General features: G+C 39.1%; 3 protein-coding genes across 4 annotated transcripts; all 3 read left to right on the forward strand.

The window, feature by feature from the left end:
- The first annotated feature begins 661 nt into the window (after positions 1-661).
- atp6v0e1 (ATPase H+ transporting V0 subunit e1) lies at positions 662-23,354 on the forward strand. The gene is made up of 4 exons (XM_052014530.1): positions 662-819; positions 1,910-1,957; positions 21,181-21,307; positions 22,895-23,354. Exons 1-3 carry the CDS (start codon positions 716-718, stop codon positions 21,272-21,274), a joined length of 246 nt encoding a protein of 81 aa, XP_051870490.1. The 5' UTR covers positions 662-715; the 3' UTR covers positions 21,275-21,307; positions 22,895-23,354.
- Positions 23,355-30,165: 6,811 nt separating this feature from the next.
- Positions 30,166-69,974, forward strand: crebrf (creb3 regulatory factor). Of its 2 annotated transcripts, none has more exons than XR_007956241.1 (9): positions 30,166-30,467; positions 45,904-46,079; positions 47,041-47,166; positions 48,875-49,937; positions 51,123-51,320; positions 53,061-53,250; positions 56,918-56,988; positions 60,754-60,827; positions 63,995-64,058. XR_007956241.1 is itself a non-coding variant. In XM_052014637.1 (9 exons), the coding sequence occupies exons 2-9, from the start codon at positions 46,071-46,073 to the stop codon at positions 65,470-65,472; spliced, it is 1,899 nt and encodes a 632-aa protein (XP_051870597.1). In that variant the 5' UTR covers positions 30,166-30,467; positions 45,904-46,070; the 3' UTR covers positions 65,473-69,974. The 2 variants fall into 2 exon arrangements, 1 of the variants encoding a protein (XP_051870597.1); XM_052014637.1 differs by lacking the exon at positions 56,918-56,988 and adding an exon at positions 65,357-69,974 and having other exon boundaries at positions 63,995-64,117.
- Positions 69,975-79,214: 9,240 nt separating this feature from the next.
- On the forward strand, positions 79,215-98,275 carry bnip1b (BCL2 interacting protein 1b). The gene is made up of 6 exons (XM_052014365.1): positions 79,215-79,298; positions 84,638-84,730; positions 86,840-86,931; positions 93,218-93,322; positions 95,153-95,271; positions 97,221-98,275. The coding sequence occupies exons 1-6, from the start codon at positions 79,215-79,217 to the stop codon at positions 97,415-97,417; spliced, it is 690 nt and encodes a 229-aa protein (XP_051870325.1). The 3' UTR covers positions 97,418-98,275.
- Positions 98,276-144,179: the final 45,904 nt, after the last annotated feature.

The following is a 144,179-nucleotide window of genomic DNA, read 5'->3' on the forward strand; positions in this document are numbered from 1 at the left end:
TGTTACCTTGTGAGTTTCCCCCGGGTGCTCTAGTTTCCTCCCACATTCCCAAAGACGTGCGGGTTGGTAGGGCAATTGGCCACTGTAAATTGCCTCGGATGTCTAGGTGAGTAGTAAAAGTTGGGGGAAGATGATGAGAATATGGGGCGAATAAAATGGGATCCGTGTTAATTGATGTTTGATGGACTCAGTGGGCTGAAGGGCCTGTTCCTATGCTTCATAACTCTATATTAAAGGCAAGAGGGTAATCGGGGAGCGAGGAGGGCCCGTTAGGGATTAAAGTCACATTTAGTCCCAGACACTGCAGATGCTGGAACCTGGAGCAAAAAAAAACAAGAAGCAGGAGAAACTCAGCGGATCAGGCAGCAGCTCTGGAGGGAAATGGACAGTCGACGTTTTGGGTCGAGATCCTTCATCTGGACCGAAAGGTAGAGAGAAGAAAGCCGGCATAGGGAGGTGAGGAAGGGGTGCAGCAAGAGCTGGCAGCGACAGCTGGGTCCAGGTGAGGACACGAATCCCCAGAATCACCAGCCGGCTCGGCACATCGTCGGTCGCCGTCAATCAACCGCGGCTCGATTGCGACGTTTCCTTCGTTCTGTCAGGCCCCGAAGGGGGCACATGACGAGGGCGGGACCAAGTGGTGGCGTCATTTCCGGCAGCTGGTTTCCGGGAGGCTGGCGGCGTTAGGTGGAGGAAGGATAGCCGTGGGCTCGCCATGGGTTACAGCGGTCTAACGGTGCCCATCATCGTCCTCACCGTATTCTGGGGTGTAGTGGGCGGCGTTGTGCCTTGGTTTATCCCGAAAGGACCAAATCGAGGGTGAGGCTTGCAGGGAGTTGGGGGCGGTGGGGGAGCTGGGCTTGCGGACGGGACAGCTCAGACGCCCTTCACTCGGGGCTGAATCTGCGTCACAGCACAAGCAGGCTCCGGGGTGAGCCCGGGGCTGTAACCTCTCCAACAGGCACTTGGGTGGACACGGCGAGGAGAGAGACCTTGCGGTGGGGAAATGGGATGGGGTTGTGTTAGTGGAGGAGAGGCAAGGGCGATCGAGCAGGAGAGAGCTACTCGTCCGGGAATCGGCGAGAAATCTGGGACGTGAGGGAGGCAGTAGTAGTTCGACGCAGTGTCTCTTACTATGAGGGCTGGGGTGAGTAGTGGGAGGGAAACGAGAGAAGCGATATAATTGTTAGCACGAGAGGTGGGAATGAGAAAAGTGACTGAAGGAGCTGGTAATGCTCCTGGTGGGGACAATTTGGGAAAGTATAGAGCTGAATCTATGTTGGAGAAGTGTTTCTGGGATGTTGGTATTGGTGAAGGCGGTGTTTGGGGGGAGTAACCTTAACGCTTTTCATAATTGACTTTGAAGCTGTCAGTGTTTTTATTCTTGTATTTGCGTGATTCATTGTAGACTGCGTAGATAATGAACGGCAGTGAATTACGTGAGGCTAAGATTTCGGTAGTCAGACTATGATTTCGACTGTAGTGTTAGCACTTTGTATTTGCATAAGCACCTTGTGTATTATAACACGAACTGCATTAAATATTTCTCAGTTAAGTAACATTGATATACAAAAGCTTGTTGTAACACTGAACTAAATACTTTTCAGTTAAGTAACATTGATTTAATTAAGTGAGACTAATGGGCATAAGAAAATTTGATATTGATTAAACCTGTTTGTCTAGTATCCAATTAATGTAATGAAATGAATTTCACTAGGGTGCTGGGATGTAACCCAATGTAAATAGTGCACACAATATGATGTAACCAGTAAAATGATTTAGCAAAACAAATGGAAATGTTCAAAAATGCTTTTAATTAGCTTTGTGTGGCATTTTGTTCATTGGCAGCTCTGGCAGAGAAAATAGTTTTTAAGGTATTTGATGCATTAAAATTTTCTTTCTTCCACAGTGTCATTAATACAATGCTGGTGACGACTGCTGTTTGTTGCTACCTTTTGTAAGTATAAACAATGTTCCTGCTGAAGGATGCTTCAAGTACATCGTGAACTGATGCTATTTCTATAAAATTGTCAAGATCTGGGTGTTGCTGTCCATCCCTAATTGTCCTTGAGAAGGTGATGATGGTAAGCTGCTGCAGTCCTCCTGGTTCATCACAGGACCAAGTAGTGAGCTCCAGGGTTTAGACCCATTGTTGAAGGGCTGGAAATATATTTCCAGGTCAGGATGTTCTGTGATTAGTTATACACCATGGAAACAGGCCCTTTGGCCCACTGCGTGCATACATGTTGACCATCGAGTACGTATCATTGCTAATCTCATTTAGCAGCACTTGGTCTGTAGCCACCTATGCGTTGCTGATTCAAATGCTTGTCTAGATACTTAAATGTTGTAAGGATACCTCCACCACCCACTCAGGCAGTGCATTCCAGATTCCCTCAGATCCCTTCAATCTCTTATCCCATACCATAAGTCTGTGCTATCTAGTTTTTGATACCTTTACTATGGGGAAAAGTTTCCTGCTGTCTAACTTATGTCCCTCATAATTTCTTATATCTCTATCAGGTCCCTCCTCTGCTCCAAGGAAAACAAATCCAGCCTATCCAGTCCTTGTAATTGAAACATTCCATCCCAGGAAACAACTAGACAAATCCCTGCATCATCTTCAGTGCATCACGTCCTTTCTACAGTGTGGTGATCAGAGCTGTACACAGTACTTCAGCTCTGTCTAACCACTATTATAAAACTGTTTCATAACCTTCCTGCTCTTATATTCTATAGCCCTGCTAATATAGAGTTCAACTCTATTGCTCAATAGAGTTGAAGCCTGTCTTTCATTGTGTATGTCCTACACTTATTAATCATCACACATGGATAATTTTGTACTGAGCAGGACTAAATTCCAACTGATCAATATTGTTTTGGAGCCTGAGACTACCTTCCTTCCTATCAACCTATCACACCAGTCACTTCAACTCCCCCTCCCCCAGAAACACTGAGAGTCCTGGTATTGACCCCTGTGGTACCCCACTAGTCTCAGGCTTCAGTCTCAAAAACACCCTCCACCATCACTGTCTGCCTCCTATTACCAAGACAATTTTGAATTCAGCTTTGGACTTGAAGGACATCCTGGAGATGATGTTCCCAGGTGCCTGCTGCACTTCTCCCTTCTGGATTGTAGAAGTCATCAGTTTGAGAGGTCCTGTCACAGAAGCCTAGGTGAATAACTGTAGTCATTTTGTGGATATCGTTTGCAGTCATTGTGTGCTAATGGTGTAGGGAACGAATGTTTAGGGCGTGGATATGGTACCTATCAGGTCGGCTGCATTGCCCTGAATGGTGTTGAACTGCATGAGTCGTACAGCATGGAAACAGGCCCTTCAGCACAACTCACCCGTGCTGACCAAGATGTCTTAGCCTGCATTTGGCCCATATTCTTCTAGGTCTTTTCTATCCACATATGTCTAAATGTCTTTTAAATATTGAAATTGTACCTTCCTCTACAGCTTCCTCTGGCAGCTCCTTCCATATATCAACCATCCTCTGCATGGTAAAAGTTGCCCCTCGGGTCCCTTTTAAATCTTTCCCCTCTTGCCTTAAGTCTATGTTCGCTAGCTTTAGACTCCCATACCTGGGGAAAAGACTGTGTCCATCCACCTTATCTACACCCCTCATGATTTTGTATCTCCATAAGGGCACCCCTCCACCTCCTCTGCTCCGGGGAAAATGGTCCCAGCCTCTCATAACTCAAACCCTCTAGGCCTGGTAACATCCTCTTGAATCTTTTCTGCAGCCTTTCCAGCTTAATGTCATCCTTGTTGGAGATGCACAAGTGGCAAGTACTTCACACTCCTGACATGTGCATTGTAGATAATGGAAAAGCCTTGGGATGTCAGGAATGAGTCCCTTGCCATTCTGATGCTTCTGATCTGCTCTTGAGTTTGTTGCCAATGATGGCCCCCAGGGTATTGATGGTGGAGGACTTGGTGAGGTAATTCCACTGAATGATAAGGGTAGGTGATTAGATATTCTTGTCCGTCGTTGTTATCATCCATCACTTTTGTCGCTACCACTTATCATCCTGTGATTGATGTCTAGATCTTGTTAAATGCAGCTATGGATAATTTACTGAGTAGCTGTGAATAAATATGTATATTGGGCCATAAGCAATTATCCCTACTTCTGACCTGATGATGGAAGATCATTGCGTCAAGGACCTCGTCCTGGTTAACTTCTGAGATGTTGTCCCTTCAGCGTCCAGTCATCTTCCTCTGAGTGAGGTATACTTCAACTATGGGTTGCTTTCTCCTTGATGCCCTTTAACTCAAGTTTTGCCAGGGTTCCTTGAGACTGCAATCAGTTAAATGTGGGCTTGATGTCAAGGGCAGTTTATGTCACTTGGAATTCAACTCCTTGGTCCAATTTGCTTTCAGATCACATCTGGAGCTGGGTATCCTGGTGAAACCCAAACTGCATATCAGTGAGTCAGTGCTACTTGATAGCACTGTTGATGGTAGCTTCCATCACTTTTATTGAGACTGGGTGGTAATTAGCCTTTTGTGAATAGGACTAACGTTGTGTAGATGCCAGTGTTGCAACTAGTTCTGAAGCTGAGATCTACAGTACTGCAGCTGGGATGTTGTCTGGTACCATGGGCTTCACTGTATTTGGTGCTCTCGGCCATTTCATAATATTACATGGAGCAAAGACTGGTTTCTGAGATGGTAGATATCTCTGGAGTAAGTCGAGATAGTTCATCCACATGGTACTTCTGGCTGAACATGGTTGAGAATGTTTCAGCCTTTATCACTTGTGCTGGGCCCCACCATTTTTGAGGATGGGGGGTGTTGTTGAAGCCCCTTCGCATTGTTACTTGTCATCAACTATTCATAACTAGATGTGGTTTCTCATGACATTAAAATGTATGGAAATTCTGGCATTTCAACTTTTTAAACTAGCATTTTTGGTGTCTTTCCTTCATTTTGTCTCTTCCTTTTGGCTTGTGCTTTTTCTAAATTATCATGCTGCTTGTTTGATGTCTAATTTGGATTGAACTGAAATTCTGCCAAACAAGTTAAAAGACATTGTATTTAGCCCTGCCATAAACATCAGTCGCTGGCTACCAAACCATTTGACTGAATGTGTTCTTTCTGTGTCATGATGCACTAATAACTCCATCCCCCTCTGTACTATTGTCTGAGCTGTACCAGACTACTTGCACATGTGACTCCTGTGAACTTTTGGACACAACTGTGCTGTCATTATTGCCTGCTTGCACCTCTTTTACATCTTCTGACTCTACCTCTGCTTCAGCTGGTCTGATTAAACCCATGCTTTTCTGGCTCTAAACTCAATTCCCGAACTCCAACTGAGTTCTGTTGGTCATCGTCTCTACATTCACAGATCAGCATTGGTTCCTGGTTAAGCATTGAATCACAGCAATTGGAGCAGGTCATTTAGCCCCTTGAGCTGGTTTTGACTTTTGGTGTGTAGTGTTACCATATACATGGTTTGGTCCCATAAAATTCCAATACTCTTTCATTGCTTTGGTTAACATTCTGTCAATCTTGGAGGGATCTTATCAAGTGCTTTCTATAAGTCCATATGAATAACTTTCACAGACATTCCCCGGTCAACTACTTCAGTTACCTCTTCAAAAAAACTTTCTTGTGTTCATCAAGTATCTAAATTTTCTGTCCTGCTGCACTGTCACCACTGCAGTGTAGTTCTTTTTAAACAATCATTTTTTGCTTGCGTAGTGATGTTTTCGAAGGTTAAGCAATGTTACTGAACTGCCATTTTTCTAATAGTTTTGTGTTGAAGATCTGTTGCTTTTTATTGGTATAGACTGTTTCTGTGTTACATTATTTTTTAGGAAAACCTCCTTCAGTGATCATTTATTTTACCTGCCTATTTTTTTCAGTGACAGTTTCTGTCTTATTCCTACAAAGGCAACCTTATTGAAATACTGAACCTTTATAACTTTTTCAGGGTTCTTCCTTTCAAACATATATACAATTTTGTAATTATTAGATGCTAATGTGTTGAAGGGCTGGTAACAAAATTTGGCTTGTTACAAATCTGATATGCATGCTTGTTGTTTAACCTACCATTCCAGAAAACTTTCTTGAAACTGCTTGCCTCATTATGTAGGCACATATAATTATGATTTCATTCTTGGCCACTAAGGCTGCTGCTCTTTCACTGTCTTATAATTTGGTATAATGAATTCCCAATTCTGACTACCATATTGCAAGCTGAATTTGCTTGTGCAGTGTATTCATTTGTTCCTTGTGCTTCATGTATTTGCATAAAGAATGAATATTTGGGACCTGCTGTAATCTGCACTTCACTATAATTCTAAATAAACAGTGGAGAATAAAAACAGGCCTTTAGGCCCACCACACCTATATCAACCTTTTTGCCCATTTGCTCTGATCCCATTTGCCCACATCAGGACTGTATGCTTCATGCCTTGGCTATTTAAGTGCCTTTCTAAATGTCTCCTAAATGTAGTAATTGTATCTGATTCCACCACTACCTTTGGTAGTGCGTACCAGATATCAACCACTGTCTATAGGGGGGAGAAAAAACTTGCGCCTCAGATCCCCTTTAAAATCATCCTCTCACCTTCAGCCCTCTTGTTTTTGAACAATGAAGAAAAGATTTTGACTAGCCTATATATGCCTGTCATAATTTTTTTCTTGCAATGAGGTCATCCCTTGGCTCCCTTTGCTCCAGGGAAAACAAGCCAATTCAATCTGTCCCCATAACTGAAGTCCTTCAGTACAAGCAACATCCCAGTGAATCTCCTCTGCACTCTCTCCAATGCAACCACCACCTCCCTGATGTGGCAACTAGCACTACATAATGCTCGTGTAGCCTAACGAATGTTTTGTAAACTTGCAACAGAATGTCCCAACTCGTATTCTGTGCCCTGACCTATGAAGACAAGCGTGCCATATACCATCTTCACCATCGTACCTATTGGACTGCAGTCTTTCTGTTCATTCCTCCCTTGTGGTTTCATTAAAATTTTGTTTTCCAAGTAATTCCATTAAACTGCTCACCTTTTTCTTGAGTCCAGCATGCCTCCACCTCAGCACCTCCTCCCCAAATGGCCTTGCCTCTTCTTTGTAATCTACCCTAACTCATCAGTGTTCCTCCAATTCTCCCTCTTGAGCATGTGATTTCAATTGCTGTTTCATTGGTGGTTGTGCCTTCATCTGCCAAGGCTCTAAGCTTCAGAATTCTCTCTTATAACCTCTATTTCTTTCTTTTCCTCCTTTTAGACACTCTGTACTTTAGTCATCTGCTGTAATATCTGTGTGGCTTCAGAATTGTATCAAAAATTAACACTGAAATGCTTTGGGACATTTTTAACTGCATTAAGTACTATGTCAATACTTGCTGTTGTCTTTTGGAAGGGAATCGTAGCTTTTATGAAAAGGTGGAAATGCAGATAGATAATTATCGTATTTTTGAATAGTCCTGCAGACTTCCTGCGTGGAAGTCTGGTGAATGCTCTGATTGTGGCTAATGCATTCATTTGAGAAATCAATAGTACAAAAAATAATGTTAGTACATTCCAAAGAAAAATATGGGTATCAGAATTAAAACTGCTTTCTAGATATTTGTCATATTATTGCTTCCAATGCATTTGATGGTGCAGGAAAGAGATCTTGCATGTGTTTGTGTCCTACCGTGAAGTAAATTATTTGCAAATATTTCAAGTGTGGTTTGTGATATTTTGCTTTGTCCTGATTCGAAGCATTTTGTGGTAACCTTGAATCTAGAGCATTGTATTAAGTGTTAAACAAGAAAAGGTTTGCTGTGTAAACAGGATTTTCTGAAACGTTTCTGATGGTAGACGTCAACAATGCTGATCTTGCAGCTTATGCAGATTTCTAATAGGTGGGTCTGTTAAACTGAGGTATAATTTGGTTCAGTCTTGATGTTGGGATAGGCTGGATTGTGAAAGCACCCTCTTATTTTATAATTATAGCAAAGTGTTTTCATTACACCTTAAAATCAATAGCGCTGTCTGTAGTAAGACCATGTTGAAATGGAGAAATTGTTGTCAGTGATTCTCCCACTGGGTCTGTCATTTTTGCAGATTTTCTCATGTTGAACTTAGTTAAAAACTTATTCTCATTTGGAAACACTTGAAAAATATTGTTGCATGAGAGGAATGTGAGTTTTTAGTACAATTTTAATAGAATATTGTGTAATTTCCAGTCATGTTCTCTAGAAATGATTAAACCTTTAGTTTTCACTTGTTTGTTGAGAATTCATCAACATGATAAATTAAGGTGAGTATTTTATCACTTTTGCTGGAAGCCAGTGCTTGCCTGAATCTTCCTCCCAGTAACAGAGTTATGAAAAGGGAATGCTAGATATGAACAACTTCAAGGTCAATAGTAAGTAGTTTTGTTTCACAACTGACTGAAATTCAAGATTTTATCAATCTGCATAAGCATTGTATTGATGAATCAATACAATTAGATTTTTTTAATACTTTTTTCCCCATTCCCCACAATTTCCAGGCAGGAGAAATGTTCTTTGCCAATACATGTTCCCCTGTTAAGGTGGATTTCAATGGACATGCTATGGAATTGGATCCAACTTGGTATTCTGATATTTGGCATACTTCTTCATAAATCCAATATCAGTACTCACAGGCAGCCTCTACATACTGAACCACGGGTGATTTTGTTACTTTGAGAGCGCCAACAAAAGGCAGAGATTTGCAGCAGGTTCCTGGCACAGTAGCAGAGAGACCAGGGATTTTCATCAGGTTCCAAGCATAGCATTGTGTAGGCTGAGTCTTCCTTAAAGTACAGCAGGTACATACTGTGAGTATTCAGCCTGGAAAACCAAGATTGGTATAATGAGTTGGCAGCCTGCAGGGCAGCATCAATTGGGGTCCCAGTTTGCTTAAATTCTTTTGGCATTTGGGGCCAAGTGGCTAACAATTGTAATCAATTTTACAGCAGTGACCTCAAATTAATTGCATTTGATTACACCATTGAGCCATGGAGTGTTTTTCCATTGCTAGCAATGATTGAACACTGAATGCCATTAGTCATATAGAGATTGGCCGCACAATGCTTTACAGAAGTGGCATGGCAAAAGCTGAATTTGCAGACTTGAACTTGGTCTTAGATTCTTTGAATTAACTTCAGTGGAATGTCTTATGGTTGCCTGTGAAGCATTCTGTCACTTCCTGAAAGTAGTAAAGAATGAGGAACAACTGGGTGGGACTTCATAATTTCTCAATTTTTCTAGTTTTGGTCTTTTTTTAAATCCAATTTCCTGTTGGCTATTGGTCAAGTTTTATTATAATGTCTCTTGGATTTTGTTCCTTTGCTAGCCAATCAATTTTTATTAGAAAATGTTGGTTACTTAAATTTGGCTGACTTTGTTATATCATTTTGTAATCTGAAAGTTTACAGTATTGAAATAGAACAGCAGGTGGCACTATGAAGTATAGATATAATGTCAAAACATTTAAGGCCTGTGCAGACAATGATTAAGTGTTCACGCAGAATCTTCTTGTTTCAAAAAAAAAATTAGCTTTAGTCTACCAATTCATTATACCAGTCTTGGCTCTGCAGTCTGAATGCACACAGTATGTACCTGCTGTACTTTAAGGAAGATATCTACTCTGCTTACAGTGCTGTGCTCGGAGACTGGTGAGAATCCCTGGTCTCTCGACTGCTGTGCCAGGAATCTGCTGCAAATCTCTGTCCTCTGCTGGTGCTCTCGCAGAAATGAAATTCCCCGTGGTTTAGTGTGTGGAGGCTGCCTGCGGGTGCTGATGTTGGATCTATTGAATAATATTCCAAATATCAAATCAGCAAGTTGGACTTAATTCCATATTGTGTCCATTGAAATCCACCTCAACAAGGGAACTCGTATTGGCGAAGAACTGTTCTCCTACCTGGAAATTTGGTGGGTGTGGGGAGAAGTACAAAAAAATCCCATTGATAAGTCAGCTAAATTGTTAGAAATTGTATGATTCCTCAGTTGGCTTTTTACTAATGATTACAATCAATGCAAATTGAAGTGGGCCATCAAAAAAAAACAAAAGAATATTTGGTCTTTTTTAAATTGAGAAATACTTTAACTTTTATACCAAAAGAGCAATCAACATCCTCACCTGATTCTGCATAGTATCTTGAACATCTAACTTTAGCCCAGATCTTTAGCAGCTGATTATATAGCACCAAAAGTATAGATAATTGTCAAAATGGAGCTTTTGCCCACTTTTCAGCACAATTTTGTGTTCTGTTTTAATGGGTAACATTTATTGTATGAACCTGAGCTTTCCTGAAACTTTGCTTTAAGTCCTTGAGGCAAAAAAATTGAATACCGTAGAAGACTTCGATGAAAGTGAAAATAATTTTGTTGCATGAGTTCCTTGTAGAAACTGGCCGACTTCCATTTTGTGGATCAAGTTCTATTAGTTGTACTCAGCAGATAAAATATTGATAAAATCTGATTGCGTGAGATTTTAGACCAGGATATTTCAGTAGGGCTGTGGATAAACAGTTAGTGATCATAAAACATATGGGCTTCTCTAACAATGCAAAAAGATTGTAAGTTTTTGTTGTTCAATCTGATTTTGTCTAGTGTGCTTTGGTTAATGAATATTTTTCGGGGTGGATTGGCAACATCTGTATGAGCATCCCTGAGTCTACATGCAGATTATCTCTTAGAGTACAGTGCCAGTAGAAGAGGGGCTTCGCCAGTAGAAATTTGAGGAATACCGAAACATACCAAGTTCTTGGAGAGCTTTACGATGTAGATGTAGGAGTGATGTTTGCCCTGGAATGGATGTCTAGAGCCAGGCTCAGTCTCAAAAAGAAAGGGTTGGCTGAGATGAGAAGAAATTTTTTCACTTAAAGAATAATGAATCTTAGGAACTTTCTCCCCAAGCTTACTGTGAAGGCTCAGTTGCTAAGTATATTCAAGATAGATCAATAATTCTTTTGGCTGTGAAGAGAATTGAAGCATAGAGAGTTGGTGCAGGAAAGTGGTACAGAGCCATGATTTTATTGAATGGCAGAGAAGGCGCATGGGGCTGTTTGGCATTCTAAGAATCTGAACTAAACAAATAACAGTAAAAAGAAATTTCTAATTTAGTACCAGACTACTTGGAGTTGAGCATTGATTAACAGGGTCACACTTTTTCATGTAATTGGTTGTTGACCTCAGCTTGTTCTGTTGTGCTCTTCGTTTGTAGCTTTGTTGTGTTGCTGCACTTTTGAATATTTTTAAATAGTGCTATTTTGCAATTAAGGCATTCTGATTCTAATATCATTATTTTAAATAAAGCACTTCATTATGAATATTACATTCCCCAACTGAAATCCCTTCATTCCCCAAAGCAATATCATTGTCAAGACACTTTTGTTGTAGAAGTTAATAATTGTTAAAGGGAGTGGAAAGGTGTGTGGTGAGATGGGGCTTGGTGAATTTGCACCAAATGATAGTATTTTTTTTCATTTCAATTTCTTGTTCCCATTTGGTTAACTTTTTTGGGGGGGAGGGGAGTGTGCAATAACTGAAATTGAGCTTTTTTCACCCCAAATTTGACTGTGGTCCACTCTTTACTAAAAAGATCTTCTCATTTGGGAAGGAAATATCTGAGTAACCCAAGTTACAAGATTAAAACATAAGTATGCATATTTGAAGAAAATCCAGATCATAAAGTTCTGGTTTAGTCTTAAAATCATTCCTGGATTGATGCAAAGTGTTCATCAAAGCAAGTGGTAAATTGGCTCTGTAGTCTTCAGCTCCAATCAGTGTGTGGCTTTCTTCAAAACAGGATAACTATTTTAATGGCTTATAGCTAAGTGACTAGATCCCAAAGTCACACATTTAAAGCATTTGTGGAAATGAAGGATAAGCCACCTTTAATTTAACATGCTGTTTAATTAACAAAAAATTCTATCTTTAAAATCCAGTCAATTGATTTAGCATCTTTATATGCTGTTGTTTCTTGTCCTAAAGCAAAAATCTTTTTGAGGCAATAAAATTCTAGAAGCGAAATACAGGTGATCCCCATGTTAGAGGTGTTGCACTCCATAAAGCTTCTAAATGGAGATGTATTCCTACAGGATGTGTTTTTTTTTCTCTCTCAACAGTAATGATAATACCTAAAGCAGCTGCTGGTTCAGGGCAGGGTCCACTAGAGGTTTGCTTTGGAAACTGACAAGGCAAATCTCAAGTGGCCAACAGCTGTGCTTGGAGAGATGAGTGACTTCAGATGCTGTGCCAAGCCCTACAGTGTTAACTATTGCACAAAGTCTTCCTTTAGCATCAAATCTTTGTAAAATATCAAGTTTTGCATCCAGTGAACTTCCTTTACATGGTTGTATAGGTTTAGAGCTTGCACTTAAAAATTGCTGGCCCTGTTTTAGACATCTTGAGGTTAAATAATATGGAAAAGACTTAAAACAAAATTGCTAGATGACAAGATGAACCTACCACATGAAAATAAGAGCCATGTTTTCTGCGCATCTGTCAAGAAATGAGTTAATAAAAATAGACAGTTTGTTGTTTCTTTAAGTTTGTTTTTAATTTTCTTTCACCATATAAATTCTGTAAGAGCAAATTTTATTCCACATTTTGGAGTTTTTGGGTAGTGATTTGTGAATTCCATTAGGACAAATTTCTGCAAACTGGCTGTAATGTGGGGGCTACCTGTACTATGAATGTTGGAACACAATTTGGTAGTACCCAGGTCAGGCAGCATCTGTAGACAGTTAATGTTTTAGCTCTGATCTTGGTTTTGACAGTATCTTTAGAAGCTGATGTTGATGTAGGAGTTGATGGAAGTACAGATAGGTTGTGCTGGCAGTTTACTCCTATTTGTATCAAGATTGGTGTGTGCATTGTGTACCACACTGGTTAGCCATATTCTAGCTCTGGATGAGATTCTTTTTTCTAATATAACTCTAAGTAGGGTAAACTTGATGGATGGATTTAGCATTGCCTCCCTGATGCTTTGGCAATGATTGCAACCTGGGCCTGATTTTGTCCAAAAGTTTTGACCACAGAAAGTGTAAGTTATTTGAATTTAAAGTCATTTTCCACTGTGCACAAAAGATTCTAGTTCAATTCATGATCATATCTAAGTCATATTCCTCTAAACGTCTGCTAGGATCAACCTTTTGGCTTAATTTATTTTTTTTTAAAAACTTAGTTAATACATACCGTTCAGTTTGTTATTAGTAAAACAAGCAGAATAATTTTTAAAGTGTAATGTCATTTGCAATTGCATTCCCCAGATCATACAAAACTTCCAAAAGTTCAAAACTGAAGCCTAAATGGCAGTGCCTTTGGAAAACTGAAAATATTTGTTTAGGTGTTCTAGGCTTTAAAATTGAATTTCAGGAATTCCTTGATTGAGATATCTAGAGTTACAAAGTTTTCTTTTTTTCTTGTCCCCTTTCACTTTGTGTTTGGGTTTTTTGTTTATTATTATTATTCAGTTATTTACAAGATGACTAAAATAAATTTAAGCTCTTAAACTGTTGGTGTGAACATCAGAAAAATTTCCAAACCAGAACTCTTATAGTACTTGAATGTCATCACTTTTGCCAGTTTCCATCCTGCTTTCACTTTCACATGTCCGTCTGTGATTCTTCCCTTTCTAGATTTTTTTTGCCTCCATAAGGATAGGTTAGTCGCCAATATCTATTATGCCTAACAGACATATCGTCTATTTCCAAGGATGTAGTTCTTGGGTTTTTGCCTTCCACCCCCTAGGCTCCATATTCAATAGGGAATCCTTTGCAATTTCCACCACCAGGCACATCGTCCCCTCCCCATTCAACATTGTGAAGGCACTATTCGCCTTGATTTCCTGGACTGCTCTTCCATCTCTGCCAATCATTCCCATTCTCATGATACTTTCACATACAACTGGAGGGGGATGAACCACCTGCTCTTTTACGTTTATCCCTTCTTAACATCCAGTGTCTCAAACAGTCAAGCAACAATTTAATTCCAACCTGGTATAATGCATTTGCTACTCATAGTGTGGTTTCCTCTGCATTGGAGAAACCCTATGCAGATTGGGAGACTACTTTGCAGAATACCTCTTCATTCTGCAGGGGTGACTCTGAGTTTCCAGTTGCCATGTTAATTCTGCATTCCATTTCCACTCGAACCTGTGGACTCCTACTCTGTTCTAACAAAACCCAGTGTAAACTTGAACAGTGCCTCATCTTCTCTCTAGGTGTGTTTTAGCTTTTGGGACATGATAACAAATTCAACAGTTTCAAATAACTTGCTTTTCTTTTATTGAACTGACTAGTTACTCTGTAACATTATCCATTGTAATAGTAACTCAGTTTTTCTTTCCCTTCTGACACTACTTGATATGCTCAGAATTTCTAGTTTGTTGTTTTCATATTTCAGCAACAGTTCTGACCTTTATTTCACAGATTTAATGTCAGTTTGATATCTCTCTCTATAACTTTTATCATTATTCTGTTAACCAGATATCTCCATAAATATTTGAGCAAGTCCAAGTTTGCCCATCAGTTATTCCCTTAGTTCTATCCATTCCTCCAAATAGTTTTCTTGCGTTCCCAATTCTGATGCTGGATCTTCAATCTGAAACATTAATTTTCTGTTTTTCCAGAGAAGCTGCTGACCTCATTTCCAGAATTTCCTATTTTTGTCAAATTTGATGGAAACTGCAACAGTGCTTGACATGTTCAGACTAGAAATGTACTTCCATTTATTGTGAAATCTACATTTTTAAACCATATAATATCTTTACTAGAATATCCTTGTTTAACTTCAGCATAAATGGCTTTGAGATTCTTGCTGCATTGTCAGAGTTCCTTAGCCAGAGCTATTGACCATTTAAGTTTTAATAGGAGTTCTGGTTCATCTTTGCAACATAGTGGACAAAGTTTGACTTGTAAGCTTGCCAAATACTGTTGTTTATATCTTCAGATTGTAGACCCAATAATCAAATTTAACTACAAAAGTGCACTAGATCAATTTAGAAATTCAAGAGTGTAATGAATAAGTGTTCTTTATACTTTAAGTACCATTGTATGCATGCAGTAATGAAAATTCTGGCAATTCTGCTGTGTTTGTTGGTAAAATATAGAATCAATCAGTTTCATTTGTGTGAAGCCATTGCCACCTGGGTTGGGATAGCAGCCATTTATGAAGTGGAGCTAATCAAGGTACTAATTTGAAAGGATAATAGGTTTTCCTTTAATTACATTCAAGCAAATATTAATAACTGATCTATGTTGGAGTCTTGATCTCAATAAAACATAAGCTACTTTCAGCAAGGAAGCCAGCTACCTTGAGATCAGACTAGTTTTATCTGGGTCTGAAGGTCTGGCTAAATTGGCTGCAAACCAAGATTTCTTCTAGTAATGTAGTACAGAAGAACACTCATCATCACCTTGTTCTGTTTATTGCAAGGACGTTTCTCTCAATCTCAGCTTTGCAGAGTGGGAAACCAGGTTATACAAGTGTGTTTTGGCTGCTGCTCTATATCTAAGCCTATTGTTTTTATTGCATCTGGGATTTTTCCACACAGCCTTGCTCTCCTAGCTACCTTTTAGTTATCTCTCCCCTATGATCAATCATAGCACCTTTCATTTCTTTGCACTTGTGAATTTCTAATTGGCAAGCAACCTTTGTCCCCAACAATTTCTATCCCAGACCAGTAACTGTTTTATTTTAAAAATAGCAAAAATTAATTCAAGTCCCAACAAATTTGAGGAATGAGAAACTGTTGGAGAATAAGGAAATGGTAGAAAAATTAAACGTTAATTTTAGAAATTAGAGGAAGGAAACAAATGCTCCTGGAAATGGTAGAGAATAAGCAAGGAAGGTATCAAATAAATTAGTTTCTGTATGAAAAATGGTATTGGAGAAATTAATGGGACTGAATTCTGATAATTCCCCAGGACCTGATGACTTGCATTGGAAGTTGTCATCTTCCAAAAATTCCGTATGTTCTACAGTCGTTCCCGTTGATTGTAAAGTACAAATGTACCACCACTATTTAGGAAAAGAGTGGAGAGTGAAAATAGGAAACCACACGTTAGCCTGACATCAATAGAAGGGGAAAATGCTGGTACCTCTTAAGGAAGTGGCATTAGGGTACTTGGAATATAATAGGATTGGTGGAGTTAATATGGATTTAACCATTTTTGACAAATGAATGGAATTTTTTGAAATTATAAGCAGCAGAGTAGATGAAAGAGACCAGTGGATTTGGTATATTTGCACTCAGAAGGCATTACAAGATTGAAACAAAATTGAAACACAAGGGATTTTGGGGGGGGGGGGGGGGGGGCGGGTGGGTGTGGCCGGTGAGGTGGTAATGTATTGGTATGGATAGAGAATTGGTTAATGGGCAGAAAACAGGAATAAATGGGCCATTGGGTTTTGCTTGTTTTATAATGTTTCCCTTGACAGGTATCTAAAAACTGTCTTGAAATAAGTTGCCTGATCAGGACTGAGATGATAAATTTCTTCACTCAGTGAATCCTTACACAATAGGGCCATTGAGGCTCAGTTGCAGAGCATATTCAAGACAGTGCTTTTTTTTGGATATTTAGGAATTTCAGATATACAAGGATAGTGCAGGAAAGTGGCAGAGGTAAGAGGATCAGCCATGATTTCATTGAATGGTGGAACAGGTGCCAGGGTTGAATGGCCTTCTGTTTACTATATTGAGTTCCAATTTTGCCTTTTTACTATAATGCCCTTTTTTCTAGGTTTGACTCATTCTTGGATTAGTGTCAATTGCCCCATCATCCTGCTGATCAACCAATCAGCATATCTGCCAAGCACTAATCCTGCCAATTCAGCCCATCTAATACATTTTCAAACTCTTCTAGCAGATCAGTAATCACTTCCCTTTCCTTCCAAAGATTGTACAAGATCAGAGCCATCTGGATTCATTATTAGTGATTGTACAGACATCGTGTGTTTGACTGAATCTTGTTCCATGACTGGCAGCTCTCTTGCCACTTACTGAGGTACAGGCCACCTACAAATGCTAGACTTATGCATGCCCATATCCACAAACGAGATAGCATAATAAATTCAAGTCCTTCATGTGTACACGTTTGTTCCTACAAACAGAACTAGTTCCTTTCTCCTCCCCCCCCCCCCCCATATTAAATTTCCGTGTATTTTCTGACTTATGGATGCTTGTAAAAATGGAACACGTTCATTAACCAGGGACAGCTTGTATTCTGCATGACCATGCTCTATCATTTCCTCATGTCCAAATTGTTATGGCAGTTCTGCATATCAGCATGTTGCAGGACCTGTAGGTCAAGTTTCAGTCAAATAAAAACTTGATCCCTACCCACACCTTGTATCTTACACTTCTTTATGACTGTGACAAATACCAGTCTTTCAATTGCACAATATAGAGGTACTTAATTTGTATACAATAATCTGTGCTATTTAATATAAAAGTAATATCTAATTGTTGAATGATGCTCTGCTAGTGAAACACCTTGGCTTATTAGATACCTAATGGAACTTGATATATTTAAGTACTCAGCCATTCTCTTACTAACCAGCACAAAGAAACCAACATCTTGAAAAGAAAAATACCTTTTCATAGGTTTGTGACTCAACACTTCAAACTCTACTTATAGTTGCACTGAAGTAGTGTCATAGTGAAAATAATTAACAAATTTAATTTGCATAGCACTCTCTGCAAGCAGCAAGATCAAATATATTGGTGATAAAATCAGTAGGTGAAAAGACATGGGTGTGTGCATCATAAAAGAACCAGGCAGAAGATGGCAAAACAAAAGTGCTGAAAAATCTCAAGGACTTTAGGTCTTCAGCAGAAGCTGACAGATTAGTTAGATATTAGGATGACTAAAATTTTGGCCAAGACTACAAAAAATACTGTCAAAAGGAGGTTAGGAAGATGGAGAGTCAATGGGAATGTTGAGATAATGGAAGGAAACTCCAAAGCACCAAGATACCAATTGAAGGGCCAGCTGCCAATTATAAAGGTTTGTATCATAGGCTAAAGTTGGAGGACTGAGAAGTACAAGTGAGGAACTGCAATGGATGGTCATGCAAGGCAATAAAGGTATAAACGAAAGAGAGAATAACTAAGATGGTCATGTCCCCCATTGTAACAAAGAAATGCAGGAGTTCCTTAAAGTTTAAGAAAACAGCTTGTATTCTTGGATATTGAAGTAAAGTTACTGTATGCTTGAAGTTTGTGTTGGTTGTGATGTTCGAGGATGGATTAGGGTCAGAATGAGCAAAGTTGCAAAAAGCAAGGTTTGCTTAATATCCTTCTGAATAATGTAAAACAATTATTTCTTTGAACAGTTCTTCTGTAAAATGTTAACAGGTACTTTTGGGGGGGGTGAATAGTGTGACTTGTACAGGGGAATTTATGGTAAAATGGGTAAGTGGAAAGAACAATTGGTTATTTGAGAAGCACACAGTGGCTGTTGTAAAACAAAAATGAAAGGCACTGTTGTTGGACAGTCTGTTAGTCGATATGTAATTTAGGAAATGGCCTGGATTCTGGGCAGACTTCCTCTTGATTCATCAATGAATTCCTAACATTTTGTTCCCTCATTTGGATTCTGGTGTTGCTGTTGCAGCCAGCCACCTATAATCTGTTCTTGTGCTGGGGTTCACAAGAAGCCAGGGATACCATTCAACTTATTTCTCTGATCTGTTATAAAAGAATGGTCTTTTGTTTTACAAACTGCTAGATTTAAACTAAATGAAAGATGTCTTTTTTTGGTATTTTTTCATCTGAAGTATAAAATGTGGCACAGATATAGGTGTGATTATTATGTGACGTGCGAGAGAAAATGCATTAGTCCTAGTCATGCCTTTGTTCCTAAGTTTTAATGAAATACAGGGTTCCAATGACTAATTACTTTCTGGCTGGAGTGCATGGCACTTATTTATTCTTTCTCCTATGCCTGTTAACTTTGGCTGCATTAGTTGAACACTCATTGAGTCAGAGGTCAAATTTGAGACTTGAATGCATTCTGAGGCAAACAATTAAATACAATATTGCGTGAACTTTACATTAATGGTTCATTTTTCATATGAAATGTTAACAATTCTAAAAGATTCCATAACTATTGAGTAGTGATTTCTCTGATCTTTTGTCTTGATGTTTGAGTCATTCCAGAAGCAAATTATTTCTGTTTAATTATCACACCGTACTTAAAGTTCACTTGCTGTTTAAAAAAAAATTGGGATATCCAGAGTTCATGAAAGACCCTGTATGAAAATGTCCTGGTATCCTCCTCTTTCCTTTTCTGAAAGTGTTGACCCTGCTGGAATACATCCCACATGTGGTAGTTTCTCCTCTGGTCCAAGTGAGTGAATTTGGATTGTTTAGCTGGAATAACACAACAACTGAACTTGTATGACCAAATTTGGCGGCTCTGCCAATTATCATACCTATCAGAGCCATTGCTGAAATGAGTACCCAACACAAACTAAACTGAAACCTTACCACATTTTCATTCTTTCTCTCTTCCATCTTAAAACTGTGCAATTCATGCAGAATATTTGATTTACTCCATATTTTTCTTCTGTACCTCAAGTTATTCACCTCCAACTTAAGTTCTTATCCTTGCATTTGTCTCAACTTATAATGCATTGTTTTATTGATGGATATTTTATATGTAAGGAATATAATCTACTTAGTGGTTCACTGATGAAATTGCTAGATAAGCAATCCAAAGGTTCAGCTTAAATTCTACAATACGTTGTGAGATTGCCTTCAAATCTGATCAGTAGTTGTCAGCAAGCACCTAGTACATAGACTGAAAGCTGATGGATTATTGTAAAAACCCTAGCTGGCAATTTGGAAAAGGAATAGCAGCCCATCCTATATAGACTGTATGTGCCCTCTTGTACATTAAAAAAAACTACAGCAATTGGGGATGTTCTTTCAGAAATAGTATATGTGGCCTTGCAGGAGTGAAATGATGTGATAAATGATTATCTACACAAGATTTGAATGACTAAAACATCAATTTAACTTATTAAAAATAAAAATTGTTCTTTGCTATTACTGATACCTTTAAAGCTCTGTTACTAAAAGCACAGCAAAACTTGACAGCTATTTGTGCCAATCCCTTTCTGATACTGGATCGAACATCCTACTTGAAGATCATCTCTAGCCCCATCCTGTTATTTTAGCCTGTCTGAGATTGGGCCTGAGATGACTCTTCTGACAGTGTTGCTGTTTGTCAAACCAATATAGCTTTTTGGAAATTAAGTAAAACTGAGACTGATTTAAATTTGTAGTGTGAATAATAACATTGTTTGATCTCAGCTGAATATTCTTTGGTTTCAAGCTTTAAACAGTTTGCTCTATTAGTTTATTGTCTATTGTAGTGAAGTTCTGAATTGTACAAACTTCTGATAAGGTGGTGAATAACAAATCTCAAAGATCTAACAGCAGTATAAACCATATTCTGCCATCAGTTAACTGCCACGTGATCTGTCTATTGCCTTGAGCTGGTTCCATGTTATTGATACAAACTACTGTCATGGAGCAGGTGTTCTATCATTTTTGACATTTTATTTGCAAAGTGGTAATGAACTTGATTATCCTTGAGTGGGACTACTGATGACTCAAAGCTGCTTTCATTCACATGAGCTTGTAAACATTGCATCTTAACCCCTTCACTTGCAATTCATTTTGTACCTTGTCTGTTAACAGCAGTATTGCATAATGTCTACTTTGATCACTTGTCATCTGGGCACTGAGCCAAAGATATCGGGCAATAAACCATATCATTAAGAGGCATTTAGACAGGCACACGAACATGCAGGGAATGAAGGAACGTGGATCACATGCAGGCAGCTGGGATTGGTTTAATTTGGTATCGTGATTGGCACAGGCATCATAGGCCAAAGGCCTGTTCTGTGTCATATTCCATCCTTAAGCTGATATATCTGAAGTGACCGATCAATATTTTGGTATTGCTGGAGTGATTTTTTTTAAAAGCACAATTCTAACTTAAAAAGACAAACCATTTAAAACTGCAATTTAATGTGTCTTAAGTTGTCTGGTATGTTGTTGTGACTACTGGAGACAAATCATGACTGTTACTTTTTTTTCCTGTTGCGATAACATTTTTGATGGAATTAAAGGTTGGAATAAAAAGATTCTTTTCAGCTAGATTTTCTTTTATCTTGCAGCTGGCTAATTGCAATCCTGTCCCAGTTGAATCCTCTATTTGGTCCACAGTTAAAAAATGAAACAATCTGGTACTTGTTCTACCAGTGGCCCTGAATTCATCAGCAAAAAGCATTCTATGGAGTAGAGGTGAGCTTTTTTGAGGAATTATTTTACACAATATAAATCCTATTTGTTTTAGGGTAGCTTATTCAGTGTGTACAATACTAATATTTCTGAGCTGAGTAATGACCTTGGTATCTGTCTTGAGGACTGGCATTTCGCCCAGTTTTTGTTTGGATAAAACTTGCAAGATGTTAGGTATTTAAAATAAAAATATTTGCATTCAAATTGACGACTAAATTGTAAGGTTTCAGACTAATGTTAGCCATCACCTAGTTTAGAAAGGACAGAAATGATAAAATCTATTTTAACCAGGGGTTGTGAAATTGTGCAGTTTAGTTCTGAATAGGATAAATAAAATTAGGATTGTGAAAATGAAAACCTGATTTGTTTGATTGTATAATGCATTGACTGGTGCTGGCTATTGCCTTGAATTCACAGTTAAAGGTGGTGGGGATGAGGACAGTAGTGCAGTTGGGGCAAGGGGGACCTGATTTTAAAATTCACAGAAATGCCCACTCCACAAGCAGTGTGCTGGTGTTTCCACATCTGCAATCTTGACCCATCCCACTCAATTGCTCAATCTTATAACTTTTTTTCAAATAACAATACAATTCTTGGTGGGAGGAATGCACAACTTCTGGTCCTCCATAGCTGCATCTTTCTCTCCGGTAGCATCTTCATGAATCAAAGCTACAATCTTTTTCACCAGTTATCTCCAGTGGGATGCCTAAAAATGTAGGCAATGTCATGACTTTACAGTTATAACTTTGCTTCCTTTGTGTGCTGTCTCTCTGGTTTCCACTCTTAACATTTTTGTGCTTTTGAGTTAGCAGTGTGCAGAAGAGTAAAAGAACATACCAGAACTAATAATGTGGATAACCATAACATGGATCAACTAATCCTCCAGAGACCTGCATTTCATTTGTATATTGTTTCTAAATCAAAGAGCTTGTCAGCCAAATTGCTTTTTACAACAGTTAACAATTGTCTGTTGCATCAAGTTTTCAACATAGTTTATCAAATGGCAGGAAGTTGCACCACTTTTATAATTTCAAAATTTTATGCTGAGTAATGTTATGAGAATCAGCTGAATTAGTTTTGTTCTTATCCAGATGTTTCTGAACACTTCCTACAGATTGTAAGACTACATATCATTTACATGTATACCTGTTAAAATTGACTTTAAGATAGCAATGAAGACTGGACCACATTCTTAATTGAGTTGTGCTTACATAAATTAAACATTGGGGTCATTGGGAGAACTGGAGTATATTTTATTGTCAGGCAGCAATAAATCCATAATCCATTGCATTATATTAAAAACAAAGCACTGAATTGAATCCAGTTGTGGAATTTTTGTCATCCTTCATGTTAAAACCTATCCATTAATATTGCTCAGATCTTTTTGACTTGACAAATGGGAGTGGGCATTTAAGATGTGTGGTCACTTGTTGCTGTTCTGGAAGCAGCAGTGACAATTCTTGGTTTTCTTTTGACTGTCACGCCACTTTTTTAAAAAGACAATTAAAAATTCAACTGAATGTTGATCTATGAAAGTTGATGTGTTGTGGATACTTGTTTATATTTTATGCACTGTTTTTCTTTTTACAGAGAATGAAAATGCCTTAAACTGCAAATGATTATTTCTTCTGCACCTGAGTAACTTTAAAATGGGAACTTTTCCAAACAACATTCAACAGCATGGATCAATTTGAATTCTGAATTCTGATTTATAATGTGTGAACTGGAATAGGTGATACTTGGCAGTTGAAGTAATAAGACTAACAAGTATGACTGTTTAACAGCAATGTAGTAGTAATTAATTATGTTTTGCAGCAGAGAACTTTGAACATTTTTTAAAACATTTGAGCTAAAGATTTAAAACAGAACGTAGAACTAGGGGAAATGTGTATCAAACAAATGATTATTTTGTGATATTTTTGTACCAACCTGATTGCATAATGCCTTATGAAAATGTGGAACTAGTTAATATTTTCTTGCAGGTTTTGATTTCACTAAAGAACACAATTTAAATCTTGGGAACAAACAATTTAATAAATTCTTAAAAATACACTGCATAGCTTATTCTCTATCAAATATCTATACACTATTCTTACATTGACATTTTATGCAAGTGCCAAACTCTGCCATCAAGAAATTAATTTGGTTTAATTAAGAAAATATAGTAAAATATTTATTCTGTGGGTCTTAAACGATATGGAAGCTTCTTTGGCAAAAGCCTCTGGGTTTTTTATTAATTTTTCAGATGAGGCATGTAAAAGTAAACTTGTCCTAAAACATTCAACAAATGGCTTTTCTGTGAAATGAAAATTAACTAGAAATTTGCCTGGAAAAAGTGATCACATTGCTGACTTAATTTACTTTTAACAGTCATGATTAGAATTACTATCAGAGTAGCATAGATTCTGTTTCAAATAATAATTGTTATTGTAGCCATACTTGGGTTTGAGCAAAAGGTTGTTAACCTTGCTCAGGTGAAGTAGAATATAGAACAAACAAGACAGCTAGAAAGTGATAATAGGGTAAAGTAACCTTGGCCCAGATCATGCTCAGCCCATTCATCATTTCCTGCCCTTGCCCAGCCTATTCTGTGGCCGTGCTAAACCTTTCATTCTGAAGGATTTTGAGGCCTCACTGCCAAGACCATCCTGTGAAGCAGAATGGTCTGCAAATGGCAACTCTCAGTTCACCTTTAATGTTGGCCATATGTTGCAAGTCTGACAAGTCGAGGGGTTAGCCAACTGTCAAGCTTTTTCCCCCAGCTCTTTCATGGGTGGGATTTGTTCTGGCACACCCAGATGATGGAATTATGTTGCAAAAGATCTTGCACAGGCCATTTGTTTTGAACTAGAATGGCTTTGTACAGAAACTCTGGAGAAATTGGACTTGAATCTAGAAAAGTTATTTTCAAACTTGTCATCTTGGTCAGGGGTAAGTTCAGGCAGTTTTGTTGGCAGCATTTATTGGCAAGCTATAGTTATGAGGAAAGGCTGTTTCATGAGAATGATTAAGGAGAATCTGATATTTCAAAATTGCAAAATATTTTGGAATGGTAAGCAATGAAGTTTCCATTGTTTGGTGAGTGGTTGAAGAGAAGGTACCCAAGGATTGTGGAGATGAGTTGGGAATGGCTTTAGACTTGTGGTAGAGACTGACCTCTAAAGTGGAAGTTGAAGACCAAGAATTATGGGAATGGATTAGAACAGAATTGTTTCAGAAACCACCAACAAATAGGAGTGTAAGCCAAAAAGCAAAAATAAACTTGCTGGAAATTTGGGGGGAAAAAAGTAGAAATACGGGTTGAAACTCTCTGGTCTGGCATTGTGGTTCAGCATGTTTTGAATCTGTACTAATTAACTAATCTTAACTAAAATCTAAAATTAACTAAGGTCTGTACTAATCTGCAGCTAATTAACCTACCAGTGCAACTTTTGCAATCTCAACCTACAGGGTTTCTGACTTAAAGAAACTTAGGGTTTCACACAGTTCTCGGAACCCTTGCATGACCCAGGGAGTGTCTATACTTAAGAAGAACAATTCTCCTGCTCAGAGGAAGATTGGGGGCAATTTCTGTGGTCTGGATTTTGTTTGGCACCAGTCAGGTCCCAAACTTGAGGTGTCAGGTGCCAGCCTGGAGCGTTTCAACATGTAAGCAGTTTGGGCAGCATTTATGACAAGAGAAGGAATCGGTTTCAGGTTGATGACCTTTGATCAGAAGTCCTGATAAAAGGTTGACCTGAAACATTAATTTTCCATCCCAAATAATTATCCATTACTTGTTTCCATGGGAATCCAGCCATGGCCCCTCAGTAAAATGAATTTATATTACACCTCTATAATAAAATATAATCCTATGGTGCTTCAGGTAAAAATCTTGGGAGTGAAGGTCAAGTTTTAAGAATGGAAGTGGAGGCATTTGGGAAGGGAATTCCAGAAATAGTTGAACTGTGAATCATGAAAGAAGAGCAGTAATGCAAATGTAGCCAGAGTTTTCACAACAAAGTATTAAAATTTTGTTATTTTTCTTATTGCTTAAACCTACTTTGAGTATAGATATGATTTCCATGATTTCAATATGCATATGTCTGCTGCAGCAGAATGTGCTTCTACATGTCACCACTATGATTGGGAAAATAGTATCCTTCCATTGTACAATAGCCTTTGGAGAGATTCCAACTTAATCTCAGTAAAATCTGCAAACAACACACTGATCATGTTCTGATTTATCCAATCAGTGTTCCTGTATGTTTAGCATTTTGTCTAAAGTTCAACGATGCAGCACATGAAGTCATTATATAAACAATACAGTGAATCTTAATGCTTTAAGATTTAAGGGGGAATCAAACAAAATTAGTTTTGATCCAAGTTTCTTATTATTAAGAGACACCTTTTGCTTTTAAAATCTGAATGTATTTGACTTCCATCCGAATCTAATATTATACACTTCTAACAATGTGCACTATTTTAATTTTGGGTAGCTTAGTGTACCTCATTTAATGTTTCTCTTTGTGCCAACTCTAAGTGTCAATAAGCTAGAAAGATGGGCAGTATTAAAGTGTGGTTTCTCACATTCTTTCCAATCTTAATATATATAAGCCTCCACTCAATTCCTTCTATCTTGAATCTAATGGAACATATTTATTGAATTCTTTTGTATAATAATTCTTGAGGCGTCTGTGCTGCTGTTAGTCAAAGGCTACTGAGCTTTAAAATAACAAAGTGCAGGAGAGAAGTTGGATGGAAAATCACGACAAAAATAACTACTACAGCCAGAGGATCTGGAGACAGGAAATTGTTTTTTTCTCATTGAGTTGATAAGGTGAATATTGTATTTCTTTCAAAGATATTCATGGATTGATGGAAATAGCTTTAGGTCCAGTTGTAATAACTTCCATATTATATAGCATCTCTAATGTAGCAAAAATGTTCCCTGGTGCTTCACTGGTGTATAACCAAACAATAAATTGACAGCAAACCACTGGGAATCATTAAGGAACACTAAAGGTTGAAGGAGGAGCTTATGACTCTGGCAGTGAAAAAACAGTGGTGGGAAGGATTAAGTCAGTGCCAGGATTAGAGGAACTATATTTCTGAGGGTCAAGACTATAAGTAGGCAGGGTAGGGGGAAAGAGGGAACCTTAATTCAAAAATTAGAATTTTCAAAATCTGCGTACTGCTTAACTGGGAACAAGGCTGGAAGTTGGTCAGTAAATAAGTGCTAGGATGATGTGAATGAGATGAGCAGAAGAACTGAGTGATTGAGTTTATGGAAGACAGAATGAGGAAAGTCATCTAGGAGGGCATTGGAATAGTTGAGCCAAGTGACTTGTTAAAAATAAGGAAGAGAAAGCACATTTATTTCAGCAGCTCAAGTTTATGCAAATGTGGTTGCTTCATGTTTTCAAAATGGCAATTGGTCATTTTATTGCAGATACAAATTTTGATACTGAGCTCGGTCAAACATAACAGCAAGCTAACAAGCATGACTCAGCTTTGGAGATGGATGGAATTGGTGACAAAAGAATGAAGTTTGCAGTGGGGACCAAAGGTGATGACCTTCCCCAATATTTGAAGACGTTTCTTCTCACATTGGACATCAAAAGTCTGATAATTTAGCGATGGAAGTGAGGTAAAGCAGAATGTTGTCAATGTACATATGAAACCCTGAGGCTCTAGCTTCAGATAATGTTGCTGACAGGCAGCATGTGAAAAAAATTGCATGAAGGAAGAGGTGGTGTTGCTGGTAACTCTTGAGAGGAATGTGTGGCCTCATCTAGCTTAACAATCATCATGAGGCCTGGGCAAGGAATGGTGTGGTCAATTGCTTCAAAGACTGCAAACAGGTTGGGAAGAATACAGCATAATAAATTTGTTACACAGGATGAGAATAGTGTATTTGATCAGAACTGTTATGGAATTGTGGCAAGGTTTGGTTTGATTAGAGGACTTCAAATTTTGGTGAGAAGCTCTGATTTGGGAAGGTACAATATGTTAGGAACTCTGCATTTGAGGAGAGACTGGAGAGGCTTGGTGGGTTTTTCCTGGAGAAGAGTAGTTTAAGAGGGAACATAATTGAGGGGTATAGGTAGTGTAGACTGCAGGAAGCTTTTCCCCTCATCAGAGGTGAATAAAACTGGAGGGTTTGTAGTGGCCTGTACTCACGGGGCTCGAACCACTGTTGGCGGACGCGTGGGAGCGCGTCGTAGACTAACCGCGGGGCGGGCCTTCCAGCAGGAACCTTGCGTCGCGTCCGCCGGAGAGGCTCTCGGGTACTTTTGCTCGCGCGAGTTTTGTTTAACACAGTAAAGTGTGCTCCAGTTCAGCCTCCACGTCCCTGAGTTTTCCTTTCAGCAACGCGTCACGTTCGGCTACAAGGACATAGATTTAGGGTAAGGGTAAAAGACTTGGAGAGGATCTGAGTGGGCCTTTTTTTTAAACCCAGAGAGTGGTGAGTATCTAGAATGCATTGCTGGAGAGAGTGGTAGAAGCAGAACTGCTGACAGCTTTTAAGAAGTGTTTAGACAATACTTAAATTGGATAAGCACAGAAGGCTACAGGCCAAGTCTTGGAAGATGACATTAATACGGATGGGTGCCCACTGGTCAGTGTGGACGTGATTGGCCTGTTTACATGTTGTATGAATCTATGACTTAGTAATGGAGAAAGATATTGGGAATGGGTCAGCAGTATAGTATAATTTAGTTACAACAACAGAGCAGAAGGTTATTTCTCTCACCAGGTCCCAATAGAGCACTCCCATGAGTCCCATTTCCCCTCTTCCCTAACCCCCTTGTTATTTTCCTACATATGTGAAATTTATTCTCTCTCAATTGGCCATCAATTCTCTTGACTTTTTGCTACTTACCTACACTGAGGGGTAATTTATAATAATCTACCAGCACATATTTGGAAAGTGGGAGTAAACCAAACCACCCTGCGGAAACCCACACAGTCTCGAACAGAACGTGTAAACTCCATATGTGCAGTACCCAAGGTCAGGATTGAACACTAATATGGAGCTGTGAGGCAGCATTGCTGACTGCTGCACCACCATGCTGTCCTCCTGAAATAACTGCATGATCCTGCTTAATGTATGCATATTGTGTGGAATTGCTAGTAATTTGAAACTGCATCCTTTGTAATGTTGGCAGAGATTTGTGGCTCTTACCCATTTTCACTATAAGAAGTTGTTTCTTTATCTTGAAGAACATTCTATTCTAGTTTTAAAGGATGTGCTAGAATTTCATGTAATTAGAAATTCCTGAGATGGCTTGATGTATGTCAAATCTTTACCTCCCTACGACCCACCCCAGGCCCTTGTGTACCTGTCATTCAAAAGCTATGTACCTTTTTTTTAACATGATGTGCAGTCAAAACTTTAGTTTTCTATTCCTATAAGAAAACAGCTGTTGACATCAGCTGTTTCATTGCATTTTGCTGTGAGATTGGGCAGCATGAAATAATGAAGCATTATTGCTTCCAATGTTTTGGGAAGTACCAAAATGTCACCATTTACTTGAATTTTGTGCACACTAATTTACTAATCAAATATGATTAATCTGATTTAAGATTCCCAGTTAGCAATATATGGCTATTGGATATTGTTGAGAACATGATTCAATTTTGTTTTCATTGCAAGAGAACTGCAAACAATGTTGAGACTGTTTGGTTGAACAAAAAGATAGAACAGTACACCACAGGAACCGGTCCTTCAGCCCATGATGCCAATTTAAACTATTTCCTTCTGCCTGTTTATGTGTCTATCTAAATGCCCCATAAATGTTTGCTATTGTATCTGCTTCCACCATTTCCCCAGGTAGTGTGTTCCAGGCAACTGTTTTATTTTTAAAAAGAAACTTGTCTTGTAAATCTCCTTTTAAATGTTCTTCCTCTAATCTTGAAGCTATGCTCCCTAGTATTTGACATTTCCACCATGGGAAAAAGACTCTAACTTTCTACCCTATCTATGCCTCTCATAATTTTGTATATCTCTATCAGGTTGCCCCTTCACCTCCAGTGTTCCAGAGAAAACAATCCAAGCTTGTCCAACCTCTCCTTGTAACCAATACTCTTCAATCAAGGCAACATCCTGGTGAACCTCTTCTGCATCCTTTCCATAGATTCCATGTCCTCTTGTCACGTGGCGACCAGAACTGCGCGCACACTCCAAGTGTAGCCTAACCAAAGTTGTATACAGCTGCAACATGACTTCCTAATTTTTCTACTTGACAGTTGTTTCTGTGTGTGGTTTTTGAGAATTATTCGATCATGTACTGGATCATTTTGATTTGATTTTTAACTAACTTCAAAGATGGCTTGATATCTTTTCTGAAGTAAATAATCGAGATCAATAATTCGTGCTTTGTGTATATCAACTTGATATTGTAATAAACCATTATCCAAAACACATGGTATGCTTTATTTAGTGTTTCCTTACGTTAAAATTTCAGGTAATAAAGTGTTTAGCCGAGCCATTTGAAAAATCAAAATGACTCCAAATCGTTCAGTGTTTGTCACATAACATTTGCATTGTTTATTTTTTGCTGAACAACACTACACAAGCTTTGCTTGGATATTTAATGTATGCAAAATAACGAATTATTACTGTAAATGTACCTGATTAATAGAGGTGTACAGCTGTCAAAGGCTGCAAAATGTGTGGTTCATGATCGAGTCACAGGCAGCCTTATTTGAAATAGGGAGCCGCGAAGCCAGATGTATCAAAAAAATTGAGTCTCTCCAACAAATGCCTGTATATTTAGAGCTTTATAAGTGTATCAAGAAAATGAATCGTGGATCACACAAGTTTCAAGATGCATCCAGACCTTTTAATTTCCCACGCCCAGTCACCCAGCCGCAGGGCAGCTAAGCAATGAACATTCTAGTTTCTCATGCTGGAGCTGGTTCTAGGTGGGGAGGAGAGGTGGTGGTGGTGGTGGTGGTGGTGGGTGGGGGTAGAAACAGCCGAGGACGTCCGCGATTGGCTGCTGCGCAGGCGGCACGGCCATTGGTTACTTTGCGCCCCCCTCCCCCACTCCGACAACGCAGTCACGCGCTTTCCAGGAACCCGTCAGGAAGATATCAACAAAACAAACGCGCGCCTGGCTGTCCCCTGAAGGCTCCGGTCACATCCAGCCGGACAACACGCCCTACATCTTCCGAGGTAGGTGCTGTAAGGCTCTCCGCGTCTGTCGGTGCCATTTGTAAAGGTCTGGGTTGAAGTAGAGGCGATGACATGTAGTTAGGGGCCTTTTAACGAAAAATCTCCCTCACTGAGGCTGAAAGTAGCCTGAGAGAGATGGAGGAAAGAGGATGGTAAAAAAACCCTCGAGCTGCCGTGACGTCAACCGATTGACACCCCAGCCGCCAATGGGAAGCAGCTGGCCGAATGAGTCCTCCGTAAACAGAGGCCGGCGAGCCAATGGGCGAGGCGGATGGGTGGGACCGGCCGTGCTCTGAAGTTACTGGGTTCCCGCCCACGGCGGGTTTGTTTGTGTTGGTCGCCATGTTAGAAACAGGGCTGAGAAATATAATGTGAGGCCAGGCCCGTCGCTGGAAGTCAGCGGGTATACGCTGGCAGCTGTTCTAAATAGGCCGCGGGGTTTGTAACAGAGAAGGAGCGATAGGCTGTGGCTGATTTTTGTTGTTTGCGGTGTCGGATGGAGCAGGGAACCCGCCCACCAACCGTTATGTAAACACATGGCAGTGTTTTGTTTGTGTCTGCAGCTGATGTTTGAAGGGGTTCACTTAGGAAAAACCTACTCATTCTGTGTTTTTAAGGGGTATCCAAGTAAAACGACGGCTTTACTATTGTCGTCAATTTCTGTCTTGGGTAAATATTCAATTTATATTTACACGTGGTGTGTGTTTACAAGGAAGTTGGTAAGGCACCAGCTGAGGATTGTCTTGTAATTTTATGTAATGTAGTTTTATGTAATGTAGTGTACTTAGCAGTGGTTGTTAATGCAGTGAACAGTAGTACTTGTGATCAGAAGATTTTTGAGAATAATCATAATCCGGGCAAAAAAGCAAAGAAATCATCTCCTGAAGGTTTTCAGTTGGACCACGCCCCCTTTAGTAGGAAAGAGTGTATGTATGCTGGACTATCCAGTGGCAACCTATCCTACAGGAATATTTAAAAACTTGGAAATTGATATGTTTTGTCCGTTTTGATGAAAGTATACTGAAGCACAAATAAGGACATAAATTTTCAAAGTACCCTTTAAAGTGTGTAAGACCATCTGGGAAAGAGAATTATCTGATAAACCTTTTTGCTTTGAACCATTAAATAGTTAAATTGTATGAAGTAGAATAAGGGAATGATGTTTTCTAACATCGTCTGTGGCATTCATAATGGCTGAGCTTAGGTTTTAACTATTTGATGGAGATGGTATCTCAGTTTACCTGATTAATATTTTAGACAAATTTCTATTTCTTAGTCCTATGTCGATGAATATCCCTAACAAATTTTCTGTTCCCCAAATCCAAAGTGTGGTATGTTGACACCAGATCAAGCAACTGTTATCCTGGCTGATGTTAACAAATCTTGAATCTTTATTTTTTTTTTCTTTGTAGTGAACTGTAGTGGATGAATCTACTAGTATGTTGGAAGACTATACTTCAGGAAGAAATAATTTGAAATTTTTAAATTCATACCAAAACTTTAGATTTTAAAATGTAATGTAAAAATGGTAGCATACTGAAAAAACATGTGCTTCAGGAAGAGAATCACGTCAAAGTATTGCAAGCATGTTGTCTATTATCAGATGGCTAACAATTAAGCATTATCCTTATCTGATCTATGAATGTTGACTGTAACGAGCAGCAATGGGTTTATATGAAATATTTTTATTAGTTGAAATAAAATCTTAGAATCTTGCCCTGAAGATCTTGGTGTGACATCAATGACACTTTATGTGCACATTAAAAAAAAGTCCATATTTTCTTATGATGTAGGAGTCCATTTTGGTCCATCTGTGCTGACTTAGAGCACTCCCCGTTCTCAAACTAATTCTCTCAATAAACCATTCTCCTCCCAAGGTTCTGTCACTCTCCTACACGCTAGTGGCCAATTAATCCATTATCCTGCATGTCATTGGAATGAGGGAGGAAACCCACATGACATCAGGGAGAATGTATAAACTCCACACAGACAGCACTGGAAGGTCGGGGTACAACCTGGTTCACTGGAGCTGTGAGGCATCAGCCCTACTAGTTGCACCATTGTGCCATCCAATAATCCTGAAAATCCTAATATTTTTACGAACGTAAATTCAGGGCAATAGGTAATTTGAAGAGTTCTCTTTCCCTTTTTGTAAGTTATATATCTTCTGACAGTGAACTTAAAAGAGGATGTGTTGCTAAGCTATATACATCATTGGGTCCGGGTCCTAGTGTCAAATAGATGTAAAATTAGCTGATCTCGAAAGGAGTTGCAGTGCCCCTGGAGAGGCAAAATGTATCCTTTAATGTTCCTGATTGCTATTATTTATAAAGTCATTTGGTGATAGAGATGCGATTGAACCTGAATGTTGATGTTTTTCCCATAACCCCTTTCCCATATTTAAATTCTTGCCCTAAGGGGAAGCTCAGACAATTTCTAATGGCAGTACTTCCATCAGTGCACAAGAAGGAGATTTAAATGATAGAAACCCAAGTACAAGAATTGGTGTTATATATGGCATTAGTGAGACCGCATCTGGAATAGTGTGTTCAGGTCTGTCTCCACAACTAAGGAAGGATATACTTGCAATGAGGGAATGCAGCAAAGGTTCACCAAATGAACTCCTAGGATGGTGGGCTTGTCATGTGAAGGCAGGTTAAGCAAATTGAGCAAATGCTGTCTTCAGTTTAGAATAATGAGAGGTGATCTCATTAAAAAACACAAAGTTCTTTAAGGAGTTGATTGAATAGATTTGGAATTGATATTTCTTCTGGCTGAAGTGCCTTGTAACAGGAGTCACAGTCACCACCATACTAGACAGAGATGAGAAGAAATTTCTTCACCTCGTGGGTAGAGGATCTTTAAAATTTTATCCCCCAGAGGGTCATGGAAGCTCAGTAACTGAGTGTATTCAAGAAAGAGATTGTTCAATTTTTGGATGTTAAGAGCATCAAGGGATATGGGGTTAGTGCAGGAAGCAGCACTGTGGGAAAAGATCAGCCACAATCTTATTGAATGGTAAAGCAATCATGAAGCACTAAATGGACGACTACTGCTTCTATTGCTTATGATGTTATGAGAGGGATAGGTGTGTACTACACAGCTTTGTCATATTCAAGTTTTATCATCTCGCCATCTGCCATTGTCTTACCACCCTCTTAATGCACAACTTAGGGCCAGGATGATTAAAGGTTGTTTGCAAGAAGATTTCATTGGTATCTTATTTACATCTTGCAGAATAGTGAATGGATTTGCTTTTCTGACTGGAAAAGGGAATTGGATATTAGGATAGGTGTGTAGTGAGAAGTTTTGCCACTTTTTTTTCTTGCACCAAATTCTTACCATTTGAATTCAATTTGGATCAGTGTAGTGTAGAAAAATCTTGAGCTCGCTTCATAGACACTTGCATGATTCTAAATGATTAGCTTTCAAAGGCTTTGATATGCTTTGACTTCTTGTATATTTCAGTTACAGGTATCAGGTGATAAATCAAATATAATTATGCACAGCAAAAGTGAAAATCAAAATAATGAAATATATGCAGCATGATGAAGTAAATAGATATCATTTTAATTGGGTCTCTGATAAGATTTTTGAAATGAGACCCAATACACCCTTAATTTACAGTGGTAATGTTGGGATTGACATTAACATGGATTACTAAAGGTAGTAACTTCTCCAACTCTTTAAAAAAAAATTCTGATAACATAGTTTGTTTCAACAATTTACTGTATTGAATATACAGTATGTTATAGTCTCAGAAATAAACTTGCATTAGTGATGAATAACTGTTTCAATGTAATTCTGAAAATATCACTCCTTAAGTGATTGAAATTTATGCTTGCTTCTCCTGGTATTTAACTTAAATCTCCTGGTATTTAACTGAACAGAATTATTATACATTTCAGTGTATAGCAATTTATCTTGTTATTATGATTAAAATAAACTAAACATTTCAGCTACAACAGATTGTCACAAGAATGACACATTTTTAATGTTAGAAACTCCCAATATGCATGCTTAAAAGAAAAATGCTGTATTTTGTTTTATAATTATTATAAGTTGAATTTATTGATGTGAATATTTTATAATACTAGCATTCAAATATACAAGATTCTGGGAGAATGGAAGAATGTCAAGAGGTTGTTTCCTTTAACTGGAGAGCATTGAGCTAGCAAGCATAATCTCAGGATAGGAGGTCAGGCATTTAGGACTCAAAAAGGAATTCCTTTATGCTGACTGTTAACTCTTCAGAACTCTGCTTCAGATGGTTGTGGATGCACAGTTGTGTATGTAAGGCTAAAATCAAAAGACTTGGACAATTCTTGGGAGAATGGTTGGAGCAAAAATTAGCTCAGTTATTGGAAGCAAAGGATAATGGTTGACAGTTGTCCTTGTGACTAGAAGGCTGTTCCTGGTTAGCTTACAGAGCTAGGTCCACAGCTTGCTTTTTATTATCTTTATTAATGATTTAGACTCAAATGTAGGGAGCAAAATAAGGGCGTTTGAAGATGCAAAAATTCGCTCTGTATTTGACATGAGAAAAGCTTTATACTGCAAGACATTATGGAAGCCTCATCAGTTGTACAGTAAAGTCGCAAATAAATTTCAATCCAGAAAAGTGTGAGTTAGAGGTGCAACAAGCAAGGGATTATGATAATACACACTGAGAAATGTGAAGGAACAGAAAGACTTTAGGGTATATGTCTTCATATCCTTAAAGGTAGCAGAACAGCTTGATGAGGTGCAGAAGGAAGCACAGAGAATGGTTATTATTAGATCAGGTATAGAACATAAGAGCAGGATGGTTATGCTATAGACATTATGTAATGCTAGTTATGTCACAGTTTGAGTATTGTGGACAATTCTGGCCACCATATGATGTGGTTTCATGAGAAAAGATATAGATGAGATTTGAGGATGTTGCCAGGGTTGGCAAGTTTTAGCCTTGACGAAAGATTGGACAGAGTTTGAAACTGAAACAGAGGAGACTGAGCAGAGACTGAATTGAGTATTTAAAATTAGGAAGGACCTAGATGGAGTAAGTAAAAAGGATTTCATTAACTTGGCTGTGGGATGAAAAATTAAGGGGGAAAGATTAAAAAGTAACTGGTAGAAAAATGATGGAACTTCACCCAGAAAGTGGTAGGTCTGGAACTCATTGCCTGAAAGGGTGGTAGGAGCAGAAATCCTCGATACATTTAAAAAAAAACAGTAATATATACTTGAAGAGTTGTGGCCTGCAGAACGATGGACTCAGTGCTGGAAGTTGGAATTGAGTTGGATAACTCCTTTTTGACTGGGGCAGGCTAGATGGACTGAATGGCCTCCTGTGTAATAAATTTTCAATAATTCCCTGATTCTCTATAGGGCTTAGGTGACCAGTGTACATTTCCTGGATTTATCAGCAAAGTTTGAGACGAGATATATTGTTGGATTGAAGTTTCCTATGTTTCTGATTTCTAGTTAAATTTGCTTCCATTGAGAATAAATTTTGGAATTATAGTACAGTACAAATAAAATATTGTTCACATTATCTTGATTGAAAACTTATGAAGTGCACAAGCAATGGAGTAACATGTTCTTACATCGGTTTATAGTCTTTAATCATTTATGGAAAACACTGGATAAATAACAGTATTTGATCACAGGATAAAAATTATTTTTTGTGGAAACCAAGTCCGAATTTTAAGAGGGTTCCACTGAGCCCCATTGTTAATTAAGGAACCTCTTCACTTCAGAGCAAAGAAAGAAAATTGAATAATATACCTTTAAAACAGGATTTAAAAGAGTAATTGGTTATATGTAAGATGCTAGGAAAAGGCAATAGAAGTTAAAAATTGTATCTGATGTCAAATTGAATTAAAAATCCAATATTGTAGGTGCTGACATTCTGAAGAATTTTACAAATGAAATGATAAACCTGTCTTCCTTATTCCCATTGATGTTGTCTGATGTGCTGTTTTCCTCATTTTACATTGATATCAAAGAGAACTGTTCTGATTGAAATTGATACATTAAATGTAATTTAAAGTGAAAGAATTCTATCTATTTTTTATGGATGACTGAACTGAATTTCTGAATTATTCTAAATTTATCTTCTGTTTTTATGGATATATAAGTGAACAGAACAAGATGTAGAAGATGACAACTTCGAAATTTCAGCACATGTTGTTCACCCAATAGCTTGAGATGTGAAGCTCAATAACAAGTGAAGCCTATCAACTTGAAAATAAAAAAAACTGCAGATACTGAAAATCTACAATAAAAATAGAAAGTGCTGTAAACATTCAGCAAGTTCGACTATATTTGTGAAAAGAGAAGCAGAGTTACTGTTTCATGTCAAAGACCCTCAGTGAGAAATCTGACAAAGGGCCCTTAAACTGAAATGTTAACTCTGTTTCTCTTTTCACAGATGCCGCCCAACTGCTAAGTGTTTTCAGCATTTTCTGTTTTTATGTGTAATACTGATGACTGAAATCACTGTTAATATGTAGACTGACTATAATAGACCAGAAAAATACCACTGTGGGCTTAGCTTCCTATCTAAATAACTTCACAGATTTAAAAATGGTTCATGTTAAAATCAAATTTAAAACTGATATTGAAATGACATGTTGAAGACTTCTTGTGTGACTAAAATTTAGAAGTGATATTCTGAAACTGTTGACTACATGCTTCGATCATGTACAACAAGCCAATGTCCCCTCCCTCAAAACAATGCTAAAGGACTTCTGAGAAGGCTAGGTTTGAGTTTTGAATTTCAACGTTGGTTAAGCCTGCCTTTAGTGCAAAATGGCATCCTGGTAAAGAGTTAAAAGACCATGCCAGGAGATGGCACTCAAAGAATCATAAAGATTCCGATTGGTGATTGCAGTAGCTGCTAAACTTCAATAAGGTAGCTTCAAGCCATTTTGCTGAGTAGTTCTGTAACTAATGATATGTCTATACTGCAACCAGCTAAATAGTTTTAAAGGAGTCATTTGAAAGTTTTGAGGTTATTTGCAGCCATGTTTGCCTGATAGTACTGGATCTGAGGATATTTTGGAGACGCTTAGACTTTCTGGGACACATTGCCAAGCCATGCAATGTATTACTCTCACATTTTCCCTTGGGATTCTGTGAGAATTTCTCCTCAAGATTATGAATGCTTGATGTTGTGCCTTATTGAAAGTTACTGGAATCAACAGGAGAAATTGAGTGGTCTTCTTAGGGATTCCCCCTTGATGTGGATAAAGAATGGGAGGAGATAAGATCAAGCAGAGGAGCAATAGCCATTGGTGGAATGAGCATGAGGAGAGCTTTGAGTAGAAGGCCCCTTCAGTCCACAGATTTTATCCTTCATTATCATAACCCATGATCAGTGCATTTTGAGACTACTCTTTATGAAGAAGGTCACTGCAGAGTTCTGTGGCCAAGTGGAAGAAAGAGTCACGCTTCTACAATACAGCCAGTACTATAATCCCTGTGGCAATCAAGGTCAGAGAAGCACTTCAATTTTTATGCTGTCAGAAACTTCCAGGCCATCACAAGTGATATCAGTCACATAGTCAGCGTCTCTGTCTGAATCTCCATGAGGGAGGAATCTGAGGGTCTGTATTGAGGATGGCTAAGATATACAGTGGCATGCAAAAGTTTGGGCATCCCTGGTCAAAATTTCTGTTACTGTGAATAGCTAAGTGAGTAAAAGATGACCTGATTTCCAAAAGGCATAAGGTTAAAGATGACACATTTCTTTAACATTTTAAGCAAGATTACTTTTTTTATTTCCATCTTTTACAGTATCAAAATAACAAAAAAGGAAAAGGGTCCAAAGCAAAAGTTTGGGCACCCTGCATAGTCAGTACTTAGTAACACCCTCTTTGGCAAGTATCACAGCTTGTAAACGCTTTCTGTAGCCAGCTAAGAACCTTTCAATTCTTGTTTTGGGGGATTTTCGTCCATTCTTCCTTGCAAAAGGCTTCTAGTTCTGTGAGATTCTTGGGTCGTCTTGCAGGCACTGATCTTTTGAGGTCTATCCACAGATTTTCAATGATGTTTGGGTCGGGACTGTGAGGGCCACGGCAAAACCTTCAGCTTGTGCCTCTTGAGGTAGTCCATTGTGGATTTTGAGGTGTGTTTAGGATCGTTATCCTGTTGTAGAACCCATCCTCTTTTCATCTTCAGCTTTTGTTTTACAGATGGTGTGATATGTTTGCTTCCAGAATTTGCTGGTATTTAATTGAATTCATTCTTCCTTCTACCAGTGAAATGTTCCCCATGCCACTGGCTGCAACACAAGCCCAAAGCATGATCGATTCACCCCTGTGCTTAACAGTTGGAGAGATGTTCTTTTCATGAAATTCTGCACCCTTTATTTTTCTCCAAACATACCTTTGCTCATTGTGGCCAAAAAGTTCTATTTTAACTTCTTCAGTCCACGGGACTTGTTTCCAAAATGCATCAGGCTTGTTTAGATGTTCCTTTCCAAACTTCTGACGCTGAATTTTGTGGTGTGGATGCAGGAAAGGTTTTCTTGTGATGACTCTTCCATGAAGGTCATATTTGTGCAGATGTCGCTGCACAGTAGAACAGTGCCCCACCACTCCAGAGTCTGCTAAATTTTTCTGAAGGTCTTTTGCAGTCAAACGGGGGTTTTGATTTACCTTTCTAGCAATCCTACGAGCAGTTCTCTTGGAAAGTTTTCTTGTTCTTCCAGACCTCAACTTGACCTCCACCGTTCCTGTTAACTGCCATTTCTTAACTACGTTACGAGCTGAGGAAACGGCTACCTGAAAATGCTTTGCTATCTTCTTATAGCCTTCTCCTGCTTTGTGGGCATCATTTATTTTAATTTTCAGAGTGCTAGGCAGCTGCTTAGAGGAGCCCATGGCTGCTGATTGTTGGAACAAGGTTTGAGGAGTCAAGGTATTTATAAAGCTTTGCGATTTGCATCACCTGGCCTTTCCTAATGATGACTGTGAACAAGCCATAGCCCTAGCAAGCTAATGAAGGTCTGAGACCTTGGTAAAAGTTATCTGAGAGCTCAAATCTCTTGGGGTGCCCAAACTTTTGCATGGTACTCCTTTTTTCCCTCTAAAATTGTACAAGACAAAAATAATGCACTAATCTTGCTTAAAATGTTGAAAAGAATGTTTCATCTTTAACTTGATGACTTTTGGAGATCTGTTCACCTTCTACTCACTTAACTATTCACAGTAACAGAAATTTTGACCAGGGGTGCCCAAACTTTTGCATGCCACTGTATATTATTCCTTAAGATCAGGGCAAAGAGGTTTAGAGTTCACCTGGCTTTTGGGGTTCCACATAGTTAAGTGAGCCATCGATCCATCTGAGTCCTTCATGTACATTCTGAGGTATAGAAGGACCTTCAATATGAAAAAAGACTGTTTGTAATCCACAAAGTGCTGTGAAGGGAATGTGCTTGGCTGCTTATATATTAATGATATGGATTCTGAATCCATGAAGCACAATTTCCCTTTTATTTTTCACCCCTCCCCCACCCTCCAGGAAGTTCACACACCCACTGAGTACTGCTACAATTAGAGCCACTTCTACTACCAGGTTATCCTCAAGCAGGATTTTGACGTTAGGTGGGGCCTTCCAGCAGTATCTGAGAAGGTCCCCAAATTTTTGGCGACTTGCAGCATGCTCCACAGTCTGACAATATGAAAGGCCAGCAATAGTTGTTCCACAGGATCAAATACAGGGCTGACCCAATAAGGAGGTTTTTGAGCAGTAGGAGGATGCTTGCACTCTGAAGGGATGCTTGTTGGCAACTAATTCAAGACCATCTGTATCCTCCAGCAGAATTTGGATCTGTATTGCCAAATGTCATTCCTTCCATAATTGAGGATCCATCAGGAAGTAGACCAATCACATTCTTTCATAAAGGTCACAACTAAAAGGGCCACCAACTCCTTCATTATTCAATCACTTTCATCTCTGTTTATCTGCCACCAGCCTTGGTGATTATCCAGAGCTGGTCTTGACTACTTTGATGCTTCTGTATAGTGCAACCCAAGTGGCAGGAGCATGTTGGGTTGGTGGCTGCTGTAATATTTAAGTTAACAGTACATATACCTCCTGCAGTATCCTCAAGGCTTGGGCCACGATGGCCCTGTCTCTAACTGCTTCATATCAGGAAGGGCTTCAGTAGCTTGAACTGCTTAATTGACTAACAATTGTAACAGCAATGGTGGAATGGTGTGGGAGGTTTGAGGAACGTTACTATTTCCCACTATAATATTACCAGAAATAGTGGGAACCAAGGTTCAATGAAAGCTTAATAATTAATAGAGCTAAACTGACAATTGATTAGAGTGATGGACTTGCATCCCTGGACTCTAAAAGAGGTCACCAAAAAGATAGTAGATGCATTAATACCATCTTTCAGAGCTTTCTAGATTATAGAAAAGTCTCAGTAGATCAGAAGATAGGAAGTTTTATTAAAGAAAGGTGAGAAACAGAAAGACAGGGACTGCATGCTAGCTAGCCTGACATTTGTTGTCAGGAAAATGCTAGAATCCATTTTTAAGGAAGTAATAATTTGGTACGGTTTTTAAGGAAGTAATAATAAAATCATCCAAAAGTAAAATAGTGCAGATGCTGGAAATCTGAAATAAAAATGATGAGTACTGGAAATACCTAGCAGATCATGAGAGTGAAGCAGAATTAAAGTTTCACGTTTATGAAGGGTCATCAAGCTGATTAGCTAACTCTGATTCTCTCTGTTGAGATGCTACTTGACTTCTGTATTTCTAGTATTCTAAAATACTTAAATCATAATCTCTTTGCGCAGAGTCAACACGTTTTTTATGCAAGGGATATCGTGTTTGTTGAGTCTTTCTTGTAGTATTCCTTCCTATTCATAAACCTTAATTTTAGTTTCATGTTTATGAGTAATGCTTTTTCTATCAGTATGTATAGTGGAAACAGCCCAGGATAAACGTGGTGAGAATTCAGTGCCAATAAAGATGCAGGTGTTTCCTTTGACAATATAGACGGAAGCTTTTTACCAGTAGATGGCACTGCGATGCTTCCTGTTCCATCAGTAAATTTCAATACCTATTCTCATAGCAATTTCCTCATGCTTGCTCAACGTGTCTACATTTCTTAATTTTGAATTAAAATAATGTTATTGTTAGGATATATTATATTTATATCTAGTTTATGCTGCATCACAGTACCTTTTGACTTTAAATTGTAATACAGCTTCATTGCCCTGCCAATTTACGACTTTCTTGCTCCAAATTGCTAATTTAAAATTTTGCTCTGAACCTGCTTTTGACTTTTGGTGCTTTCCCCTCAAAGTTTGTTCTCACTCAATATCTTCAGATGTTCCCCTGAATGAACTCCTCTTAATCACCTGTTGTAGCCTCCAGTTGATTCCCTCTTAGATTAATCCCATTTATTTGCAACCGACTGTGTTGGCAGCTTGTATATCCAACTGCACTTCCCTTCATTGCCTTCACAAACTGTTAATTTTCCCAATATGTCTGGCCAGCTATGCTACTTGGCTGAGAGGACCAAATGTAACGTTTACAAGTTTACCAATGACCCAAAATTAGGAAGCAATTAGTAGTGATGAGGATGCAAAGAGACTTCAAAAGGATATAGACTAAATAAGTGGGCAACAATGTGGTAGATGGAGTACAAGGTGGAAAAATTCAGTAGAAAAAAAAGAAATGCTAAGCATTCTTTTTAATGTCAAGGGTCCAGGGAACTTTGAATTTCAAAGGGACCAGGACGTCTGGTGCAATAGTCACTAAAAGCTAATGTGCAGATAATCAGGAAGGCAAATGGTATGTTGTCCTTCATTGCAAGATAATTTGAGTATAAGAGTAAAGATGTCTTATGTTATGGACTAGGTTACTATTGGTGAATGTCCCTTTAAGATAGAGCATAGTGCGTGTGTGTGTGGCGTGCTTACGTCAACAGAAGATAAAGGATGTAATCACGTTTTTGAAGCAGACAGTGGGAGTCGGTCGGAGGAGAAAGAGAGAGAGGGAGAGACAGCAGCCTGATAGTCTCTATCGATGGATGAAAAAACAGTAACTGTGTCTGTCACTACAATCCATGTATGGATTTTTGGAGTAATCTGATGGAGTCCACTTTGTTGTTAACCTGTAGAGGGAAACGGGTATTTGTGTGGACGGCCACGTCTCGGATGCCTTTCGGGGTCGCAGATACTTCGGAACAAAGCAATGGAGTTCACTTTGTTGTTGACCTGTAGAAGGAAACAGGTATTTGTGTGGACGGCCACGATTCGAGTGCCTTTCGGGGCGAGGCAGATGCGGTGGAGTAGTCACTGCTGAGTGGACACTAAGGTGTCGTTTGGGTTCCAAAGTGGAACATTTGGATTTCGTAATTACTCTCTATTTTCTCTCTACATCTACGTTTTGTCTTCAGTCAGCGGTGGTTGTTGAAGAAGCCTTTGCTCACGTTTCACCTTATGGCTTGCTGAACTGAACTTTGAGAATTTTTCCTGGACTTGGAGTTTGGGAATTTGCCACACACACACTACAAGTTTACTTTTTGGGGTTAATGTTTAAGATCTAACATTTTTACTTTTATTTTTCTGATTATCATAAGTAGTTATTAATAAAGTAGTTTTAACCACTGATACATGACTCGGTGTGTTTCTTTTGTTGCTGGTTCGTAACACTTACTATAATTATATAAGACCTTGGTGAGAATAAACCTGGAGTGCTGCGTACCGTTTTGGTCCTAGAGAATGATATATTTGCTACGGAGGGAGTGCAGCAAAGGCTGATTTCTAGGATGGTGATCTGTCATATGAGAAGGTTGTGAGGGCTAAGTCTCTATTGTCAAATGTTTAGGAAAAAAGAGAGGTGGCCTCTTCGAAATAAACAAACTATTTAGAGGGCTTGACAGGGTAGATATTCAGGAGGATGTTTCCCCAGACTATACCGTCTGGAACTAGAAGGCAAGCTCAAAATAATGGTAGACCATTTGGGACTAAAACAAGGATAAATTTCTTCCCCCCAGAGGTTGAATCTTTGGAATTCTGTACACTGGAAGTCACTAGAGGCACGTATATTGATTGCATTCAAATCTGAGATTAATAGAATTTTGGATATTAGAGGAACCAAAGGATATGGGGATAGGGAAGGAAAATAGTGTAGAGGTGCATTAGTCTTAATTTTGTTGAATAGTGAAGCAGGCCTGAGGGACTGAATAGTCTATTGCTGTTCCTATGTTTATTTGCCATTTCCTTCTATAACTGAAGAAGTACACCAAATCTTAGTTGCTGGAGATTTTTTTTTGGTGGTTTAATGTCCTTGTCACTGGGTCAAATCCTGGAACTCCTCAGTGGACAGCACTGTAGAAGGTTAGGTTAGGGAGGTTCTCGCCATCACTTTAATGACAGTTAGAACGTTAATAAATGCTAGCTTAGCCAATGACAACTAAGTTTCATGAAAGAGTAAGGGGAAGACAAGGGAGAATTCAAAATTTTAAGCAAAAGTTATATATTTAATTTTGTGGGGAAACTGGGAAATAGCACCAATAAGGCCCTCAATATACTGGAAAAAGAGATGAGGCAAGGAACTTGAAAAGATTTGCAACAAAGAATGTTCCATATTTACCACAAGAAAGGTGTTGCTTGGACCCATATGGGCTTTCATGCTAATATCTTTTTATATGGTGCAAATAACTGCAGCCAGAAGAAAAGTTGTTAGTGTGAGAACCAGTTCATTTTGGCATGGGAAGATGATGATGATTGGAAATGGTAGATTCCCTGTTAAAGAAAGAATTGATGGAGCCGAAGATTGGCCTTGTCAGAGATAGAGGTGGAGAGGAAGTGGATGTCCAGTCGGTAAGGCAGATGATAGGGCCAAGCTAATTTTAGTTGGAAGGATGTGTTTCACTTTTGATGTTGTGCTTCCTTATTTTGCCAAAATTTCACACCCTGACATCATCTGAGGAAAACAAAAGGGATAACCTCACAGTTGCAAGGAAATGAGCAGTTCAGAAAATTGTAGAATCCTTGGCTTAGAAATTAAACTATGCTGCACATTTTTATGCTCTGTGGATCACACAGGTAAGCTCCTGGTTTGTGCTAAATCTTGAAGTTCAGCAGGGGCTGATGTATGCAAACATGCAAAAAAAAAGCCTCACAAATTGTGCCACATGTGCATTGCATCTTGCAGTATATCAGCCCTTAAATTGCTCATGGGTTAAATTGCTTGGCATCTTTTTGCTTATAATTTTTGAGGATTTATTTCTAAATCCTCTTTAATTCTGCATGATCATGCCTCCCAGGATGTCCCAATAGAATTCAAACCCTTGAATTGCATTTTTATTTGAAATGTAGTGGCCATTGTTACATGAATACACGAATCAATTAAATATTTGCAGACCTCTCATTAATTGATTTATTGATAAGTAGTCTTTTAACCAGCATGGTGTTCTTTGGAGATCCTCCACCAGATCCAGTGGTGCATGCAGATGGGTTCAAAGTATACTATTCTGCTTGAAAGACTGTTTCTTCTACAATGCAGCACTCTATTTACTTGTAGTGGTAAAGTGACCGTGTGGATAATAATTTCAAATGCATGATAGAAATTGAGCACATGCTTCTGAATTGTAACATGAGGGTTATTAATTGAGTCAAAAGCAGGCTTATCTTCCTTATTGTAAGGATTTGGAGTCTCAGAAAGAAAAACAATTCAAGTTCATTATTTGAGAAATAATTATTTGTTTAGTGTCTGTTTCATGGCAGTGCATCATACTAACTATTGTGTCGACAAATTTGTTCCTATTCCTGGCCAAAATATTTGCTTAAAAGCATTTCAGTATTTATTTTGATGGAAACTAATGGTATCTTACTGAAGAGGTGAGTTTTACATGTGTATTTTCACAGTCTATCATATATGAATCCTAAAAATTGTTCATATACCAGATAGTTATTGTTCATTAAATATTACCAAGATAACACACAGGGTAATTATTATTAAAATGTGTTTGATTTAAATTCATCCAGGAAGAGAATTAATTTTGTTAGTCCATTATATCCATGATAAAACAGCTTAATATCGGAATATTCTATAATACAGCTTCATTGAGGATTCAGAGTCTTCAATAAATATTATTGTTGGGTTGTCATCAATTGCCATTCTTTTTCTATCATTCGTGCTCTTAAAATCATTCATATGGATTACTTGTCTGATTTTGGTACTGCAGTAATTATCATGGAAATTGATTTTGAGTATGCTGTTGGATGGCCGCTGTGTTGTGAAGAATTATGGGATGGCAGTTTAACTTCTTTGGGAGAAAAGATAAGTAAACTAGTTTAAAGAAATAAAAATATATAAATAAATGTCATTACTCTTGTTTGTCATGATTTAAATGAGCAGTGCAGTACATTTTGGGAGATAATTTTCTAATTACAATTTGGCTTTATTTCTCCTAGGCTTGAGGTTAAAAAAAATTACCTTGGGAGAAACTTCATTACAGTGAATTTTGTGTACTAAAGTTGACACATTTCTTCGTCACTTCAACTATTTAGTAAAACTGGAAACGACTCGAACAAAACAACAGGAAAATTTTCTCTTGGATAAAGCAGATGTGGGTGTGGGAATGCCGCAGGTGGGTTTGTAATCATACAGATCTCAATTCTAAAGTGATTCTGTCACAGGATATTCCACGCTTGCTCTCGGGTCTTGATTTTAAAGTAACAATTTAAGAATTAAAGTTTCAACCATTTTGGAACTTCAACCTTTGCAATAAAGTTTTGATTTTGTCACCTCTTATATAATTTGAATAGACAGTATTAAGAATAAATATGTAGACAATCTGCATGATGGATATAGTGATCTGGTGTGCACAAATAAGATTAGTATCTTCCAGTGTTGCTTTGCAAATGCATTTGGAAATCAGTTTATAATTCAGAAGTTAAAGCAATTGATGTGCTGCTATTCTCAACACAATTATTGCTACCTGTTCTATGTCTTGAAATATATTTGGTGTTTTGAGAGCTAGGAATAATATGTACTTCCAACAATACATATATTTTTTGAAAATACATGGTATTGATATGGTAAATAGAATGTAATACTACAATTAAATTTACAATTAATATTGTAAATACGTTTTTGGAATGAAAGTTTATTAGAACATTTCTTGAATGTCTGTTGGCACCATCAATGACAACCATTAAGTTGGAGGAAGACTAGGTTATATGAATCAGCTCACATCAACTGTCTAAACACAGTCAATTTACTCAGAAAACAGTAGATGGAACAATTTTTTTTCAATAAATAGGTATATAGATAGGGAAGGTTTAGAGGGATAAGTGCCAAACTCAGGCAAATGGGATCAGTGTAGATAGGCATCTTGGTTGGTATAGATGAGTTGGGCCAAAGGATCTGTTTCCATGCTGTATGACTCTCTGAATCTATAAAAAAGTACAGTAATATCTATGGAAAAATGCAGCATAGGGGTTTTACAACAGTAACGTCTACATTATTACTTGAAATAACTCTCAGTTTTGTGCTTTTTAAATGAACTGCTACTCCATTAATGCCCTGTGCATCAATTTTCCTTATAGCCCAATGTTAGCGGAATGGATCCTCCATTTGGGGATGCCTTTCGTAACCGCACATTTTCGGATCAGGCCTTAACCAGCACAGATTTGTTGGGGAATAACTCAGATCCTGATTTCATATATGAACTGGTAAGATTCATATTATAGATGTCAATTAATAACTAGTTTACTCTGACTGCTTCACTTGTTAACTGTTATTTTCACCACTTACCATTCTCCATATCTTTTTGCCATCTGATTCTCTTTTGTCTGAAAGGCACAAGTTCTTCATGTGGTGTGGTTGTATCACTGTCAACTATATTTTAGGCCTTGAACAATTGGCCATTCTTAATACTAAATTCTAGAGATGGATTGTTTGCAGGATATTCAGTTGTGATAAATAATGAAACCAGGTACTGCCTGTTTCAAACACACACACCTGTTAGGAGGATTGAATAGCATTGAAACTGGGGGGAGAGATGCCTTTGTGGTTCCGAGAACAAAAGTAATAAACTGTTTAATGCTCCACTTGAGATCAGCCAAGTGTAGGAGCAGTAGTAGCCTTTCTGTTGCTTTGAGCCTGAGCTGCTGTTTATCAAAATCATGGCAGATCTTCTTTCTCATGTCTGTTTACACTGTCCCTTATTTTCTTAATGTCCAGAAATCTATCAATATCTGTTTTAAACAAAACAACAGCTGAGCTTCCACAGCCCTCCAGGATAGAGAATTCCAAGATTCTTAGTGAAGAAATTTTTGTTTATCTCAATCCCAAGGCATGTGCCTTATTCTGAGACTGTGCTCCCTGTTTCAGGAAGGAAAATATTCTGCATTCACCTATTCGAGGGATGTAAGGATTTTATAATTTTTACTGCAGTCACGTCTCTTTTTCCTAAGTTATGGAATATATGGGCCTATCCTACTCAATTTCTCCTTATACAGCAAACTCTTCATCACAAAAATCAGTCTAATGAATCTTTGCTGCCCTCTCTCCACGACAAATATATTCCTTCTTAGGTAAGGAAACCAAAACTGTACCAGATACTCTGGTGTAGTCTCAACAAAGCCCTGTTAGTTACAGTTAGATTTATTTACTCCCATACTCAAATCCCCTTGCAATAAAAACCAACATGCCATTTGCCCTTCTAATTGCATGTTAGCTTTCAGTGACTTGTGTACAAGGACACTGGGTTCCTTTGAACAGCAACATTTCCCAACCTGTTAAAAAATTATTCTGCTATTCTGTTCTGTGCACCAAAGTGGATGACCTCGCATTTTTCCACTTAATATTCTATCTGCCTTGTTCCTGCTGACTTGTTTAGTTTGTCTATATCCCCTTGAAGCCATTTTACATTCTCCGTATGACTTGTAATCCCACCTAGTTTTGTATTATCAGCAAACTTGGAAATATGACATTTGGTCCCCTCAGCCAAACCATTGTTATAGATTGTGACTAACTGTGGTCTTAGCTCTGATCCCCGCAAAAGAGTAGTGGGTTTTGAAAAGCAATAAAAAAACAGCAGATGCTGGAAATCTGAAATGAAAACAGAGAAATATTTAGTTGGGCAAGCAGCATCAATGTTGTGTGAAATGGCGTTAACATTTCAGGTAGATGAGAGTCATTAACCCGAAATGTTAACCCTGTTTCTCTATAAATAGATGCTACATGACTTGCTGATTATTTCCAGCATTCCAGCATACTCTATTTTTATTCCATACTGTGGGTCAATTTGTTCTTTATGGAGTATATTTTGATTAAAGATCCCTAATATTAAATTATAAAACCAATATGATAAAATTCTAATTTTTTTATTACTGAATCTACATAATGTTTTTAATAGAATGTTTTTATTTTTTCTAGGATAGAGAAATGACTTGCACTCACAGCTCCAGAGATGATCCTGTGACTTTGGAAGACTGTAAAGATATGGACATTTTAGAGCCTTTAAATGAGCTACTAGATTCAGATCCTTCCTACACTTCAAACTGGGAGCAATGGGACACATGCTGGGAAGACTTAACAAAATATACCAAATTAACTAGCTATGATATTTGGGGAACCAAGGAAGTGGATTTCCTTGGGCTAGACGATTTTTCCAGTCCTTACCAAAATGAAGAAGTCATCAGCAGAACTCCTACCTTGGCCCAGCTTAATTGTGAAGATTCGCAACCTGTTTTAGATTCATTGTATCATCCCGATTTACTAAAAAGTTTAAATCAGAATTCATTAGCCTCTTCTCTGGCTGGTAAAAAACTTGCAGCAAATAGGGCAACACCTCCAGTGTCATCTGCCAGAAGTCCCTGTATAGATGCCTGCTTGCCTGAGACAACTCAAAAAATAGCCAGATCAATTTCTTCAAATGCATCTCTGGACAGCAGCAACAAACTACAAACACTTAACAGCAAAACAAGTTCTGTTCACGTGGATAACAAAGACTTTGTTAAGAAAGCCAAAGTCTGGATTAATCCCATTTCAATTGGTAAATCAACCTTGGGTGCTACCCAAGTTACCCACAGCAACTTACCAGACAATTCCTGTTGTAGTGATATTGGAGCAACACCCAGGAAACTGGAGAAAAAGAGTGCCGAAAGTCTATACCCAAATAAAATACCCACAGTATTCAAAGAAAGTAATGACCTATATACTCCAACTGAAACAGCTGAAATATTATCACCACCTGTTTCTGATCACACCCAGAAAAAGGAAGAGCATAATTATTCTTTGTTTGTTTCTGATGGTGTGAATGAACAGTCTCCTAGTATTGAACAGGAGGCAGAAGACGATGATGAGGATGAAGACGATGATGAGGACCATGATGAAGGATTTGGTAGTGAGCATGAGTACAGTGATAATGAGGAAGATGAAGATGATGAAGAGGAGGAAGACAAGGATGATGATGTCAGTGATACCTTCTCTGAACCAGGTATTCGATTGTTTTCAAACTGGAAGGCTAACATTTAAACCATCAATAACAATGCTATGTGAAATGTGCAGCACAGAACCCAGTCATCTGGTGATTATACCATATACAGGCCTTGCACATGCACACACAGATGTACTCACCTTCATCTGTCCCTGTCGGTATACATGCATTATGTGCCTGTTTAAACCACATCTCTAGGTTCAGGTTGTCTTTAGCTTGTATTGTTTCCTTCATGATTTTCTCATAGGACCCTCTTCAGGAGCTTATTATTTTCAATAAAAATTAATTACAGGGAGGAAGTGACTTTTAAATAATTCCAAGCTTGAATGCAAAACAAAATATAGGGAAGGGTGTACATCTAAGCTCAGAACGATTTGAAAGTGATGAGACCAATATGTAACACATGTGGTTCTATGGAAGCAAGGATATGGAAGCAAGAACCAAAAGAGAAAATATGTTAATTAGGAAAGAAATGCAGTATTGGTCAGTATAAGTATTGAGAAATTATATCGACTTAGTCTAAAATTTTCTGCAGTGCTTAAGCCAGCAAAGGGACAGGTAATCGTTACCTTGACAACTTTGGTCTGTGCCTTATCACAGACATTACCTTACTACTCGTCCCTCTTTCTGCAACATAAAACATGCATGTTTTCTCACTTTTCCAGTTGTCATGAAGGGGCAATGACTTGAAATGTTGACTCTGTTCCTTAGACTTCTCTCTTCTGAGGAGCTTCTCCAATCTCTCCATATAATCAAGCCCTTTATCTGCCAATCTAGGATATATCTTTGACACCTTCTTCAAGGTCATTACTCCTTTATAAAGCATGCCATCCATTTGAGAAAAGATTTGGTGCAACTTCCTTTTGTATTCCATTCCTTCATAATGCCAAGAATCCCATTTAATTTTTAACATCCTTCTCAACTTGTTTATTAAACTGTTCTCTTTTCTTACAACCCCCTTTTCTCCACCATCTTTAACATCATGCTATTTAGATCATGTTTCTGATCTTTTTTCTTCCAACTAAAATAGCTATTTCACACTAACCTCTTAAAATTCATCTGCCCTGCATCTGTCCACTGACCCTAATATGTTCCTCTTCTGTAATATACTGATGTAAATGTTTTGTGGTAATACTGTATCTTCAAAATGTCTTCAGCATTGTGAAGATTGATTCTTGTCTGTAGGATATGAAAATGACACAGTCGATGATGTGAAAGACACATTAACTGGCATTTCCAGAAAAAGGAGCAAAAGAAGATACTTCTGGGAGTACAGTGAACAACTGATACCACCACCTAAACAAGATCGAATGTTAAAGCCTTCTGAATGGGATAGAGATACATTGCCCAGTAATATGTATCAGAAAAATGGTTTACAGCATGGTAAGCTGAAGGGTTAAAACTGTTGTAAGTGACAGGTTGTACTTATTAGAAGAAATGTATGTCTGAAATTCAGCTTCTGAACTTTATTCTCTTAAAAGTAAGTAATGATTCCGTCTGGATTCATTTCTTCAATCATGAGTGCAGTGGATTAATAAGAGGTTTTAAGTTACTGAGCATATAGCCAGAGGACTGGGACTATTGATCTGGTGACACAAGCTCAAATCCTCCTTTGGCATCTGGAGAATTTAATTCAAGTCATTCAATATATTTTGAACCCTCTTCTCTCCCCCTCCCCCCCCACACTCACACCCCATCACTCTCTGCCTCCATTTCTAACCTCCTCTACTGCAGTCTGCTTCTGTTTCCCATCTCTCTCTTCCCAGTCAGCTTCTCAAGCTTGCTCTGCCATTCAATAAAATCATGGCTGATCTAGTCTTGGCCTCAGTACTACTTCCTTGCTTCTTCTCCTCAACCACAATATAATTCAAATATCTGTCAATATCTGCCCTGAATATATCTCTAACTCTGCAGCTCATTGGGGGTGGGAATTCTAAAGTTTCATGATCCTTTGAGAGAAGAAGTTCATCCTCATCTTTGTCTCAATGGAAACCCCTAATTCTGAAACAGTGCAGTAGTTTTAGCTACCCCTACTGTAGAAAACATCCTCTTAGCATTCCTCCTCAGAATCTTATATGATTCAATAAGATCACTTCTCATTCTTCTGAACAACCTATTCAACTTTTCATAATACATTAACCTAGCGAACCTTCCCTGCAGGGCCTCCTTCCTTAAATATGAAGACCAAACCTATACACAGTACTCCAGGGGTGGTCTCACCATTGGCCAATAAAATTGCCAACTTTTATACTTTATTGCTCTAGTAATAAGGGCCAACAATCCATTAGCTTTCCTAATTATTAGCCATACCTGCATGTCAGATCTTTGTGCTTCATACTCTGGTACCTTCTAGGTCCTTTTGTATGCAAATTTTTGTCGTCTCAATCTATTTAAATTATAATTTTAATAATCTTCCTTCCAAAGTGGATAACCTTACACTCTTGATTTTCCATATGCATACTTCCTGAACTTATTTACAGTAAAATTCTGATAATCCGGCATCCGATTCTTTGGAAATCCCAATGGTTCAGAATCTGGCTTGCTCATTAGTCCAGTGTGTGAACACGAGATCTAGAGTGAGGTCTGGGTGTGCAGATGGAACTGGGGTCAAGGTCAGGAACACTGGGGGTCAGGAATCTTAATTGTTTTAACAAGCTGCAACTTACCAGTTTTTACTTCCTGCTTGCTTTAAACTCACCGGGTTCATGCTACATATTATACTATTCAAAATGTAAAAAAAGTGAAATAAATGTGTGTTTGGGTATTCTTAGGAGTAGCATCCAATAGTTTAAGTTTCCAGTATCGACTACATTTCCTTTTTTAATCATGAAAATCTTAGTTTGTAATAATTGCATTTAACTTCAGTTGATTAAAGAACAAAAGAATTTGTGGATGAGAGAAAAACTGTTTCATGCAGTTTGTCTTCTACCATCCTGCATAATACATCACGGCAAGGTAAACTCAAGTGGTGTAAAACTTTGGAATGCAAGCTCGCATGTTCCTCTAAAGCATGCTACACTTGAGTTGTCATGTCAAATTTCTTGTGCTGTATTCATAATTGTTTAGTTTCATAACATGTTGGTCAAATGGATGAGCTAATGATTTGTGTCCTTGTCAAAATAGGAAAATATTTAGTGAAGAAATCTCGCAGAACGGATGTTGAAGATTTGACTCCAAATCCAAGAAAATTACTACAGATTGGAAATGAACTTAGAAAATTAAACAAGGTGATTAGTGATCTGACACCTGTAAGTGAACTGCCATTAACTGCCAGACCAAGATCCAGAAAAGAGAAGAACAAACTAGCATCCAGGTAATGAAGAAGAATTCTTAGCAACATTGTCAGTCCTGCATATAAATGGTCTTTTATAATTGGAAGCAAAATTATTTCAACATTTTGTTATTACTTGAGGGATTTCAATCTAATAAACATTTGATATATATTCTCATTCCCTCAATTTAATTCTATTGAATTAATGGGTGGGTAGAGCTCTAATTACTTAATTCATATCCACCCATTACAAATTTTTGTGCAAAAGAGATCAAGTGCTGTGGTTTTAAATACAGCATTGACACATTTTCACTCTGCCTAATGCCAAATGAATCCACCTTCTCATCTGAAGGTTGGACATTTTGGGGGAAAAAAAATTCTTGAAACGTATTAATAAAAGGATTTTCAAACATAATGGAAAGATGAAGCTCAGTTGTTTTGTATTATCTTCATTGATTCTACTCCACATACGTATACCTAGGTGGCCTATCCAACTGGGAAATTCATTGGGACATCTGTCCCTTAGTAATTTAATATAGCTGTGTGATAATTGCACTCTACAAGGGCACCTCCAGGTATCCATCTTTAGTTATTTTTTTCCTCCTGCCATTGACACTTGTTGTTTTATGTTTGTTGCATCGCATAAGGAATCTTCTCAATCAACATCTTGTTTTTACTGCCCTGATGCCCAAGTTTCTCACTTTTGAAAGAATATTCAATATCTGCATTTTGTTTAGCTGAATTTAAAGTTCTGTATCAGCTGAAGGAAATTCCTCTCTATTGTCAGCAAGCATACTGTATATGCTACATCCATTGCTTTCCTCTTGATCACATTGTGAACTCTTATATTTGTGTAGTAGGATAAATCGGATTACAGCATCATCATTCATTCAAAATACAGACATCTACCAAAGAAGCTCAGTCATTCATATGGTTACATTCCAGATCTTCTCTGAGAAGAAAAGTAGGAATATAATAGAAAAAAAACGCTGTTTCTGTGGAGACGGCTTCTCCTAGGTTATTTAACAAGCTTTACCCGTTACTCCTCAGGCTATGTTTGTACATTGAGCCAGGAGAAGGCCTGAATTAATAGGATGCAATACAAGAAAAGTAAAACTTGATGCACCTCTTTTTGATCCATCCTCTTCTTGTGACAAAGGGAGGTCCACTGATCTTTGAGAGTTACCATAAAGCAGCTACTTCTGATCCTAGACCTTATTAGAAAGCTGGAAGTAGAAGGTGTAATTTTCCACTGTCAACTTGGAGTTTATTTACTTAAGTGCTGGCGTACTCTAATACTGGGGTAATTGTCTTATACTGGTGCATACTATCAAGAATGAACATTGACATTTGAAAAATTCCACTGTTAAACATCTGAAATCTTTCTGGAAACAAGAAAATTCATGGGCTGGAAACATCAGGTAAGTTATCAGAGCTAATTTCCAAAGCCTGTATGTCTGAAGGCAAACCTGCAGATTGACTGTGAAACGAATGTTTCAAAGGTTTCCATTTTTATTGAACTACTAAGATTTCATTAGACAAGGATATCTGCGCCTTCTTTGGAAGAATGAAGCCACAATCCCTTGCAGTGGTTCTCATGGAGTGATGCCAAAAACCTGACTCTTTTGTCTCTTCTGGTTTTGATTCAATTTAGATTGGGGAAAAATCAAGAACAACAGCAACTGGAAAGTCATTAGGTTGTTTTATCCTTTCACAAAGTAACGATGATAATCATAAAAATAGACATCAACATGAAAATGTTTTGTATGACAGCATGTCATTTTATTTAAAAACAACAATCACGAAAATTCTCTTCCTTTTACCTCTTGTTTTTCACAATAACAAATATTCAAACTTGATGATATCTTTAACTGGAAGTAGTCCCTATGGAAGGAGAGCTTGTGATTATTATTATGTCCTCCATCGTTCAGGAAATGTGCAGCAGTCCGCTGCTGAAGTGCATTCTTTCATGAAGTACTATCTTAGATTGCTACAGAAATCACTTTTGGTTTTGAATAAGAAGCACTTACGGCATTTATAAACCTTGAGATGGTTGTTACACGTTCTGCCTTCATCAGAGGCTTTTTGCTATTTACCAGAGCAAGTACTATATTTGAATTGTCTTGAGAGATTGGAACAGATGTGAAAGATTTTCATTATGTAAGGACTCCTCCTCCTGCCAATAATTTGGCATGGTATTGGTTTTCTTCATCGCAGAAAGAGAAATTCTGGCATTTGTTCCTTTTGTCCTCCTCCATCCTTCATTAAATAATAGAAATTGTACCAGATTGCTCTTGGAAGTTTTCACACTCTGGGCTCTCTTCTACCTGGAACTGAATCTTCTGGCTCCATGTCAAAGTAGAATTCTTTTTACAGGAAGGAGCATATTCTAAAATCTGTCTCTAACCTGTTTATTATTGAACCATAATCTGATGTGTCTGGATTTCAACCCACCCAATCATGTAGAACATGTATAACTTCCCAGTACCTTACAAAGACTTTATGTGGAGATTTAACAAAAGGTGCTAACTGAACATCCTGAAATAAAGTAGAAATGGAAGAGGTTGGTGCACATTCTAATTTTCATTTTTGCGACTGTGTTTGGATGGAATGCTGGACACAGCAGTTTATTCAGAGATGAAACAGCTTGTGGCTGGCTACATATCATTCAAGCATGTCATTTAAAGATGCATGTAGCTAGGCCTAACAAGGATTTTCTGACAAAGGCAACTTAACATGAATACTTTGTTTTGAGTTTGATGACTACTGAAATCACTAATGGAAAACCTACTTGTTAGAGTTGTACAGCATTAATAATGGTAATTGTACAAATGCTGTTAACACTTGAAACATCTTGAAAGAACAGCTGAGCCCAATCCAGGGTTGGAGATTTAAAAATATTTCAAAATGCTCTTGCGGTTATATTCAAATTTATTCTTTCATGCTGTCCTATAGGTTGCAATCAACTGAGCGAGGAAAACCTTTATGATTGCTTCTTTACTTCGTCCACTGACTGTCCCCAACACAAATTTTTGATGAAGATGCACAAGAATACCATTGGATGATTTCAACATTTCAGAGTCCTCTTTGGCTCACTGTTTTGTCTCTCAAATACTTGATGATCAAGGCTTAAGGTGAAATGACCATTATGTCCACTTTAGTTTTTCTTTATCATTAGTAAGTGAGCCAAAACCTGTTTTCGATGACTTCCAAGGGACTTAAATTGTCAGTGAAAGAATTTTGTAGAACTTTTCTTCTTTTAGCATTTGCAATCTGGGTAGGCTGTTAAGTATTATTTTTGATCCTTAGATTTGGTTTCTCTCATGATAAAGCCTGATGTTCATTTATCTCCTGGAACTGCTGTATGCAAGACTTCAGCACAACTCCATGGAACTATCTGCATAAGCTCTCTCTATCTTTCATTCCCAAGTGGAAAGACATTCTTTGGAAAGCCATTCCTTGAGTTTTGTCCCAACATCAAGATCCCAACCAATTGCTTGATCCAAGCATGGGATCTTTGCGCTGTATAACCTGATGCAACCCAGCCCCAGTCCCAGCCCTTATTGAGCCAATGGCTACTGTAGATTAAAGCTGCTGTCAAAAGGACTTTGTTCCTAACTCTGTTCTCTGCCAGGAGTGTTGGTGAACTTCAAGCAGTAGTAGCGGAGGCACAGCCCTGTAATTTTTTTTATTATTTTTTTTCCCCCAGTTGAATAGGCTACCTACCCTTGGGATGTGGAGTGTACCTTTTCAGAAAATGATGACTACATTATTCTAAAGGTGAGTAATGATCTTTATTCCAAGGAGATTTAGTTTTGATGACAGTATTTCTTAAACTACATTTCATGATGTTTTTGCATGCAATGTCTGACTTGTATCGATTACATTTCTTATCATAAACATTTTTAATAACTAGTAATTGCTTTTGGTTAACAGAACAATGGTCTGGAAGCTGCTTTATTGAGAAATCAATGAGGAGATAAATGTTCAATCAACACTTCAAAAATGTAGCTTTCTTAAACGAATCAGACACAATATTGTTTGCAGTCAAATCTGGTTCTGGTATTGTTTAACATGAATGTAAATTGCATCTAAACTGAAGCAATTGCCCTTTTTTTCTTTCCCATTTTCTCTCCAATTCTTTACTCTGAAGACATTGACTAAGGAAATTCTAAGGAAAATAGGAACAACAAATAGGTTAGTCAGCACCCAGAGTCCGCCTGTCCTTCAGTTACAGTATGTGTGATCTGTGTCCTAATTTCATTATCTACCTTGCCTACTTGTCCCTTGCTGTCCTTGACTAGGAAGAGATTCTTGAGCTTAGTTGTTATTTGTTGGTCAGTGGTGTAACTTCCACCACCCACTTCCTTAAAAGTACTTTGTAACTTCTCTTCTGGTTCCCTTCGTCCAGCAGAAAATATTTTTTTATCTAACGTATCAGTCCCTTTCAAAGCAATTAAGAAATAAAAGAGGAACAGAAGTTAAATTATCAAAAAAAAACTTAAAATAATAAAATATTTATCAGCCTGTTTTAAAAAATAAAGTTAGAATGAGAATATGGCCATAATGGAATGGTCAGAAAAAGATTCACAGGCAATAACAACAGTGTACAGTAGTTACCTGGCTTCATTATTTATCTGAGACATGGATCAAGTGGATATGAAATCATAAAATGAGATTATAAATTATATGTGGAATTAAATAAAAAAGAGAAATATTGAATAAAAACAGTGTACAAATCCCCTGGACTGCTTGGAGTATATCCACACATTCCAGGAATTTAGGTAAGAGACTGATATGGACATTATTATGCACATTTAAACAAAAAGGTGCTAGAGGAGTGGTCATTAACCTTGGAGCCATGTGTCAGAAGGAAGATAGGATATGTCCAGAAAATTATGGAACATTAGCTTCATGCTAGAAATTTGATAGGAATGGAATCCTGCTACAGAAAAAGAAACATAATAAAAACGAGTACTTAATAATAAACAGTCATTGTTTGCCCAGTTTCAGTTGAATTCTTTGAAAAATAACGGGGTACAGGTAACAGTAGTACAGCAGTTGTGATATATCTAGATTTATAAAAGAACTTTGATAATGTGTTGCATAATGGGCCAAAGAATAAGGTCCGATGATGTGTGGAGAGGGGCCAAGAAAACGAAAGCATTTCTAGCCGGCTGAAAGCTAGTAAGAGGGGAGTCAGAAGATGGGAAGTAGGGATCTAATAAAAATCAGCTATGGGCTGTTCACAGTTTATGTTACTTATTTAGACATTGTAATCAAAGGCATTTTTTTAAATTTGTTGAACATTCTAAATTGGGAGAAAGAGAGTCAGCAGTGAAAAGGGCTACGATAAGAAAGAAATACAGAACTTAAAGAATGGGCATATAAAATGACTAATTGATTTCAATGCAATATTTATGAGGAATAGTGTTTTGTTTTTTTTTAAATAAATGGGGTTAAGTATTTTTAGATAATAATAATAAGTTAAATGGGATAGATGACCAAAAGGAGTTGGAAGTAGAAATGCACAAAATGCTAAAGGTTGTAATGTAAGTTAATAAGACCATAACAAAAACATGTATGTGTTGATTTCTGGGGGAATAGAACTGAAAAGTGGAGAAATTTTGCTAGGTAATATCAAACCTTGAATGGTTTACACTTGGCATTCAGTGGATAGTTCTAATTGATATATTATCTAAGGGATTTAGAGGCATTGGACAGGGTACATAAAGATTTAGAAGAACACTAGAACTGTGAAGTGATACCTTTCAGGAAATGAACAGGATTGGTCTACACTTGATATGTGGCAGATAGTTCTACTTGGTATATTTTTAAAAGAGGGGTTTAGGGGCATTGGACAAGGTACATACAATACTTACAAGAATACTGGAACTGAAGTTAAGACTTCCAGTAAATGGATAGATGGGCCCCTTATAAAGCAAAGGTTAAAGGATGATTTAAGAGAGGTCTTTAAAATTCTGAGCGAATAGAGTAGGTAGATTTTTTTTTCATTTATAAGGAAAAGGAAAACCAAAAGCTATCAATACAAAATTGATGTAAAATTATCAATACAAAAAGAAATAGGATAAGAAATTCAGAAAAAAATGTCCTCAACTTGAAAATGACTAAATGTGAAACTCATGAATTCAGAGATGATTTCAGGGGAATTTAGATAAGTTTATGTCGGATGAAAGGTTGGAGGATTAGGCTATCAGAGTGTGAACAGTTAGGCCTATTTCTGTGGTGTATATTCTGTGTAAAATGCTAACCTGATAATCTTTATAGCCTCTTAAAGCAATGAAAACATTGTGAGGAAATTGGCACTCACTTTTTACAAATGCAGTTTATCTTCCTAAAATGCTCTTCCTAGAGCACTGGAGACCAGCTGTAGCAATATGTTCTCTTTACATTCCAAATTCTAGCTCTATTAGAGATTTGGATTTTCTTTGTATCTGACTACTTTAAAGTATATATTGCATGGATGGCAAAATCTCATAAAATTGCTTGGCTATATCTTCTTTGGTACGAATTGGTTGTATTTGGCTGTGTGGATCATATTGCTTTATTTTAATTATCATTAAATATAGCGAATAACTGAGGTCCCAATGCAGTTTCTAGTAGTACCACTGGTCACTTTTCAAATTCTAGCACATACAGATTTTTTTTTCAAACTAAGTCTTCTATCACCTAACTAATCTACCAAGAAGGCCATTAATTTGGCTTTAATTCCACTAACATTAATTTTCCTGAGTCTCTTGTGTGAAATCTTATCAAGTGTCTTCTGGAAATCCATACAGACTAAATCCATAGAAAAATCCTACTTTTGTTACTCTTTCAAAAAATATTAGTGTCATTAAACATAAACATTAGAAATCAGCATTTGTTCTAAATATGGCTGAGAGAAGATAATTTAGCACAGATCCTGGCCTACATGCTTCTGCTATCATTGACTTAACTTGCTAAGACATTCTACAAACAAGTAGATTTTTTTTTAAATAGTTCTCTTTAGTGTTATTTTTTCTGTCCAACGAATGAGATTTAAATAACATCACCGATTTATCTTTAAAAATAATTTGCCATTCATCTGCTTCAAGTTCATCTGATTTTTTTTTCCTGGTCTGGAGTTTTATTCCAGGTCACGTATGATGAAAGAAATCATAGTCTCGTTTATAAAAAGAGAAAATGCTGTAAATACTTTTGGACAATGATCCAGTTTCCTGTCCTGTATAATACATTTCAATGGTAAGAGTTATAGAACAAGTTCAACATTGGGAAAGTGTGAGGCTCTCACACACATTTTATTCTAATACTGCAACCCTGGCATTGAAACGAGGAAGATTCTACTTTTGATTCTACTTTTACAAAATGTTTTGAATTTTTTATTTAAGTCTTTACAAAATGATATTGAAAAAGGGAAAAGCTAAATGAACTGCAAGTTGGTACTGATTTTTCATCTTAGTAAGTTTCCAGTTAACTTACTTAGTTTAGCAATAATAACCATTTCAAGTAACTATTTCCTGATTTGTATATTTTTATTTGCAGGGCTTGTCGCCTAAAGAAAAAGGCTCAATATGAAGCTAATAAAGTTAAGCTGTGGGGTCTCAACACAGAATATGGTAAGAACACAGCCTTGTTTACTTTATTTTGGGTAAATTATTGGTTCAAGCTGTTGTAAGTTCAATTTTTCTTTACCCTTTTAAGGCTACATTATTTATTTAATAAACATCAATTCCATTATGCATTTTTCTGGCTGAATAATTCTTTAATATATTAGTATTTTTTAGTTAATAGCATCAGATTTTCAGTTTACTGAAATTGGTGTCAATGCAGCAGGGATTGTAGTATCTGTTGTTTATAACCTGCATCAAACCTGGTGCAGTAAAGTTTCTCAACTTGTTATGACCAACAGCTAAGACATACGATTCTTTCACTAACTGAAGAAGTCCATGTAAGATTCATGATTATATATTAATAATGCAGTATATAGGTAAGGAATCTCATATTTGTGGAACTGTACAACATTTCAAATTCCAATTTTAAATTGATATTTTACAACGTCTGTTCCTCCAGAAAAAGAAAACAAAATTAAAGTTCTTGTAGGGACTTTTCCATGCAATACTAACGATTGCGCAATAACTAGGTTAATAGGACTAATATGTTCCTCTACCAACCTGCTCCTACTGCTGCACCACAGTGTCCTCTGATAATAAAGGTTCATGGTGAGATGCTAGAAAATGTGGAATGCTTCCTGTAGCTTGGGAGACGGCTCTGGGCAGTGATGAAATTCACCACTGCTTTCCATGTGCCATTGCAGCATTTATTGGCTTCAGGAAAAGAATATTTGATGATTAGGCCCACTGACCGTATGGTCTACTGGGCAATAGTGATCCCTGCCTTTCTATTTGCTTCCAAGACCTACACTACCCACAACTGCTATTTCAAGATACTGGAAAAATACCACCAACTCTGTCTCAGCAAAATCTTCCAAATTGACTGAGACATCCAAACATTAACATCCTCTCCCAGACCAACATCCCATCATTGAGGCCCTGTCACGAGACTCACAAAAGAGACATACATTCTCCTTCCACAGCATAACATGTTCTAATTAATGATCAGGGAAAAAGGATGTGCTTGGAACAATATTCCCGACTCCCGGGAATCTCCAGTCCATAAGCATTTTGGATGGTATTGAGAAACTCAAGTCCATGCAATGGGAGCACTTGGAAGCCATGAATTAGCAAAAGAATGGACGCTCCACCTTACAAACTATTTACCTACCTACTCAGTTGGGGCCCTCCTACGCCATCTGTTAAAGAATGCGGTTCCCACATTGCCTTCATTAGCCATCTCAGAATTGGAGTAATCCTCAGTCTCATGGGACTACCAAAGAAGAAGATGTTCACAGTCATGTTATCAATCATATACCCTCTGAAATGATGCTGGAATGTTTCTGCTTGGAAATGGATGACTATCCCCAAGAGAGAAGAAAAGGAAAATTGTTAAAATAGTGCAGAAAGTGGAATCCATTTTAAATTTCATTTCAACTAGATCTGTTTAGTTTCAGCATTATATATTTGAGAATCTCTCAGTGCACACTTCTAGGATGTATGTATTGCACAAGAGCAACCATAATGATTCAGCTTCATTCCTTAGTATGTAATTGAACTAGGTTTGGCTTCTCCATTTAGAAGAACCAGCCTCTCAGCATCTACCTTGTCAGTCTTGCTCAGATTTTGTATGCTTCAATGCAATTATTCTGAACTCCAGTAACTGCAGCCCAGTCTCACTCATTTAGTTATATCCTTCATCCCCGGAAACACTCCAGTGAAATAAGAACAGAAAATGCTGGAAACACTCACCAGATGTCTGTGAAAAGAGAAACAAAGTTAACATTTCAGTTCGAAGGGTCTTCGACCTACAGTTGCTATGGTCTTCAGTTCTGTAAGTTAATAACTGAGCTGACGATTAGAGAAAGAGATCTAATACAAATAGGCTAGGTTTAAAAAGCAGGCTGTATCTTAGCCGGTCACAATTTCAGCATAATTGCTGTGGGAAGTGGAAAACTCATATACTGAAAAAATAAATATATAACATAGGGGCTTGAAGCAAAGTTTGGGTCAGAATATCAACTTTTATCTTGGATCCTACAAGCAATAACTTTCATTGGAGGGTTTAATGAGATGAATACATTGTAGACAAATACTTTTTTTCCAGCAAAATGACCATAATTTTTGCCATGACAGGTGAAAGAAGATCTTGTCATTAATTTTGTACCTGGGAACATGTTGCAACATGCCATGTATGCAGCCAGTGACGATGTGATACACTTCATTAACATACTTAACTAAGGCTCCCATAATTTGGAGCCTGATTAAAAATTTGCTGGTGGTGTGTGTACATATTTCCCAGGGCTGAGGAACTCTGGCAGTGAAATGGAGGTGCAGACTGCTGACTCAAAGAAGATGGCTTTTACAGTATGTCTTGTGAGCCAGGAGAAGCAAGAGTGATCTCTGCTGATCCCTTAATGAAGTGGCCATTTTCCTGCTGTTCTTTTCCATCCACTAACACCAACCTCTGAAGCCCATGACTTACAGTGTTCCCTCTCTCCTGCAATGATCAGCATGCCAAGTCTTAAACTTTGGTACCCTTCCCACTGTGGAACAGTGCACAAGCAATCCTTTGTGTTCTGATCTTTAGAGGGCTTTCCTTGCAATGTCCTACATTCTTCCTGAGTAAATATCAAGACCTATGTTTCTCCTTGATGTGCGAAAATGGGCAATGTTAGTGAAATTCCATTAACTTGGCATTTCCATGGCAATATCAAAACTGTTACAGCTGGATCAAATAGAAATTTAACTATTCATCGAAAAGCAGAAAATCAGGCTAAAGGTCACTGACCCCAAACATTAACTCTGTTTCTCTGCCCACAGGTGCTGCCTGCCCTGCTGAGAATATACAGTATTTTCTGTTTTTATTTAAATTTAACTATGTGAGCTAACTAAATGTGTTAATCATGAGATTTGCTCCGTTTCCCATCATTAAAAGCAATTTTGACAGAAGTTTGTGCTTTAGGTGGAGTGATAAACATACAATTTGGGTAAAAAAACAAATTGTTTTTGTTTCTGTGCTCATTTCCCCATATATTTTACCCATTTCATTATTTTCCTTTGCTCTATGTATTTTTAATAAATGACTCCAAACAATGGACACTTGAGAACTATTGACATTTGTTTTAATATACAGTGGATTTTCTAAATTTCTGATATCTTTTTCTTTGTAGATCACCTACTTTATGTGATTAATTCAATTAAACAGGAAATAGTAAGTCGAGTACAGAGTCAGGGGGAAAAGGAAAGCAGCAGCATGCTAGAAAAACTTGAAAATCTCTTAAACAAAACACTTGGTAAGAAATTATATACGGTTTTACTTTTCATTCTCTGCCTTATCAACCTCCATTTCCCCTCAGTAGCTTAACTTTGATAGGATGCTTCACTACAACCATGTTTTCAATGTTCTTATAGGTATCTCTTTTAAAGCTTGGAAAATGTTAACCAGAATTGAAACAATAGTAAATTAGGTTCACCTTAAACTATTTATCAGGCAGAGTGTTCTGAAGATTGCACGACAGTCTTTGAGGCAAACAATCCCCCTTTTTATCTGCATCTATTTGGAACTTTTTTGGAATACTCCTTGATTTTATAATGTACTGCCTGATATTATAGTTATTACTCATCTTGCAGAAGTGTTGGGATGGGTATATATGGGGAAAATATATCAGATAATCTTCCAAATCCTGAACTTTCAAAGAAATAGTTTTCTAATTTTAAATTTATTTGCCTGACTACATTGAACTTTTCTAACTGGGTAGAAATTATACAGGAAAGATCAGAGAGTTTCAGCAATGAGTGGCTGTTATTTATTTTGGTGCAAATTTTTTTACTAAATCTTTTCCTTATGCTGCCTAAGCCCTGCACTAACTGCAGGCTCATTTTATGATCTGGCCCTTGGATTCTTATTAGTGTTGCTCTTGCTCCTAATGCCAAGAAGTATATAAGAGCTGCCTAATGTAAACTGAGCCTCCTTTTTCTGTGGGGAATTTCTGAGTATAGAAATGTTTTCCTGGTTGATGGTGCCAAATTGTTATGTGGTAACAGCTTTGCTTTCTACTCTGCTTCAAAAAATGGAACTGAATTTCAGAAATGGAGTGGGAGACAAAGCCACTATTCTTTAACATGTTTAGCACTGCCGGCTAGGGATGAATTTCTGCAGAGTAGTCTGCATTCATTTTTGTCTGCATTTAAGTAACCAGAGTTAGTGTGTGACAGATCACAGTTACGGACCAAGGTTCAGTCATGAATTCATTCTGAAATACAGTATTAATCATCTTTTATGATTTTTGAGGTGCCACAATGACTTAACTATGGTTAGGTTTAATTATAGATGAATCACTTTGTTAAATATCTTAATGAGAGGTTGAAGGGAGAACATAAAATAACCATCTTGTTTTGGCAACACAAACACACAATGCTTTATATAGTTGTAGAAGTAATAATGTCTAACAGTAAAGATTATGAACACTTTCATTATTAATTAGCCAAATCTTTAATTTTTTTAGTCAATTTTTTTAACCTTTTTTCGATAGGGACAATGGTAGCTGGACAAACATCTGACTTTGTCAACCAAGTGTTGGAAAAGACAGGAGAAGGGGACCCAACAGGTGGTCTTGAAGGTCTTCGAGTCCCTACATCAAAAGTATAACGTGCCATCTTCTGTCAAAAGCAGCTTCAGCCTATAATTACATGTCTGCCATTTCTGTGATAAATGTTTGATTCATTATAAAAAAAAGTGACAGTTTGTTAGTTGTGTTAGGCCTGCTTTAAAATGAGAGAGGAAAACTCATGTTGATACAGAGTTCTGGAAAAAGGAATGCTATTATAGATATGGTTATATGTGCTCAGGTACTAGAAGGTAAATTTTACTTACCTGCTTTTGAAATGACCTAGTGATATGTTCTAATATGTTGGTTGAAACTTATGTTAAGTTTCATGAGAAACATGGATGCAGTGGTTGAATCAAGAAATCAAAAAAAAATTATTTGCAGTTCCTTTTAGCGTTTAACAGCTGTTGCTGATTTTTTTCCCATTAACACCATTACTATATATTCTTTTTGTATATATTCTTGTATTATTAAGTATGCGTTAAATAGCTCATAGAGTAAATTACATGGCCTTTTCAGACATTGCATAAGTATTTAAGTTTCAGAAAGGAGTAATATTCTTTGTGCCTTGTATTTAAAATGAAAGAAAAGATGTAAGGTAATGGATGTACAGTGGGTAAATTTTATGGATTTAAAAAGTATTTGTTTATTTTCACTCTTTGGCTGTTTAACCATTATGAATGTATATAGGAATATTTCAACGATGTAGATATATGCCACAGAGTCTGTATTGTATAAAGATGGTTATTGAAACAAGGGTTTCGGTACTTTTCAGAAATATTTGCACACTATTTTGTACCAAAGACAAATGCAATTATTTGGCATAATGCCAGTGAAGTAAAGTTTTGCACAGCTTACACTGATACAAAATTGAATGTAATCAGGGTGGGGTTAGGGTTTTATGAGAACTGTGAAATACGTTGTGTGGGTCCAAATATCCACAGAAAGAGGATGCAAGTACACTTTATAAGATTTTGATCCTATAAGCTTCTAGAAAATCAGATATTGAGAGTTTATGGGCTCGTATCTTCTGCAGATGTAGATGCATAGCGAAAGAATGTAATTTATAAGTAGTTTTGTGTTAACATTTCAGTGTAATATAGTGGCTTGCAGTTGTTACATTAAAAAGAAAAAAAAGCATGTATGTGGTACACTCTTGAAACAAAGGCAAATAACCAAAATTTAATTTTAACTATTTGTACAATTGTATAAATGTATATTGCCTACCTATACTAAAATTCCTCAGTTGCCACCTTTTGCATTTAATGTAGTAATGTGCATGTCAGATTTCTAAATGTTACTTGATAGGATGTAAAAAGTACTTCTAAAGCTATATATTTTTGTATTTTCAATTAGGTAACCAAAATAGATATTGTTAAAGGTAAGTATATGAATACTGTTGATCTTATTTGGTCATTGCTGTAGCTTTTCAGTTAGGACATTACAAAAAGACCAATTTGGTTTTCAGCTTTTATTTTGTATAGGCATTAGTTGTAACTGGATTGAAAAGTTATGTCACTTTGGTAGGTCATAGGTCCAAAAACATCCTTCACAAGTGCTGATAGCTGAGAGTTATTGTCAGATTTCAGAGTTTAGTGTTAACATCCATGCTATGTACTACTGGCAGCCTGTTGAAGTGCAGTTTGATTTTGATTCTCAGTGTTTTTCTGTAAATAAAGAAAGGTAGCTTTTCATTGATGATATTTTACTTCATGGATATTAGAATCGCACTTTGTCACCATTGCATTTGTATTCTTGCCATTTGCTGCTACTCCTGACCTGTAAGAATGCTACATCGATACTTGATTTATACCTGTTAGTAAAATGTATAGTTACGCTTGGGCAACAAGATGAAAGCAAGCTGTGCAGCTTTACATTTTACCAGGGGACTCTGTGGCACTAAAAAGTCTAGAAATGGTTGTAATTTGATGCCAGTAATATCTTGCTTCCTTTTTCATGAAATATTTTAATGTATGCTAATATATAAAAATAACCTTATAAAAAGAGAAATGTATAATGTTCTATTTGGAATTTTTGATATATTGAGCATGTTCAGTGTTCTTGGAATGATTGGTTTATCCTTGTTATAATTTTTGGAACAACAGATCTGTAAAACTGTCTCCAGTCAGAAAGTACCCAGTAGGACTGAATAACTATTTTTATGTTTAGATTTATTTAGTCCTATTTTCAGACCTTACCTGTTTTCAATACTCAATTTTTCCTGGCACAATTGCAATAGTTTTACAATGCAGAGCTGAGCTAGACTCTGCCACCCAAAACCAGCAGTTTGGATAAATCAAATTGATAACTTCTGTTGCTTTTAATATTTTAGTTCTGTACACTGGAAAATACAATCCTCAGTCAGATTTTAAATGTGTAGTGAAAGAGCCATGTATTCTAAATTTCACAAAAAAGGTAAAAAGCTGGCGGCAAAGTCAGTGGAAAGTTCAAGAAGTTGCTAGAAATGTTTAAGAAATAGAAGCAGGAGTAGGTCATTTAGCCCCTCATGCCTGTTCTGCTCTTCTTTTACCTCAGTGCCATTTTCCCGCACTAACCCAAAATCCCTTGATGCCCTTAATAACCAAAAATCTGTTGATTTCTGACTTGAATATACTCGACCTCCACCACCCTTTTGGGTAGAGAACTCCAAAGATTCACTATCATCTGGATGAAAATCAGTCCTAAATGGCTGACCACTTTGCATCTGTGACCCCTGCTTCTAGGCATTTCAGCCAGGGGGAACATTTTCCTATTAGCCCTGAGAATTTTGTATGTTTCAGTGAGATCACCTCTCATTCTGCTGAACGTGAGAATATTGGCCCAGTCTATTGTAAGTATATACCTGCTTAGGGAGACCAGATCTGTACACAATATTCTGGGTGCAGTTTCACCCAGGCCCCGCATAATTACATTAAGACATGTTTATGCTGTAAAATTCTTTGGGGATAAATGCTGAAATACTCTTTGCCTTCCTAACTTCATGCTGCATCTGCACATTAACTTGCAGTGATTTGTGTACAAGCACACCCAGGTCCCTCTGAACACCAGCTCCTTAAATCTCTCATCAAAAAAGTATTCTGCCTTTCTATTTTCTCTACCAAAGTGAATGACCTCATATTTGTACAGTTCTTATTCCATTTGCCATGTACTTTCCCATTTGAACATGTGCACATCTTATTGAAAGCCCTTTCAACCTAAACTGCTACCCCGTTTAGAGTCATCAGCAAACTTGAATATATGACACACAGTCCTCATCCAAATTGTAAATGTAGATTGTGAATAGCTGGGGCACCAGCGCTGTTCCCTGCAGCATCCCACTGGTCATGGCCTCCTAACCTGAAAGTAACTTATTTATTCCTACCCTGTTTCTGTCAGTTAACCAATCCTCAGGCCCAAATGATTTAATTTTGGTTAATACCCCATTGTAGCATCTTGTCAAAGTCCTGAAAGTCCAAATAGGCCGCATCACCAGTTTTCCCTTACTTATTCTATGCATTACAGCTTTTTAAAAAAAACTCAACAGATTTGTCAGATATGATTTGCCTTTACGCCTTAACAAAATGGATCCTCAAATGCAAACTGTTGCCATGTACAATTTTAGACCGTGTTCACAGAAGTGTTGGAATTTTGATGTTGGAAACTACTGATGATAGTTGAGGTGTTGAATTGTATTAAGTTATAATAGTGAATAAGTTAATAACTGACAATATGACTCCACTTTGTGAACAGTGCTTCTTCATGAAATTAGTTGTGGATAATCCAAATTATCAGTACTCTGATCCTGTTTGATTACATCCAATGTTACGAATTAATGTTTTCAAAATTTCACAATTAATGGTAAATTTTATTAAGAATGATAATATTACAGATCACTATATTTAGATTTTACTACATTTCTTATGTGTATTGTAAATTTGAAGCACATAAGACCCAAAGAATGCAAAATACTTAGAATGAGTATTTTGAACGTACAACCATTTTATTTGCACAATGTCAAGTGATTAATTAGATCATTCCCCTAAATCAGTTATAATTCTGGTTTTATTTCCGAAAGAACACCTTTTTATCTTTTCAAAGAAATTCTCACCCAATTCATTTTATTAAAATATTCTAACAACTTGTATAGTAATTTTAAGAAAATCTGTGCTCAAATGTAAACATTTTGCCAGATGTACAAGTTTGTTAAATATTTATTGACGTGGTTATGGCAACTTTATTATATGTTTTATATACCTTTTGAAATGAAGTTCTTCCATGAATTCACCAGACAACTATACCTTTGCTCAAAGTTGACAGGTCTGTTGTTTCCAATATAAAGATACCTACTTTTAAGAGAAAAATGTGTTTGATACACAATATATATTTAGTAGTGGCACAATAGATTATAAGTTTGAAATCCTGAACATCTATGCAGTTGTCTTCCATCCACGCGTTGTGAAATACGTGTTCACTTTACAATGCATTTTGAACTTCTGTCTGCTTTCTTTAAATTCTATCTATAATTCATCTTGAGTAAAGACAATTAAAATTAACTGCTGGCTAATTTACTACTGTCATTTGCTTTTGTTTCATTCCTACCCTTTCCATTTCTGCAGCACCATTATCTGGTGTCTTATTGAAAGTGGATAAAGGATGTGGAAAGTGGCATCATTGTTAATGAGTTTAAAAAAACTTAATGATGTATAATGTCATTACATATATACCAAAATTATACTGAAGCATAATTTTATTCATTGTACATTCTGACATCTGTGGGACCCTATGTTTAATAATAAATATATGTAAAGTTATGTCGATCTTCATTACTACTATGTACTGAAGAAAGTGAGATGGTGAAAAATTATTTGTAAAGTGCTTATTGCCTTTTTAAGAGAATAATTTCAGTGGGATATTTGGATTTGATTATTACTGCTGTTGTATCCTGCCACAAAAAATCTGTCCATATTGTACTTGGAATTTGCATCAATGTACAGTATAATATGTACATAAGTATTTTTACATTTGGGAGACTGTTTAATTAGGCCTGTTTGGTACCAGCATTTTGTGTAAGGAAGTTATGAGACCAGTCACTTCACTGAGTAATTATTTCATATCCTATTGAAATAAAAGCACTTTTATTGCATTCATGACATTTTAGCAGAAGAGAGACTAATCTGGACCAACAGTTTTGAAGTTACAGTATTCTAAGTACTGTACATATTGAAGATATAGTACTAAATGCTTTCTGTGACATTAGAACACTAATATTTCCTCCAACAAAATTATCAGTCATATCCTTATTCAATTTATTGTTTAATTATTTTTGATAAAACAACTTTGCTAATTATGTTTTATGTTGTTTGATTTTAAAGGTAAACAGTCCTAAGCTCCTTCCCCTTTTTCATTCCATGTCAACTTCTTTTTATTGTTAACTTAGAACAGTACCACAACTAGATTTCTGCATCCACTTCATACATAATAATTCTGCTACTATTACAGTATGTGTACTTGTTCATGTCAAGCAATCCAGAGTTCCCTTCAGTTTATTTTTCAACTGAATATTAACCATGATAGTACAGTATATTTCAAATGGAAGGGCCATGACTCCAAATTATCAGTTTTTATTTTGAATAATCTTGGTAACTGATTACCATTTTCAAATAATTATTCATGGCCACAATTAAGTCACATGGAAATGTTGATATAACAGGAAAATTCTTCAATAATTTGGTTATGATAGTGTGTTGATAATTGTGTAGCATGAGTGGGATTAATGCTGGTACACAACAGAGCCTTGTATTACAATTAATTTTGTACTCATTAAAACCGTCGTTAACGGTGGTGCGCTTATAGATAATACTGTGCCATGAAATGGTAGAACAAGAATTTAAGGTCATGTTTCTCCATATACTGATGGCCAGTTTTGTATAATTGGATGATGACACCAGCCAGAAGTCAGGGACTTTACCCACAAGAGGGAAAATCGGAGGACAACTCACTGTGAGTTTTGATCATTTAGCTAGCTCAAGAGTGACATAGGCAGACTCCTAAAAATGGGCAAATTGTTATAATTTTTTGACGAGACTTAAAAAGGGAGTTTTTTTTTTAAAGTTGGCAACTAGTTACCAATGATACTCTATATGTTTGCCTGTCAATTTGGAGGCATTTTGTTTAAACCTCTGTGTAGGTTTATGTTAGTGTAGGGGTTTTAATTCGTATGCATTTGCTGACTGTACAGAAAATGGTGGAACATATTTTAATGAACAAGGTTGTGTTGTGTTTCGGTGATTGTGCCCCATTAACAGTTTTCTTAATTGCTTTGTATCAGCCAGGTGTTGGTACTACAGCTACTTGTAATCACAGTCTGAATTTCATATTGTTTTGCAGAGATTATAATAAAGCAACTAAACCCTAGAATGTATACTGACTTTTTTTTTAGATGATAGAACAAAATCTACTAACAGGTTGATGTATAGATTGGGTTGTAATAAAGTATTTTCTTTGCATTTGTAATTGATTGACAATTTTTGATTTACTGAATGGCTGTTTAGGAGTCATTGTATAAAACTATTAAGGACAACTTGTACTTTATTCAGAACTTGATAGTGTTAAGGAGATGTTTAGTAGTAAAAATGAAAGAAGTCAAAGGATAATAACCTGGTAATATTTAACATCAGAACATACATTGTCCAAAATTTATTAAAGAGTTAATTGTATTCCATCATTTTAACAACACAATGATTAAATTCTCTATTGAATATTACAGTACACAGTCTTTGTTAACCGTCCACTCAAGTAAATAATTCCCTTAGGGCACTGCTTTTACTAGGATTTTACACTGCTAAAGATGGCAGCAGGATACTCACGCAATCTTACTGAAACAGGAAAGTGACCACCACTAAGGCAATCTATTTCCACTTCTGTAACATCTATTTGCCCCTACCTTGCTTAATTTGCAGCAGGTCAAGAGTCTCCACCACTGTGCCTGCCGCAGGTGTAAGATGACTTCAACGTTCTAAGATTCTTTTCCCTGTTTTTAATTCCCTCCATGGTCTCTCCACTCCCTGAAATCTCCAACCCTACAATCTTCTGAGATGTGTCTTCTCAGATTTTAACCTCTTGGGAATTCTTAATTTTAATACTGTAACAATTGTTAGTTATACATTCAGCTGCTAAGGTCTGTAGCTCTGAAATTTCCCCACTGGACTATTTTCCTTTGAGGTGTTTCTTAAAGCGCATGTCTATTTGTCATTTCGCCTAATATCACCTTGAGTATTAAAATTTTGTTCATACAAGAATTAGTAAACAATGTCGGGTAGTTTACCTATGTTGATATGGGGATGGGATTAAACTAAAGAGGGAGCAGAAAAGTTTCACAAGGATGTTGCCAGGTCTTGGGGTTTGAGTTATAAGGAGAGACTGGATAGGGCTGGGACTATTTTCCCAGGAGCAAAAGCGGCTGAGGGATGACCTTTAAAGGTTTATAAAACCATGACAGACTTAGGTATGGTGGATGGTCACAGTCTTCTTCCCAGACTAGGGAGTCTAAAACTAGAAGGCAGAGGTTTAAGGTGAGAGGGGAAAGATTTAAAGGGGATTTGAGGGGCATGTATTTCATACAGAGGGTGGTAGGTATGTGGAACAAGCTGCTAGAGGAAGAGGTAGAGGCAGGTACAGTTACAAAGACATTTGGAAAGCTTTAGAGGGATATGGGCCGAATGCAGGTAAATGGGACTAACTCGGATAGACATCATGGACGAGTTGGGCGGAAGGGTCTGTTTCTGTGCTGTATAACTATGACTCTAAAACTGCTGTTGAGGTTCATACTACCTGCCAATTAATTAGTAACCTTGTAAATTACAGTAGTCCAAGTGCTTAACTGGGTACTTTTTAAATCAGGGTTTATTCCTCCACCATCCTTTCAAGCACTGAGTTCCAACTGAAGAAAATTTAAACCAACAACCAATCCAAGCTTGCCTCTAATCCTACCAAAGGTATATCAGATATAAGCAGGAGTGGAGTCTATGGCCCTTTTAAGCTCTGCTGCCATGAAATAAAACCATGGCCAATCTGATCATTGGCTTCAACTCCACTTTCCTGCCTGATTCCCATAACCCACGATTTCCCTGCCTAAAATCTCTTTATTACTCAGCCTTGAATATGTTCAATGACTCAACATCCCTGGTCTCCTGAGAAGAAATCCTGCATTTCAGTCTCAAATGAACTACTTTTTCTCCCATGATTATGTCCCTTAGTTCCAGATTCTCCCACCAGGCAACTATTTTCATTACACTGTGAAGCCCCCATAAATTTGAATGCTTTGCATTCTACTTAACACTAGATTATAAGTTCAAAGTTTCTCATAAGACAACTATTCATTCCAGAATCAATCTAGTGAACCTTCTCAGCACTTCCTCCAAGGCAAGTATATTCTCTAAATATGCAGACCAAAACCGTGCGTACTATAGGTGAGGTCCCACCAAAGCACTGAATGATTGTAGCAAGATCCCCGTGCTCTTCTACTCCATTCTCTTTGTAATAAAGATGTGTCTGGTGATAGAAATGATGGAGAATGATCCACTGAATGTGGAGGCTGGTGAGGTGGAAGTTGAAGATAAGGATCTGTATTCTGGACAGGAGGAGAAGAGTGAGAGCAGAAGGGTGGGAAATGGGATGGACATAGTTGAGAGTCCTCTTATAGTTGAGAAGAAACCAAGTTCAAGTTTATTGTCATGGGCATTCATACCCAGGGCATAAATGCCATGAAAATTAGTTTTTGCAGCAGCAGAGTTCATTACAAACACAATGAACATAAACTACATAAACTTAAATTACCATAAATTATACATAACTTACATGATGCAATGAACAAAAATAACACAATGAGATTAGTACAAGTTAAGGGAAATTTTGTCCAAGGTAGAATTAGGGATTTTCAGGTCAGTTCAAGAACTTGATGGCAGTAGGGAAGAAGCTGAATGCTGAGGTGTGGGTCTTCAGGCTCCTGTACCTCCTGCCTGACGACAGCAATGAGAAGAGGCCATGGCCTGGATGGTGGGAGTCCTTAATGATGGATGTCACCTTCCTGAGATATGGCCTCTTGTAGAACCACAATTAAGGAAAAATCTTGAAATCACCAGTGTGGAAAGTGTAATCATCAGAACGGTTATGACAAAGTAGAAGAAACTGGGGGATGGGTGGGGAGGGGGTTGGTGAAATAGATTCTTTATAGGAAGTGAGGTGTGAGGAGGTACCACAGAGTGGGAGTCTGCAGGCCTGAAATGGCTGAGGAGGAGATGGAGGAGAGGGGTTGGATACAGAGGATGTTAAAGAGGAGCAGGATAGAAATTGGTTAAAAAAAAGATGAAACTTTTAAATTCTGTATTACAGGATTCAGCATCAATACGGTCATCAATTCTCTGGAAATGGAGTAGGGAGATGGCCTGTGTAGGACTGAACAAGAACTGTAACAAGGTCTGCAAATGCACCCTGAGCTTCCTCTCCATCCCACTATCATTCTGACCTGTCTGACTGGCTCCTACACTGTTTCATTGAAGCACAACATAAACTCAAGGAACAGTAAATTTTCTGGTTAAGCAGATTACAACCTTTAGGACTTCACATTAAATTCCAACAATTTCAGATAACCAGCTTTTCTGTAACATTAACCTCTCTTCTCAGACTGGCTGAAGATTTCCAGCATTTTATTTCAGATTTCCAGCAACTGCAGTGTTTTCAACGTCACAGCTCCAGTGTTTTTTTTTCGCCACTCTCCAGCAGTATCTTCCAGGTACTCGCCACTCTCGGTGAAAAAGGTCCCCCTCAGAACCCGTCTAAATCTCTTACCCATTACCCCAAATCTAAGCCCTCTAGTTTTATCTACCTCTGATATGGGGGAAAAATTTCCTATAGTCTACCCTATCTGTGCTCCTTATAAGTTTGTCTACTTCTGTCATGCCCTCTCATAACCTCCTCTGCTCCAGGGAAACCAGATCTTGCATCTCCAGTCTCTCCTCATAACTGAAAAGCTCCATCCCAGGCAACATCATGGAGAATTCCCTCTGCATACTCTCCGCTGCTGTCACATCTTTCCTGTAGTGTGGTGACTAGAACTGCACACAGTCCTCCAGCTGAGGTCTGACCAAGGTTTTATAAAGTTGGAGCATAATCTCCCTGCTCTTGTATTCAGTGCCCTGACTAATGAAGGGTTGTGAGTCTGAAAGTTTCTTCCTGGAAGCAGTCTTTGAGTATTTTTAAGGTAAAGGTAGATAGATATTGATAAGCAAGGGGGTGAAAGGTTACTGCAGGTAGACAGGAATGTTGAGGAGAGGTTACAATCAAATCAGCCATGATCTTATCGGAAGGTGGAGAAAGCTCCAGGGTCTGAATGGCCTACTCCTGCTCCTAATTCGTATGACTGCCCCTGATTATTTGGTGCCTCTGCATTTTTCCAATAATTTGCCCACAGCCTGGCTAACTGGCTTCTAAAAAGGGAGAAATGGATAAGCTGAATGTTTAACCAAATAGTTTACCTAAGTAACCTTTCAGTCCTCTGGCATCACACTTGTAACCAGAAAGGATAAGAAATCGATGGTCAGAGCCTCTGTTATTTGCTCTCTTGTTTATCTACAGAGTTTGGGATACATTTTACCCTGGCCTGGTGATTCATCACATTTTAAATATTGGTATTGGTTTATTATTGTCACTTGTACTGAGGTACAGTGAAAAACTTGTCTTGCATATAGTTTGTACAGATCATTTCATTACACAGTGCATTGAGGCAGGACAGGGTAAAAGCAATAACAGAATACAGGGTGAAGTGTCACAGCTACAGGGAAGTGCATTGCAGGTAGACAATAAGGTGCAAGGTCATAACAAGGTAGATTGTGAGGTCAAGAGTCCATTTCATCGTATAAGGGAACCGTTCAATAGTCTTATCACAGTAGGATAGAAGCTGTCCTTGAACCTGGTGGTATGTGTCCTCAGGCTCCTGTATCTTCTGCCTGAAGGGAGAATGACCCAGATGGGTGGGGTCTTTGATTATGCTGGCTACTTCACCAAGGCAGCGAGAAGTACAGACAGAGTCCATGGAGGGGAGGCTGGTTTCTGTGATGTGCTGGGCAGAGTCCACAACTCTCTGCAGTTTCTTGCAATCCCAGGCAGAGCAGTTGCCATACGAAGCCATGATGCATCCAGATAGGATGCTTTCTATGGTGTATCGATAAAAGTCGGTGAGAGTCAAAGGGGACATGCCAAATTTCTTTAGCCTCACGAGGAAGTAGAGGCACTGGTGAGCTTTCTTGGCTGCGCTGTCTACGTGGTTGGACTAGGACAGGCTATTGGTGATGTTCACTCCAAGGAACTTGAAACTCTCAACCCTCTTGACCTCAGCACCATTGATATAGACAGGTACATGTACACCTGCCCCCTTACCTGACATTGAGGGAAAGGTTGTTGTCATGACACCATGTCACTAAGCTCTCTATCTCCTTCCTGTACTCCAACCCATCGTTATTTGAGGTACGGCCTACTACGGTGATATCATCTGCAAACTTGTAGATGGAGTTAGAGCAGAATCTGGCCATGCAGTCACGAGTATATAGGGAGTAGAGTGGAGCGCTGAGGACACAGCCTTGTAGGGCACCAGTGTTGAGAGTAATCGTGCTGGAGGTGTTGCTACCTACCCTCACTGATTGTGGTCTGTTGGTCAGAAAATCAAGGATCCAGTTGCAGAGGGAGGTGTTGAGTCCCAGGTCTCAGAGTCTGGTGATGAGTTTGCTGGAACTATAGTATTGAAGGTGGAGCTGTAGTCAATAAACAATAGTCTAATGTAGGTGTCTTTACTGTCCAGATGCTCCAGAGATGAGTGTAGGGCCAGGGAGATGGCATCCACTTTCAGTGGTAGGCGAATTGCAGTGGGTCGAGGTTTTCCAGGAGGCTGGAGTTAATGCGTGCCATGACCAGCCTCTCGAAGCACTTCATGATGGTGGATATCAGAGCCACCAGTCGGTAGTCATTAAGGCATGTTACCTTGTCTTTCTTAGGAACCGGGATGATTGTGGTCTTCTTAAAACAGATGGGAACCTCAGGTTGAAGCAGGGAGAGGTTAAATATTTCTGCAAATACCTCTGCCAGCTGATCAGCACAATATCTGAGCACACGGACAGGGACACCATCCGGGCCAGATGCTCTCCTCAGGTTCACTCTCCGGAAGACTGTTCTAATGTCCTCGACAGTGACCATAAGTTCAGTTGCATTGGAGGCTGTCAGGGTGGGTGGTGACAATCCACTTCCCTTCTGTTCAAACATGCACAGAATGCGTTAAGCTCATCAGGAAGGGATGCGCTGTTGTTGACTATGCTGCCTGACTTCATTTTGCATGTAAGCCCTGCTACAACTGACGGCTGGTCTGAGACTCTATTTTGAACCAGTATTGTCTCTTGGCATTCCTGATAGCTTTATGGAGGTTGTATCTCGATTTCTTGTAAAATCAGGGTCACCTGATTGGAATGCAGCAATCCTCGACTTCAGTAAGGAGTGGATCTCCCGGTTTTTCCATGGTTTCCGGTTTTGGAACACCCATATTGACCTCGTTGGTCCACTGTCCTCAACACACTTGCTGATAAAGTCTGTGATGGTGGTGACATACTCATCAAAGCCGGCAGCTGAGTCTTTGAACATGGACCAGTCCACTAACTCAAAGCAGTCGTGTGGAAGCTCATCTCTTTCCTCAGACCAGCACTGCACGACTCCCTGCACTGGATCCTCCCATTTCAGTTTCTGTTTGTATGCAGGGAGAAGGAGCACAGCCTGGTGGTCTGATTTACCAAAGTGAGGGTGAGGGGTGGCTCAGTAGGCGTCTTTAATGTTTGTATAGCAATGGTCAAGGGTGTTAGGGCGCCTGGTGGGACAGGAGATGTGCTGGTAGTACTTTGGTAACACACTCTTGAGGTTGGCCTGGTTGAAGTCACCTGCAGTAATGAAGAGGACCTCAGGGTATCCTGTTTAAAGGTTGTTGACCACAAAGTGTAGTTCATTGAGTGCAGGCTTCATGTCCATCTGGAGTGGGATGTAGACTGCCATGAGGATAGCTGAAGTGTACTCCTGTGGCAAGTAGTACGATTGACACTTCACCATTAGATATTCCAGGCTGGGTGAGCAGGAGCTCGCCAGGACTGTTATGTCTGAGCAGCACGATATGCTCGTCCCCTTAATATTTCTTCTCTCTAATTTTCATATCTAATATTTTATAGATTTATATAGTACAAAATCCATACTTCTCTCCTCGTGAAGACGGGTGCAAAGTACTCGAAATCTAGAAATCTAACCGTGTCTTCTGCCCCCATGGTCACACAGGCCGGCTGTTTTGCCGTCTAAGAGACCTCCTGTTTATGATCTCCTACCCTTTAGGTTTTCATTGTATTTTAAGATTGTATCATCAGTAATTAAAACCCCAGTTTAAAATTCTCGTCTTTATTTGCATATTGTAATTAAAGAGAACAATTGTCTACTTGCATGTTGATTGAGATACCCACTGTTACTTGACTTCGTTAAGTACAATATAATGTATTTCAGATGTAAAATGAAGGTATTTTCAATTTAAAAAAAACATGATTTAGAACAGGGTCCACAGTACTGGGACCAAGGTACAGAAACTGAGAACACAAATGCAAAATTTTGGTGAAAACACGGCCATATGCTACAGTTCGAAATGCTACCTCTCAACTGCTGATCCATTTCGGAATCAAGCGCTCCTCGCACACATCGTCAACCGACAGGCGGCCGCCGTAGTCCTTGGGTAGCAATGGCGACGTCTTGGGATGTGCACGTCAGGATCTGTGCGCAGGAAATCATTAAATATGATCTGGAGATTAAAGCATTGGTGCAGGTGAAGACGTGGCTTCTTTCATTTGATGTCCACCGCTTCTAAAATAGCCAAATCAAGATCGGACGGCCAACAAAGCACACCAAGAGGGGAGAGTGAGTGATGGGTGTGTGCAGATGGCGTGTGGACGTGTGCACTCTGGGGATGAGCGTGTGTGTGTGTACACAGTGCACACTGGGGGTGAGATTGTGTGTACACAGTGCACACTGGGGCTGAGCATGTGTGTGTGTACACAGTGCACACTGGGGCTGAGATTGTGTGTGTGTACACTGTGCACACTGGGGCTGAGCGTGTGTGTACACTGTGCACACTGGGGCTGAGCGTGTGTGTGTACACTGTGCACACTGGGGCTGAGCGTGTGTGTACACTGTGCACACGGGCTGAGATTGTGTGTGTGTACACAGTGCACACTGGGGCTGAGCGTGTGTGTACACTGTGCACACTGGGGCTGAGCGTGTGTGTGTACACTGTGCACACTGGGGCTGAGCGTGTGTGTGTACACTGCACACTGGGGATGAGCGTGTGTGTGTACGCTGCACACTGGGGGTGAGCGTGTGTATACAGTGCACACGGGCTGAGCGTGTGTGTGTGTACACAGTGCACACTGGGGATGAGCGTGTGTGTGTACACTGCACACTGGGGGTGAGATTGTGTGTACACAGTGCACGCTGGGGGTGAGATTGTGTGTACACAGTGCACGCTGGGGGTGAGATTGTGTGTACACAGTGCACGCTGGGGGTGAGATTGTGTGTACACTGCACGCTGGGGGTGAGATTGTGTGTACACAGTGCACGCTGGGGGTGAGATTGTGTGTACACAGTGCACACTGGGGGTTAGTGCGTGTGTGTACACAGTGCACACTGGTAGCGAGCCCATGTACACAGTGCACACTGGTAATGAGAGCATGCGTGTCTACACAGTGCACACTGGTAATGAGAGCACGCGTGTGTACACAGTGCATGCTGGTAACGAGCGTGCCCATGTGTACACAGAGGAGATATAGTCAGCGTAAAAAGAGGGAAGGCACATGAGACTGCAGATACTGGAATCATGAGCAACACATGAGATGCTGATGGAACTCACCAAGTCAGGCAGCATCTGTGGGGCAAATGGATAGTTTACATTTTGGGTCGAAACGTCAACTGTCCATTTTCCTCCATTAGTTGCTGCCTGACCCACTGTGTTTCTCCAGCATCTTGTGTGTTGCTAAAAAGAGGGAAGCTCCACCCCTTCCCTTCACCTCTTTATACTGGCAATCTCCCACTCTACTCTTTCAGTCCAGATGAAGGGTCTCGACTCGAAACAACGACTGTCCATTTCCCTCCACAGATGTCTGACCCGCTGAGTTCCTTCAGCATTTTTTTTTTGCTCAGAAATTTCAGGATCTGCAGAGTCTTGTGTCCACAGCTGGCAATGCATGTGTACGCAGATAGGGTGTATACAGGGTATGGGTTTTACATGCAGGCGTTATGTATAGAAGTGGAGAGTGCTGTGTGTGTGCTTGCAATCACAGGAAATGTGTGTGAACAGGTCTTCCCCCTTCTCCCCCTAACACCCCCCCCCCCCCGTTAGTGAATGTTCCCTTAACGAATCTGTGCTACACCAAGAATTTAATTTAATTTAATTTGTCACTTAACAAAGGTTTTGTTTACTACACCAAAGAGTAGTGAACTCATTTGGAGACTATCTTTCAAATGCAGATCCATAAAAATGGTATTATTTAACTATTTTTTGATGGGAATTATGGGAAGGAGTTTGTGAAATAAACAAGCTATTTAAAATGGCGGGGGGAGGGAACCTCTTTGAATGCTGAATACTTGATTTATTGCGTCCTTACTGAGAGATGTTGACTAGCTTTTGACTTTTCATCCATGGCAACTTATGTTCCCTGTACAGGTTTTTGCATTAACAGAGTTAACTAGGGAGTAGGGGGGGGAAAGACCTATATTAAGTTTACATGGAATTGGCAGAACATATGTTCATATACACATTTGGAGTAGAGTGTACTTTGCTGTCACTTCAATGGAACCAAATCTTAGAAACAGTATATTGTGCAGTCTGCTTCTGTTTTGTGTATTTAATGGAAAAGATTGAGACTATGTGAATGTGGTACACTTGAACATCCTCTTAAGGGTGTTTTCCTCCAGAGAGTATATGAACACAATTATATACAGCTCCTAAAATGTGCGGATACACATAACTACTTGGTAGATTTGAAATGGAGTCTAGTGACTGAGATTGATACGATTATGTAGATAAGTGCACATTTTGACTACCTTAGTTGAGGGTAATTGTATAACAATTGACTAAACACTTGATAAAATAAATGAGTATTGTGTATAATATGAGATAAAAGTAAACCCCTCATAGTGTGAGGGTGAATATCCTAAGGGTCTTGTCAATCACTCCCTATGACTTGCTGTCAGTTTGGGAATGATGGTGCTTCATGTGGTGGCTTATTCTGCAGGCCTTACAGATGAGTCTTTAAAATCAGCAAGTGGTTAAGGGTCATACCAAGTATTTTAGATGAGCGTGGTTCTGGACTTCTTGTCAGCAGAGATGCACCTTCAGTTTTTCATTGTTATATGATCAATATAGAATGCCACAACTGGGGTTCAGAGAGAGATTCCACTGTTGGAAATGGTCCACGTATTTCTGCTGGTCATGAATGATCTGCTGAGCTCGGTCTGTGAATATCCAGAGAGATGGATGGTCACAGTGAAGATGTATTGATGATTTTCTAGCTGGGCTAATGGTGATGTAGACGTTAAGGAGGCTGGATGCACATGTAGAATTTTGGGAAGTCTGCTCCTTAGGTTCTACTGGTGAATTTTTCTGGTGACTGGTTTTCCTGTCAAAAGTTTTATGAAAATGTTCACCATCACTTCAATGAGATAAAGATTGGCAAGGGTGGAAGCTGTGTCTGTGAGATGCCCCTCCAGACTGTATCACAGGCTGCCTTTGTGTAGATAAGAGTGTAGTTTTCAGTACGTTATGGAAACTGGTTGCAATTGTTAAAGTACCCATTCTGGCCTAAATCTGGCTAAATCCTTTCGTAGACTTGCTTTGATAATAAGACCAACAGAATTTGACAGTATTTTTGGGTAAATCTGTTCCATTGATTTTTCAGACCCAAAACAAAAGAGAGTTGGGCAGCAACTTGCCACGTCATCAGGAGATTACTTTAAAGTAGCACTAACTATGCAGCTTCACAAAACTCTAGTTAGGCCACACTTAGAGTACTGTGTTCAGTTCTGGTCGCCTCATTATAGGAAGGACGTGGAGGCGTTGGAGAGGGTGCAGAGGAGATTTACCAGGATGCTGCCTGGATTAGAGAGTATTGAATATGAGGAGAGGCTTAAGGTGCTAGGGCTTTATTCACTGGAAAGGAGGAGGATGAGAGGAGACATGATAGAGGTATATAAAATACTGAGAGGAATAGATAGAGTAGACAGTCAGCGCCTCCTTCCCAGGGCACCAATGCTCAAGACGAGAGGGCATGGCTTTAAGGTTATGGGTGGGAGGTTCAGGGGAGATGTCAGAGGGAGGTTTTTCACCCAGAGAGTGGTTGGTGCATGGAATGCACTGCCTGGGGTGGTGGTGGAGGCAGATACATTGAACAGGTTCAAGAGCTTGTTGGATAGGCATATGGAGGAGTGTGGGATGGGGGGATATGCGGGAGGAAGGGGTTAGGTAGTGTGAGGGTGGTTTGATGGACGGTACAACATGGTGGGCCGAAGGGCCTGTTTTGTGCTGTATGGCTCTATTGTTAACTACTTGGATCCCTGTTCTGTGTACTGCCATAAAGGCAGCAGCAACTCCCTTCATGCCCAGATTTTTGAAATGGGAAAGCCTGTGTATGTAGGGTCTCCATGATCAGGAGCCAGTTTGTGGACCAAGTTGCCTCCACAGATGATATAAGTAGAGGAGTGGAAAAAGCTGGTGGCCAGCTGCTCACTGCTGGTCACCAATACCAATACCAGTTGCAGACATTCTGTTGGTTGCATGACGCCCAAGGACTGATGCTGTGCACTATTGAGACAATTGAACTTTGGCCTTGCCTCAAGAGGGCTGGAATACAAAAGCAAGGAAGTGACGCTTTATACAAGAATTCAGTCAAACCTTATCATGAATACAGTCCTCTGTTTTAGACACTGAGCTAGATTTTAACCTTGGAGATGGATGTAATGTACTTTTGCCAGAATTGTATCAAATCTTACGTTATGAAGACACATTGTATGAACTTGGCTTGCATTCTGATGGGTTTAGATGACGGGTGATCCAACTGAGATACGTAAAAGTAATATAAAGAATTTGAGCAGGTGGAAGCTGTTTCCTATGGTAAGGAATTCAGAAGGAAGGGTGTACTCTTTAAGGTTTGAGATAGATCATTTGGGAGCGAAATCAAGAAACACTTTTGCCCCCACAGGAAAAAAATGGTAATATAAATCTGTAGTTTCCACACGAAATAACGGTGGATACTTGGTCATTTGGAATTTTCAAGATGGAATTTGAGAGGATTACTTTTTGGGTGAGAGTATCAAGGAATAGAAATCAATCTGTGAAGTAGAGACGGCCATTAATTATGTTCTAATTGAAAGGATTACAGAAGTTGAATGGTATATCCATAGTTTATTTTTTTACTTTTGAGTGTAGAAGTAGCATGAGAATGAATCCTGAAACCAGGTAAAACAGCCAGTACCATTTTCTTAACAGCACAGGTGATTGCACAGTCCTGTGCTGCCAACAGCTGTTAACTGTTATTGGGCTATGCTATTTAAGTCCAATTAAGTTTCTCCATTAGTCACTAAAATGGTTATGCCTGTTGAATTCTAAGCAATTAAGATTTGCACCATAAGATTGCTGTACTTTGTCATCCAAATTAATTTGACTAGGTTATAATTTTCATTTAAGATATAATTTGGGATTCAAAAGAAGCTTGCTTGCATGCATTTGAAAGTTCTTAATTCTCCTGTTAAATTACTGATTGATTTCAGCAATGATAAATAGCAAAAAGATTATTAATTTTATTAAATTCATGCTGATTTTTTTGTTCTCGATGAAATGTTTAAATATCTATCTCTTACCAATTAGTTTGCTCTGAATTTCCAACATTTTCCACTTTTTATATTATTAACTCTAGCACTTTGCATACATTTTCAAATTTTTATTCCTTTTCATTAAATATCTAAAAACATGATTTAATTTTCATTAATCCTATTATTTAATTACGGTTTGATTTTAATCTGTTAATGGATAAGAATCCCTATTAATGGGATACACCTGTTTGGTATTTAAACCCAATGCTTAGATTAGAAGAATACTTGTTGATTTGTCCGCAGGATATCAGGGACAGTCCTGGACCCTTGAGTCTACTCACAGAATTAAATGCCAAAGTGAAAGAAATGTTTCACCAACTCAGACTTCGAATACAGGTGAGTGAATTCTTGGAAGATTATTTTAAGTAGAATAAATGTTACTTAATAGTGCTGGCTAAACTACAAACATACTGTATCAACTTAAACCAGGCACACAAACAGTACATTATACTCTTTAAAAAGAAAACAAAGTAATTTAGATATTGACCTGAATAAGGAACAATTTTTGATGCTCGTATTCATTGAGCTGCTTTTAGTTTGCATCATAGGTAGATTCATATTTATCTCTTGTAAAGATCCTGTAATTTTTTTTACTTTATATATTTTGAATGATTTAAACTAGCACCTGTGAACAGTGGAAGATAGTTATACTTTGTACCTCACTGATGCCAGGCTTTGGTTTCTATTTCATCTTTAGCAGTTATATTCAATCTCTCCTGACATCAGTGTCAGAAAACTTCTAGTATTCAACCCTTCAACCTTTGGGACCAATCAGACTAAAGTTGACTTTATTCTTGGTATCCATAGCAGCAGCAATTTTAACGTAGTAATTATCATAAGACACTTCGCAGAAGTGCAAAGAGACATCTAGTCTAGAAATTCATTTGAACAATGCCAAAAATATGATTTGGACTTTTGAAAATTGTCTTAATGTGGAACAAACTACTTTTGCAAGTATTTCTGGGTGTCATACAACTTGTTGCTAACATTTTCTGCTAATTCTGAATGACATTTGTGTTCTCTAATAACATTTTTCTGTTGTCAATCTTGCCTAAATGATGTCAATGGTAGCGTAATGCTCAAAATTCAACCATTTTGGTCTGAAAACGATGCCAATCGCTGTTTACTCACAGAATAAACTGCTGAATACTGTGGTCACAACTTGCTCTGCACAGTGCTCACATTAAAATTGACACTTTCTTGTATCCTCAAGTGCTTTCATGTACCCAGAATTGACTGGTAGTAGTTTTTGTCTAGGCCTAAGTGCTTTTCAAGGATGACATGGGTTTGTAAAAGTTACAAATGGGGATCATGCTCCACAAAGCATGCAACAACTTTTCCAGCCAGCCTTCTCAGGGAGACACACCATAACCTAAATTTCCCAGAGGAGCAGATGTTTATGCAGTCTAGGCTTCAACAAGGTAGTCTTCACTCACATTCGTGATCTCGTAAAGCCTCAGGTACAAGCTCACAGATGTCCCATCATGGCTCTCAAAGTCGAAATCAAGGTCACCTTCACCTTCAATTTCCTAGCTTCGGGCTCCTTCCGGTCCATAGCTGCTGATGTATGCCAAATCTCACACTTTGCTGCTCATGCCTGCATTAGGGAGGTAATTGACAGGCTCTGTTCCTCCATTAGCCCACAGCAGCAGGCAGACTGCCACAGGGATTTGCTACCATTACAAGTTTCCTATGTGCACCATTTGTAGACTGCACTTTTGATGCCCTTATAGCTCCTTTTCTCAACAGATAGCACAATCAATCTACATGCCAACCCCATTTTATTTTTTCTCGAACTCCCATAGCTGCTTTATTCTGCGATGTGTGACTCCCGCTCTGGCACTGTTACCTTAGAGGTGTTAGTGCTGGTACCTCAGTTATGAACATGTCCAGCATTATAGAAGGAAATGGAGTGGAGTGGAGTTGACTGAAAGATGGATAAAATGGGAAAGGCAGAAAGAGACATGAAAAGGGGGAGAGAGGTACATGAAGGAAAACTGGGACGTGGAAAGGGAGAAGCATGTGGAGAGCAGCAGGGTGGAGAGAGGGAAAAGGCAGAACAGCAGAGTGAGAGAAAGCAAGAAGCTGAGAGTGGGAATGGGAGGAGAAGCGTAGGGAGAAGCAGTGGGGGGAGAGGAAGCAGGGACACAGCAAGGGAAAGAGGCAGAAGGTAAAGGAAAGGGGGGAGAAAGAAAGTGGAATGTTTGTAAACAGAGTGGTTAGCAGAGTTTGGTTGGAAGTGAAGGCAAACCTGTAGATGTAATGACGACATCTTGAATTGTGAGGATTCATCTTCATTAATCTTGAGATCTTAATTTTTTTATTAGTACTGATCATTACTGAGGATGATGTGGGTCACAAGGGTGATCTCACAGGCAATTACCTGGTAGTGTCACCCGATGTCTCTGTGGCTAAATGACTAAGGATTTCCTGATTATTCTGAAGGATTTGGAACAGATGGCAAAGGAACAAGACAAAGAATCTGATAAGCAGATGTTGCTGGCTGAAGTGGAGAATCATCACAAACAGATGTTAAGGTAAGTGACCTTTATGGTGGAAATAGTAGCATAATGAGTTTTTAAGCTTGCTTACAATGTTCTGTGGAATATACATATTGCTTTGGGCTTGCATATAAAACCTAAATGTCAGAATAAAGGCAAACAGTGGGTTAAATCCATCATTGCTGACTGTCTTGTCCACACTTGGATTTTGATCTAATATTGCACCAAATACTACAAATATAAACGTAGAGCAGCACACAAAATGCTGGAGAAACTCAGCAGGTCAGGCAGCATCTATGGAGGGAAATGAACATTTGACATTTCGGGCTGAAGCCCTTCCTTAGGACATGTCCGTTTCCCTCCTCAGATGTTGCCTGACCTGCCGAGTTCCTCCAGCATTTTGTGTGTTGCTCCAGATTTTCAGCATCTGCAGTCTTTCTTGTGTCTCCAAATATAAATAATTCATTTTATAATAATTTTTTTAGTATTATCACAGTGAAATTTTAGATGAATGTAGCACGTGTTTGCTATGTCATGATCAGTACATCTACCAGAGATGATGCTTTTTAAAAAGATAGACAGCAGTATTGGATCACAGCCCTTCCAAGTTGGGAAATGCCAATAAAATTCAGTGTGTGCCACTAATTTACTGAACGTTTTTCACTCTTGTCTTGACAGCTAAAATGCAGTTTGTATATCACAGTTTAATATTGTGCAAGCTTCACCGTAGTACTCCATTACTGCAGCTTGTTAGAATATAGTAGCCTTGAGTGGAGTTTTTTCTTTTATGTTCATTTTTTAAATTAACAAGTGCCTTTAGGATATCATTTCCTTTGAAAATATTTAAGTACTATTTTGTAACATAAACATTACAAGTTCTGGCAAATTCTCCCTGTAACATGTTTAGAAACTTGTGCTTATCAGATTTTGGGGTACTTTATGGTATATTGACATCAAGAATAATATTTTTGCAATCAGATTTCTGATTCTAAATATACTAATGTCTCAGAGTTTGACTTTGATTGACAATGTGTGCGTTGTCTATCCTGTTGTTAAATTTTATTCACAGGATGTGCGTGTTGCTAGCAAGGTCAGCATTTAATATCCTTCTCTGCTGATGGTAATTTATTTTCCTGAATTGCTACAGTTCTTATCGCAAAAGTATTCCCATAATCTATTAAGTGGGTTTTCAGGATTTTGACCCAGTGACAGAGTCGAAGTCAGGATAGTAAGAGATCTGGAAGGGGACATACAGCTCCTGTGTGCCTGCTACCCTATGTGCTTCTGGGTTGTAAGAAGGTACAAGGTGTTGAAGAAAGTGAGTTGCTGCAGTGCATGTTGTACATTTTGCTGCCAAAAGTGCAAAGGGTGGTGGAGCTGGTGCCACTGAAGCTGGTTACTTTGTTCTGGTTGGTGTGAAATTTCCTAACTGCTGTTGGGTCTACACTCATCCAGGCAAGTGGAGAGTATTCCATCACACTCCAAACTTGTGTTTTGTAGATAGTGGAAAAATCATGAGGAGTTGGGAAGTAACTATCACACTCCAAACTTGTGTTTTGTAGATAGTGGAAAAATCATGAGGAGTTGGGAAGTAACTAACTCACTGGAGGATACCCAGCATCTGACCTGCTCTTGTAACCACAGTCTATGTGTTTAGTCCAGTTAAGTTTCTTGTCGGTGGTGAAACCCCCTGCCCCCTCCGAAGGATGTTAATAGTGGGAGCTGGCAAAGAAAATGCCTTTTGAATCCTAATGGAAAGTGGTTAAACTCTCCCTTGTTGGAGATAGTCATTGTCTAACACTTCAGTGCTACATATGTTATTTTCAGCTTACCAGTGAAACAGGTTTGCCTGCATGCAGGTATGGACTATTACTGAAGTATTGTGAATAGAACTGAGTATTGTGCAGGTGTCAGCAAACATTTCTACTTTTGATCTAGTTTGAGGTTAGCCCAGTCCTGAGAGATGCCTGCAGTTATGTCCAGGATTTGAGTTGATTGACTCCCAACAAGCACAACCAACTTTCATTTGTGTTACGTGTAATTCCAGTCAGTGGAGAGTTTTCCCATGATTCCCATTAAACTTCAATATAACAGGGACTCCTTACCATCACGGTCTATCAAATGCTTCCTGGTTATCAATGTTAGTCAATCTTTGGAATTCGGTTCTTTTTGTTCATATTTGGATTAAGACTATATTCAGGTCTACAACCAGGTGGAACTGATATAATATCATGTTGATTCTTAGTTAATGGCTTAACAGTGATTAAATGCACTTGACAACATGGTTGAAATCACTTTGTTGATTGAGAATGGTCTGATGGGGTGCTAACTAACTAGATTTTTGTGGACAGAATGTACCTGGGCAATATTCCACATTGTTGAAATAGTGTCAAGCTGGTAACTGAACTGAAACAGCTCGGCTAGAGACCTGGCTGGTTCTGGAGCTCAAACTTTGTACTTGAGGTTTATATTTGTGTTACATTACCTTTGTAGTATCCTGTTCTCTCTCTGCAATTTTGTCCCAGCTGGAGGGAAGAAAATTTGTCTGAAGTCTGGCTTCTGTGATGGACATCAGAAGGAGGTTGAGATAGTTGAAAACTCCAGCCTTAATTTTGTATGTGCGTGCTGGTCTCCACTACCATTGTTCACAAAGCCTATACTTGTTAGCTGTTAATTTGTCTACTGCCATTCATGACTGGGTGTCCTGGCAGGAATGAAGATCTTTGACCTGATCTATGGGTGTTTGATATGTTAGCACGTTGACCTTGCTGTTTTGAATGCATGTAGTCTGTATTGCAATCTTACCAGGTTGGCCTGGTATGTTCATATATGCTCATTAAATCAAGGTTGGTCCCAGACATGATGGTAATGCTAAAATGAGGGTTGTGATGAGATTACATATTTTGCTGAAATACAATTCTTTTGGTGCTAATGGCTCACATTGCCTCTTAGGTGTACTTTTTGTTTTGAATATTGTTGGATTTCTTCAGTATCTGTCCTGTTCAGTCTAATGACAGTGCTGCACTATGTGAAGTGTGAAGGTGGGCCTTTGTTCCACAAGTACTTTGCAGTGGTCATAACTCCCAGTATTGTATTAGATAGATGCATCTGTAAAATATAGATTGGTAAGGATGAGGTCAAGTAAGTTTACCTTTGTGTTAGTTCTTTAACCACTTGTCATCTTTTAAGTTTGGTAGCTATGTCCTTCAGGATATGCTCAGATTGACCAGTGGTGATGCTATCAAGGCACTCGTGATGATGGACATTGAAAACCCCTCTCTTGCCATTCAGTGGTTCTTCCACATGTATTAATGTGGCTGGTCCAGTCAAGTTTCTGGGAAATGACGACCACCCTCATGATATTGATGGTGGGAGAACTGTTGATGCCATTGAATAACAAGAGTATGTAATTGGATTCTTTCCAATAGTTATTGCCTGGCACTTTCATGGTATAAATGTTACTCACCACTTACCAAGCCATGCCTGAATGTAATTGAGGTCTTGCTGCATCTATGCACAAGCTGCTTCATTTGCTGAGGAGCTGCAAGTAGAATTGAAAATCATGCAATCATTAACAAACATTCCCACTTCTGATGGATAAAGTAGCTGATACTTGGTTAGTTACCCAAATCTGATTAGGATTGAGTCATAAGGCCTTGTGAATTTTTTATTTAGAATCATCAGTATCACAAATGTAGTACAGGGATGAACTCTTAGGAAAATGATTAAAAATAAGAACATTGAAGTTATTATGCATGCCTATGCATTTGCCATTACCACACACCCTGGGTGGGAGAGGAAGAGAGCAGAAAAGTTTGGGCTGATTTTTTTTTTTGTGTATATCAATCTTGTGAAAGGTGAATTTCTAGAAGAGGAAACAATATTTTCTGAGGCATTATTATCATTTGGTTTGATTGTGAACCGAAAAAAAAATCACAACCATACTTTTAAACATGACTAGTGGAACCCATCAATATTGTCAAATTCATAAACTGTTTGGTGATACTAAACCACTTTTACAAACTACTTCCTCAAAAGAACATCTGAATGCTCTTGAAATGGGACTTTTTTTTTAGAATTATTACAAATTATGACAGATTACTTCCAACAAAACTAGCAAGTTAGGATAACATTTTTCTCAGCCATAATCAGATGTTGACTGGATGTCTTCCTGAATTATTGGTGCTCTGCCACTCATTCGGTGGTTTTGTTGCTCAGTTTTTGCTGTTATCTTATTCCATACTACCTTGCAAGCTCTTTTTAATTTTTGCTGTACATTAATTCACATAGTGAATTTGCATATAACTCCTGACCAAGTCTGTAGCAATAAGGGAATGATAGATGGGGAACAAACAAGTTTTTATTCTGGTCTTAAATGAATCATCTCTTTATAACCTATAGACTGTCTTTGGTTGCCTAGTTAAAACCTTGCCTTTGGAAATTACTTCTTGAGACTTCTTTAAAGAATTTGAGTTAGCCTCTTTTTTAGGATTAATACTTGTCAGCTTTTAGAAACTCCCTGAAAAAATTCCTTTTGAAATTGTTGCTTGATTCCTCATGACTTGTAGGAACATGTCGGTTGCAAGTGATGTTAGACGTGTCTATTTCAGTGCAAACAGCATTTTTAAAAATGAGGTTCAAGTGCAGAATTTGACTTCAAAGTAAGTAGGTTTGCATTCCAAGGAATTGAATTGATTCAATTAACTCGTACAAAAGTGACAGCTGTGATTCGATGCTGTTCTTTAACGTCAATCTTAATAGTGTTTTGTGGGGCTATTTGTAATTTTCCCAAAGTAGGCTGAAAATGTTCTAGATTTGATGACTTCTTTGTTACATAGGAAAGAGAACGGTGAAATTTAAGGAGAACAGAGTGACATAAACATTGTATTTGTTAGAATCTCTGACATATTCAGAGAATGAGCACAAGTAAACTTTGTTCTGACACACAAGAAAAGAAGGCCATCAATCAGCAGCCAGTATATGAAGACCACATTGGCTTTTAAAGATCCACATCAAGGATGTCCAATATTTTTTGTTTGATGTCTGGTTTCAGCTCTTGGGCTTGGAAAGTCAACCCAAATGCAAATAGCATTCTCTGCAAAGGAATAGAGAAGTAAAATCAGTGGTCAGGAGATTGGCAGATGAAATGTACTGTGGTTACAAGAGCAGATTGGAGACTAGGTATCTATCTTTCAGTGAGTGAGTTACTTACCAACTCTTTTATTTCTTATTGAAACATAAGATCTTGGGAGTGATTGGTGGGATGAATACTGAGACGATGTTTCTCCTAGTGCTGGTTTCTGGAACTAAGGAACATAGTTTCAAAATAAGGCGTTGCTTATTTCAGACCGAAGTGAGGTGGAATTTCTTCTGGTTCATGAATTTTTGATATTTTCTCTCTTCAAAGACCAGTGGAGGTAGAGTCATTGAATATATTGAAGCCAAAGATTGACAGACATTAGGACCACATAGGAGCCAAGGGTTATGAGGAAAGAGCAGGAAAGTGTTGTTTAGACCAAGGTTGGATTAGCTATGGTCTTACTGAGTGGGTGAGTAGGCCCGAGGGGCTGACTAGCCTTCTCCTGCTCTCTTATGATCTGCTGAGTTTAAAAAAAAATTAAAACCTGACGTGACCATGGTCAATCTGAACCCAACCAAGCCTGAGAACATTTTTATATTGGACATGACCCAGCTATCGCTGTAAATATAATAACCTCAAACATGCTTGTGTCCAGAATCCTGTTCTGTTCATGCACCACATCATACTTGCCTGAGCACTACAGAGACCCCATATATGTCTACCTTTCAAAACATTATCTCCGTGCAAACCCCTTAAATTTCTACCTTTTCTCCTTTCTCTTCTGATCAAACTCACCAGCTGTCCATCCCAGATACCACCCAAGCCCAAGTCGTATTGTTTTGGATCTATTACTCTTGAAAGCAGCATCTTTTTCCTTTGCCCAGATGGACGTGCACCGTGAGAGCAACCCTTCACCCCAAGAAACACTTTCTCGCATTGCCTGGTGACAGAGTTCTCGGCTCAGATTATGCAGTACTAAGCTGGCCCAGCCTGAGAACTTATAATTATTCTCCATTCCTGAACCTGACACAAAACCAGGATCCAGTGGAATGGCTCTACACTGTGGTGTTGCTTTGCTCTTTTTTTTCTCTTTTGAGCCATTACTGCTTCTAATCTTTTAATATTTTTTAAAAAAATCAATATTGTATGGAAGGGTGTGCGGGGGGTCATAAACTATGGTAGGAGGGTGCAATTGATCATTACTTCATGGTATACAAATGTTGGTCTGTGCTCCTTTTAAAGCAACCAAACTGCTTGGCGAAAAGCAAATCTGGCCTGCAAGCTCGCCATAGACAATTATGAAAAAGATGAATTACTTCAAAGTGGAGATTCTTCAGTTCGACAACGGTAAGTTATGTATATTAACGTAGTGTATTTACTTTTACAATTTTCTGCTAGGCATAATATCCTCCGAATGTATTTGTGTGATGAATTATTGGATCAGATTTTGCAGAGATATTGAAGTTTCACATGGACCTGGTTGTATTTCCCCTCAAGTGCCAGCAAGTTCAGTATTCTAGCCCAAGTGTACATGAATGCAGATCTTCCAGACTTGCTGGCATTGATCTCCAATGACTTCCCGACTGTACTCGCAAGACTGGATTCTTCGTGGACTCCAGCAGCAGAGTGCAGTCATTCTCCCAGCACTTAAAGTGGGGAATATGCTCATACAACCTGATGCAGGAAATTCTCCATTGTTTTCAGTGAAGGAGAATGGTATGAGGTGTTAAGTGTTTGTATTTATGGATTTTGCTTTAATTGAATTTTGTTTAAACATTTGTTTTGTTATTAATACACTTATAAGTAACTGATTTTAGTAACTTCTCAAATTTTAGTAATGTGGTTAACATTTAATAGTTTTAGAATATTTTTGAATTTCAGAAATGTATCTTGAGGACCATTCTGAAATGTTAATTGTATTCTCTCCACAAATGCTTTTGAGTATTTCCAACAATTTTTTTCAGATTTCTGCATCTGCAATTAGTTTCTTTTTGATTATTGACTATTGAAAAGTGGTTCTGTACACACATTGTTTAAAACAATTCTGAGACCTTGCAGAAATTGCCAGAACTTAATCCTAAATGATTTAGGCATGTGACATTGGCCTAATTTTGCAGTTGTAATTTTGGCAAATATGTCAGTGTTGTTATCATTTCATCATGAAAATCAGAACTTCTCAAATGCCTTTTTTGCTTAATTTGTATTCCCTGTCCCACTACCAGGTGCAGTTTTGAAACCCATTCGTGAAATTTCCACAAATTAGTGAACAAATGCCAAGAGTTTAAGATGTTAACAAACTACTCTCTTTGTAAAATAACCAGGAAATGTTTTATGAGGTGAAAGTGACCTTTTAATGGCATGCTAATCTATAATTACTTCTATACAACCTATCCACTCCTAAAATAATTAAGTGATTATAGTTCCTTCGGGGAAATATTTGAAAATATAATTGATTTGATGTTGATAAATATTACTACTCATAAATTATTCAGTTTCTACCTTAATTTGTATGTATGTTCCAGTCTTCATTTGCACCCTGTAAAATACTTAAAATATTAGTTTACAATTGTTATTTTTTTAAACTTCCTTGGTAGCTGTCTGTTGGAATCTTTTAATTAAGAATTGATAGCTGTCAACACTGATAAATCTGGTCATCTTTTGCCACTTGCCACAAAACCTAGGCCTGTGCTGCAATTCTAGTAGTAGTATGATCTGTTGTACACTTCAACTTTTAACTCTCAGCATTGTGCTATTTGTTTCGCTCTTCCCCTTCTATTGTGATATGACATGACCTGAGCTTTTGAATATTTATTTGCATATATAATTGTAACACAACAGAAATTAAAATTTATCTTCAAGAATTAAGCTATGAATATAATTATATTTAAGGCAATAATTATTTCAGCAGTTTTAACCAAATGTACAAACATTAACTTCAAAAATTGTATGCTGGCACCATCCACTTCCATTATATTTGAATATTATCCCTTTTAGTGTTCTCTAAAAGATTTTCTGGAAAACAGATCCTTTTTGTTTTACAAATTTTATATATTCCAGTTAGAAACTGATCAAATTGTTCAAGGCAATTTATCATAGTTCATTTTAGTATGGCCAAGTAATGAAGAAACAACAGAAGAATCGTTGCTACTGAAATGAATTAAGTTTTCTTGGTTTCAGAAAGATGACAAAGGAAGGCTTGGTACAGACAGCAAGCAGCATTACTGAGAGCTTGATGACAATCAGCAGGATGATGTCACAACAAGTGCAGCAGAGTGAAGAATCAGTGCAGACACTGGGTAAGTTGAAGAACTAATGTATGGATTAGCTCTCTGTTCATGCACCTTAAATTGTGTAACACAGCTGAAGGGGCTTTTATCTGCTTCTATTTCTCTCTCTCTCCAGCTGTAGTCAGAGGGTTGCCATCAGTTATTCGCTTTTTGATTATTGAATATTGAAAAGGGATTCTGAACACTTATCATTTAAAAGAATTGCAAGAACAAGGTGAACTTGCTAGAACTTGGTCCCAAATGATTAAGTTAGGCATGTGACATTGGCCTGATTTTATAGTTGAAATTTTGGTAAACATATCAGTATTTGCTGTCATTACATAATGAAAATCTGAGCAACTTCTAAAGTAACCTGTTTTAAGTGCATATTTGCAGATTGATGTAGGAGATTCCTTATTCCCTGCTCCTGCATCTATCCTTTTCCTCCTCTTATTTGTTGATACTTTGCAAAAACAGAGGAACAGTAACAGTTTCCACATGTAGTTTGTCAACATCCAGCTTTACCTCATCATCCCTTCTCCAGGCCCCACAATTATTTCTAACCTCACCTAAAGCATATTAGAACGTGCTGCTGTTTTTCAGTTTTAACATCAAGTGCTGCTTTTGGTGTTTAGGAGTGAACCGAATTTGTGACAAGTCCATTTTTAACACAGGCAGTTGGTCTAGGGTCACATTGGGATCAGTACTTTGAAATATAAGCTTGAGATTTTTAATAATGTCAAAATGTTATTAAGTTTGACATTCAAAGATTAGGAAATATCAGTATTTAGAAAAGACATACTGAATTGCAGATGCTGTAAGTGCCTGTATCAATTTTTGTGGATTAACTGAAATTTGTATTGGTTGTTGAGTATCAGAAATGAGGTTTTTGTGATGGACTGAGAGAGAGAACTGACTGGAAAATACTCCTGCTACCATTCCTCAAGTTTAATGTAGGACATGCATCCCCCTGGCATCCACTGCACCATTCAATAAATAAGCAGCCACAGACAGCAAAAGTAGAAAATTCCAAAGATTTGCAGTTCTTTGCATGAAGAATTTCTCTTTGTCTCAGTCCTGAATGATCTTTTGTTCAGAGATATGGCCCAAATCTAGATTCTCTAGTCAAGGGAAATTGACTCTCTGTGCCTCCTCTTCTAAGAATTATGTATTTTACTGAATTCTCGTACCCTGAGCCCTCTTTTTGGATCCATGGTGGATAGACTTGCACTTCCAACGTTGAACACAATCTGCCAGAGTTTTGTTCAATTGCATGATACAGCTTTCTGTATTCAGCTACATCACTTTCTGTGTCTAATTCAGTGCATTATCCCCTGTCCTGGACATCATGCTCTCTGTTCCTTCATCAAAGGTCTTTGACTAAGAAGTCATAAAATGGTCAGGCCCCGTTAAGGATCACCATGGGCAACGCTTGTATCTCTACTGTTCATCTTCCTAACAGTTTCCTGCCCAGGTCAATAGGTTGTCTTAATTTCCTCAAGATCTCACAAACAGTTAAATGTTTGTTTATTACTGCTTTTTAAGACTTTGATAAAATTTGACAATGGAAGGCTTTTGACATGTGAAATGTGGATGCTGATCTATTCTACACACAGTGAACATGCTGCCAAAAGTAATTTAATGTATTTTGAGGTCCTTTGGATATCTTGAGTATGTGATAAAGCATCAGAGAAATATTCTAACGTTGTGTTGTTAATTATTCTTCATTCTTAGCTGAAAACAAGTGAAGTCATATTGATTAATTCTCTAAGTTGAAATGGGAAATATCAACTGATCATCACTTTTGGTTGCAATATGTATCTTGATTTTTTTTAATATTTTATAGTTCCCTCAGTTTTTGATGCCTTTTTTTCAAGCAAAAAACTCAAGCCCAGTTTCATTGTTGGGAACTGACTCTCTTGATCCTGCATTTTGTTAATTTAATGTAACCCTTTATTTGGTATTTTATTTTATTTAAGCAACATCCTCAAGAACTGTTCAGGAGACAAATGAAGAATTTAAAAACATGACTGGCACAATTCAACTGGGTCGCAAGCTGATCACAAAATACAATCGCAGAGAGTTGACTGACAAGCTGCTAATTTTCCTTGCATTGGCTTTGTTTTTGGCAACTGTTGTATACATTTTAAAGAAACGCCTTTTTCCTTTTTTATAAAATTGGAGCAAAAAAGCAGAAATCAAATGGACATTGAAATTGAGAATGTTGTATATTTAAGTATTAAGGAAGATAAAAAAGTTCAAGTTTTGTATTTGCATCTGAATTGAAATGGAAGCAGATTAAAAGAGCTTTCTAAGTAATGTCTTAAAACATTCATTAAAATTTCAAATTGGAAATTAAATGGATATTTAAAAAGTTAAGCATTGTTTCCAAGTTTAATCACTTTCTGATGGTAATTGTTGGTTGCTGCTATGTATTGTGCACTGCTTCTCAAATCTGGTTCCCTTGACTTCAGTGGAACTGAGTTTTGGAATGCTATATGGGGCATATTGTGCTTCTGACCATGCCTGGTTGTCCAGGGCCCTGTGGTTTTCATGTCTTTATCTAGGAAATGCTGCCAAATTGACAGAAGAGATGGTACTATTTATATTGTGGCAACAATGTAAAGACTAACACTTGTAAGACACAATTGTTTTGTTCATATCTATTCTATAATATGTATCATTGAGGCAGCTGAATTTGCTTGAATTCCAAAAAATGCTCTGCATTTGCAATGAAATATTACCACACGACTACTCTTTTAAAACTATGAAGAGAGTGTAGTGTTCAAGAATTTATCATCCATGCAAACACTAATGTTTCTTAATGGGACCAATTATTTACCTTCATTATGGTTCATATATTAATAAATATAAATGTTCTAAATTGTTAATATTTAATACAAATATTTGGGCCTTATTATAAATAATATTTGGTTATCGTTCAGAATGTTTGCATGCTTAAGCATTTGAAAAAGATTCCTTTGAAGATATTTAAATTTGTAGACAATTAATTTTATTTAGCCTGTACATATGGGAACTCTTGGCTAGTTCATAAAACTGTAGATTATTAGATTCAAAGATTATTATTGCAATTTATTAAAATAAAACTTTGAAAAAATGATTTCTTCTACATCTCGTATCTTGGTGAGTGGAAGTAATTTATAATTTGACCACTTGCAGTTGGGCAATTTTGTCCTTTCATTTATATTTTTGCTTCTCTTATACCCTTGGATCCATAATGGGATGATCAAAGTTCAAAATTGTCATTTTCTCAATGTGAGTCAAAATTAAACATAAACGCTGCCTCAAGCAATAGACACTCACCTGCTTCCTCTAATTTTAATGGGACTGCTCATCAAGTGACATGAGTTATTTGGCGGTGGTTTAAGTGGGTGAACAGTTTGGTTCAGCATTGTAACACTGCTGTCTGAGCTTCATCTTGCTAGTCTAGAAATTATGAATACTAACATGTCCCCGCTATTAATTAGTCACATAATTGGTAAACGTAATGCAAAACAGAGGGAAATCATTCAGCCCAACATGTCTGTGTCAATGCTTTGGAAAAAGCAATCCAATCAGTCTGTGCACCCTGTCTTTTTTGTATAGTCCTGCAGTTTTTCTGTTCACTGTACTTATCCAGTTTTTTTTTTGAGTTATTATTGCATCTTCTCCTTCACCATTTCAGTCAGTATATTGCAGATTATAATGCCCTGATGTTTAAAGATATATTCACCACATCTTCTAGTTTCTTGACAATTATGATAATTCTGTGCCTGTTTGGTTTCTGACTCTTCTGGTACTGGTTCTTTTTTGACAAAACCCTTCATGGTGCTGAATTCATTGAATTAACATCTTAACATTCCTGGTCAAAGGAGAACAACTTCAGGTGCTCTAGTATTTCCTCTACTAGTTGAAAGATTACCATTGCCCTCCCTAAATTGTGGGATGAACTTTGAAAAATTGCATCCAAGATAACAAAAAAATCGTAGAAAAATTTACTTTTATTATTTGTGGCAATACACAGAAATTAACTCATGTATTTGTTTTTGGAGGTGGGGAAACAGCGTAAACTAAAGCACTAGTTAAATGTTTAATCCTGCCATTAAATTGTATCAGTGGAGTGTTTTATCTTGGTAACTTTTTTTCTTTCAAAATACATCCCTTGGTGCACACTGTCCATTCCTCCAATCCAAAGACATGATTGAGGTCTGTTGCGAAAATACAAGAGCTTGGGTGTGGGTTGGAATGGGCAAAGAGGGTGTTCGGAAGTCGGAGGAGTGGCTAAGCTGGAGGCCAGAAGTTGAAGTAGTGAGAACAGACCAGGTGATCTGGTCCATTGGTCAAGGCTTGATAGTGCAGAATCTGTAATATTGCAACATTATTAGGGCCTTAAGGATTGGTGTGTGAGTGTGCAGAGGTGTTTCCTGTTATGCTTTGCTGCTGGCACTTATGCTAGCCTTTGGGTCACCATTGCACCACTGCTGTCACATTAAATTTGCTATTCATTCGCTGTGACATTCGGAGTTGCTGCTCATTGTGAGTGAGTGAATGGCCATAAGTTGAAAGCAATTCCAGAAGTATTGTAAACAGTGGATATCAAGCAAATGCTAAAACTATGCATAGCAAAAATAATTTTAATCCAACAGAAATGAATGCTTTCTCCAAATTAGTAAAGACACTTTTTTTACAAGGCTAATTAGTGGCCCATCAGTGGTGTTGGATATTAATGTGTGGTATTCCAACTGCCAATATTCATAATTCAAAAGACTTTTTTTTCCCAAATGTAGGGTTGTTTTGTAGAAAAGAAAAGCATATGGCTACCAGTATTAATATTTACTCGATTTACATTTTATATATTTTCTTAAGATTGCTATATTTGAAGATTTATCAAGGATATTACTGGGCAGGCAAGGTAGTGTAGCGGTTAGCATAATGCTATTACAGCGCCAGCAACCCGGGTTCAATTCTGGCCACTGTCTGTAAGGGGTTTGTACATTCTCCCCATGTCTGCGTGGGTTTCCTCCGGGTACTCCAGTTTCCTCCCACGTTCCAAACACATATGGGTTAGGAAGTTGTGGGCCTGCTATGTTGGCACCAGAAGTGTGGTGAAACTTGCGAGTTGCCCCCAGAACACTATGCAAAAGATGCATTTCACTGTGTGGTTTAATGTATATGTGACTAATAAAGAAATCTTATTTTTTTTTAAAAGTAACATTCTCAATGTATCATGCAAGAGTGTTGGTCATTTTGTTTGCATTTACCTGTTTTTTTTAAACTTGCATCCTGCTTTCAATAACATTGCACTATTTGGAAAAATGACTTAAGCAGAAAATACTACTACAATAATTGCTCACTTATTTGAATTATTTTTGCTGTAAATTGCTGCAAAACAAAATTGGTTAGTGTCAAATAGTTTATGTCAAAATGCCCCATAGATTTTTTTGCGTGAGGCACGGGATATTTGAGCTTTAGTATAAGATATCTTTATTAGTCACTTGCATTGAAACATACAGTGAAATGCATCTTAGCATAGAATGTTCTGGGGGTAGCCCACAAGTGTCACCACGCTTCCGGGCCAACATAGCATAACTTCCTAACCTGTACATCTTTGGAATGTGGAAGGAAATCGGAGCACCCAAAGAAAACCAACGCAGTCACAGGGAGAACAGTCCGGGTTTGAACTCGGGTCGCTGGCTCTGTAGTACTGTGTACATTTGCATTTGTCATTGCACACATTGTAATTCTTGGCCATGTCGTCAAGGAAATGTACTTGCACATCTCCTAGCAACTGATCAAAGAGCTGCTTCGGCAGAGACTTGTGAGAAGGTCAATTTTTTTCATTCATTTGTAAGAATGTGATCATCACTAGCAAGGCCAGAATTTAATGCCCTTCCCTAGTTTCCCTTGGTGGGGTTGACCTTCAACAGCATTTGGTGAGAAGTGAAGATATTCCACCCTGTTGCTGGGTTGTATATTCCAGAATTTTGATCCAGTGGTGATCATGGAACAGCAATATATTTCCAAGTCAGGGTGGCTTTGGATTCAGAAGTTGCAGTGTCTTCTAAATGTGATGCTTAAACATAAAAATGTACACATTGAATAATAAAGAATAATAGTATTTATTAACAGGATGAACACTTAACACCTAACTTGTGTCCGCATTACTCCTACAAGTTTCAGTTGGACTGACTATTCCAGTGACTTATTTGTAAAGTAGGTTTGTTGCATATTTTGAAATGTAAGAGGAAAGTATACCGTGGCGGCACGTAGCGTAGCGGTTAGTGCGATGCTATTACAGCGCCAGTGATCGGGGTTCGATTCCCGTCGCAGTCACACCCATTAGATTAACTACTTCAAATTTGGTCTGTGGTCAGGGACAAGAGGGTGTGACTGTGAGTGAGGCAGGTGGGGGATCCAAGAGGTAGTGTTGGAGGAGCCTCAGCCCTTGAGCTTGTCCAACAGGTCTGAGATTCTTGCTCCCTGTGCGGCTGAGAGTGGGGCTATAGGAAGGATGAGCAACTGAATCATGGCACTGTGGTTCAGGGAGCCATTCATGAGGGGGGGAGAGAAGAGAAATGTAGTTATAATTGGGGATAGTATAGTCAGGGGAACAGACACAATTCTCTGTCGCAAGGATCGAGAGTCCTGAAGGCTGTGTTGCCTGCCTGGGTTTGGGCCATCTCATCTGACCTGCAGAGGAATTTGGAATGAGAGGGGAAAGATCCAGTTGACATGGTCCATGTGGTACCAATGACATAGGTAGAGCAAGGAAAGAGGTTCTGCTGAGGGAATTTGCACAGCTAGGGACTAAATGAAAAAAGCAGAACCAATAAGGTAATAATCATGGATTGTTACGTGAGCCATGTGCAAATTGGCACAAGGTCAATAAGATCAGAGTTAAATGCGTCGCTCAAAGATTGGTGTGGGAGAAGTGGGTTTGAATTTGTGGGACATTGGCACCAGTACTGGGGAAGGAGAGAGCTGTTCCGATGGGATGGGTTCCACCTGAACCATGCTGGGACCAGGGTCCTGGCGAAGCGCACAACTAGGGCTGTAGATAGGGCTTTAAGCTAAATAGTAAGAGGTGGGTTCAACAGATTGGAAGAGTATAGATAAAGTAAAAGGGAAGGAGAGGTTACTGAAGTCTCCAGAATAAAGAATAAGGCATAAAGTTCAGAAAGTGATAAGAATTTAACTTCAGGCAACCTGGAGACAAACTTGAGAAGGGTGGTTAATGCAGGACTGAAGATGTTATATTTTGAATGCACGCTGTGTATAAAATAAGGTAGATGAGCTCATAGCGCAATTAGAAATTGGCAGGTATGACGTTGTGGGCATCACAGAGTCATGATTGGAAGAAGATCACAGCTGGTAGCTAAACATCCAAGGATACACATCCTATAGAAAAGACAGGCAGGTGGGCAGAGGGGGTGGGGTGGCTTTGTTGGTAAAAAATGAAATCAAATCCTTAGAAAGAAGTGACATAGGATCAGAAGATATAGAATCCTTGAGGATAGAGTTAAAAAACTGCAAGGGTAAAAAGACCTTGATGGAAGTTATATACAGGCCTCTGAATAGTAGCCAAGATGTGGGGTACAAATTACAACAGGAGATAGAAAAGGCATGTAAAAATGGCAATGTTACGGTGGTCATGGGGGATTTCAATATGCAGGTAGATTGGGAAAATCAGGTTGGTACTGGATCCCAAGGGAAGGAATTTGTAGAATGCTTATGAGATGGTTTCATATAGCAGCTTGTGGTCGAGCCCACTAGTGAAAACGAAATTCTGGATTTGGAGTTGTGCAATGAACTAGATTTGATTGGGGAGCTAAAAGTAAAGGAACCCTTAGGAGGCAGTGATCATAATATCATAGAATTCACCCTGCAATTTTGAGAGGGAGAAGCTAAAATCAGATGTATTGGTGTTACAGTTGAGTAAAGGTAACTACAGAGGGAAGAGAGAGGAGCTGGCCAAGGTTGATTGGAAGGGGACCCTAGTAGGGATGACAGTAGAGCAGCAGTGGCAGGAGTTTCTGGGAATAATTCGGAAGATGCAGGATCAGTTCATCCCAAAGAAGAAGAAGCATTCTAAAGGGAGGAGGAGGCAACTGTGGCTGACAAGGGAAGTCAAAGACAGCATAAAAGCAAAATAGGGGGCCATACAATATTGCGAGAATTAGTGGGAAGCTGGAGGATTGGGAAGCTTTTAAAAACCAACAGAAGGCAACTAAAAAAGCAATAAGGAGAGAAAAGATGAAATATGAAGGTAAGCTCTAGCCAATAATATAAAAGAGGAAACCAAAAGTTTTTTCAGATATATAAAGAGTAAAGGATTGGCAATAGTGGACATTGGACTGCTAGAAAATGACGTTGGAGAGGTAGCTACGGGGAACAAAGAAATGGCAGAGGAACGGAATAAGTATTTTGCATCAGTCTTCACTGTGGAAGACACCAGCAACATGCCAACAATTTGAGAGAGTTAGGGGGCAGAAGTAGTCGCTATTACTAAGGAGAAGGTGCTTGGGAAACTGAAAAGTCTGAAGGTAGATAAGTCATCTGGACTGGACCAGACGGACCACACCGCAGGGTTCTGAAAAAGGTAGCTGAAGAGATTGTGGAGGCATTAGTAGTTCTTTCAAGAATCACTAGATTCAGGAATGGTTCCAGAGGACTGGAAAATTGCAAATGTCACTCCACTCTTTAAGAAGGGAGGGAGGAAAAAGACAGGAAATTATTGGCCAGTTAGCCTGACTTCAGTGGTTGGTAAGATGTCAGAGTCCATTATTAAGGATGAGATTTCAGGGTACTTGGAAGCACATGATAAAATAGGCCAAAGTCAGCATGGTTTCCTTAAGGGGAAATCTTGCCTGACAAATCTGTTGGAATTCTTTGAGTAACAGGCAGGATAGACAAAGGAGAGTCAGTGGATGTTGTTTACTGGGATTTTCAGAAGGCCTTTGACAAGGTGCCACACATGAGGCTGGTAAACAAGATAGGGGCCCATGGTATTACAGGAAAGGTACCAGCATGGATGAAAGATTGGCTGACTGGCAGAAAGCAAAGAGTGGGAATAAAGGGGGCCTTTTCTGGTTGGCTGCGGGTGACTAGTGGTGTTCTGCAGGGGTCGGTGTTGGGTCCGCTACTTTTCATGTTATATGTTAATGATCTGGATGACGGAAGTAATGGCCTTGTAGTCAAGTTTGCAGATGATACAAAGGTAGGTGGAGGGGCAGGTAGTGTTGAGGAAGCAGGAAGTCTGCAGAAGGACTTGGGCAGGTTGGGAGAATGGGCAAAGAAGTGGCAGATGGAATAAAGCGTAGGGAAGTGTATGGTCAAGGAATAAAGGCATAGACTATTTTCTAAACGGAGCGAATTCAGAAATCGGAGGAGCAAAGGGACTTGGGAGTCCTAGGTGCAGGATTCCTTAAAGATTAACTTGCAGGTTGAGTCAGTAGTAAGGAAGGCAAATGCAATGTTAGCATTCATTTCGAGAGGACTAGAATATAAAAGCAAGGATGTAATGCTGAGGCTTTGTAAGGTGTTAGTCAGACCAAATTTGGAATATTGTGAGCAATTTTGGGCACCATATCTAAGGAAAGATGTGTTGGTATTGGAGAAGGTCCAGTGCAGGTTTACAAGAATGATCCTGAGAATGAAAGGGTTAACACATGAGGACCGTTTGATGGCTCTGGGCCTGTACTCACTGGAGTTTAGAAGGAAGAGGGAGAATCTCATTGAAACCTGCTGAATATTGAAAGGCCTGGATAGAGTGGACATGGAGAGGATGTTTCCAATAGTGGGAGAGTCTAGGACCAGAGGGCACAGCCTCAGAATAGAAGGACGTTCCTTTAGAACAGAGATGAGGAGGAATTTCTTTAGCCAGAAGGTGGTGAATCTGTAAAATTCATTGCCACAGACAGCTGTGGAGGCCAAGTCATTAGGTATACTTAAAGCAGAGGTTGATAGGTTCTTGATTAGTAAGGGCATCAAAGGTTCCGGGGAGAAGGCAGGAGAATGGGGCTGAGAGGGAATAATAAATCAGCCATGATCGAATGGCAGAGCAGACTCGATGGGCAGAATGGCCTAATTCTGCTCCTATGTCTTATGGTCTAAATGGCAGGACCTTGGAAGCATTGACGTACAGAGGGATCTTGGAGTGCAAGTCCATAGCTTCCTGATAGTGGCAACATAAGTGGATAGGGTGGCAAAGAAGGCGTACGTTGTGCTTGCCTTCCTTGGTCAGGATATTGAGTATAAAAATCAGGAAGTCACGTTGCAACTGTATAAAATTTTTGTTCGGCCACACTTGGAGTATTGTGTGCAGTTCTGGTCGCCACTCTATAGGAGGGATGTGGGGGCTTTGGAAAAAGTGCAGAAGAGGTTTACCGGAATGTTGTCTGGATTGAAGGATGTGGAGGCTTTGGAAAAAGTGCAGAAGAGGTTTACCGGAACGTTGTCTGGATTGAAGGATGTGGAGGCTTTGGAAAAAGTGCAGAAGAGGTTTACCGGAATGTTGTCTGGATTGAAAGATGTGGAGGCTTTGGAAAAAGTGCAGAAGAGGTTTACCGGAATGTTGTCTGGATTGAATTGTATTAGTTATAAGGAAATTTGGACAAACTTGGGTTGTACTTGCTGTAGTGTTGGAGGCTGAGGAGTGACTCGATAGAAGTAGGTAACGTTTTGAGAGGCATAGATAGGGTAGGTAGTCAGAGTCTTTCTCCCAGCATCAAAAGATCAAATATTAGAGGCTATCAGTATAAGGTGAGAGGGAAAAAGTTTAAAGGAGATGTGTGGGGCAAGTTTTTTTTACCCAGGGATTGGTAGTTGCCTGGAAAGTGCTGCCAGGCTGCTAGTGATGTTTAAGAGGCATTTAGACAGACACATGAACAGGCAGCAAATAGAGGGATATGGACCACGTGCAGGCAAGTGGGATTAGTTTGGATTGGCATCGTGGTTGGCACAAACATAGTGGGCCAAAGGGCCTTTTCCTGTGCTGTACTGTTCTCATTGAATCCCTCATGCAATGAAAGTAAAGTATGTTCAAGAGAGGTATGCTGCACTGTTCCACTTCAAAGTAGTTATCCATATCTCATTCCAAAACAATAACATACATATTGTACAATTTGTAAACAAACAGTAGATTCATTCTTGCCAGAAGCTTATGAACTGTAGAGCTCGTCATGGGTCTAATCTCTTTACCTCCACCTTCAGTAGAAACAGTCTCACTTTCAAATCACTCCCATGCTGAATCACTCCCATAGATTCATTAAACTGCCAAAGAGACTCTCTCACACAGTAAACCACTGCACACTAAAATGGTTCATCATTTATTTAATGTATGTTCTGTGGTGGTAGAAGTTCCCATGGGCTTAACTTTCAAATTAGGGAATGATCATGCTTCTTCTCACAAAATCAAAAGGATTTCTTCAGCCATGTCTGCACTTACAGTGGTGTTTTTATGGGTGTTGATCTGCACTGCTGACAATGTGCAATATATTGGCATATCAGCTCATTTTAGATCTGAATCCAAACCTGTCCAGTATACATTGCTCCTATAATGATGTATTCCAATTATAAGATATCTTTATTAGTCACATGTACATCGAAACACACTGTGAAATGCATCTTTTTGCGTAAAGTGTTCTGGGGGCAGCCTGCAAGTGTCACCATGCTTCCAGCGCCAACATAGCATGCCCACAACTTCCCAACCCGTACGTCTTTGGAATGTGGGAGGAAACTGGAACACCCGGAGGAAACCCACACAGGCACGGGGAGAACATACAAACTCCTTACAGACAGTGGCTGGAATTGAATCCGGGTCGCTGGCGCTGTAAAGGGTTACGCCAACTGTAACCCAGTCCATTTCATTGGTCTTAAACATCTAGAATCACCATGTAATGTCTCATTTTAAACACCTTTTATTACATGAAAACCTAGCAGAAATAAAATGTCTTGGCTGTTCAACTGTGCAATTTTCTGACTGCAAGAATCTGAGTCTCAAAGCCGGATCTTTCCATATTTACCTTGCAATTTCCAGAACAATGTCTGGAATATAGAGTATAAATAATCCTTTCACCTCCCAAGTTTGAGTTTATAGGGCAGTGAGGGATTGCATCTTCCACTCCATTCTGCTTTGAGGTATTCCATCTTGTAATCCGAATGAGATAAAAGTATTGCCCTCCAATACACTTGTGATCCTGTTTGTGGTGGTTTAGCTTTTAGGCCTAAAATGCTAGCAATGCTTTGTCATCTGTTACAAATGTGAACAGCCTTCCAGGAAGATGCCAATGGAACTTTTTGAGACAGCGTATGATAGCAACCATCTCCTTTTTGGACCTAACTTTTTGTCAAAGTTTGGGATGCAAAATCATTGTCTTTTTCCAGGCCATCTCCAGTTACCTGGCTGAGTCCTGAGCCAGGGCCAGAGCCCAAAGCATCTCATGATAACCATAATTTATTTGTAGTGTCATATTGGACAAGAAGACCTGTGCTGCTGGTAAACTGAAGTATACATATGTCAGAAACATATTGTTTCTTGTATCAGGTTCATGGGACATTATTCTTCATAAATGATTAAGTGGTAAAAATACTGTTGCCAAATCAAGTTGCAAGAATACATAACATACCATACTCACGAATGACCCCAATGTCAGTATATTCTCAGATTTCAGTTTCTTTATCCTGCACATTTTACTTTATAGGCTGCAAACCATGGGCAACCACCCGTAAGCCAGGATAAATCACATTATTCAAAAGCAGATGTTTTTCTATTTTCACGTTTTGCTGCCAAAATTTGATGTTCCTAAACACAATCAGAACATCATCTTTATTCCACAAGCAGCGATTTATTCCTTTTGAAATGCAATGCCATATGGGAGTTTGGTGTAAGAATAGTGCCCTATTGATGGTTAACTATTGTTGGCTATCCTGATTAACATTGAGACAAATTTAGAACATAGAACAGGAACAGGCCCTTTGGCCCATGATGTTGGGTTGAACTCATCAAATTAGTAATCAAATGCCCAACTAAACTAATCCCTTCTGCCTACACAATGTCCGTATCCCTCCATTTCCTGCACATTCATGTGCCTATCTAAGAGCCTCTTGAATGCTTCTATTGTATTTGCCTCCACCACCAGCCCTGGCAGCACAATCCAGGCACCCACCATTCTCTGTGTAAAAAAACTTGCCCCACACATCTCCTTTGAACTTACCCCCTCTCACCTTAAATGCATGCCCTCTGGTATTAGATATTTCAACCCTGGGGAAAAGATACTGTCTGTCTACTCTGTCTATGCTTCTCATAATCTTATAAACTTCTATATGATCACCCCTCAGTCTCCACCACTCCAGAGAAAAAAACTCAAGTTTGTCCAACCTCTCCTTATAGCACATGCCCACTAATCCAGGCAACATCTTGTAAACCCCTTCTGCACCCTCTCCAAAGCCTCCACATCCTTCCTGTAATGGGGCGACCAGAACTGAATGCTATACTCCAGATGTGATCTAACTAGAATTGTATAAAGCTGCAACATAATTTCCCGACTCTTGAACACAATTCCTTGACTAATAAAGGAAAGCATGCCACACACCTTCTTTACCACCCTATCAACCTATGCAGCCACTTTCAGAGAGCTATGGACTTGGACCTCAAGATCCCTCTGCATATCAATACTATTAAGGGTCTTGCCACGAACTGTGTGTCCTTTTACATTTGATCACCCAAAGTGCAACATTTCACATTTGGCTGGGTTAAACTCCATCTGCTATTTCTCTGCCCATATCTGCAACTGATCTTTATCCCTCTGTATCCTTTGGCAGTCTTCTACACTATTCACAACATCACTAATCCTTGTATGGTCTGCAAACTTACTAACCCATCCATCTATGTTTTCATCCAGGTCATTTATATATATTGCAAACAGTAGCGGTCTCAGTATGGATCCCTGTGGGACACCACTAGTCAGAGACCTCCAGACAGAATAAGTCCCATCGACCACTACCCTCTGTCTTCTTTGGGCAAACCTCCCATCAGGGACCTTGTCAAACGCCTCACTAAAATCCATGTAGACAGCATCCACAACTCTACCTTCATCAATCGCCTTCATCACCTCCTCAAAAAACTCAATCAAGTTTGTAAGGCACGACTTGCCTTGCATAAAGCCATGCAGACTGTCCCTAGTTAGGTCACGGTTTTCCAAATGCTCATAAATCCTATTCCTAAGGATCCTCTCCAGTAACTTCCCTACCACTGACATGAGACTCACCAGTTTATAGTTTCCTGGCTTATCCCCATTTCCCTTCTTGAATAATGGAACAACATTAACTACTCGCCAGTCCTCCGGGACCTTGCCTGTGGCTAGAGAGGACACGAAGATATTGGTCAAGGCTCCAGCAATCTTATCTCTTGCCTCTCTCATTAACTTAGGGTATATCCCATCAGGCCCTGGGGAGTTATCCACCTTAATGCTCTTTAAGAGACCCAACACTGCCTCCTCTATCTTGAAATGCCCAAGCATTTCAGCACGCTCCACACCGATCTCCCTATCTTCTGCGTCCTTCTCCTTGGTAAATAAGTATGTAAAATACTCATTTAGGACTTCTCCTACATCTTCCACCTCCAAGCACATGTTCTCTCCTTTATCCTTGAGTGGTCCTACCCTCTCCCTAGTTATCCTCTTGCTCTTGACGTATGCATAGAATGCCTTGGGATTCTCTTTAATCCTACTTGCCAAGGACTTTTCATGGCCCCTCCTGGCTCTCCTAATTCCTATCTTTATAATCCTCAAGGGCTCTGTTTGATTTTAGCTTCCTAAATCTTGCATACACTTTCTTTCTCTTCTTGACTAAATTCATCAGCTCTCTTGACAGCTTACCCTTTCTTTCCTTGCCTTTCTTGTCCATCCTTCTTACTAGAACATACCTGTCCTGTACTCTGTGCAGCTGGTCTTTAAACACCCTCCACATGTCAGATGTGGACTTGCCCAAAGACAGCCGTTCCCAATTAACTCTCCCTAGTTCCTGCCTAATGCTCTAGTAATTTGCCCTGCTTCAATTTAATACTCTCCCACAAGGTCCATACTTATCCTTATCTATAGCTATTGTAAAACTTAAGGAGTTGTGGTCTGCTCCCTAACTGTTCTCCCACTGAAAGGTCGGTCACCTGGCCAGGCTCATTACCCAACACCAGCTCCTGTACAGCTCCTCTTTTTGTTGGACTATCTACATATTGATTTAAGAAACCCTCCTGGATGCACCTAACAAATTCTGCCCCATCTAAACCTCTTGCTCTAAGGAGGTCCCAGTCTATATTAGGGAAGTTGAAGTCACCCACTACAACAACCTTGTTGTTTTTACACCTTTCCCTAATCTGCCTGCATATTTGTTCCTCAATGTCCCGGTGGCTGTTGGGGGGTCTGTAGAATAATCCCATCAGAGTGACTGTATCTTTCTTATTTTTGAGTTCTACCCATATAGACTCAGTGGACGAACTCTCCATTATGTCCCCTGAGTGCAGCTGTGATATTGTCCCTGATTAATAGTGCAACTCTCCCCCCACCCCACCTCCTTCTCTATCTTTTCTAAAACATCAAAACTCTGGAACATTAAGCATTCATTCCTGTCCCTCTCTCAACCAGGTCTCTGTTATGGCCACCATGTACTGATTCATGCTTTAAGTTCATCACCCTTACCCATAATACTCCTAGCATTGATATACACACACTTCACCCTGTCCATCCCATCGTGTCTATTGCCTTGCTCCTGCCTGTTCTTATTGGTCATGACATCTACCTTCCTCTCAATCCCTCCACTTTCTGACCTCTGGTGCTCTTTCTGGTGCTCTGGTTTCCATTGCCCCACCAAACTAGTTTAAACCTTCCCGAGTAGCACTAGCTAACATCCCAGCCAGGATATTAGTTCCCCTCCAGTTGAGGTTCCAATGATCCAAGAACCTGAAATTCTGCCCCCTGCTCCAGTTCCTCAGCCACACATTCATCTGTTCTATCTTTCTTTTCCTGCCCTGACTAGCACGTGACACCGGGAGTAATCCAGAGATTACTACCTGCGAGGTCCTGCTTTTCAGCCTCTTTTCTAACTCCCTATACTCACTGCACAGGACCTCTTCCTCTTTCGACCTTTGTTATTGGTGCCTCTGATGACCTCTGGCTGCTCACGCGACCCTGACACCTGGGAGACAACACACCATCCTGGTTTCTCTTTCGCGGCCACAGAATCTCTGGTCTGTTCCCCCTAACTATCGAGTCTCCTATCAATTTTGCTCGATCTGACTTTACCCTCCCCTGCTGACCTTCAAAGTTGGCCACAGTGCCACTGACCTGGCTGCTGCTGCTGTGCTCTGATAAGTCATCCCCCCCAGCAGTATCCAAAGGGGGTATACGTTGCTGAGAGGAATGGCCACAGGGGGACCCTGCACTGTCTGTCTCTTCCCCTTATTTCTGCTGGTGGTCACCCAACTATCTGCAGCTTGTACCTTAGGTGTGACCACCTCACTAAAACTCTTGTCTGTGATGCCCTCAGCATCCCAGACAACCCTAAGTACGTCCAACTCCAGCTTCAGTTCCTTCACATGATCAGTCAGGAGCTGCAGCTGGACACACTTCCTACGGCGACACTGGCAGTCTCCCCGATCTCCTACATCATAACAGTTTTTAATATTGTAAAAACTGTTTATATAGCCAGTGGTATGGCAGTGGAAATTGCTCATAGTCAACCATTTGATTGAGTGTGACTTTGCACTTACTACAGACCCTCGTTCTTTTATCTTCTTTGGGGCCATGCTATTGTGGTGGTTTCTATCACTGCGATCTTTCTGCACCAAAACTCCATGTTTTTCCAATTTATCCAAATCCCCTTCAACCTGGAATTTCAGTGCGTATGACTTGCAGTAAATAGGTTTCACAACTCATTTAATGCAGGCATGCACTTTGTGGCATTTAATACACTTGCATATTGTAGGAATCATTAAACATATCTCAATACTTATTCAGTAGGCTGCCCAGAAACAACTTTGCCATCTCTGAGCTGAATATATTTCCCCAATTCAAATTCAGGTGAAAGGCCAGCCATTCACCATCAAGTATGGTCAATTATGTTTAACAATCTCAATAGGTTGTGTTTCTCTCCAAGTGAAACGTTTCTCTTTAACTCCATTTGTCATTTCATTTGGAAAATTTCTCCCAATACTGGACTGTGCTTTTCTTTTGGGGTACACTGCTAAAATTCTGTCCTTCGGTAACCTGGCTCACAATAGAGCAGTCTGCAACAGTGTCAATCTTCATCTCAATGTGTTTATTATTCATCAAACCTGTGTCTTGAAATCTTGATTCAACTGGCTTTCATTTTTGCCCACTTATAGCATGCACAGGAGACAAGTCTGTTTCTTCAGAATTCTCAACTTTCACACACTCTGCAAGCTGATCCTTATATTGGCATGTATAACAGATGGCTGTTCTGAATCTGCATCACTGTTCCATGTGGTTGCCACTGCATGTCCACAAGTAGATCCTCTCATCAGTCTTTTTGCTCTGGCAGTTGTCACCGCCACAGCACTGTGACTATGTCCAGCAGAAGCCATTTGGGATTGACAAAGCTCTGCTACATTCAACATTGCCACCTCCATCAAAGTTGCTATCTGACAGGTGTTCTCAAAAGTAAGTTCAGACTTTGTAACTTCAATTTAATTCTTTTGTCAGTAGATCAACTAACCTATTTTTTAGCACTCTGTCAAAAGATGCAATATAGTGAAGGGTTCCCGAATGCTATGATGTAATTGCAGATGGACTCACCATATGTTGATATGTATCTTATAGTTATCTCTAACAGTGTAGTTTTGAAGTGCACCTTTAATTTCTGTAGAGGTGTGACTAAATTGGTCAGGGTGTTGTACATCTCTGTTCCAATTTCAGCTGAAGATTGCTTTCTTGTCTTGAATTGTCTTGATGAGTATTACAGCAATTAGTTGAGGCATTGAGTTCAAGAGTCAGAAAGTTATTTTGCACCTTTATGAAACTCTAGTTTGGCCACATCTGAAGTATTGCATTCATTTCTGGTCACCTCATTATAGGAAGGATGTGGATGCTATGGGGAGGGTGTAGAAGAGGCTTACTAGGATACTCCTGGACTAGAGAGTATGTGCTATAAGGAGAAGTTGGACAAATTAGGATTGTTTTCTCTGGAGTGGTGGAGGCTGAGGGAAACCTGTTAGAAGTTTATAAAATTATGAGAGGCATAATTAGACAGCCGATATCTTTTTCCCAGAGTCAAAATGTCTAATACTAGAGGACATGCATTTAAGGTGAGAGGGTGAAAGTTCAAAAGAGATATGTAGGGCAGGTATTTTAACACAGAAAGTGATGGGTGCCTGAAATGCGCTGCCAGGGGTGGTGGTGGAGGTAGGTATGATGGAGGCATTTAAGAGGCTCTTAGATAGGCACATGAATATGTAGAGAATGGAGGGATATGGACTATGTGCAGGCAGAGGGGATTAGGTGTCATTGTCTTAATTAGTTTGGAACAATATTGTTGGCCAAAGGGCCTGTTCCTGTGCTGTAATGTTCTATGTTAATGTACTCAATGGAGTCCTGATTGGAAGTTCCTAGCTTTCCAATATAAAGATAGGAAGCTGTTAGCTTATCGTAAGAACTTAGCAGCACCAAAAGTGATGACATCATGTGTAGCGTTTTTCCAGTGTTTCAATGGCAGTTCAACTCACTCATTCCTTAAATAATCCAATGAACTGTTTATTTACACTACAGCTGTTCTGCAGTACAGGAACTGCAGAGAGCCTTACAAATCACTCTGCTAATGTGGACCATGGCTGCTTCACATCCCTCCTGTACAACAATGGTGCTGATAGCCACTCCATGCAGCAGTAGCTGTTGCTGGTACCCATTCATTACGGTACCTTTGCACCACTTCATGCTGCTTTCATGCCACTTCTAAAGCAATGACATTTATTACTATTAGACTTATAGTTCTAAGGCTTTAGTACCACCACTGCTTCACTGTAACTGGTGCTGGGCTTCTGCAGATTTTCAAGTATAATCAGTGGAATTCATACTTTCTAAGAAATCTCAAAAATTATCTCGATGCAAGGTTTGTTCTGCACTAAATTGAAATACATCTGATGAAAATGACGTCACTGGTGATAAGGTGGCATGCGGCCCTGTGTTTCTTCTAAGATAAGAAAGTACTGCTGGTTATCACAAATCTTTTTTTGAGCTTGAACAATCACAGAAGGTGGCAAATATATAACACTATCTACTGTAGTTTTCAACAACATTGCATAGTTTAGATTATTTAACAGTGTTGCCAAAGTAAGGTCATATTTTAAGAATAGCATTTCTGGAATGTATAGTTTTCCTATATTTGTTTCTATAGAGTTGGGTGCCTACTGAATTCACTGTCCCAAAATTAAAATATCTGTCAGTTTATATTCCTTAACTAATCCAATGAACTCTGTTAATTTATAGTACAGCTACTCTGCTACCTGTAAGTTTTAATATATTTATCTTTGTATGAGATTTCTAATGTATCCTTAAACTTCTGCAGATGACTAAAATTGCTCTTATTGCACCACAGCCAAATTTACCAGATCTGAAAATTACCTTAATGAAAATATTTTAATGAATATCACTGTTTAATAAGATGTGGCAGGATGGTGGCAGGGAATGAGTAGAACATTTATTCCACTTGGGATTTAAAAGATGTCATTGATCATTTCCAGAGCAGTAAAGTTGTTCTGTTCTGCCCTAACAATTATCCTGATCCATAACCTCAAGGCTGCCCCCTAGTGTACGAGTATTTTGTTCTCATTTCCCCGACTCCTATTTTTTGTCAAAACAGCATTGTGAGTCATTCACCAAGCTGGTGAAATGTCTCAAGTGGCCTTAGGAAAATTCATTTGGATAATTAGTTGCTGCTGTAGTTGGCAGCAATAAAGCATGGTCATTTTCCAATAAATTTCATAAATTGAAAACAACATATTCTTTGTGTAGGAGTCTTGAGTATTGCCATTCTCCACATTTTAGACACCAGAGAACCTTGTAAGAACTAGAGGAGTGCTTAAGATTCTTAGTGTAAATTCATTAAGCAATTATCTGTTTTCCCTGTGGCATTTGGGAGCCTAAATTAGCACCCACTACCCCCCGAGAACAGATGTAGGGATCCCGAAGTGCAGATAATCCACACCATCAGTTGCCAACATGTAAACTTCATGTTGCCTGTGAATTGATAATGAGCACAGCTAACTGCAGTGTTGACCAGCTGCAGGGTTCAGCAGGGAGCACAATATCATATCGCTCCACTTAATGCCCTCGCTGTTCAATGGGGAGGAGCACTGTGGCTGCAGCAAGTGGAGGAAGTGATAACGGAATTGATTGTGACTTCCTGAGGCACTCACAGGATAACATGGGAGGTGTTGAATTCTGCGATCCTCTAACACTACTGAAGGCACTGGTGGGGGATGTGAAAAGGATTGATGGGGGCAGAACAACTGTACAAGAGGAGTGAGAACAGATAGCCAAGCAGGTCAATCCCATCGGCCTCCAAAGACCTACGTGGAGTGCCTCGTAAAGTTCATTGAATTCACTCACATGCTCAAGATCAATCAATGCATCTTCATATGCCATACCCTTCCAATTAACACATCAGCCTTGGGTACTGCTAAAAGCATCACACCCCCATCACTCATCTAACAACAGCCTCTATCAATCAGAATTCTTTCCTAGCTTTCATTTGCTTTATCTCAACCTCATGAACTTCCCACTGCTACAATCCCCATACCTATGTGCCACAGTTTGTACTCACTGATATTCAATGCTTAAAGTGTAGTGAATGTGGTTGGCACAAGTAGCCAGGTGGGATTATGATGTAGTGGTGATAAATTAAACATGGCTCAAAAAAGGCCAGTTATTGGCATTTAATTTTCTTGAATAGAAGGTTTTCAGAGGAGATGGGGAAGAAAGAAAAAGTGAGTGGCAGTGCTGATGCTGGACTATATTCAGTGCCGTGGAGAGAGGATATCCTTGGAACATCATGGACAAAATCCATTTAGTTGGAGTTAAGAAGCAAGAAGGAGAACTATCAGACTATGGGGGAAATTCTATTATCAGAAGTTTGAGGGAGAAAGTTCCAGGGGAATTACAAAATTTATAAGAACGCCAGAGGGTAATAGTGGAGAACCTCAGTTACCCCACTGTTGATTGCACTAATGTTAGAGAAAAGGGCAAGGAAGGATACTGGTGCAAAAGAAGCCTCACCCACAAAACGAAGAATAAAACTTTAATTGCAGCTAAACCACACCATCGATCAGGCCCAAACTGTCAAAACTGCTCAAGTATTGAAGCTCCCTTAATTAGACAGCAAGAAACGTTCAAAAATCTTTTTAAAAAACTAACAAAAAATAAAAAGGCGAAGAACTTTAAAGATATAAAAAAATCCTCAAAAAACTTTAAATATTTTTGCATACTTTAAAACAATCAAAATTAACAATCTATTAGAGCTTAGAAAGAGTTTTTGGAAAGATTAAAGGAAGGACTTTTACGCTACAAACCAACCTAATGTATTTTACATTGATGAAACAACTCTTGAGTTTCCCCCCTCTGTTCAAACCAAGGGGGAAATGTCCAGTTTTCTTTGCTCTCACTTGACATGGATTTTCACTGTGAGTTCAGGGTGCAATTGCAGGGCAAAATACCCAACTGCCTTTGCCGTGTTGGACCCCAAAAAATCCAATATTGGAGCACAGTTGACTGTCAAGCAGGGAAATTGGTGTGCGCTACGTTTTTGCGTGTGTGCATGTGTGGAAATCTTGAAGTTACCCTATACTGCTGACGCTTCTCCACAAAATCCAGACTGTAAAGTGTGGAGCAGTTGTCAAATTCAACCAGCAGGTGGTTCTATTATAAAGATTCAGCTCTGCAAACTACTGTAATAACAGGAAATTCCAGGAAGTGCTATATTTTGTGCCAACATACTTGAGGATAATATTGCAATTAGAATAGCTGAAATTTGCACTGTTTGAGTGATTTGTGCATTAAGTATCAGAAAACAAGCATAAATATCTGGAAATGTACAAAATATTCCATTTTATGTATTTCAGAAATGAAAGCTGCTGGGAGCTGTAAATGCAATAATCCTGGCTATTCTCAGCAGTTTTAAAGAGCACTTCTTCATAAATCATTTGGAATAAATCTTGGGGTCAAGCTCTGACGAGTACGTGATTTGAACCTGCTTTTTAGTTGGTTGGAGTGAGAGGCAGGACATCAGAAAAATCAGGGACACATATCAGTTGAAAGCTATAGCTTCAGCAGGTCTGGTCCAAAGTTTCTGTGCCTGCAAAATCTTTTAAGAAGCTTTTATATTTGTTCCTTTACATGTCTTCTTCTATATCAACCTGTCTACCATAATGTTTCTGTATGGCTTTTATGTGGTATAGTTACAATGTTTGAAATGTTGGTTGAGAGAATTGCTCTGGAGGGAGTCATTAGAGCAGATTGTCTGAACTTTCATACCATCTGATGTATTTTTTATTTATTTACCTTGCCTAGAGCTGTCAAGGATGCTGTGGTTGAGAGGGAGTTAATACCCTGCCCTCTTATCTTTATTAATCATATTAGCTACTGGCAGGAGCCCATTATAACTTTCCATCTGCATGTTGTTCCTTTCAACTATCTTTACAAGGAATTGTGTTTGAACAAATATCATGCAAATCTTTGCCACCCTAGCACCCTGTTATCTGCAAACATGATATCAGTTTCCACATCTATGCTGATGACACCCAACTTTACCTCAATGTCATTTCTCTTGAACTCTCCGCAATCCATAAATTATCAGTCTATTCGACATCCAGGATGAGCAGAAATTTCCTCCAATTAAATGTTAAGAAAAGCAAAGTCATCAGTTGTCCATCACAAACTCATGCTACTGACTCCAGTTCTCAAATGGCTGAAGTTGAACTAAACTGTTCACAACATCACAGTTGTCACTGAGATCACCTATTTCTGCCTCAATAACATCAACCATCTCCAGCATCCCTTGGATCAGCTGCTGCTAAACCATCAGTCATGCCTTTATTACCGCTGGGCTTGACTATTCTAGTGCCCTCCTGACTAGTCGTTCTGTCAAAGGGTCTCAGACCTGAAACGTTAACCCCGTTTCTCTTTCCAGAGATGCTGCCTGATCTGTTGAGTGTTTTCAGCAATATCTCTTTTTATTCCTTGCTAGCCTTCCTATTCTGATTTACATAAGCCTGATGTCAGATAAAAAACTTTGCCTCTTCACCTGTGCTTACTGACTTGCACAAGCTTCGGTTAAGCAATGTCCCATTCTTGCTTTTAAGTATCTCTGTGGTCTTGTCTCTTTCTGTCTTGCTACCCTCCTCCAGCTGTACAGCCCTTTCAATTGTTTGCATGCCTTCATTTCTGGTCTCCAAAGCATCCAGAATTAATTGTTTCAGTTGCAGGGCCCTAAACTGCAATTCTTCCTTAAAGTTCATTATTCTTTCTGACTCTCTTCACCTTTAAGACACTTCTTTGACCAAGACTTTGTACATCTGCCCAAACATCTCCTAAATGTGGCTCACTGTTTTTGTTTGATAATATTTTTCTAAAGCTCATTCTGATAATTTTGCAGATTAAAATTGCTGGAGCATTGGAAGTTATTTTTGTTTTAATACCCATATATCTCAGCCAGTATAAATGCCTAAATCACTTGCTGGAGGAAAAGTCCTGTAGTTATACAGTACTATTGATGATTTCAAAAAGTCCTGAAGAGTTTTATATGCAACAAAATGCACTTGAAGTACACTTGCTACACTTGCAAGCAAGTGTTGAACAGTAGGATCTCATACACAGCAATTGAATAAATAACCAGACAAAGAGTTTTTGTGTTGACTAATTAGAGATAGTATTAGACAGGACACTACAAAAATTGGGAAGACTTATTTAAAAGAACCTCTGATGATGCAGCGTCCCTTAAATAATGCAACAACATGTCAGTATAGGTAACGTTATTAAATCACTGGGCATTGGAAGCTCAACCTGGCTCAAGAACTACGGCCCATATTGGCTCCTCCTCTTATATTTACCCCTTCAAAATGTGTAAGGCGTGTGATGAGATTGGGAGTTCTTTGTAGAGAGATTTGCAGACACATGTCCATTTTCTGAAAGACTGAAATATGTTTCTAAACACCAACATATTGCCTCTTTATACCCAGAATAAAGTTACAGGGAGTGAACTTATATTTACACCAACTTTTGAAGATGTATAAATGTAGATTACAAAGTTCACTTATAGAAACAGTTTTAGGTATAGATACTATTGTGCTGTTGTAAAATAACTCCTAAACCTGTCTCAATTAACAAACATTTAATAAATCCATATTGGGTAGTGCCAGTGCACTTCATAAACGAAATATGAAGTGCTATGTCGTCTTTGAGTATCAAATCCTCAGTCTGCTTCTGTGCTATGCAAAAGTACTTCATGACAAAAAGCTAATTGTATTCATTATAAAAAACATTATAGATTATCTTTTGCAGATTAATATGGTTCTTCATAACCTGTAGCAGTGTTCTATTTTCAAAGAAATGTTGCATTACAACAAAGCACTGAGGGTTTATGCCCTTGTTTCATTTTGTCCCTACCAATCTTGAAGCAACGGGAAAACTGTGTCTGAGTTTCCCACTGTCCTGGCTCTATGATCTTGTCAGGTTTTCACCATTTGCAGGTGCTTGAGGGGTACTTCTTTGTGGAGTTGTTGACTGACAGTGTCCCTTCTGACAGACTGAATTAGTCAATGCGATAGTTTACTTCGGCTACTTCACCTATTGTGTCTTTTCAGCTCTTTAGGTCGGTTCATTAACTCACTTAGACAGACCTGTTAATTTTCTTAAACCAATCCTCAGAGTTGGCTGAATTTGCTAGTTAAGCAGTTTTTTAAAATACGTTGGGAACCGAAGAGAACAAAATGATAAAGGTAAGTTTATTTCCTTTCTAACTGAAGAAAATCTCTCTTTGCAGCATATTTATCTTCCTGGTGCCCTCTGCAACTCTGCATCCTCAAATGTCCTTCTCAATGCTTTTATTTTATACTCCATAAAGCCCTGAGGCATCCTCTTGGCTGAATAATACCATGTTAAGGTATATTGCTATGGCCTAGATTTAAAAAGGAAAGCAATCAGTGGTATGATATAGGACAGTCAAACAGCCCAAGGCTATGAGGGAAGAGGAGGGGAGTTGGACTAATTGGACAGGTCTTTCAAAGAACAGGCTCAGGCACAATCAGCTCCTTTCCTGTTGTAGATTCTGTGATCCTATGAAGACTTTAATTTAAGATGCATGATTAGACCTTTTAAACAGGGAATAACAAAAGTTTGTAATACTAGATCTTCCATAACTAAAACATCTAAGCTGTATGAAAAGCCATAAATAATAATTCCAAGTTTTATATTAAATAACAGTGCACATCCATTATTGTAGCCTTTTTTCCCTCTGTAGTCTCTGTAGTTTTAACCTTCAAAGTCTAGCCACTGGTTCGTCCTTTCATCTCATTAGCCTCTGGGAAAAGTCTGTGTATGCAGACGCACCTGCTCATCTGTGCTCATCTGTTACCACTGACAAGATGGGTGACTTGTTGGCCCTTTTGTAGAGGTCCTGAAAATAGTTGGTTTCCTGAGGGATTCCAGAAACCGTTGCCATGTGCCCTTTTTAATTAAAATTCTTAATGTGGTTGCAATAAGTTCTGGAATTAATTTATTTCCTTATTACTGTTGTGGTAAATATGTGAACTAGCTCTCTAATAAAAATGTTTTTCAAAGGGCCTTGTAAGAAATGAAGTATATATAAATGCAACCAGTTGCTATTTTGGAATTACAGTTCATTATTTGTCAGTGAATGGGGAGTGTTGAGGAATAAAATCTGCTCAATAACTGGGAAATGCAGAGTTCAACCTTTTGAACTTCTTTTATTGGAAGTCACCTTATTTCAATTACAATGGTGAGAGAAAAGACAATAGTCATATCTTATACCTTTGTTTTCACTTTTCAGAAGGTTTAGTGCAGACAGTTCTAGCTATAAGAAAAGTGTGGGAGGAAAAAAAAAGTACAAGAATCCATTTAGAATGGAATACTAAATGATATATGATAAGCACACATCTCCGCTTATTGAAGCTTAGATATCCGGAGGAAATTTCCAGTGTGGTATCCTACACCACACCCCACCCCCTCCCCCAAACTGAACATACCTTGAAGAAATGAAAGCAGGTTTCATTATATGCAGTGTCTTTGCACATAACAACGGGAAGGAAAGGATTTTTGCAAAGGTTGATTCTGAATTCCTCTCCATTCTGCACTTGCAGCTTTATTCCCATGGTGACCAGTGACCTCACAATATGTAATGTAACCCTGACTATTGGATTAGTAAAACAGGAGACACCTGAAGATCAGTGTAAACTTGACTCCTGTCACTCTACTCTATCAACATGCCGCATTGAAGTGAAGATGAAAGGAAGAGGCTAAGAAAACGAATACCTTGTCTTCATAGTAGATACAGCTGGAGATAGCCCATTGCTACCTGTTTTGCCAAAAGGTCTGTGCTGTCAGTAAACTTTCACTGGAACACTGCATGAATTTACAGCAAGTGCAGGCTTTATTTATCTGCAGTGTTTATTGTTTATATCTCTGATGCTCTGTGTTGTGGCAGCTGATCTACTTGTACAGACAAGTTAGCGATTTCAGGAGTACTGCCAGCAGTACAAACTCCTCAAGTGCTTGGTGTAAACTTCACAAGCACTTGCCATCCTTTTGGCATTGCAACCCCATCACAGACTTGAGCAACCTGGTAAGTCCACTTTTAATACAATGGCCTAAAAATTCAGTGACTAGTGCTCTTAAACCATACTGGATTGAATTATAATGTCCATTCCCCATAGTAAGGTTTCAATTGCATGATTGCATGGCTCTTGAAGCAGGCTGGGCACACAACAATGAATCCTCATGCAATATGCACTTGACACCATTGGTGCCACATTGGTCTGTGTTGTAAGTAACAAAGAAAGTGGGACCAAATGCAGAAAGGCTGGTTGGAGATTTGTTTGTTATTATTGTCACATGTATCAGAAAAACTTTGTTTGTGTGCCATCCAGGCAGATCATGCCATACATAAGTACAATGAGGTAGTAAAAAGAAAACAGAATGGAGAATATAGTTGTGCATCTACAGTGAAAGTGCAGTGCAGCGGAAAGCAACCCACTTAGGCAACTAAAGGATACTCCATTACAGATCTTTTTAGGGGAGTTTGTTAGACCAGAGATTGATGGGATTAACTCTTGTATAATAAGGGAAGAGATTTTTCAGAATCAGGATCAGAATCAGATTCATTATCACTAACTTAGATGACACGAAATTTGTTGTTTGGCGACAGCAGTAGAGTGCAAAGACATAAAATTACTATTAATTGCAAATATACAGTATATAATTAGTGCAAAAGAAAGGAATAACAAGGTAGTGTTCATGGGTTCATGGACCGTTCAGAAATCTGATGGTGGAGGGGAAGAAGCTGTTCCTGAATCATTGAGTGTGAGTCTTCAGGCTCCTGTACCTCCTCCCCAAAGGCAGTAACGAGAAGAGGGCGTGTCCCGGACGGTGAGGGTAATTAGTAATGGATGCTCCCTTCTTGATGCACCGCCTCTTGGAAATGTTCTCTTTAGAATTCAGATAAGATTGTGTATAACACTCGCCCCCAACCCCCCAGCCTACCCCACCTCAAATGTTCTGGTCTTCCCATCAGGCATCAAATTCGCCACCACAATCTCAGGCTTCTTTCACATTAGGGATCAGGACATTCCAAATTTCTAGACAACTTATTTTTAGAAGTTAAGAAAAAGTTTGAACTCTGGGGTAATATGGAGCTTTTACATTGATGCGAAGAGGGTTCTGCTAACACTGCACAGCAACAACATCAGTGCGTTAGAAATAGATGTGAGAGTTAGACAGATGGTGCCTCAAGCTTTCTCTGTCTTTCAATAATCTCACAGATGATCCTTTACATTATCCATTTTCCCTTCTGATCCCCATTTCATTTCCTTAGTGCATCAAAAAATCGATTCCCTGCCTTGGAGTGAACATCAGTGGCACTCTGAAGTAGAAAATTCCAAAGATTCACAACCTTCCAAGTGAAGAAATCTCTCCTCAGCCGTGCCCTTGATGGCCAACCTCATACCATGCTGCTTTGTTCTAGATCCTCCAGATAGAGGAAGCAGCCCTTCAGCATCTAACCCATGAGTCCCTTTCAGAATCTCAGATATGTTTCTAACTCTGGTGAGTATATGCCATTCTGATTCCTCCCAGGAAGCAGTCTGGACAACCTGGACTTCACCGTCTACAAGGTGAATATATCCAAGGCATAGATCAGCCATCATCATATTGAATGGCAGGGCAGGCTTGAGAGGCCTGGTGACTTGCTCCTGTTCCTATTTTCTTGTGTTTTTGTTCTCTTACAATTGGTTAGAAGATGTAAACTATCCACACTACTTAACGTATGGTGTTGTAAGTGCTTTGTGAAGTTTCATCAAGACTTTCTTACCCTTGTATTCCAACCTCTTTACAATAAAACCCAACATGCAATGGAACTGTTTACTATAAGTGCATTCTCATTCCCTTTGCTTTATCATCAGAACAGAAACCTCCATAGACTAACTTTAACAGAAGCTCCACAGATGCTGGAATTTGGAGCAATACACAAAAAGTGCTGGAGGAACTCAGCAGGTCAGGCAGCATCCATGGAGGGAAATAAACAGTCGACGTTTCGGGCCGAGACCCTTCATCAGGACTGGAAAGGAAGAGGGCAGAAGCCAGACTAAGAAGGTGGGGGGGGGGGGGGGGGGAGGAGCACACGCAGGCAGGTGAGAGGCGAGTTCAAGTGAGAGGGGGAAGGTAGGTGGGTGGGGGAGGGGGGAAGATGTAATAAGCTGAGAGGTGATAGGTAGAAGAGGCAAAGGGATGAAGAAGGAGGAATCCGGTAGGAGAGGGTAGTGGACCATGGAATAAAGGATGGGGGGGGGGGTGGCAAGGAGAGGAGATGGGCAGGTCATTAAGGCGGGTGAAGGGAGCCATAGGAATAAGGGAGGACAAAGGAGTGGGGGGGTGGGGAAAGGAAAAGAAGGGATCTTCCTACCAATGTAACTTCATATTTTAACATTATTTAACGATTTATAACATTCCCTTCAACTGAAGCCCTCCCCATGTCCCCAGCTTCTCCTGCCTTATTTTAAAGGCCTGTCCCTTCCTGCTTGTTAGGCAGTTGGGCAAGAGGTGGGAGGGTAGGTAGTTTGTGAAGTGGTTCACTCCTTCTGCCTCTTACACAGGAGTTCTCTGAGTTCCCAATGCATGGCTTTTGGAATTTTCAGTATCATCTTGAAATCTCCTTCTCTATTTTGAGGGGTCATGGACCAGAGGTTCCCAGGAGTCAGTGGGGATGTTGCCCTTCTTCAAGGAAGCTTGTATTGAAGCAATTTTGTTTTGATATCAATGAATTGGTTTCACACCACTTTAGAATATGTGGGAAGGGAAGGATGAGGAAGATGAACTCAAGAAAACGGAGCTCTCAGTAGCATTGCAAAACAATGTGGAAGTCCCTTCTGTTTGCTGAAGGGGAGTTTCAGTCACTGACTGCACAGACTTCCTTGTTGCTATGCAACACCTTTTATTTCAGCCCATCTTAGGACACAGGACTGAGCTGCATCACTTGTATTCAACTTAAATATGAAAATCAGATCCTTTTTCCTTTTCTCTGTCAGTCACTCCAGCTGTGAAATGTGGTTTATCCTAGAATAAATACAAAACTTCAGATAAGTGAATGCACCTGGGCTCCTACTGACTTAACACTTTAAACAATTTACATATACTTTCACCTCTAGGTTAATTACTTTGCCACTGAAGTTAGTAACATTTTGTTCAGTTGTAGTTTTTTCATAATTTGAATCAAACACCAGAATTTTAAAATAATTCTGATGTAACTGTTGCTACCGCTCAGTTTTGCATTCATAAAAGATGATTCTTGATAGATTTATCTTAAGGTATCTTTGCAAAATATTTTTCTTTAGTTACGTATTTTGTTATTGATTCCAAGTACAGGAATTCAGCATGGAGGAATTCAATTCATTATTGCCCATTTTGAGGTGGATGTTTTTAATTTTGACATTACAATCTTTGCTGATTTTCATATTGTCTTGTGAGCTGTTTAGTCGTTCATTGCACCTCCCATGCTCCAGACAATTATCAAAACTTCCTTTTGAAAAAGGAGCAGCTCGGGAGTCTGGAAGCAGCTACCTGGAAGTACTGCAGGATGCTGAGGAAGAGTGAGGGGCAGCAATCCTGCCAGCTTCTACCACCGTATACAGCTTATCATTGACGAGCACTTTGGTTCAATTGTCCTTCTTCCCACTGCTCTATTGTCCCAGTGGTTTTCCATCTAATAGATTTGAAGGCTGATAAATTTAGCACCACCATGGACAATGCCATTGTTGACATGAAACAAACTCCAATGCACACCTGGGTCTGCTTCCAAACTGTTCATTTCTCAAAATGAAAAAGCAGTTGGAAGACTAAGAATTGCCATTGCACAAAGTGTTCCTTCCCAAATTTAGTGCCCTTTTCCTTTTCCAGTGACACTGGGAGACTCTACCACAGTCCCTACAGCATAAGTGGGATGAGGCTATCGATGTTCCACTCGTGGCACTTGAGGTGCCTGTGCTGCATGACCTAACCCTAACCCCCAGGGCCCTGACCTTAGGGGGCCGACAGCACACTGCGTTCCCTCAGTAGCAGCTGGGGTGCTGTGGCACCAGTCTGTCGAGTGACTGGGAGGGATTAAGCTTGACGTCACCCTGAGAGTAGATGTGTCTATGCATCTCCTATGATGTCAGTGCAATCTGCACAGGACTGTGTCTCAGTATTCCCACTATTCAGAATAATGAGTTGGAATGATCAGTGATTTGGAAACCACCTTGGATGGTTTCTTTAATGTTTGTCAAGATGCAGTTGATATTGAAACCAATCTGTTTTGTCAGAGTTGCCACCAAATGCTAGACGATTGAAAGTTCATAACATGGGATAGAGAATACCTTGGTTCATGATTGATTGCAATACTTCAACCTCCTCTCTGAAAAACTCATGAAAGATGGAGACAGACAGAGAGACTGGTGGTACATCATTTTAAGAAGTGCAGGCTATATTTAAATAGCATTAGAGTCGCTTAGTTTCCTACAACCCAGCATCATCCCAGCTCATCTTACCCATCCCTCAATTCAGCCTTGTGCCAAAATACTATGAGTAATGTTGACAGCCCCACAGTACCTACAGTGAAAGTCAACCAATTTTCACAGTTACCAGTGCTAAACTGATCCAAAGTGAACAAAGTGAACTGATTCTAGTGAACACTTTCAGAAGGAAGACTTTATTCCTTAGAAAATGTTTTATGCATGCTCACAGATTGAAAAGAATTGCACATTAGTATTAACATAATTGTATGAAATAGATGTTGGCTTTGGTGCTGATTTAACTCTATCACTGTTATTCAAAGTGTTGGTCAGTACATGGAGTGAGCCTGATAATATCCCAGAAGCCCTGGCCTCCGTGACTGTTGATCTCCATTTGTAGTAAGTTTTACTCCCTTCATTTAATTGGCAGTTGGTTGAAAGGGAAATGTTATTATGAAGAAGTTTTAAGTTAGCCTTCTCAGTTGTTGTTGTTCTGTTGTGAAATTACCCAACTGAGAACAGTTAATTGGCACAAACCACATTACCTGTGTATTCACATCTCCCTCTATCTTTTTTTGCTGGTGTGCCGAGGACTTTGCAAGTAATTCATTCTGAATGAGTGAAAAGTCTCTGCCCTTGTAAGCACGTCATCTTAGTCTGTTCTATTTCCACAGAACCTATTTCTTCCTCTCTTGACTGTTTTTCTCCCGTTATCAAATCTCTTCACGCCTACAGCACGTACATCGCCCTCTGCCAGTTTAACAATGTCTGTTTCCTGGTCTTATCCTCTCCTTTTTATCATGAAGGTCTAATCCATTTACATTTCTACCCCCACCACGAGAGACTGAGGCTGTTTTTTCCCTTAATGGAGACCGAACCAGTCCCTGTTTCCACCACCAGTCTCCTCCTGTTTCTTCTCAGATAGAACATTTTCTCCTGTGACTCCATTCAGTTCTCCATATGAAAGATATTGTTCAGGCAACCTGTATGGATTCCAGTTTGCTTGCATCTTTGTGAGATCTTCTTTGGTCCAGTCTGACTCAGATTGTTTTCCTTGCAATAATGGCCTTATTAGTGCTGCTTCCTGTTCTCAATCTGAACAGGAAGTTTAACAACCTTGATGTTAATCTCCACTAACTGTTTCCTCAACTTTGTGTGGCCCAACTCTCCCTTTTCCTCCTAAGACTTTTCTATCCCCATTTCTGGTTAGTGGCTAGCACTACAAGCCCACTGATTTCCCAGTGCTATCTCAACTACAATTTCTCTCTTCCATCTCTGTAAGGAATCTACTTTATTCTCCTAGTTTCTTTGTGTTTGTTGCATCTTTTCTGATGATGCCATCTTCTATTTTGGGGCATCCAATATGACCTTCCGTTTACCTCACAAGAACACAAGAAAATAGGAGCAGGAGTAGGTCACCAGCTGTTCAAGCCTGCCCCACCATTCAATATGATCATCGCTGATATAGGCTGATCTTCCCCCAAGGATTCCTCTCCACCATAATTGAGAGGGCCCAGGACCCTCCATTTCACTTGCCATCTGCTCTATCATATCCTCTTCCATGTCCTCACATTCCACCTTCCATCCTCCACACCTAATGGATTATCTTCAGTCAATTCTGCCACCTTTTTCTCTGAAGCTCAACATAAACCTGAGGAAAAGCGCTTCAATGTTTGGTTTGGCATGGTGCAGGGTTCCCAGTTCAACACTGAATCTGACAATTTTAGATAATGGGCAAGACAATATCCCGGGAAGGCGGTTAAAGTTGCAGGATTAGGCCACCCCAGTTTGTGTGAGGTTCCTTGGGATTTTATCGTGCTTGAGCCCAAGGCTCCTTTACAGGCAAGAAGACCTCTTGTCCACAAACTCTCACCGTTGCATAGGGCAGAGGATTGGGGAGATTCGGAGGTTGTTGGTGAAATGATCAGAGGAGAAATCTGGAAGGATGCATGCCAGAGAATCATGGTGCCCTGAGGAGAGGGGGTGCTGGAGGTGTGATCCCTAAAGAAAGCACTTAAGAATGCAGATGCATGTGTCAGACACCCAGACAGCTGTCCAGCTTTTAACTGATCCCTCTATTTGACACCTTCTTCGATGTGCAAGTCCTGTGCCTTTTGCAGGTCTAGCAAACGTGAACAAGTTTGTGCAGGTGACACCAACACGTGCTGTGCAGTTGGATGTCACCGTGTGCCCAGCTCCCTCCATGCAAAGTGAGTCACATCCATGTGGAGGACACCACAGAAAGAAACAGAAGAATGCAATTGCTTTTCATCTCCCTTGGTTTTCATATATGTTTGAATTTCTCGGCCAATGATAATGCAGTTCTCATTTACCACCCCCCCCCCCCGTTGACCCAGTTTTTGTTCCCTCATTACCATCCCCTTTTGCCTTCCCCTAGTATCCTTTTTACTGTTTATTTCCTGCCCTCCAGGCCAGTACTGATCCTCCCTTTTGTTCTTTCCTTCTCCACCATTTCTTTGTGCACAAAAACTTACTTAACTTTTTTGCACAGTTCTGATGAGAGGTCAGCAGCTTGAAATATTTGCCCCGTTTCCCTCTTCACTAATGCTGCCTGACCTGCTGAATATTTCCCTGTGTTAATTTCATGGTGAATGATGTCACAGCAAAGAGCTCTTTTCAAGATAGGTGCTAATAAACTCTCTAGGCAAAGAATTTGCAGGACTGAGATCTGGTACATTGCCTCCTGTAATGACCCTTAGCTTCCTAAGATAAACTTTAGTCTGTCGAATAATACTTAAGAAGTAGAATAAGATGATTCCTTTTATATAAAGTATATATCGTAAATCAAAAAAATCACAGATCATAGAACAGTACAGCACAGGAGCAGTCTCTTTGGCCCATGATGTCTGCGCCGAACATGATGCTGTTTAACTAAATCTCTTCTGCATCTGCATGATCCGTATCCCTCCTTTCCCTGCATATTCATGTGTCTATCTAACAGCCTCTTAAACACCACTATCGTATCTGCTTCCACCGCTACCCCTGGCAGTCCGTTTCAGACACCCACCACTCTCTGTGCAAAAAAAACTTGCCCCACACATCTCCCTTAAACTTTCCCCTTCTCACCTTTAAAGCATGTCCTCTAGTACTTGACATTTCTACCTGGGGTAAAGATTCTGTCTACCCTATCAATGCCTCTCATAATTTTATAAACTCTCAGGTCTCCCCTCAGCCTCCGATGCTCAGAGAAAACAACCTGAGTTTGTCCGACCTCTCCCTATAGCTCATACCTTCTAATCCAGACAGGTATATCGACGTATCCATTGTAAGAAAGGGCTAGCATGAACTATACTGTGAAAATTGTGATTTAATTAGTAATTAAACAGTGACGTTGCAGTTAGTGCTGCTATTGCAGAGAAATCAAAACCTCTTTAGGATTTAAAGTGGGGGAGGAGGGAAGGGGGATGTAACCAGTGCCAAAATATCTTTGTGGGAGAAGGAGAAGGAAGACATGCATCACCCATATTCCCTGTGGTCCTTTATGGTACAATTTACAGCTCTTGTACACTTCAGTCTTGTTTTAAAGACAGCTCTAATACCATACGGTCTATAGAACTGTGTTAAATATATGGACATATGGAGACAGTCAAAGCTGTTTGTGTATCGTTTGTCTACTCGTAAACAATGTGAGGTTCCCTGATTTTGTTCAGCTGTTTCCCAACTTTATTGCATAGTGTGACACGCTAAATGCTCAGGGAGTGGTTTCTGGCTTTAGATCGATGTGGCCTAACACAAAGATATTAATATTGAACTAGGCACTTAAACAGAGATAACAAATTAAATTCAATTACTGTGTGTAGTTGATCAGAATACTGCTGGTGTAGTTCCAGGCAATACAGATAAGATTTCTCCCATCACCACTGGGAGAAAGTTAGGCACTTTTGCTCCAATTTTTGTAGCCTTTAAGTACACAAAACAAAAATGCCCATAACTCAAAGCAAATTGACCGTCTGTTTTACAGAGGCACCAACAATGGGAAATGAAATGTCACAGAGTGCAATTGGAGTTGCTTTTCTTCATCAGGATTATCGTATCTTTTTTTGGAACAAACTATAGGCAGCTTTGCTCTGCATCTTCTAATTTTGTCCATCTGAGCTGAGCACATTAAATAATCCTGGATCTCTGATGCCAACAGAATCCCCTTGTCAGTTCAGCATATTTCAAAATCCTCTGGAATGTCAGTCCTCAGAGGCATGCCAGGCTTCATTAGGTTCACAGACACACAATGTAGCAACAGGCATTAGATCTCAAGCAATGGACCGCCGAGGCACTGCCTCACTAGTCTGACAGGAGGCAAAAGATCCCCTCTCATCCTGATCTGTAGGTCTATCAGCATTAACTGTGACTGTTCAATGAATGATTCCTTGACCTTGTAACATGGATGGTTTACTGTGAAATCTCTATTTTTCTCAATGAGTGGCACCTTGCTTAAAAAGTTATGACATCTATACTGTTCTCAGATCACCTCCACTCTGCAGATCTAAACATCTTGAACCCTTTGACCTGCTGCTCAACATTACGGATGGCTAATCAGCACCGTAGCCACATTAGCTGAGAGTAATGCAAATCAATATTAAATGGATAAGGGAGGCGCATTGAGGGGCCATCATTTCAAGCCAGTGAAGTCCAAGATCACTCGGCAATAAGAAATTCCTCATGAAGCTCCAACTGAGGTTCATTTTAAGCCGTTGCATCAATCAACTCTTTCCAGGTACACAAAGGAACTGTATCAGATGAAGTACCAGCTGTGGATGAACTTGGTTCTCTTAGTTAACAACTGGATCTGATTAATGTGGGATTATGTTTCTTGCACAACGATCACTCCCCACTAACAGTGCCTCGCCTGCTCCTGTTTCTTGCAAACTCCAGTGTAAAGTGGACTCCAGCAGGAGGGGCAACATAGAGTAAACGTTTCATCTCATCATGCATCCTTCCTTATAGTTCTGTGCCTCATGTAGGAGTATCTCCCTCAGACATGCTATGATAAGGATTGTAACAGCAGAACAACCAGGGACAAGAATCATAATATAGTAATCAGCTTCACCTATGGGGATCAAGGAGGTTTGCCACTGCAGCCTTTTCTCTTTCATTGGAGCCATAATGTATGCAAGCAATTATTGCCAGAATAACAAGAAGAGATAAGATATCTTTATTACTCACATGTACATTGAAACACACAGTGAAATGCATCTTTTGCGTGGAGTGTTCTGGAGGCAGCCCGCAAGTGTTACCATGCTTCCAGAGCCAACATAGCACGTCCACAACTTCCTAACCCGCACGTCTTTGGCATGTGGGAGGAAACCGGAGCACCTGGAGGAAACCCACGCAGACACAGGGAGAACGTACAAGCTCCTTACACAGCGGTGGGAATTGAACCCGGGTCGCTGGCGCTGTAATAGCGTTACTCTAACCGCTACACTACTGTGCCTGCCGAGAAGTTGTGCCATGAATCTAAATGTTTAGCAATCGTGTGGTCTACCATATTTTTCAAGGGAAATACTTCACTCAATGGCAGCCTTTAAACTTCAGCTGGTTTGGACCTCTGTGGCCCCCATGCCCATAGGAAGAGGATGGTCTCCAACCTGGTGAGGTGGTGATTCAACAGGGACCCCTCCTGCCCAGGTTGTCTCCTACTCCTCACCGTACTCTTAACCTAAATGAAGGATATTGAACAACCTACTCATTATCCTAATTAGCAAGCATGACTTTCACATGGGGGGGGTGCAGGCTGATCTAGGAGAAGTTAGGGTGTATGGGCAGTGCAGGTTTGTGTGGTTGAGTGTGTGTGTGTGTGTGTGTGTGTGTGTGTGTGTGTGTGTGTGTGTGTGTGTGTGTGTGTGTGTGTGAGAGAGAGAGAGAGAGAGAGAGAGAGAGAGAGAGAGAGAGAGAGAGAGAGAGAGAGAGAGAGAGACCTCTTCAGTATTATGATGCAGAGCTTCTCACTCCTAGAGGTAACAACATTTACCATCTTCTGCCAGTGGCAGGTTTTGTGCCTCTCCCGGCACACAAAACCTCTGTCCCGGTGTGTGCTTCATGCTCCAGAACTTCTACCCGAAAACCTGAGCACTCTCTCATTTGCCCCTCTAGCGTTTTCTCCTTCATGGGAGCCACAACATATGCTGCAGCTGCCTGTCTGCCAAGGAGCGTGTGCCTTCAGGAGGTGACGCCCTTCTGTAGTTAATGTGCTAGACAGCAACAGCCTACGAAAGAGCCAGGTCCCACTGGCAACCACACAGCCATTGTTCCTGTATGTAAACCACCCTGACACTCCTTCTGACACCTTTATGTGCAGATTTTTGCGATGTTTTCAAGGGAGCCTGAGGTGGAGCCAGTGATACTTCAGTTTGACAAAAATAAGTGAAATCCAATCACAAAGCATACAATTCAAAATGTTGATTTTTTTGTCATTATTTTGAAGAAAACTAGGATTTATGAAGGGTGTGGATTCCATTGTATCAAGCAGTAATAATGAAATAGAGTGAAACGAATTTTCCTTCTCAGTTCTTTTGCTTTTTTGCCTCCTGCTTGCTCAGCCTGAGTAATAATTCTTAAGCTCAGCTGAGAATTCTAACATAGGGTTCACATCATTACAAATGTAAGTCCATGCAAAGGCTAACACTTGAAAATGTCAGCTGTATGAGTAATGAGTTGTATATACTATCAGCTGGGGTGCTCCTGGAAATGTCCAACCCAAAGCAAACTTCCACACATCACCAACTTCAATTGACCCCTGGGCTGAGAAGTGTTTGTCAGCCAATTCTTGAAACAATATGCATATCTTAAGTGCAGGAGATTCAGAAGAGCTGGAGAAAAATGCAATGTATGGGCACAGGCAGACTGAATTGTGCCACATCAGGGACTGGAGTTCTTTATTGGCTTGCATTCAAATTATATCACAACCCTATAATTACCAGAATAGAGGCAAGTTAGACAACCAGTGTCAAAAGCAATTAGGCACACAAAATGAATTATCCAGTACCAAAAATTAATTAAATAACATATGTTGAGCAAGTAGGTATTAGTCAATATTGCTTTAAGTTTAACATTGCATCGGTAATTTTGTTTGCACAAGAACAGCCCTGAACATTTAACTATGCATCAGCTTGCCCTGCAAGATAAAGGGAAGTGTGTCAGTGTGTACAAAGTGTTTGAACAGTATGGTTCCCATGGTTGACCAATTTGCAGTGTGTGCAAGCTGTGAGACGTGGGGGTGAGATTTACAACGGTGTTAGGTGAGGTGAAGCATGGGAATATTAAGTCTGAGTCCTCAGCTTGTTAGTACATGAGTGATGGGAGCCTGTGCATTGAGCTGGGTCTGAGGTTGGTGATGCAGTTAGTGAGATGTGGCTTTTGGAGATGTAGTTACTGACCTTAGCAATCCATGTGAGGTCATTTAAACCTCATGCAGCATTGCCTTCAGGCCATCACAGACTGGCTATGAGCATTCACCTCCTCAACCATCTCTCTGCACTGCCTTCATGGTGTGCAACTGGCGGGCATGCTGGAACATTGCAGAAAGAACATAGCCCGCCTTTCCATTCCTGCCACCAAGGCCTTCAGTTCAGCTGTGGAAAATAGAGGCTAATTTCTGCATCATTATTCCATGCCTGTTTGAAAAAAAAGACATTCATCATTATACTCCTCCTTCTAGTTTTTAAAAGAATAATGCACCTTCCCTTTGAGGGTTGCAAATTGCCTTTAAGCAGCCTAGTTTCAACAGATGCTAGCTAGTCACAAAACTAGGTCCGAAGCAATATTTCCCCTTGGTTTGCATTGGATGGAAGCTGGAATCATGGCAATGGAAGCAGCACAAATCTTGCTAGCTCCCTGCAATGTGTTAGAGTATATAGGGTAGGTAAGATTTTGTAACCATAAAATGGAGGCAGCTAAAATGGTGAAAAGGCAAAAAAAGACAAAATAGATTTGAATTGCCGAAACAGTTGAACTCCACTCTGTGGGAACGTCAGTCCTTAGCAGAACAGCAAATAAGGAAATATTTTCAGAAGTTCAACAGCTACAGCAACATTAAGACCTTCTGCCAGCGAGAATTATTAACGAATGAGGACAAATTGATAGCCTTCATAGAAAAACATATTTTTCATTAATTCTTTAGCTATTTCAAGAAAACATTTTAATATACAGTTGGAACATATTGACATGTTTCTTGGTTGTTATGAAGCTAAACAGCAACCTGATTGCTGTGAGCTGACCACCATTTGATCTCATGGGCTGAGTCTGGATAGGATACAATCAGAGATTTTGATTCTGATAAACTTCGAAGACTTATGTGCTCCTTGCCAAGCACTGGACTAGGTAGTATGGCCTGGTCGTTATGGTTCAGTATTAATTTTCTTTGGACAAATTAAATCCTTCTTAACCATATTGGTATCAGATTTAGCTATTGATTCTTGAATATTTAAGAGAAATGGGCATTTAAGAGACTCTTAGATAGACACATGAATGATAGAGAAATGGAGGGCTATGTGAGAGGGAAGGGTTAGATAGATCCTAGAGCAGGATAAAATGTCAGCACAACATTGTGGGCCAAAGGGCCTGTACTGTGCCGTAATGTTCTATGTTCTGTGTTCTATTTTTTGGTTGAACAGTTCATGATTCCTTCATCTATTTTACATCAGTATCTAATTTAGCCCCCTGAAGGTCCAGGCAATGCCGATCCATTAGGACATGTTCTGCAGTAACACAGAAACAAACAGCAGGTTAGAGGAAACATTGTTGAACTCAGGTTTGTGACAGACTAAAAACATATCTCATAACCTCAGGTAAAAAGCTGGTGTAAGAAGCCATATAGCATGTGGAATGATCTTAGCCACAGAATTGCACATAATGGTGTTAATTGATAAATTTGAAGCTTTCACTGAAGTAGTATTTCTTTCCATTGGCTGTAACTACTCAATGACTACATAGCAGCTCAAATTTATCAAAGATTCTGGGGAAAAAAAGAACAAATTAGTCTTTTAGTGTATTAACAATATCCACTGCTGATTCTAATAGACTTTCAATGCTGAATATTTGGTATTGGTATTGGTTTATTATTTTCGCTTGTACCGAGGTACAGTGAAAAACTTGTCTTGCATACAGCTTGTACAGATCAATTCATTACACTGTGCAGCTACATTGAGTTAATACAGAGTGCATTGAGGTAGTACAGGTAAAAACAATAACAGAATAAAGAGTAAAGTGTCACAGCTACAGGGAAGTGCATTGCAGGTAGACAATAAGGTGCAAGGTCATAACAAGGTAGATTGTGAGGTCAAGAGTCCATCTCATCGTATAAGGGAACTGTTCAATAGTCTTATCACAGTAGGATGGAAGCTGTCCTTGAGCCTGGTGGTATGTGCCCTCAGGTTCCTGTATCTTCTGCCTGATGGGAGAGGAGAGAAGAGAGAATGACCTAGGTGGGTGGGGTCTTTGATTATGCTGGCTGCTTCACCATGGCAGTGAGAGGTATAGTCCATGGAGGGGATGCTGGTTTCCGTGATGTGCTGGGCTGTGTCCACAACTCTCTGCAGTTTCCTGAGCACTAAATTTGTGAACATAGTAAATTTTTCTATTTGATTCTTGGGGTCATTGGAATAAGATACATAGCTTTCTTTTTTAATTTTATTTAAAACATCAGTTGTTTTGCTGCTCTTTCAAATATTTCAGATGAAACAATAAGTGTGATTAACATTTAATGTTGTGCTATTAGTGAAGAACAAACAATTCCTATTGTTTGCTAGCCTCTTAGAAGCGTAAGGCCAATCTAGCTTGCTGAATTACGTTTGTACCTGAGTATAAAATGCACAGATACATCCCAGTAAAATAAAAGTCATTTTGCAGATTACCTGAATTGACCAAAATGTGATTCTATTAATCTGCTTGATGTATGAAGGCTTCAGCAGTTCCTCCTCAAAACTTGCCAGTTTGTTTATCTTGGGTTCATGTACTGCAGATGTTCCACATCAGACCGAATACGTGCAAAAATAAAAAGACAACAACATGACAAGGCCAGAGGGAACTTTGAGGTTGGTGGGATGATCAGCCTTTCTATCTTGCACGATTCCAAGTCTTTATTGTTTGTAATGTCTACAACTCAGATAAATAAATCAGTTACTATTACCACAATGACATTCAGTAGCACTATCCCAGCTCTGGAACATTTGTTAGAGGATATAGTCTGTTCACTAACTGTGAAAAAAGAACATCTTCAACAAATATGAAGTCTGGTGTCGAACATTCAAACAAGTTTTCCCTTTGCTGCCATAAATAAGTAGTACAAGCTGTGATTAAGAAGCTTCCCCTCACCCATCATTATTTCATCCAATTTCAGAAATAATAGAAAAGAAAAAAACAGATAGTCAGTGGCTGAAAAAGGAACATTGCTCTGAATGAAGTTAGATAAATATTTAATGCAATTTTGCACTGTTTGTGCATTGAAATACTTGAACAGTAAATTTGTGAAAAGCATGTTTTTATATTACCTTCCTGAAAGTCAACATTCATGAATAAACCAGTTGTCATTTTTTGTTTTTCATTTAAATAAAGATTCAAGAGAATACTTAGTCTTCCAAATATTTCAAGTGAAACCTCCTTAAAGCAAAAGGTTTAGATGGTGCAGAATTTGCTAGGTGTGTCCAGGAAGGATTCCTGACACATTATGTGGACAGGCTGACTGGAGGACAGGCCATACTGGATCTGGTACTAGGCAATGAACCTGGTCAGGTGACAGACCTCTCAGTGGGTGAGCATTTCGGAGATATTGATTGGAACTCCCTGACCTTCAGCCTAACCGTGGACAAGGATGAGAGCAGATGATATGGGAAAGTTTTTAACTGGGGGAGGGCTAATTACAATGGTATTAGGCAGGAATTTGGGAGTGTAAATTGGCAACAGATGTTCTCAGGGAAATGCACAACAGAAATGTGGAGGTTGTTTAGGGACCACTTGCATGGGGTTCTGGATAGGTTTGTCCCACTGAGACAGGGAAAGGATGGTAGGGTGAGGGAACCATGGTTGACAAGAGAGGTGGAACATTTAGTCAAGAGGAAGAAGGAAGCTTATTTAAGGTTTAGGAAGCAAAAATGAGGCAAGGCTCTTGAGAATTATAAGGTAGTCAGGAAGGAGCTTAAGAGGGGACTTAGGAGAGCCAGAAGGGGACATGAGAAAGCCTTGGCAAGTAGCATTAAGGAAAACTCCAAGGCGTTCTACACATACATGAAGAATAGGAGGATGACTAGGATGAGGGTAGGACTGCTCAGGGATAAAGGGGGAAATATGTGCCAAGGAGGTAGGGGAGGTTCTTAATGAATACTTTGCTTCAGTGTTCACAAGGGAGAGGGGCTTTGATGAATGTGAGGTCAACGTAGAACAGGCTCATGTGCTGGAGCATGTTGAGGTTAAGAAAGAGTTACTGTTGGAGCTTCTGAAAAGCATTAGGATAGATACGTCCCCGGGGCTGGACGGGATATACTGCAGGTTGCTATGGGAAGTGAGGGAAGAGATTGCTGGGGCGTTAACAATGATCTTTGTGTCCTCCCTGGCCACAGGAGTGGTACCAGAGGATTGGAGGGTGGCAAATGTTGTTCTGTTGTTCAAGAAAGGTAATAGGGATAATCCTGGGAATTATAGACCAGTGAGTCGTATGTCAATGGTGGGTAAACTATTGGAGAGGATTCTTAGGGACACAATTTACGAGCATTTGGAGAAGTATAGTCTTATTAGGGATAGTTAGCATAGCTTTGTGAAGGGCAGGTTGTGCCTCATGAGCCAGTTTTGAGGAGGTGACAAAACAAATTGATTAAGGTAGAGCAGTGGATGTGGTATATATGGATTTTAGTAAGGAGTTTAAAGTTTTCCCAATCTTCCAGTTTCCCACTATTTTTAGCGACTTTGTATGCATGAGCTATTAGCTTGATGCCTTCTTTTATTTCGTCAAGCTAAAAGCTCATGTATACAAAGTCGCCAAAAGTAGTGGGAAACTGGAAGATTGGGAAAACTTTAAAAAGCAATAAAGAACCACTAAACAAGCAATACAGAAAGGGGAGATAGATTATGAAAATAAACTAGCACAAAATATAAAAACAGATAGTGAAAGTTTTTATAATTATATAAAGCGGAAAAGGGTGGCTAAAGTGAATGTAGGTCCCTTGGAAGGTGAGAAGGGGGAAATTAATATTGGGTAATGTGGAAATGGCAGAGGCCCTGAATGACTATTTTGTGTTGGTCTTCATGGTGGAGGACACATCTAACACGCCAAAGAGAGATGTTATGAATGCGATGGGAGGTGAGGACATCGATACAATCGCTGTCACTAAAGAGGTAATGATGAGCAAACTAGTGGGTCTGAAGGTAGACAAGTCCCTGGTCCTGATGGGATGCATCACAGGGTACTGAAAGAAATGGTGGAAGTTACAGTAGAGGCATTTTGTGGTAATTTACCAAAATTCTCTGAACTCTGGGCAGGTCCTGGTGGATTGGAAGACAGCGAATGTCATGCCACTGTTTAAAAAAGGATGTAGGCAAAAGGCAGGTAACTATAGGCCAGTTAGCTTAATGTCTGTAGTTGGGAAAATGCTTGAAGCTATCATTAAGGAAGAAATAATGAGACATCTGGATAGAAGTGGTTCCATCAGGCAGACACAGCATGGATTCAGGAAGGGCAGGTCCTGTTTGACAAACTTACTGGAGATCTTTGATATATAATGAGTGCAGTGGATAGAGGGGAACAGGTGGACGTTGTATACTTGGATTTCCAGAAGGCGTTCAATAAGGTGCATAAAAGACTTATCTATAAGATAAGGATCCATGGAGTTGGGAGTAATGTATTAGAGTGGATAGAGGATTGGTTAACCAATAGAAGGCAGAGAGTTGGGATAACTGGGTGTTTCTCTGATTGGCAATCAGTGGTGAGCAGGGTGCCACAGGAGTTGGTGCTGGGCCTGCAACTGTTCATGATGTACATTAACGATTTGGAAAAGGGGACCGAGTGTAGCGTATCTAAGTTTGCTGATGATGCTGAATTGAGTGGAAAAGCAAATTGTGCAGAGGATGCGGAGAGTCTACAGAGAGATACAGATCAGTTAAGTGAGTGGGTAAGGGTCTGGCAGATGGAGTACAATGTTGGTAAATGCAAGGTCATCCACTTTGGAAAGAAAAATAGAAGGTCAGATTATTATTTAAATGGTGAAAGGTTGCAGCATGCTGTTGTGCAGAGGGACTTGGGAGTGCTTGTGCATGAATCGCAAAAGGTTGGTTTGCAGGTACAACAGGTTATCGAGAAGGCAAATGGAATGTTGGCCTTCATTGCTGGAGGGATTGAATTTGACAACAGGAAGGTTATGCTGCAACTGTACAGGGCACTGGTGAGGCTGCACCTGGAGTACTACATGCAGCTCTGGTCTCCTTATTTGAGGAAGGATATATTGGCTTTGGAGGCGGTGCAGAGGAGGTTCACCAGGTAGATTTGGGAGATGAGGGGGTTAGCCTATGAGGAAAGATTGAATTGCCTGGGACTATACTCGCTGGAATTCAGAAGAATGAGAGGAGATCTTATAGAAACATATAAAATTATGAAAGGGATAGATAAGACAAAAGACAGGAAAGTTGTTTCCACTGGTGGATGAGACTAGGACTAGGGGACACAGCCTTAAGATTCAGGGGAATAGATTTAGGACGGAGATGAGGAGAAACTGTTTTTCCCAGAGAGTAGTGAATCTGTGGAATTCTCTGCCCAGGGAAGCAGTAGAAGCTACTCATTAAATATATTTAAGACATAATTCGATAGATTTTTGCATAGTAGGAGAATTAAGGATTATGGGGAAAAGGCAGGTAGGTGGATCTGAGTCCACGGCCAGATCAGCTATGATCTTATTGAATGGTGGAGCAGGCTCAATGGGCCAGATGGCCTACTCCTGCTTCTATTTCTTATGTTCTTATGTTTGACAAGATTCCCCATGGTAGGTTCACCCAAAAAGTCATGAGGCATGGGATCCATGGAGACGTGGCTGCGTGGATTCAGAATTGGCTTGCCCACAGAAGGCAGAGGGCAGTTGTAGGTGGAGCGTATTCTGCCTGGAGGTCGGTGACTAGTGGAGTTCCACAGAGATCTGTTCTGGGACCCTTGCTCTTTGTGATTTTTATAAATGACTTAGATGAGGAAGTGGACGGATGGGTTAGTAAGTTTGTAGATGGCATGAAGGTTGGAGGTGCTGTGGATAGTGTAGAAGATCGTCATAGGTTACAATGGGATATAGACAGGATGCAGAGTTGGGCGGAGAAGTGGCAGATGGAGTTCAATCCAGAAAAGTGTGGAGTGATACACTTTGGAAGATTGAACTTGAAGGCGGAGTAGGAGGTTAATAGCAGGATTCTTAGCGGTGTGGAGGAACAGAGGGATCTTGGGGTCCAAGTCCATAGATCACTCAAGTTGCCGCACAAGTTGATAAGGTGGTTAAGAAGGCATTTGGTGCGCTAGCTTTCATTAGTCAGGGGATTGAGTTTAAGAGCCGTGAGGTAATGTTGCAGCTCTACAAAACTGGTTAGATCACACTTGGAGTATTGTGTTCAGTTCTGGTTGCCCTCATTATAGGAATGATGTGGAAGCTTCAGAGGGGGTGCAGAGGAGATTTACCAGGACGCTGCCTGGATTAGAGAATATGTCCTATGAGAAAAGGCTGAGTGAGCTAGGGCTTTTCTCTTTAGAGTGACAGAGAATGAGAGGCAACTTGATAGAGGTGTATAAGATTATGAGAGGGATAGATAGAGTGGACAACCAGCATCTTTTTTCCAGGGCGGCAATAGCCAATACCAGAGGACATCCATTTAAGGTGAGTGGAGGAAAGATGAGAGGAGATGTCAGAGGTAGGTTTTTTACACAGAGAGTGGTGGGTGTCTGGAACACACTGCCAGGGCTGGTGGTAAGAGGCTGATACAATAGGGACATTTAAAAGACTCTTGGGTGTAAGAAAAATGCAGGGTTATGGGCTGTGTAGGAGGGAAGGGTTAGATTGATCGTGGGGTGGGTTTATATAGGTCGGCACAACATCAAGGGCTGAAGGGCTCGTACTGTGCTGTACTGTTCTATGTTCTATGTGACAATGTTTTCAACTGCTAATGTTGTTAAGCTTATAAAAATCAAACAATTCCTATAGTTTGCTGCCTTTTAATGAAATCTCAATAATTTGCTATAAATACATGGACATTTACAAATGTGTAACTGATATTAAATAATGACTTTGAGAGACAGCATTTGGCAAAGTATCAGAACAATGAAATACAAAGTTGATATTGAATCAGGGGACAGTTTAACATTGGGAATGCTGAATGTTTTTAAACAAATTTAATTGTCTGTCTCACAATATTTATGGCTCCATGAAGGAGCTTAAAGATGCATTGTCAGCAGAGCATTTGTCAGAGCCAGCAGTCCCCAAGGATGAATATAAAATTCTGTACTTGAAACATAGTGCATTTGAAGATTTTTAATTGCTATTATTCTTAGTTGTTGGAATGGGATGTGGATTTGAAATAATGCAATTTAAAAATCATACACTTCTATACACTAAGAAAATGCACCCGTTTTCTGAATCTGACGGATCAATATAACAGTCATCTATAGATTATTTTTATATTTGATGCCAACATGAAGTATGCAGTTATATACAGTTATTAGTGATTGTATTATGAAGATTGAGCAGTGTTACGTATGATAATTTTAGTTAGATTGCATAAAGAAACAATTCTTCCAAAGATAGCTATGTAATGACGTATTGCATCTCATATTTTTAAAATAATGCACAACATAGTACATTATGATTAAAAAATATTGTTCTGTCCATATATATTCTACAGTTGCTTTGAGAGATCCAGATATGAGAGCAAGTGGACCTCCTGGTACTTTGAGGCCATTCAGGCTTGTTGGAATATGCCCATATCAGGGTATAAGACAACTAGATGCAATACAGTGCAAGAAAGTCACTTCACAGACTACCTGCATCAACTTGTCTGTGATTGTATTAACTCGCCTGATATATGAAACCGTTAGCAGTTCCTCCTCAGGACTTGTCAATTTGTTTATCTTGTGCTTATACACATTGGATTTTCTATGTGAGATAAAGTAAATGCAAAATCAAAATGTCAAAGCCTAACAAGGCCAGAGAAACCATTAAGGCTAGTGAGATGCTTGGTCTTTCTATTTAGCTGCGATTTCATGTCTTCTTTATGTATTTGTAATGTCTACAGACCAAAATAAATCAGTTGCTATCAATACAACGACATTCAATAGCACTACCCAAGTCTTGGAGCATTTATAAGAGATGGACTGGAGACACACCAATTATGAGCTGAGGCTCTGATCTGTTCATGAGCAATAAGCAAGAAAGTCAGGAGTAGGTTGTAAAAAGTAAATGCTTTCCCTCTACTGCCATGAAGATAAAATAGTTTTGAGGAAAGTGGCTGGTACACTGACTTTACTGTAAGGGATGTCTTTTCTGATGTACCTCAATCTAATCCCAATCAATTTACCTTTAAATACAGTCAGATGGGTCTGAGGATCAGTACAAACCCCACCCACGAAATATTCTGAAATCCAGAAACATCCAAAACCACTCAAAAACAGTTTAAAATAAATTAGACTATAAATGTTAAAAAAATGAAAATTTGTGAGATAAACCACAACATTTAAAGACACCTAATATCACTAGATAATTAAAACACTTAACTCAACCCAATTAATTAAAACAAAATGTATATTCCCTAATACTTACCTTGCTCTCTCTCTAATCAAACGAAGGAATATGGAAACAGATGGTGAAATATAATTAAGAAAATGGAGGGTAAACAGCCAAAGAATTATCTTTTCGTGTTGTAATTCCAAAAGCTTCTTATTTCTAAACCACCTGGAATGTTTGTATTTGAGTTAAATTACTTTGTTTTATCTTGGACAAATATTTGTCAAACAAGTAGATAGATCTTTTTTACAATTAAATGGAATAAATAGAATATTCTAAGAACACTAAAGCACAAACAATCGGATCAGGATAGGCTATATCCCTCTAACCTACTCCTCCATTCAATAAGGTCATGGTTGACCTGATCCTGGTCTTGCTCCAGTTTTGTAACTGTTCCTCATAACCTTTGTCTCCCCAGTAGATGAAAAATCTAACTCGACTCTGAATATATTCAATGACTATACCTTCACAGCTGTCTAGAGAAGAATATTCTAAAATATCACAATTGTCTGAGAGAAGATGTTTCTCTTCATCTCTGTCTTAAATGCACAACCCCTTATTCTAAGACTCTGCTCTCTGTCCAATGGAAACATCTGTCCTGTCAAATTTCTCCAGAGTTTGCTATGTTTCAATAGGATACCCCTCATTCTTCTAAATTGTGGTGAATTTAAGCCCAACCTGCTCAACCTTTCCTTAAGCCAATTCTTGATCCCAGGACTCAACCCATGAACTACTGCAGACATCGTTACCAGAATTTTATTAAAGAGGTCAACACTATGGTTAATTTTTGGGTCAAAAGTTAAATTTTTTTTGACTTTGTAACCAAAATACATTGAGGCCAGCTAAGCATGAATCTAGGAGGTTCTTTTTATTGCATTTTGTTTGTTTTGTTTGTGTTGGTTTGGACACTAATTCTG

The sequence above is a fragment of the Pristis pectinata genome, chromosome 4 (genome assembly GCF_009764475.1).
Source record: "Pristis pectinata isolate sPriPec2 chromosome 4, sPriPec2.1.pri, whole genome shotgun sequence".
NCBI classification, from domain to species: Eukaryota; Metazoa; Chordata; class Chondrichthyes; order Rhinopristiformes; family Pristidae; genus Pristis; species Pristis pectinata.

Coding starts and splice junctions, on each gene's coding strand:
- bnip1b (XM_052014365.1), top strand. CDS start 79,215: ATGGCGACGTCTTGGGATGTGCACGTCAGGATCTGTGCGCAGGAAATC. Junction 93,323..95,152: donor GATTCTTCAGTTCGACAACG/GTAAGTTATGTA, acceptor TCTTGGTTTCAG/AAAGATGACAAAGGAAGGCT. Junction 95,272..97,220: donor AGAATCAGTGCAGACACTGG/GTAAGTTGAAGA, acceptor ATTTTATTTAAG/CAACATCCTCAAGAACTGTT.
- atp6v0e1 (XM_052014530.1), top strand. CDS start 716: ATGGGTTACAGCGGTCTAACGGTGCCCATCATCGTCCTCACCGTATTC. Junction 820..1,909: donor CCGAAAGGACCAAATCGAGG/GTGAGGCTTGCA, acceptor TTTCTTCCACAG/TGTCATTAATACAATGCTGG. Junction 1,958..21,180: donor GCTGTTTGTTGCTACCTTTT/GTAAGTATAAAC, acceptor TTTATCTTGCAG/CTGGCTAATTGCAATCCTGT.
- crebrf (XM_052014637.1), top strand. Junction 53,251..60,753: donor AAGAACAAACTAGCATCCAG/GTAATGAAGAAG, acceptor TTTTATTTGCAG/GGCTTGTCGCCTAAAGAAAA. Junction 60,828..63,994: donor GGGTCTCAACACAGAATATG/GTAAGAACACAG, acceptor TTTTCTTTGTAG/ATCACCTACTTTATGTGATT.